General features: G+C 35.7%; 5 protein-coding genes across 7 annotated transcripts; 4 read left to right on the top strand and 1 right to left on the bottom strand.

The window, feature by feature from the left end:
- The first annotated feature begins 6,607 nt into the window (after positions 1-6,607).
- On the top strand, positions 6,608-25,622 carry LOC123563647 (mitochondrial uncoupling protein 4-like). The gene is made up of 7 exons (XM_053525107.1): positions 6,608-6,745; positions 7,432-7,494; positions 8,268-8,352; positions 9,242-9,364; positions 12,923-12,970; positions 18,717-18,846; positions 20,079-25,622. Exons 1-7 carry the CDS (start codon positions 6,721-6,723, stop codon positions 20,148-20,150), a joined length of 546 nt encoding a protein of 181 aa, XP_053381082.1. The 5' UTR covers positions 6,608-6,720; the 3' UTR covers positions 20,151-25,622.
- A 7,935-nt stretch (positions 25,623-33,557) lies between these two features.
- On the top strand, positions 33,558-46,728 carry LOC123563645 (mitochondrial uncoupling protein 4-like). The gene is made up of 10 exons (XM_045356559.2): positions 33,558-33,857; positions 34,207-34,323; positions 39,021-39,083; positions 39,382-39,466; positions 41,618-41,740; positions 44,648-44,760; positions 45,005-45,089; positions 45,403-45,492; positions 45,766-45,868; positions 46,556-46,728. The coding sequence occupies exons 1-10, from the start codon at positions 33,755-33,757 to the stop codon at positions 46,625-46,627; spliced, it is 954 nt and encodes a 317-aa protein (XP_045212494.2). The 5' UTR covers positions 33,558-33,754; the 3' UTR covers positions 46,628-46,728.
- An 11,674-nt stretch (positions 46,729-58,402) lies between these two features.
- LOC123563646 (mitochondrial uncoupling protein 4-like) lies at positions 58,403-74,406 on the top strand. Of its 2 annotated transcripts, XM_045356560.2 has the most exons (11): positions 58,403-58,750; positions 62,300-62,444; positions 62,848-62,964; positions 64,949-65,011; positions 66,621-66,705; positions 67,300-67,422; positions 67,743-67,855; positions 68,310-68,394; positions 68,584-68,673; positions 70,725-70,827; positions 74,240-74,406. In XM_045356560.2, the coding sequence occupies exons 2-11, from the start codon at positions 62,348-62,350 to the stop codon at positions 74,309-74,311; spliced, it is 948 nt and encodes a 315-aa protein (XP_045212495.2). In that variant the 5' UTR covers positions 58,403-58,750; positions 62,300-62,347; the 3' UTR covers positions 74,312-74,406. The 2 variants fall into 2 exon arrangements, with proteins under 2 accessions (XP_045212495.2, XP_053390177.1); XM_053534202.1 differs by lacking the exon at positions 58,403-58,750 and having other exon boundaries at positions 61,236-62,444.
- Positions 74,407-74,552: 146 nt separating this feature from the next.
- Positions 74,553-100,440, bottom strand: LOC123563644 (splicing factor U2AF 50 kDa subunit-like). Its single transcript, XM_045356558.2, has 11 exons — positions 100,287-100,440; positions 84,989-85,127; positions 83,448-83,554; positions 82,913-83,049; positions 81,571-81,687; positions 81,175-81,313; positions 80,594-80,673; positions 79,001-79,135; positions 78,127-78,337; positions 76,775-76,878; positions 74,553-75,853 (listed from the first exon to the last, which is right to left on the bottom strand). Exons 1-11 carry the CDS (start codon positions 100,330-100,332, stop codon positions 75,722-75,724), a joined length of 1,347 nt encoding a protein of 448 aa, XP_045212493.1. The 5' UTR covers positions 100,333-100,440; the 3' UTR covers positions 74,553-75,721.
- An 11,985-nt stretch (positions 100,441-112,425) lies between these two features.
- On the top strand, positions 112,426-133,860 carry LOC123563643 (dnaJ homolog subfamily B member 12-like). 2 transcript variants are annotated; one of them, XM_045356556.2, is made up of 9 exons: positions 112,426-112,586; positions 119,807-119,993; positions 121,145-121,290; positions 121,822-121,950; positions 123,197-123,253; positions 124,822-124,913; positions 127,987-128,096; positions 128,854-129,017; positions 130,555-133,860. In XM_045356556.2, the coding sequence occupies exons 1-9, from the start codon at positions 112,454-112,456 to the stop codon at positions 130,662-130,664; spliced, it is 1,128 nt and encodes a 375-aa protein (XP_045212491.1). In that variant the 5' UTR covers positions 112,426-112,453; the 3' UTR covers positions 130,665-133,860. The 2 variants fall into 2 exon arrangements, with proteins under 2 accessions (XP_045212491.1, XP_045212492.1); XM_045356557.2 differs by lacking the exon at positions 124,822-124,913 and adding an exon at positions 123,888-123,946.
- The last annotated feature ends 10,319 nt before the right edge of the window (positions 133,861-144,179 follow it).

Here is a 144,179-nt window from a genome sequence, read left to right as displayed (position 1 = left end):
TAAATTGAAACTTCACATGTGTCTTCGGGTTATAAAACTAGTTGATAGAATCAAGTCCCATAACTCTGACTTGTATTTTGGGCAAATTATGCCCCCTTTTGGACTTAGAAAATCCTGGTTAAAGTTTTGCGTGCAAGTACATACAGCTATTACCAAAAGGCATATAGCTTTGAAACTTATTCATTCTTTTTCTAGGTCAGTTACCAACCTCACTGGGTCAAGTTCCATAACTCTTAACATGTATTTTGAGCAAATTATGCCCCCTTTTGGACTTAGAAAATTCTGGTTAAAGTTTTACATGCAAGTTACTATCTCCAAAACTAATGCAGATATGGAATTGAAACTTAACATGTTTCTTCGGGGTTATTAAACTAGTTGATAGCATCAAGTCCCATAACTCTGATATGCATTTTAGTCAAATTATGTCCCGTTTCGAACTTAAAACTCTTTTGATATTTAACATTTTGGGTAATAATTTCCTGCTTCTGTGACAATATTTCGAATAGTCGAGCTTGGCTGTCTTACGGACAGCTCTTGTTGTTTTTTAAAACAAACTGGGCACATGTCTTGATCATCCAACGACTTCTGTTACCATTTCAACATGTTTGAAAAATTCCCATACTCTATCAATGCTCAAAAAAACTAAAGACAACTTACTTTGCAATGTAAACACGATTTTCTTGTCCAAGGAATAGAAGAATAGATCCCAGCTTGATGTTGCGCAGTCAAATTTACTACGCAGAGCCGGGACACAGACGATATCGTTAGCGGTTAAAATAAAAATACTTGCTTAGAAAGTCAACAGCCGCGATGGTTGAGACAGTACAGACGCTGGGTTTGAAAGAACTTTTTTAGGCAGGGCCACGGGTTCGCTCCGCGCTTCGGGCATTCTTTTTTTTTTTCTTTTTCTAATATAATATTTTCATTTTCTTTTTAAACAATATATTCTCAAGATATAAAAAAAAATACCTAAAAAAGAAAAGAAAAAGATCGCCCATAGCGCGGAGCGAACCCGCGGCCCTGCCCAAAACTAAACTCACAGAACCAGCGTCTGTACTCTCTCGGCCACCGTGGCAGTTGACATTTTAGGCGAGTATTTTTATTTTAACCACTAACGATATTGTCTGTGTCCCGGCTCTATGTAGTAAATTTGACATCAAGCTGGGATCTATTCTCCTATTCCTTGGACAAGCTAGTTTGTGTTGAAAACGCTCGGAGTAAGTTGTCTTTAGTTTTTCTGAGCATTGATAGCATATGGGAGATTTTTTAAAAATATTGAGATGGTAACAGAAGTTGTTGTATGATCGAGACATGTGCGCAGTTTGATTTAAAAAGCGAAAATATATTGGTTGAAGGTTGGCAGGGGCGGATTGGGAGGGGGACAGGTTCTGACCCCCAAGTGTCTGTGGTCACATCAGCTGATCAGTTGCCTAGGTCTTTAAAGCAGTGTCACATCAGCTGATACGTTGTCTGGGTCTAAAGCAATGTCACATCAGCTGATAAGTTGCCTAGGTCTAAAGCAATGTCACATCAGCTGATCAGTTGCCTAGGTCTCAGTAAAGCAGTGTCACATCAGCTGATAAGTTGCCTAGATCTAAAGCAGTGTCGCATCAGCTGATCAGTTGCCTGGGTCTAAAGCAATGTTACATCAGCTGATCAGTTGCCTAGGTCTCGGTAAGCAATGTCAATCAGCTGATAAGTTGCCTAGATCTAAAGCAGTGTCGCATCAGCTGATCAGTTGCCTCGGTCTAAAGCAGTGTCTCGTCAGCGATAAGTTGCCTAGGTCTAAAGCAGTGTCACATCAGTTGCCTAGGTCTCTAAAGCAGTGTCACATCAGCTGATAAGTTGCCTAGGTCTAAAGCAGTGTCGCATCAGCTGATCAGTTGCCTGGGTCTAAAGCAGTGTCACATCAGCTGATCAGTTGCCTATGTCTCTAAAGCAGTGTCCATCCGATCAGCTGATAGGTTGCTAGGTCTAAAGCAAGTTGCATCAGCTGATCAGTTGCCTGGGTTAAAGCAGTGTCACATCAGCTGATCAGTTGCCTAGGTCTCTAAAGCAGTGTCACATCAGCTGATAAGTTGCCTAGGTCTAAAGCTGTGGCGCATCAGTGATCAGTGGCCTGGGTCTAAAGCAGTGTCACATCAGCTGATCCGCATGTCCTTTACTCGTATTTCGGAGCACATCAGCAAATACTTAAGCTCTTGCCCAAAAATTGAAATATTTTATGTTAGTGGCAAATTTTTTTTGCTACATTAATTTCTCTAGCAATTAAACAAATTACACAAAAACAACACTTTCCCACTCCCCGCTACTACACCATGTTTAATCTTTTTTATCATCACTGCATATCTTGACAAAGTCCTAATTTATAAGACCTGACATATCTTATTCACTTTAATACGTGTTACATTCATTTGTAACAGGCTGAAGGGTGTTTGAACCCTGACAAACTACTGAAGATTTACAACATTATTTTTAATGTATGCCAAATATTTACAAAAGTCAAACAAAAGAAAACAATCTAGTATTAAAATTAATCTATATTTCACAAAACAAAAACCAAAAAGAGAAAGGGTACATGTGGGTGAAACCACCCTAAAGCAGCACCCAAGCTCCTTCTCCAGATAACATGAAATAGAAAATTATCTAGGCACTTTTCCTGCCTTGTTATCATGGGAGAAGCACAGATGTCAAGTCATTGGTCATAACACTTACCAACTGAATATAACAAGAAAGTGTTCGGCAATGTCTGTAAAGAAATGCCCATTGAGTAATTTTGTAACAAAAGGATATCATTTGATGTTGCACGTGCACGATCCAATGAAATAAGAACAATTGAATGGTCAGACATTTTTGGCGGACACTATTCATAAAAACACAGGTAAAGCTTAAAGGAGTTTGATATTAAAATCAGCTTTCTTTGGCTTTAAATATACACAAGATGTCACAGGTCAAACAATTTAATATGGTTAAGTTGTAATGTCAGATGTGGCGTTCCATTTTTTTAAACATTAACCTTCCCTTATGGGGTTATAATTGGATATGTTTGGTTTTATGCTTTATGGTTAGTGTTTTACTTCGGGTATTGAAATTTAGTGATACTCGTCAATTTTACACCTGTGGCAGAAATTTGAGGAAGCTACTGAAGCAATAGTTGGTGAACTTTTGTCAGTCTGTTGTATTGTAAATATCTTATCATTTTGTCGGTTTCATGTTTTTGTATGAGAGTTAGAATGAGAGAAAATTTCTGAAATACATTGGTTCCTTTTGAATAAAAGTCTTTTCTTCACATATCCTTTCCGTCCTGCACTTTCTCTAGTCCATTCTTACCGTAAGCGTATAAAACTATATCATATATATAGAGAGAAAACTACAGTACATTATTTCTATTTCCATTGAATTTCAAAACCTAATATCTAAACTCAAAAGCCGACTTAGTTATTGCTGCAGGCTCTAGCAAGTTTTTTAAATGATTTCACTTTCCCATTGTTTGGGGTCCCAAGAGCTAAAAAGAGTAAACTTTTAAAATGATTTCTTCTTGAGAACAACATGATAGATTTTCAACAATCCTGGTCTTTTGGCATCAGTGCATAGACCCTCTCAACTTAGTTAAAAAAAATTGACAGGGACCCCCTTTAGGGGCGGCCCGAGCAGCTCAGCTAAAAACAGTCAAATTCTTTAACAACTTCTTCTTCTTGAGAAACTACAGTGCAATCATCATGAGGTGTCTTTAAGATCTAAAGTCTTAGAAGTGATCTGACTTTTTGCTCATCTAAACTTTGTTTCAGAGTGTGAAGTAGTACAGGTGGATGATCAGTCATCCATTGTCGTGCGTCAACATTTTTAATTTTAATTTTCTTTCGGAAATATGGTCAAAATTACATCACATTTGGCTATTTAGCACCCCTGGTATGGACCTTCTTTCGATTTGTTTGTATGGTCCAAATCAGTTTGGCTGTTTGTATGGGCAGCCAGAGCTAAAAGTTAGAAAACCTTTTAAAGGATTTATTCAAATTTTTTCCACTTGGCCCTTTTCACAGCTAGAGCTAGAAATAGAAATTGTTAGGTGAAACAAGAAAATTTTCCCTTCACAACTTGGTCTGTAGCACCCATGTAACCTTTTTATCTAAATTTGTTCAAATGGATCCACAGTGAGACTGCACCCATTTTTAGGTGCAGCCATAGCTAAACATTGAAAGCCTTTGAACGACCTCTTTTCATTACCAGGTGATGGACCTCTGCAAGCTGTAGCAGCCTTTTACAAACATCTAAAATAGAAAAAACCTTTTAAACAACTTATTCTCATGCACTGCCAGACCTAAAAATAGAAAAAAACTTTTAATCAGCCTGTTCTCATAAACCACATGATGTTACTTCAACAAACCTTACATGTACATGTTGTACCTCTCTCTCTCTGTTTTTCAGATTGGCTTAAAATAGAAAACAATCTTTAGACAACTTCTTCTTGTGAAATGCTTGAAAGATCTCTGTTTTACAGTAACATTGTTTTATGGTCTTTTCTTAGTGTTGACTGTAGATCTATAGGAGCTGCAAGAGCTGAAAATCTTTTTAACAACATACTCATGTGAACTTGATGGACCATACAAAAGCGTATTTGATCTTTAGCACCTTTGGTTGGACCAGTCTTAGGTTTGCTCTAATGGTTATGCATTTTGGGACTATCAGAACAAAAATTAGAAAAAAAAAACTTTTGATAGCCTTTAGCCCATTTGCTTAATGGATGTTCACCAAACTTGATGAGAAAAAATCGTCTTCAGGTAAGCGACTTAGTCCAGTTTGGGCTCTTGTCTGCAATTATTGCAATAAATTTTTTTCTTTAAATTACGGGCCTCCACAAAGCCATGGATCATGAAATCTTGCATATTAGTTTGACAAGTATTTATAAACATTGTTAGTCAACCAGATTTACACCCATTCATAATGCCAAATCAAGATATTCCACAAACTGGTGCAGCCAATGGAAATGCTTCTGTCACTACCACACCCTCGAAGCCTTCAGCAGCAATCAAGGGGGGCAATTCAAACAAATTTCATGAAGGTTCTATATAAATACCTCCCTTCTCATCGCTTCAGCAGTTGAAAAAATTGCTGAAAACAGGTCTGTATTAACCTTATTTCTACTGCCTGTACTATTTTCTTACATGGCAATTTTGGTTACTTTATGATCAAACGGGATAACACTTTTCAAAGGTTTCTTAAGAAGAATTCCTCTGGGAAAAATTACACACCTGTAACATACTGTGTATGCTACTTAGAGTATTAGATTAAGTATCAACAAGGATTTAAACATTTAACCAGGAGTGTCTATGAACATAGAAGGCTTATGAGGATCAGGATGAAATTTCTCAAGTCTTTGTTTTGAACATATATCACATTATCTCAAAATGGGTTGAGCAGGTGTCACACTGGCTCAAAACGTTTAAGAGGCACTTTTAGTCAGATTTGGTATATAGTAACAGAATTAGAATTTCACATAATTATGAAAAGCCTCATTTTAGGTGCAATAAATTATATGAAGTTTTAAGATTTTTTTTAAAACAGTTTGAAATTGAAGCAAACGGCAAACTTAAAATGTAGATGACAGAGTGATCCAGCTGATATTTTGTCCTTAAAAAGGGGGTTTGAACATTTCCAGAAATGGGGTTTTGGACAATATAAACTGAGGCATGGTAGATTTATTAGTCGCAAAGATATTTCTTCATGAAATTTGGTGCATGGATAGACGACACATGCAGACAGTATAGAGAATATGCATATTCTTGTATGCTGTTGCTTTCATAACTGATGTGGTTGCTATGGCAACGAGCCAAAGTGAGATCCTACAAAAGTACACAAGATTTTTTTCTGAAACTTGTTGTATAAAGATAGAAGACAATATTGATAACATGCATGTTATTTTCTGGGTTTACTTATGGATCCATTTGTCCACCTGTCTGTTCATTAATCATTCACAAATGGTGGATTCTGCATTAACTTTAGAAGTACAAGAGATTTTTTTTATTAAACCTGGAACATAGGTAAAAAGCAACACTGAGAATTTACACATTATTTTATTTCATCCTTATTTCAATCATTTGTACATCAGTCTGTCCATTCGTCAGTCTCAAAGGATAGACCCTGCACTCGTACAAGATTTTTTATGAAACATGGTCTATAGATGATGGGTTATTTTGAAAATATATAGTTCATTCAGTTAAGTTTCAGTGTAGATAGATGTGGTTTTCTTGGAAGCAAATAGGAAATATGTCACTTCACTGGGCAAGATCTTTTCATGATCTGACTATTCTCCCCTGTTATTGTGGTTACCACATTATTAGAATTATGTACCGTTTTTCAGTTTTTATAACAGTAATGTTACCAAGTGCATGATTTTCAAAAAATCTACTGCTATCTGACTATTTGAAAGATCTTGCAAATTCAGCATAAAATAACGTGGTACCATTGTGAGACAACAAGTGTGAGATACGATTATCTCATATTTAAAATTTTGTCTTCCATTTGGAATACTTGTCTCATAGATTGGAAAAAAAGTCATATGTGTTTTCGATATTTTCCTTGTTTTCAGTTTGACCTAATATTATTCAAATGAACAATATATGAATTTTAGTGACGTATCCGCTGGATTTAACAAAGACTAGGTTACAGATTCAAGGGGAGATAAATGTGTCTGGAACTACTGTTTCTCACTCAAATAGAGGCATGTTGAAAATATTACATGGAATTGGTAAGTCGATAAAAAGATTTTATTGGTACAGTTTCTTTGTTTATGCACTATGTATGTGGTGGTATTTAACCTATAGATTTGCTTTAGGATTAAGGTGATTTTATTGTGATGTTTTTTGCTTGTCATGAAAAATGATAAGTCTTCAAGTTTTAGTACTCAGTTTTGTACTGGTGTTAAAAGTCCAGTTATTCTGTTACATTGATAAAGTTTCACAGTAAAAAAAACAAGTGTTCTCTCAAAAAACTGTATATATTACAGTTAGTCATGGTTCAGCAACTAATTTTTGTACATTTGTTAGTCACATGTAAGTAACGATTTCATACATTGTAAATCATAGGTTGGGAACAAACTTTTCATACATTTCTTATTCATTGTATTTCAAACATTATAGGTCAGTTATAAGTATTCATATACTTGTTAGTAAATAGACTCAGTCAATAACTATTTCATACATTTGTAAGTCATAGGTTAGTAAGTATTTCATGCATTTGTAAATCATAGGTCATATGTTGTTTGTCATAGGTCAGTACAGTTTGTAACTTAACTGTCCCATATATTTCTTACTCGTAGATCGCTAATTATATCATACATTTGTCCATCATAGGTCAGTAACTTTTAATTCCATGCATTTGTTAGTCATAGGTCAGTAACTATTTCATACATTACTAATCATTTTGAATTTACAGTTACAGAGGAGGGATTTTTCAAACTATGGCAGGGTGTTCCACCAGCTCTATACAGACATATAGGTAAGTATAACAGTTTTATATCTAGTTTTTGAAGACAGCATTCACAGTTAATATAATTATTCAAGTTATTTAATACATCTTTATTAAAGTCATACTACCTAGCTGTCCACAATCATTTGAAAGTTTTTAGTGCACACATTACCTGCTTAAGCTTGCTAAATTTCTAGAATGGACTGGTCCTTCATTCAATTTTTCAATTCCATTTATTATTCGAAGGGGTGTTCACTGAAAATTTACTGGCTGAATAGCGAACAGTGCAGACCAAGATCAGCCTGCACATCTGTCGCAAAGGCAAAATTACTTGCCGCCAGCATCCCTATTTCCTTTCCTATAAAACAAGGAAGGCTGAAAGTATGAATGTTATTCTACAATCATGATAAAACCATTATTTTTACATAACGGTATATTGGCTCTTCCATAAATTGACTGTTCGTCTTTACTTGTGCTCAGATGAGTACAACACAATACAGGCAAGTTTGTTTGGTGGATATTGGCTCTTCCATAAATTGACTGTTCGTCTTTACTTGTGCTCAGATGAGTAAACACAATACAGGCAAGTTTGTTTGGTGGATAATTGATGATATAATTCCTGTACATTCAAAGTCTAAACAGTAATTTTATTCAGCAAATAAAATCACTCTTTTGGATGAAAAATGCTTGAATATTTCATAAAATATAGAGATGAGGAATTGAGACAGCATTGGGTAAATTATGTTGACAACTCTGGCACTGTATTTATGTATGATATAGTACAAAAACTTGTATTGTTTCAGTGTACACTGGCTGTAGAATGAATATCTATGAGGTACTCAGAGACAGAGTGTTCAAAAAGAATAAAGATGGAACTTTCTCATTGTGGTAAGATTTAAACAAATTTTTTATATACAATAATGAGGTAAAAGCACTGTACAAACCTCGTGGCACTGTACAAACTTCGTTGCACTGTACAAACTTCGTGGCACTGTACAAACCTCGTGGCTCAGTACAAACCTCGTGGCACTGTACAAACCTCGTGGCTCTGTACAAACCTCGTGGCACTGTACAAACCTCATGACACTGTACAAATCTCATGGCACTGTACAAACGACAAGGCACAAACGACAAGGCACTGTACAAACCTCTCGGCTCTACAAACCCTGTGGCAGTGTACAAACCTCATAGCACTGTACAAACCTCACTGGCTTTTAAAGACATACATAAAGGAAATATAAAACAGCCATGGGGGCACCACCTAGAAATATCAATTCCATGAAATGAAGGCAACTGGGAGAATAACCTAGTTTATAGATGCACACAGTCACTAATTTCATCGTGATGAACCAGATAGTATAAGGAAACCTTCTCCCCATGTGGTTGTGTTAGCTCAAATACAAAAAAATTGTAGGTGTAAACCGTCTAGGACAAAGAAACAGTGGGAATATTCTGTAGGACAATATTTGTCTCTTTCAGGACTGTACTGGATAATTTTGTTTCTATGAAGGGGTTGTCATTTTATGCTAGGCAGTTGTGTTTTGTAAAGCAATACATGTTATGTATAGTAGTTACAATATCTCTTGCTTGTTAGTAAAAGAAGAAATGCTGTGCTATTGCGTTTCGTAAAAGTAATATTAAAAGATCGGTGTGATATTTTATTTCAGGATATGAAGATGATACATCGAGTGTGATAATTTTTCAGGCAAAGTGGAGTTTTGACCGTGTTATTGTGTATGAGGTAAGGTAAAGCTGGAAACTTGTGTTTTATTTTCAGGAAAGGTGTAATAGTGGGATCAACAGCTGGGGCACTGGGACAATTTATTGCTAGCCCTACTGACCTTATCAAAGTAAATATGCAGATGGAAGGTCGTCGGAGACTGGAGGGTCATCCACCAAGGTAGTATTTTCACTTGGTCATTTTATATTTTAAGCTTGTCTGATTTTTTAAAAAATCTACGAGGTATTGTCGTCACTTGATCATTGGCGTTCGCATCAGCATTGGTTAAAATTTTTAAGGTCCACCTTTTCTCAATAACTGTAAGAGCTACAGCTTTGAAACTTTGCACACTTGTTTGTCAACATTAGGCGACTATGTAGGCCAAGAACCATAACTCTGATATGCATTTTGTCAAAATTATGGCCCTCTTCGAAAATTTTAGTTCCTTGGTTAAGGTTTCGATGGAGGCCTTGAGAAACAAAAATCAAACAACACCAAATCATAGAAAGAAAGAGTTGTTTAAACATGAAATTGAACAGCATGTAAAACATGTATATTACTTTACGAAACAAGTGTCAGTATATGATATAACATTGAATTCCGGAAAAGGGCTGCCTAAAGGGGCTCCACTTCCAGACAGTTAAACGCCTTTAAAAACTCCCCATTTTCAAAGAACAGTTACACATTTTTGTTTTGAGGGCATTTGCAATAGCGTGCGAGTGGTGAATTTCACGTAACAAGGTGGAACATAGTTTTCAGCAATTGTTTATCATTTTTTCTTTACAAATGCATTCATTTTCAAAGGGAGACAACTTTTTCTCAAAGTTTTACTTAAAATAATCGGAAAAAGTTGTTTCCCTTTGAAAATGAATGCCATTTGTACTTAAAATAATTTCAGGAACGTTGTCTCCCTTTGTAATGAATGCCATTTGTAAAGAAATAAAGATAAACAATTGTTTGAAAACTGTGTTCCCACCTTGTTATGCAAATTTCACCACTCGCACGCTATTGCAAATGCATCAAAACGAACATGTTTTAATGTTCTTTGAAAATGGTGAGTTTTTAAAGGCGTTTAACTGTCCGGAAGTGGAGCCCCTTTAGGCAGCCCTTTCCGGAAATTTCCCAATGTTTATATCGTATACTGACACTTGTTTCGTAAAGTAATATACATGTTTTACTGCTTTTTCATTTTTCATGTCAAAAAACTTTCTTTCTATGATTTGGTGTTTGTTTGATTTTTGTTTCTCAAGGCCCCCATCGAAACCTTAAAATTTTTGTTTAGGTCCACCTTTTTTGCTTAGAAAAGTTGAGTTTGATTAAAAAATTTTGTTTAGGTTCACCTTTTCTCAGAAACTATAAGAGCTACAGCTTTGAAGCTTTGCACACTTGTTTATCTTTATTAGATGACTATGTAGGCTAAGAACCATAACACTAACCTGCATTTTGTCAGAATTATGGCCCTATTTGTACTTAGAAATTCTGAACAAAAACTCCTTTCTTACATACTGACAAGCACTCGCAGATGAGCGATGACACCCGGAGGTGATGGTCTTGTTTCTTATTCAGTTGCTATCACTTGGTATTTATTAGCTACCTTTTCCTTTTAGCTCAGTAGGTAAGAGCGTTGGTCTACGGATCTCGGGGTCGCGAGTTTGGTCCCTTTGGGGGGGGGTATGTTCTGCTGACTATTTGATAAGACATTGTGTCTGAAATCTTTGTTTCCCTTCTGATTCATGTGGGGAAAATTGGCAGTTAATGGGAGAACAGGTTTACTGGTACGAAATCGGAATACTGGTTAGGTTAATGCACCGTTACATGACGAAATACTTTGAAAAAACGGGTTTAAACCAAAACACAAACAAACAAACAACAAAACCTTTTCTTTTGATCTTTTTAAAGTGTTAATTTCTATCTTTAAAACTTGATTTTGATACATTTACTGACTTATTTTGTATCTTGTTTACACATACTTTTTGTAATAACTTTATTGTCCAGAAAAAAGCTTGACTGTTTGAAGAATAGTCCGAGCTATTGAACGCCCTGGCGTCGGGTCGCATCCCTTCGTTAAGTTTTGATGCAAGAAGTGTAGTTCATTTAAATTATTTCTCCCTTTTGGGCTAAGAAACCTGGTTAAAGTTTGCCTGCAAGTACCTCTCAAACTAATGCAGATATTGATTGAACTCACATGTGCTTTCGGGTTATAAATAGGTGATATCATTGTTCCATAACTCTGACATGTATTTTCGCCAAATTATGCCCCCTTTGGGACTTAACAAAATCCTGATTAAAGTTTTGCATGCAACTACTATCTCAAAAACTATGCAATATGATGAAATTAACGTTCTTGGAGTTATGAAATTAGGTATAGCATCAAGTTCATAATTGACATGTATTTTGCGAAATTATGTCCCCTTTTATCATAAAAGCTTCTGTTTTGAAGTCTGCATGCACGTTACTATCTCCAAAACAAATGCAGATTCTGGATTAAAGACCTAGGGTATTTAACTTAGTGTTATTCCCGCTTTCTGTACACAATTCAAAGTTAAGCTTGGCTGTGTTCGGACAGTCTGTTAATTCATGTGATTTTTAAGTAATCATTGGAAAGTAATTGAATCTGAATTTACAGTGCCCAAATATCAAATTATTTTAACTGGTAGAACTAAAAAAGGAAAGATTTAGTTAAGCATGACATTAAAGAAATTGTTTATTTACTGTGGTCAAAGGATCTTATAACAACAGATTTTATTTTCTTTGTATTAAGCACTTGTGAAACACTGCTATGGGTTTGTTAGTGACGTTATATCGGTTAAACTTGACAAACAAATTCTCCGTTATTGGTGGACGGATAGCTCGGGTTTGCAATGGGTTCCAATCCTGAGGTCGGGGTGATCCCGGCAGTATCGGGAATTTTCAGGAACGCTTTTCGTGTTTCCACCACTGAGTGTATGGTCAGGACCCGGGGAATCTTGCGGGTTTTCAGTGTTAACTGGGCACGTTAAGACCAGGCTGTTATTCGAAACGAGGGTTTAGGCTAAGTTAGCCGGATAAGCCTGTATCTGATTTCTGGTCTCTCTGTCTGGGGCTTTGTCTCATCTGTCCTTGGTCGTCGGGTTATGTCTGTACTGTAGGATGATTTGGCCTGTGTGGTGCATTTGAACTATGTAAGCGCCCTTTTGCGCTATATAAATTGGTATATTTAATGTACAACGCCGTGAATATACTATGTGTAAAATTGGCGTTTTAATAAATAAGCAGTTTCAGTTTTTTAATTATGTTAGAGATGACGCATGAAAACACTGGTGACAGCAAGCAACTTTCGAGTTGTTTACAGCTCGTTTTGCAAATCGAGGAGGCATTTTGAAATCTGTTTGTAATGATGAAGTGACGTATTTTAAAATGATGTTTTGTGTAAAAAAACTTACATGTGTATGCTAATTTTATTTTTCAATATGTTATTTTCAAAACTGACAAGTTTAAAGTTATTTTTTGTTATCATTTATATGGATCACCCTGTATATCTGTGTTTTTAGACTGTTAAACTTTAAAATGTTTGAAACTGAATGAAAATAAACAGTAAATTGGTGTCAGTTGTAGCGAGAAACAGGCTGACAATATAAAGTGTATTGGTCTGTTGAAGTTAGAATTTGGTTAGTGAAAAGCCAGGAATATTATTTGTCTTTGTTAGTCTCAACCCCAAGTATTATCAGAAGTACTTCATGTAGAACGTATATATTTCAGAGTTCACAATGTTGCCCATGCTTTTCGTTTCAATTTTTCACAGATTTAGTGTACGTGGTTGTGGGGGGATGGGTGCAAATGTTCAGAGAGCTGTTTGTCACATGGGAGGTAGTTCTGTTAACCTTTTTTGCCCCGGCATCTACTGATGTGGGAGGATTAGTGTTTTCCTGTCTGTCCCTAGTCGTCGTCTGTACGAGGTTAACAAATGGACTTTTTGTCTAGCTCATACCCCTTCTTGAATGGCTTGATACTATGCAGATTAACCTGTGACCATCCTTCTTCAGTCACCTGACTCGTTTGATTGACTTGATCGTTTTGAACTTGGGTTGCTTTTATTGACAAGAATGCCACGGGGGCATCAAGCGTTTATTGAACGAGCTCCTTGTTGATTTTCCTTTTTTGACATGCGACCAGATTGAGGCTGACCTGGTTTGCCTTTTGTATTAGTCATACATTTCAGTGAACTGAGTTGAATATAATGGTTGCTGCCAATTAATTGATGGACAGTCATTTTAGAATTTTAAACGGGTAATGATAAGGAAAAGGGTCACTGTGATAATCATTTATTTTTCATTTTGGGATAAAGTTCTTTTGTTTCCCATTTTTGGTTGATTTCAAATTTCAAAGATAAATTTTGGAAATTCTGTATTCTTTGGTATTAAATTTTATGGATTTTTGCAACAGAAAGCTAAAAATTTGTGCCCACCGATATTCAGTATGATTTCACTCATTCTGGCCTTCAAAAATTATAGTCTTTTTTAAACAGAAATAGGCAAAACTTTCTTGCGATTTTTATGTTTAAATTAAAGTACGTTGTTTTGCAAAGTATTTTTATTATCTTGACTCTGGGACTCTCTTGTTCAGAAATAATGGTCTCGGGAGAAGACCTTGAGGGGGATGGAGACCCGTCTAAAAAATTTTTTTTTGTCACTGAGCAGAAATGCTGGTTGGGCTATTGTGATTTCACCATCCACCTGACCCTTTTGTCCAATCCACCATTTTTTCAACAGATTTCTCTGAACCATTTGGTGGAGTTGATAAACTTGGCCTGGATGTTCTTGCATGGTCTTCCCTTTCCCAAAATTGTTCAAAACAGTTCCTTTTTTAATTGCACTGGGTGCAGAGGTAAAATAGAAATATTCAAAACATCTCCTCCTATTTCGCTAGTCAAATTTTTAAAAAGAAATATTTACACAAATGGTCAGTGTGTGACCCTCTGCCAAAATTGTTCAGATTATTCCGATTCGTCATTTTTCTTTATGCAGTCCAGCTTTGTTCGCTCAAACTCATATAACTCATACACCACCATTCACTCGAATTCATCATCTGGTCCCGGCAAAATTCCTGTCTAATAAAAATTGTTCAATAACTCAAACAAATTTTGTCAGTCCAGAAGAGTCTGAGTTAACAAAGTTCAACTGTATGTATATAGCAGAAACTTTAAAAATCTTATTGTATTAAAATGCAGAACCGATTTTAAAATAATTTCATAGAAATGGTCCTTGTGTGACCCTCTACCAGGATTGTTAAAATTCTGATTTGTCAAAAACATGGCAGCAGAGGCATGGTCACTTTTCCTGTTGTATATATGGAAAAAATTTAAAAGCCTTCTTGCAGAAAGCAGGCTCAGCTTTTGAAATAATTGTAGTAGGGGGAAACTTGAAAATCTTGTTAGAACTGCTGGTCTGATTTTTAAATTTGTGTGTAGTGGAATATAAAAATCTGTTTTATATTAAGAAATAATTTATAGTTTAACACTTTTATGCCGATGGGCGGTTATACGTTGGGCAATTTAAATTTTAGAGGGCACAGCCCAATGAAATTATTTGTATGGTATTACGCCGAGTTTAAAAGTGTTAAAACACCTTTTTCTATACATTATTTCTATTCTGATATGTCTTAATCTAAAAAAGTGATAAAAACCGTAGCGCTCTTTCTTGGTTGAACTAAAAACGTGTGTTCACACCACGTTAAATGACCTCATTTTAGCGTAAGGGTGTTTTTAAAAAAATATTAGAATGTCCTTGTGTCCCCTCTCAACACACACACATTACCTGCCCTTATCTATTTAATAAAAACTTTAATAAAAACTTAAAATATTCTTGTCAGAAAACATTGACACTGTTCTAAAATAAAAAGTCATGCTATCTGAATTGTTCTTGGAGCATTTTTGGACACATGTTTAGCCTGAAAAAAAAACAACAGTCAACTGGAATGATCGATTATGACTAAAGATTTAATGTTTAAAGGTTCAAGCTCCACTCCTGGCAGTAGTTACAGGCTCACTTGGACTTGAAGTAGAAAACTAAATCTATTGCCTCAAAAGTGCAAAATTTGATAAGCCTACCCGTATTTGTGATATTGCTTACTGGTATACAAATTGAGGAATTTTGTGAGGGTTGTTATGTGCCAGACCTCTCAGCTGAAGGGAACGTCTCAGTCTGTCTATTTATATGATATTATAACAGAACAAATAACTATATTCAGGAGATTTTATGGGATATGGCTTTAGGGCATTAAGAAAGTGTAGTGAGCCAGTGAAGGGGATTTTGTGTGTTTTCAGATTTTGGGGACATGATACTGTGAAGGGATTATTTGTTAAACAAATCATCTTACCTGATAATGGGTTGTTCTGGATTTCAAGGTTAAGTTGGAGTGTGTTTTAAAAAAGGTTAAAAAGTTGGAAAAATATCCTTAACACAGATTATACTCATCATCAACTTTTAAGATTGCCATTGTATTCCTTTCGATATTGATATCATTGTTCCTGACAGCATATAAAAAGTACTGAAGCATTCCTAGTTTTGAAAGCTTGTTATTTTTTATATTCCTGTGACTCTATAGCCTTGTAAATGTATCAAAATAAGAGCCTTGCATAAATATATTATATTAAAATCTATAATTGTGTTTTTAATATGGTGCTTTATGACTTGTTCTGGTATCTTTAGCTGAATTTCTTTGAGCTATTGTCGTCACCCTTTCGTCAGCGTCTGTGTTGTAAAAGTTAAGCTTGTGAGCATGTTTCTCAAAAGTTACCAAACAGAATGTAGTCAAACTTTCAGCAGGACAAGATACTTAATTCTAGCTTTCTTTTTATCAAAATTCTGTCCAATTTTGACTAAATGATTTGTGGAAGTATTTATGTAAGCAGTTTCTCAATTTTAGTATTTAGTATTAGGCTGAATGCTTTCAAAACTCCACACACGTCATTAGCATCATGGTATGACCTCACAGGGCAAGCATCATAACTTTGGTTCACATTTTGCCAAACATATTCTCTCTAGCTCCCAGTGATGAGCATCACAAGAGCTATTGCTATACCACAGTGCCGGCATGTATAATGCCATCTTAATGATTCTCTGCCAACTCATATCTCAGTTATTTCTTATTATAAATGAATGAAACTTTATTCACTACTTCACCAAAATGGTACCAACTGCATGAGACATAACCAAACCTGGTTGCCACTTTACTTGAAAAGTCGGGAAAAAAGATGTTTTTCAGGTCAGTGAAAATTTTTTTAGGAAATCTTGAAATGTTCAATGAAAAGGGGAACTTTAGAAAAGTCAGGGGAAAGGAAATTCGGGTTGATGTTAAAATGCAATCTGACTAAATACTTATCTTCTAAACGAAGATAGAGAAGACCCATTCACATTGTCTTCTGTTATTTTGGATTTTCAATATTTTCTATTTTTTTTCGCAAATCTATTTTTGTTTGAAACCCCAAACAGACAACTTGTTCGAAGTCAAAGAGTAAGAAAAATTTGTAGTTAACCAGGGCACGACCAGGACCTCTCGCTTACAGAGAAGTGCCACCCACTGAGCTAACCGGCTATTTGACATCTTTCGACATTAAAATTGTAGATATAAAAAACCCAAAGGGTTTTTAAAGCTTGCAGAATGTTGTAAGTTGTTTTGATTGGCTAGCGAAGGGTCGTCAGAAAGAGCTTCAGTAGCTATTGTCAGATTTATGTGTAGCGTAATAGGAGTGTACTTTGTCAGAAATTGGGTTTTAAAATGGTCGTGGCATGGCGTCTTCAAGCAGTATTTATAAGTATTTCCAAACACATTTGGTGTAATGTGTATAAACTAATTTAAAGTGTTTGATTCAATTTCATTTTTATGTTAACTTTGGAATTTTGAAAATGAAAGGCTTTTCAACCTTGCCTCCAGAGAAAACTGTCTTATATTATCCAAAATAAATTTAAAAGGGTAGATTGGACAGCTGTAGGGGAAGAGGAGGCCGAAAAAATATGGTGGCATTATGGTATTGTTCAGTGAAAAGTACGGGTTTAGTAGGGAAAAGTCAGGGAAATTTTATTTTCTCAACTAAATGGATACCTGATAACTCTTTTATCACTTGATGAAATATGTTATTTTATGCCCCAGCTCTACTGTGCGGGAGGCCAATTTGTGATTGTTCTGTCGTCCGTTGTCCGTCCGTCGTACGAGTTAACAATGGGCCGTTTGTTATTTTGGTTTTCTTTTTTTATGGGCCATCTCTTGGTTTTTAAACCCAAAGGGGACGTTTCTCTAGATCAATACCGCTTACAGAATGAATTTATATTAAAACAGATGTAACTGTGACATTCCTCATCTTTAAAATTTACTGACATCAGTTTGACCCTTTACTCTTTTGGACTTTGGTTGCTTATATGGGTCATTCTTGGTTAAACAAATGGGCGTTTCTCTAGCATCAAAACTGCTTACAAGATGAATTGTACTAATCAGATGTAACCTGTGACATTCCTCATCTTCAAACATCGCCTTTAAATCAGTTTGACCTTGACTCGTTTTGGACTTAGGTTGCCTTTTTATAGGGCAAGGATGCCAGTTAACTAAAGGGACCATTTCGTCTGATCAATACCCTTACAAGAAAGATTTGTAACTAATACAGATGTAACCCGGACCATTTTCCCCATTTTCAACTCACTGATATCAGTTTGACTTTACTCGTTTTGGACTTTTGGTTGCTTTGTATCGACAAGGATGCACCGGGGCATTTAAGCGTTTTTTTTGAACGCAAACTCCCTTTTTTTGTACTTAGGATGTTGGACCTCAGTGGAACTTCTAAGATGATTGTTATGGTTAGTAGATGACCCTATTGTGGGGGCAGTAGGTAAAGGTCAAGGTACAGTGGCTTTGAGACTGAAAACAGTTTCTGTCCAGTAACTAAAGAAGGTTATGGCCTGCAGTCATCAAACTTCATAGGGTGATTGTCTGTGGACAGTAGATATCTCCTGTTGTTTAAAGTTAGCAGGTCAGAGGTCAAGGTCAAGCAGTCCTGAGACTGAAAATTGTTCCCACTCAAGAACTAAAGAACCTTTGGCCCATTTAAACAGACTTATGGTTGATAACCAGTTTGGGCCCGGTATTTAAATATATAAAAAAATTTTCATGCCCAGTTGGCTGAGACAAGTCATCATGGAGGCATATGTGTTTTACAAACATGTCTTATTATGTCTTCATTGGTTTTAACCAGATTTTACCAATTTTAAGTCTTGCACCTGTAAAAGTATACTAGTATCTGATATTTTTGACTCTGAATTACCAGGCTTAAAGTTACCTGTTCACTCATTTTTGTTTTAAAAAAATTCTCTCAGAATTGGATAAAATGCAAGTACTGTGAAAGTGAACAGTGATACAATTTTATTGACATAAAACTATAGGGTATCCTCATAAATAACCAGATTTATTGTGCAGAAAAATGTATATCTTTGTAATGCTTTTGAAATATTGGAGAAAATCAATTCACGAAAAACATGTAATAAATTTATTTAATTGTTTGTTAAAGTGCCTGCGCTGGCGTGGTGGCAGCTATTATGTGTACGCCGGCTGATGTTGTCAAAACTCGAGTCATGAATCAACCAATCAAAGATGGAAGGTTTGTTAACCACAGAAAAAACTTGTGGTGGATGTTTCTATGAATATATTCTATTTTTTTTTTGTTTCTTAACTCTTTGTAATTCAAAAGGATTTATTTTGTTTCTAGTACACATGTGTTGCATGAAATGAATGAAAGGGTGTATTCAAATTAACAGCTATACAGAAAACTTAAACCATAAAAAGAAACGGAAAATACTTGTTATTGAAGAGATTAAATCGTTGATATAAAATAGGATATAATTTAAAGCTTAACGTAGCGGTCTGATTTCATTAATAATTAAAGCAGTTATCACTTCAAATTTCTCCCCAAAAATTTACTCGGTATCAAAAACTATGAAACTGCTTTTTCCCAAATTGAGGGTGTTCAGAAACCCTTTAAATTTTGTAGTTAAAAATTGTTCCCTATGTTGTTTAGTGTTTTATATTTTGTATTGCGAGGTTTGTGTGTTTACATGGATCTATCGATGTTTAATCAAAAACTGAGGGCAAGAAGGCTTCTTTGCTTGTACATGGTTTTCCGACTACTGTCGAAGGGGAGTAATAGATGTATTTCTTTATGTCAAGATATGCAGGGATGTTTAGTGTTGGGTGTGAATGAAAATTCTTTCTTTAAAACATGACTGTTGCAGTTTTATACTTTTATGTTAAAGCATAGGTGTAATAAATATCTATATGTGAGAGAAGGGTCTACTGAAATTAGTCCAATAAAGGTTCAGTTGCGTGCTAACTGTAAAAGCCCGCCCGCTTAGAACAATAGGGAGAGCCCAGGTCTACGGATCATTGAGTCATAAGTTCGACCCACGGGTGGTGCGTATGTTCTCCATGACGATTTGATAGTAGACATTGTGTCTGAAATCATTCATCCTCCACCTCTGATTCATGTGGGGAAGTTGGCAGTTACATGCTGAGATCAGGTTTGTACTGGTACAGAATCGAGGAACACTGGTTGGGTTAACAACGAAAAAATATAAAAAAACGCTAACTGTAAATCTACATGTTATATGATATAGAATTTTACAAGTTCATTTTTAGATATGGCTGAATTATGTGAAAATTGTGATGTTGTGAATTTTGACGGAAAGTCGGTGGTTCTACCTAGGTGTCCGCCTTTGCCTACAATAAAGCCTGGGGGCACCTTGCAATTTCCTGTACCAGTTAAAAGCTGGAAAGTTGCAATTTTACCTAAAATTGTGTTGTTATGACTTAAAACTCAACAAAACAAACATGCAGCTAAAGTGAGAATATATAAATTTTATATGTCTCTTTACAGGCCCCCTGGTCACTAACTTTCTGGATTACATATGAAGAGCTGAGAAAATTCACTGGTCAATCATCATTCTAGATCATCGTCTTAGTTGTGATATTAACCCTTACTGTGCTAAATTTTTATAATGAACTTGTCCATCTTCCAATTTGGACAGCACCATTAACTGTTAAAAGGGGTGCTTACCAAATTGATACTGACTGGATAGCGAACAGTGCAGATCATGTTCAGACTGCATGGATATGCAGGCTGATCATGATCTACACTGGTCACAAAGGCAGAACCAATCGTGTCCAGCATGATAAGGATTAACAAACTATGTGTGTGTACTTTGACGTTTTCCCCATTTTGTGTTTCTAAATCACAAAGTCTCAGTAAACCAGAGTACGAGATATATTCTATGCTGAACATTATTTTGGAATATATTTTCATGACGGTTTTGTGATAATGATATTTATTCTTGTAATTCTGCAAAATATACGCTACATATATTTTGCTTTTTAATTGGACAGAAGAAACTAGTATTTTGCTTTAGTGGAGATGAATGGAGACAGAAATAATGAGCAGTGTTCAATCACTGTGGGTTTTATATAAACTGTAACGCGTCATCTTAATGTTTTACATCTTGTTAATAAATGTATGAATTAAAGACAATGTTCTGATGTCAGATAGGTAGTGGAGTAAGGTCAAGTGGTTAAGGTGCGGACTAACCTAAGGGTCATTTGTTCGAGCACCTCTGGGGTCAAAAACGCATCTCCTGACACAAGTACTGGTTTTTCCAGGAAACAGACTTTAGTGTATTCAAATAAACTTGAAGCTTTCATCACAAGTGGGCTTAAATAAATTAGTATAGACTAAACTAAGTATGTAGTGTATTGCTCATAGTGCAGTTACTAAGGTGATTATGCATGTAGGAGGTTATGCCTTAATATAGTATTACCCATTAAAGGTGGATAATCAGATCTTGGCCATGTAACGGATTTGATCAAAACTTTAGCATCTGATCATTTACACTCATTTATGTTCACTTAACACTTGATACAAATTAGATTTTCTCTGGAGGTATTTTTAAAATTTCATTTTCCTATCCTGGTTGCCCAGCCAAGATCATAAGTATAAATTTGATAAACATACTTTGCCTAAATAAATGTATAAATATTAGACATATTGTAATATATTTGTAAAATATTTGCATTAAAAATTATGTATTTAGATGGAATTCATTAGAAACGCAAGTTTGAAAAATTATTATTACCTCCCTTTGCCTGTCTTGGTTGCGCAACCAAGATAGATTGGAAATAAATTAATTCAGAAGCTACACACAGCTTTTAAACTTGCATTTTGGTTCAGATTGTTCAATAGTTGATATGTCTATCAAATGCAAATGTAAAACTAGACATTGTATCGAAATAAAAAGAAATATCCAGCTTTTTATATACTTTCATATTAAAGGGGAGTAATTACAAAATTTTATAAAAATAATAAAATATACATTTCAGATAGGAATCTAACTCTATGTAATCGGTCTTTTTGTTCCTTAAATAATTCTCTACCAGAATATACAAAAAGTAAAAAATGTCATTAAATGTTGTTTAAATGTGATTGACCACCTTTAAAACCGTGGATAAAACTTCTCATTCGAATGAATTGTCTACAATATTGCCTTCCAGTTTGTTTATTGGTATAAAATATAAAAACTGTCTATTATTTTGATAAAAAATATTGTTAATGATAGCTTCACATGTCATAAAAGTTCTGTCCAATTTACGTAATTGAGGTTTTTTTTTGTTTACAAAATGCACTTACGTTTATATTTCTAAAACTTACAGCTGTAGCAATAAATCTAATGCACAACATATGTTTTTTTCTATATGAATTTTCTAACCTGACATTTTGAAAAATTTAAAACCATCCTATTCTATGTTGAAGGAAAAAATGGCCTGAACATGCAGAACAAGGTTAAAAAATATACTCATTCAGCATTTAGAAAGGGTCCAAAAAGGAAAAATAAAATGTTCTGAAATAGATGTAGATTTTTGTGTCATGTGTATTATGTATGTTGATAAGATATTGTATAAACATTAACTGAGCCGTGCCATGGGAAAACCAACATAGTGGGTTTGCGACCAGCATGGATCCAGACCAGCCTGCGCATGCGCGCAGTCTGGTCAGGATCCATGCTGTTCGCTAATAGTTTCTCCAACTCCAATAGGCTTTAAAAGCGAACAGCATGGAGCCTGACCAGACTGCGCGGATGCGCAGGCTGGTCTGGATCCATGCTGGTCGCATACCCACTATGTCGGTTTTCTCATGGCACGGCTCAACTTTCCATTTGATTGTATGTGCTGAATTCAGAGGCTCATCTATGTTCTTTCAGTGTTATGTTTTGTAGCTCATGTAAATGTTGACATATTTCCTTCAAGTAGACTGATTGTCATTGTCATCTCCACATATACTTAATTATGTCTCCCCTTACTGGGGGAGACATATTGTTTTTGCCCTGTCCGTCCGTTAGTCCGTCCATCCGTCCGTCACACTTCGTTTCCGATCAATAACTGGAGAACCATTCGACTTAGAGTCTTCAAACTTCATATGCTGGTAGGGCTTATTGAGTAGATGATCCCCATTGATTTTGGGGTCAATAGGTCAAAGGTCAAGGTCACAGGAGCTCGAAGATGAAAAAATGTTTTCGATCAATAACTCGAGAACCACTTTACCTAGATTCTTCAAACTTCATTTCCTGGTAGGGCTTATTGAGTAGATGATCCCTGTTGATTTTGGGGTCACTGGGTCAAAGGTCAAGGTCACAAGGGGAGACATGCGCTTTTCTTCAAAAGCATCTTCTAGTTACCATTTATTGTTTAGTGTTGTGAAAGTATCTCACTGTATGAATTATATGCAATTCATAGTGCTTTCAACTATTCCTCATACCTAAAGACCATCCATAGAAGATTTCTTGACTGTATCTTGAAACCTTAATTGAGCCGCACCATGAAAAAATCAACATAGTGGGTTTGCGACCAGCATGGATCCAGACCAGCCTGCGCATCCGTGCAGTCTGGTCAGGATCCATGCTGTTCGCTAACAGTTTCTCTAATTACAATAGGCTTTGAAAGCGAACAGCATGGGTCCTGACCAGACTGCGCGGATGCCCATGCTGGTCTGGATCCATGCTGGTCGCAAACCCACTGTTGGTTTTCCCATGGCACGGCTCAATTTAGTTTGAGCAGTTGTTGTTAAGAAAAGTTTGCACTTTTTGGTACCCGTGTAATCCTGAGCTAAATTTACTCCGATTTCAATTGAACCATTGTTTCATATAAGCAATGGTATACTTGGTGGCAGCTGTCGGTGTTGATTAATTAAGATCAGTTAATGAAGTTCATGTTTTAGTGATTTGTTTTAGAGGTTCATTGTAAAAGTAACCTTTAGTAATTCTTTATGATGAACTAACTGTTCTATTATACATTTACCTGTATTGATATCTTGTGTCTAAATGGTGTTGTATGACATTCCTTCAGACTGATTGTGAAGTACATACAGCTATACTTCCTTGATAAGTACCTGAAGCGATACTTCCTTGATAAGTACATACTTCCCTGTTAAGTACATTTAGTGATACTTCCTCGGTAATGAAATATATTGATATTTTCTTGCTAAGTACATATAGCGGTTCTTCCTTGTTATGTACTGATATTTCTGCAGTAATTAGATATTACAATACTTCCTCGCTAAGTACACATAGCGATATTTCATCGTTTGGTACTTATTGGTACATTTCATTGTTTAGAACATGAAGAGATGCTTCATTGTTGAGTACATACAGTGATACTTCATCATTCTGTAATGATAATTCATACCACAACTACTGTAATGGTAGTTTAGGATAGTGAAAGTTGAGATTTATGTCATTGTTATATTAAAACTGTTGCTTGTATTCCTATATCTTCTGTGTAAAGAGAGTGATTTGTCAGTTGAGTTTTGTCAACATTGTTAATCCTTTCTATATTTTCTTCAAAGTGAAATATGTATTTTTTTGACGTTTTTACTCTCTCAGACAAATTTTTATTGAATTTTGTTATAAGGAGAAATGTGTATAGCAAGGCACTTGGTTAATTATATAGCTGTATATGTTTTACTGCAGAGTTACCTTTGTTAAATGGAGGCAGGTCCAAAGCAAAAATATATGTATTTTCCCAATTCTCAACTTAAAAGTTAATTTCTAGTGCTTTGATCTGTTTTACAACAGTTTTGCTACTTTGAAAGCTTTTATGTTTGTTTAGGTAAGAATACAGTTACTGTTGAACAAATATAAAAAAGCTACCCCACATTTCCAAATATTGTGTCAAAAAATGATTTATATATATGAGCCGTGCCATGGGAAAACCAACATAGTGGCTTTGCGACCAGCATGGATCCAGACCAGCCTGCGCATCCGTGCAGTCTGGTCAGGCTCCATGCTGTTCGCTTTTAAAGCGTATTGGAATTGGAGAAACTGTTAGCGAACAGCATGGATCCTGACCAGACTGCGCGGATGCGCAGGCTGGTCTGGATCCATGCTGGTCGCAAAACCACTATGTTGGTTTTCCCATGGCATGGCTCATATGTTGTTGACATTTCCAAAATAATAAAAAAGTCTGGTAACTTGGTGACATAGTCACAGGTACATACAGCAATATATTTTGCGCAATCTTTTATCTCTTGTGTTGAGATATAATTATATTTCTCTATAATGTGTTCAACTGTTTGTTCTAACATGGCTTGGTTCGTTTGTTAAAGAAGAAAATCAAGCATTGTATATTCTGTGATAGACAATGGAGTTGATGTGCAAAATATTTCCACAAGCCATCAGGTTCATTATGATGAATGAACGTAGATAAGCATATATTTTTATCAGAGCGTTAGAATGAAATAGTAAGGTTTTCTTGTAGTTTATTGTCTGATATGCCACAGTTTATTGTTTAAATGCTTAGAAATATAACTAATTACCTGAGCTCTGCAGCGTTGTATATGAGATGATAAATCATGCAAACGTCTTGATTATTTTATGAATGTATATACAATAGTTTTAAAGCATGTGTTCTAACTCTAACCAGAATTACCAATGATGTTATTTATTTTAGAATGTTGGGCATAGATACATGATGAAGTCATGATTAGGTTGCTTTGTGTTCCTTATTACTAGTCGTGATGAAGTGCTGCTAGTGAATCAAGTTTTATGATGTGCTACCTGTAGGAAATTGTTTAACAGAAGTATACATGATTGTTTTCAAAGCTAAAACTTGTTTTGGAAACATCAGTGGAGCTTTGTCACATGTGTTTCAGTTTTAATGTTATTGTATATGTATATCATATTGACTATTTGTAACTTGCTCTGTATGTTACATTGAATTTAATTTACCATGTATTTCATATCATATTAAACAAGTTTTTGTATAGGTAATAACATGTGTTTAAATGCTGTTAGACTATGTAAAAGTATTGTTAGTTTGTAGATCTCATACTATCTGATAATGAAATTGAATTTGGAATAAAGTAACGTTTGAAAATTTCTTTATTTACTTTTTGCAACCATTGTGGTGTATTCTTACTACTTGAGGTTATTTTTCAGAAAATGAAACCTTGCAGTAAGATTAAGTAAGTGGGTCAAATATTAGATTTGCAGAGAAAAACATTATTGAATTTGTCATTTACGTTGAATGGCATTTTTGTTGCAAAAGATGTTGTTCATCTGACCAAATTTCAGAGGCACTGTGTAGTTGTTCTGTATATGTCTGAAACAAAAAATTAGTTTACAATGTTTAGTGGGTTAGATCATAGACTTTAATTATGAATTATGAGAACCCTTTTCACCATGCCATTTCTTAAACAACGTTCATGGTATACTAGGATTTTACATATCTATAGTTTTTAGCTCACTGGAACCAAAGGTTCCACTTCAGTTCTGGGTGAGCTATTAGTGTGGGGTGGATGGTCCAAGGTCCATCTTCCACATTTTTAGCTCGACTATTCAAAGAATAGTCTAGCTATTCTACTCACCCTGGCGTCGGCGTCGGCGTCACACCTTGGTTAAGTTTTTGCATGCAAGTACATACAGCCATCAATTAAAGGCATATAGCTTTGAAACTTATTTTTTCTTTTTCTAGGTCAATTACCAACCTCTCTGGGTCAAGTCCCATAACTCTGACATGTATTTTGAGCAAATTATGCCCCCTTTTGGACTTAGAAAATTTTGGTTAAAGTTTTACATGCAACTTACTATCTCCAAATCTAATGCAGATATTGATTTGAAACTTCACATGTGTCTTCGGGGTTATAAAACTAGTTGATAGCGGCAAGTCCCATAACTCTGACTTTCATTTTGGCCAAATTATGCCCCCTTTTGGACTTACAAAATTCTGGTTAAAGTTTTGCGTGCAAGTACATACAGCTATTACTAAAAGGCATATAGATTTGAAACTTATTTTTTCTTTTTCTAGATCAATTACCAACCTCACTGGGTCAAGACCAATAACTCTGACATGTATTTTGAGCAAATTATGCCCCCTTTTAGACTTAGAAAATTTTGGTTAAAGTTTTACATGCAAGTTTCTATCTCCAAAACTAATGCAGATATTGATTTGAAACTTCACATGTGTCTTCGTGGTTATAAATCTAGTTGATAGCAGCAAGTCCCATAACTCTGACCTTCATTTTGGCCAAATTATGCCCACTTTTGGACTAAGAAAATTCTGGTTAAAGTTTTGCGTGCAAGTACATACAGCTATTTCTAAAAGGCATATAGATTTGAAACTTATTTTTTCTTTTTCTAGATCAATTACCAACCTCACTGGGTCAAGTCCCATAACTCTGACATGTTTTTTGAGCAAATTATGACCCCTTTTGGACTTAGAAAATTTTGGTTAAAGTTTTACATGCAAGTTATTATCTCCAAAACCAATGCAGATATTGATTTGAAACTTCACATGTGTCTTGGGGGTTATAAATCTAGTTGATAGCAGCAAGACCCATATCTCTGACCTTCATTTTGGCCAAATTATGTCCCCTTTTGGACTTAGCAAATTCTGGTTAAAGTTTTGCGTGCAAGTACATACAGCTATTACTAAAAGGCATATAGATTTGAAACTTATTTTTTCTTTTTCTAGATCAATTACCAACCTCACTGGATCAAGTCCCATAACTCTGGCATGTATTTTGGGCAAATTATGACCCCTTTTGGACTTTGAAAATTCTGGTTAAAGTTTTACATGCAAGTTTCTATCTCCAAAACTAATGCAGATATTGAATTGAAACTTCACATGTGCCTTCGGGGTTATAAAACTAGTTGATAGCAGCAAGTCCCATAACTGATATGCATTTTGGTCAAATTATTCCCCCTTTTGAACTTAAAACTCTTTTGATATTTAACCTTTTTGGGTAATGTTTTCCTGCTTCTGGGACAATATTTCGAATAGTCGAGCTTGGCTGTCTTACGGACAGCTCTTGTTAGCTCACCAGTCACAAAGTGACAAAGTGAGCTTTTGTGATCGCTCGTCGTCTGTCCGTCAGTAAACTATTGCTTGTGACCACTCTAGAGGTCACATTTTTCATGGGATCTTTATGAAAGTTGGTCTGAATGTTCATCTTGATGATATCTAGGTCATATTCGAAACTGGGTCACATGCGGTCCAAAACCAGGTCAGTAGGTCTAAAAATAGAAAAACCTTGTGACCTCCCTAGAGGCCATATTTTTTAATGGATCTTCATGAAAATTGGTCAGAATGTTCATCTTGATGATATCTAGGTCAAGTTTGAAACTGGGTCATGTGCAGTCCAAAACTAGGTCAGTAGGTCTAAAAATAGAAAATCCTTGTGACCTCCCTAGAGGCCATATTTTTCAATGGATCTTCATGAAAATTGGTCAGAATGTTCATCTTGATGATATGTAGGTCAAGTTTGAAACTGGGTCACGTGTGGTCAAAATCTAGGTCAGTAGGTCTAAAAATAGAGAAACCTTGTGACCTCTCTAGAGGCAATATTTTTCATGGGATCTGTATGAAAGTTGGTCAGAATGTTCATCTTGATGATATCTAGGTCAAGTTCGAAACTGGGTCATGTGCCATCAAAAACTAGGTCATTAGATCTAAAAATAGAAAAACCTTTTGACCTCTTTAGAGGCCATATTTTTCAATGGATCTCATGAAAATTGGTCAGAATGTTCACCTTGATATCTAGGTCAAGTTCGAAACTGGGTCATGTGCGGTCAAAAACTAGGTCTAAAGATAGAAAAACCTTGTGACCTCTCTAGAGGCCATACTTTATGAAAATTGGTCTTTAACAACTTCTTCTCATAAGTACTGCTTGATGGATATTATCAGACTTGGTCTATAGCATCATTATATGGTCCTCCCTCAAATTTGTTCAAACGGGGGCACTTGGCCCCTTTTAGGGGTTGCTAGAGCTAAAAATAGAAATACCTTTAAACAACTTCTCATGAACCGCTTGATGGATCTTCATTAAACATGGTCTATAGCATCATTATATGGTCCTCTCCCAAGTTTGTTCAAATGGGGGCACTTGGCCCCTTTTAGGAGCCACTAGAGCTAAAAATAGAACTACCTTCAAACGACTTCTTCTCATGAACCGCTTGATGGATCTTTATCATATTTGGTCTGTAGCATGGTTATAAGGTCCTCGCCCAAATTTGTTTAAATGGGGACACTTGGCCTCTTTTAGGAGCTGCTAACGCTAAAAATAGAAATACCTTTAAACAACTTCTTATCATGAACCAATGGATGTATCTTCATAAAACTTGGACCATTGCATCATTATAAGGTCCTCTCCCAAATTTGTTCAAATGGGGGCACTTGGCCTCTTCAAGGGGCTGCTAGACCTTAAATAGAAATACTTTTAAACGACTTCTCATGAACCGCATGATGAATCTTCATCAAACTTGGTCTGTAGCATCATTATACGGCCCTCTCCCAAGTTTGTTCAAATGGGGGCACTTGGCCCCTTTTAGGCCACTAGAGCTAAAATTAGAAATACCTTTAAATGACTTCTTTTCATGAACCACTTGATGGATCTTGAACAAACTTGGTCTGTAGCATCATGATATGGTCCTCTCCCAAATTTATTCAAATAGGGGCACTTGGCCCCTTTTGGGGCTGCTAGGGGTAAAAAGAGAAATACCTTTAAACAACTTCTTATCATCAATTGATGAATGGATCTTCATTAAACTTGGTCTGTTGCATCATTATAAGACCCTCTCCCAAATTTGTTCAAATGGGGGCACTTGGCCCCTTTTAGGGGCTGCTAGACCTAAAAATAGAAATACCTTTAAACAACTTCTTCTTGCTACTTGATTAATCTTCGTCAAACTTGGTCTGTAGCATCATTATTTGGTCCTCTTCCAAATTTGTTAAATTGGGGCACTTGGGCCGCTAGAGCTAAAAATAGAAATACCTTTAAACAACTTCTCTTGAACCGATGGATGGATCGTCATCAAACTTGGTCTGTAGCATCATTATATGGTCTAGAGACTTACCCTAATCCCTCTTTACACAAGGGGAACAATATGTTTATAACCTCAATTTGTTTGGTGAACACAGTTTGTCAATCCTAATCCTGTCCATGTTATATTAGTGCAATGGAAAAGTAACCTATCTATGTTAAATGCTATGCAGGATAAGGCAGTCATGCATCTAACAGTCCTGAAACTAATTTTTTTGATTTTCTCAGTTTTCTAGATATTTTTCCCATACTTAGACGCATATATATGGGTAGTAGAGATTGTTCTCTTACCAACAATAGCCTTTTCAACATTTTTTACCTTGTGAAATTCTGTGGGTTTTGCCTTTTTAAAAAAAATCGTATGTTTGTTGACAAATTTCACCACAGAAAATGTCACACTTATCCGCAGGGCATTAACTGATTTGATCTTTTTATAGTTTTCTATTCATATTGCTAATTCTTGTAGCAATTATGCATGTTGTTTTCCTGCCTAGAAATGTAAAATGTGCACGATTTGCATGAGGTACTAGGTTAATATTCACCTAAGCCTACCATAAAGTCTTAGCGGAGTTGTCTGCATTTTTAGCTCACCTGAGCAATGCTCAGGTGAGTTTTTGTGATCGCTCAATGTCCGGCGTCTGTCGTCTGTCTGTCAACATTTAGCATGTGTATGTGATAGAGGCTGTTTTTTTCAACTGATCTTCATGAAATTTTGTCAGAATGATTATCTTGATTAAATCTAGGCCCAGTTTGAAAATGGATCATCTGGTGTCAAAAACTAGGTCACTAGGTCAAATCAAAGAAAAGTCTTGTGTATGCGATAGAGGCTGTATTTTTCAATTGATCTTCATTAATTTATGTCAGAATGATAACCTTGATTAAATCTAGGCCAGGTTTGAATATGGGTCGTCTGGGGTCAAAAACTAGGTCACTAGGTCAAATCAAAGAAAAACATTGTGTATGCGATAGAGGCTGTATTTTTCAACTGATCTTCATGACATTTGGTCAGAATGATTGCCTTGATGAAATCTAGGCCAAAGTTGAAAATGGATCATCTGGTTTCAAAAAATAGGTCACTAGGTCAAGTCAAAGAAAAACCTTGTGTATGCGATAGAGGCTGTATTTTTCAATTGATCTTCATGAAATTTGGCCGGAATGATGGCCTTGATAAAATCTTAGGTCGAGTTTGAATATGGATCATCTGAGGTAAAAAACTAGGTCACTATATCAAATTAAAGAAAAATCTGGTGTATGCAATAGAGACTGTATTTTTCAATTGATTTTCATGAAATTTGGTCAGAATGATTGCCTTGATGAAATCTAGGTCGAGTTTGAATATGGGTCCTCTGTGTTGAAAAAGTAGGTCACAAAGTCAAATTAAAGAAAAACCTTGTGTATGCGATAGAGGCTGTATTTTTCAATTGATCTTCATGAAATTATGTCAGAATGATTGCCTTGATAAAATCTAGGTCAAAGTCGAATATGGATCATCTGATTTCAAAAACTAGGTCACTAGGTCAAATCAAAGAAAAACCTTGTGTATGCGATAGAAGCCGTTTTTTTTTCAAATGATCTTCATTGAAATTTGGTCGGAATGATTGCCTTGATAAAATCTAGGTCAAGTTCAATATTGGCCATCTGGGGTCCAAAACTAGGTCAAATCAAAGAAAAACATTGTGTATGTGATAGAGGCTGTATTTTTCAATTGATCTTCGTAAATTTATGTCAGTATGATTGCCTTGATGAAATCTAAGTCGTGTTTGAATATGGGTCATTTGAGGTCAAAAACTAGGTCACTAGGTCAAATCAAAGAAAAGCCTTGTGTATGCGATTGAGACTGTATTTTTCAATTGGTCTTCAGAAATTTGGTCAGAATGATTGCCTTGATGAAATCTAGGTCGAGTTTGAATATGGATCATTTGGGGTCAAAAGTAGGTCACTAGGTCAAATCAAAGAAAAACCTTGTGTATGTGATAGAGACTGTATTTTTCAATTGATCTTCATGAAATTTGGTCAGAATGATTGCCTTGATAAAGTCTAGGTCAAGTTTGAATATGGGTCATCTGGGGTCAAAAACTAGGTCATTAGGTCATATCTAAGAAAATTATTGTTTAAACTCGAGAGACCATATTTTTGGTCCAATCTTAATGAAAATTGACCAGAATATTTGTTTCCATGAAATCACTAGGTCAAAGATGTTTACACTGGTATGGTGTGTTTCTCAGGTGAGCGACCTAGGGCCATCTTGGCCCTCTTGTTTCCAAATATTTTACCCGGGATCATTTTTGTCGGCCCCGCTTGCGGTGAGCTCGATATAGTCGCCGCTTTTTGTGGTTAGGTGTATGTCCGTCCGTGCGTGCGTCCGTCCGATTTTGTCCGGACCATAACTTTGACATGCATGGACCAATCTTGTTTATATTTGGCATGAATGTTTACCTCAATGGGAAGGCGTGTCATGCGCAAACTTCATGTTTATCTTAAAGATCAAGGTCACAGTTTGAGGTCAAAGGTCTAATTGAAGTTTGTCCGGAGCGCATCGTTGGATTTTGATGTAACTTGACATGAATGTTCACCATGATGAGACGGAGTGTCGTGCGCAAGAACCAGGTCCAAGGGCAGGTCACACTTGACAGCTGGCGGGCTCGACATTCTGCCCGTGGGCATACTTGTTTTCAGCTCAAATAACTTTTTTTTTTCAGAAAAAAAGATATTTTAATATGTTTTTCAGTCTATGTACTTTGATGCAGTTAACTACATATATATCTAAAATAGATAGTTCCTACATGAAGTTTGTATTTTTTATTCCACTGCCTATATGGTCCTTTCACAAGTATGTTCAAATGGGGGGCACTTGGCCCCTTTTAGGGGCAACTAGAGCTAAAAATAGTTATACCTTTAAACGACTTCTTCTCATCAACTGCTTGATGGATTTTCATCAAACTTGGTTTGTGGCATAATTATGTGGTCCTCCCCAAATTTTATTCAAATGAGTGGACTTGGCCCCTTTTACGGTTAGCTAGCGCTAAAACTAGAAGTACCTTTTAAACAACTTCTTATCGTGAACCGCTCGATTGATCTTCATCAAACTTGGTATGTAACATAATTATATGGTCCTCTGCCAAGTTTGTTCAAATGGGGGCACTTGGCCCCTTTTAGGGGCTGCAAGAGCTTAAAATAGAAATACCTTCAGAAGTCTTTTTTTTATTTTAAATTTTTTTATTTTTGTTTTGATTAAATACATTGTCAGAAGCAAGATCTAATTAGGTCAAGGTTTGTCTGCCTCAGGTGAGCGACTTAGGCCCATTTGGGCCTCTTGTTTGTTTGTTATGCGTTTAACGCCATTTTTCAACAGTATTTCAGTATAAATGAATATGTTAGTTAAACTAACCAGTGTTCGTGGATTCTGTACCAGTACAAACCTGTTCTCCGCAAGTTACTGCCAAATTCCTCGCATGCGTCAGAAATGGAGGACAAATGATTTCAGGCACAATATATTTCATCAAATCGTCAAGGAGAATACAAGCCCCACCCGAGGATCGAACTCACAATCCTGCGATCCACAGATCTGTCCTCTCCCAATTGAGGCAAGCGGACGGGTTCTCTATAGCTTAATTCAAAAGGAAAAATTTGCATGATACACATATATCATCGAGTGGAAATTTTTTACTACGTATGATAATTTTGAAATGGCCTTTAAATGAACTTGAATATAGGTCAGACGAGTTTAAGGGTTCATGAGTGACGATAAAAATGGTTACCTGTAAAGTTTCCATGATCATGATCATGTAACGCAAAATTGTAGAAAAATGTATAACCGAAAAATATTGTAATATACATGTCCTAGTATTATTGTGTCCAATTTCTCTTATACAATATCGGTCTAATATTTTGTCGGTATTCAATTTGGTTTACTAAAACACAATCATTTGCGATATCACGATGCTATGTCTAAATCACATGTACTGTAAAGCATACAAAATATCTGAAGATTTAAGCCAGTAGGAAGATAGTGTTTACTATCACTGTACGTCCTTGTGTTATCTGCGGTCATTAAAGAGCAGCATGCCATGGAAAATTGATGTACACTTCATTTTGTTCGATTTAATACAACATTTCTATATCAAGAAGTAGTGAAAAATAAAAGGAAGTTTTGATCAACTGTCTGTCGATTGAAAGCAGACGGCAATACAATAATGGCGGAAGAGGAGATACAGAATGAGGTGGAAGCTGTACCGGGTGGCGGACTCGTCTATAAGTTTGTTCTGTCGGGAATGTCGGCAATGGTTGCAGAATCCGGTATGTTCTCGTCTTAATACTTTATACTATAATATGTTATAATGGAACGACCATGGTCTACTACAGGTTAGCATAAAGAAAAACTTAAATTGTTTTACGTACATTGTCATAGGATATCTTGCTAGCAGTCTGCTAGTAACCAATCATAGAAAATGTATGTACGAAAGTCCGTCCCTGGACAATAAACTGAATAAAACCAAGGCAAACCATAACATAGAAATCACGTCTATGATTATAATAATTGTGTCATATTAAATGCATAGGTATACTGTATAAATTTTTTTATGATGGTATGATAATTGTGTCATACTAAATGACTAGATTTGCCATATATGTGGTTTATTTTCAGTAACGTATCCGTTAGATCTGACTCGAACCCGGCTTCAAATTCAGGGAGAAATGAGCTCATCCGGCTCCACACTAACACACTCGAAAAGAGGGATGTTGAAAATCATGCATGGAGTTGGTAAACACTTTTTCCTTAGGTATATATAAAGTTTGCAGTAGTTAGGGCACAAAACGTTTCCTAAAAAAACACAAGAATTCTGGCATCGGCGCTTTCTTTCAACGTCTAACTTTTCACCATTAAGTGGTTTATAATGCATGCTTTATATAAATATATATTAGATATATTTCTTGTAACAGCTATTACTTATTATATACAAGTATTTTGGCGAAACCTCAATAGTAATTAAGGTGGAGTGCGACCTTTAAATTTTTTAAAAATACATCTATGAAAAATTAACGAAAGAAAATTGAGGATATTTCTGATTTATTCCCGTTATCCGTTTGGCTCTTATTTAAGCCACATTTGTTTGGTGCGCTGTCAAACTTGGCCACTGACGGCACTTTTTGGGCGTCCTTTCTTGGCGTCATTTTCATGTTTCTGGGTTCAAGGTTTTCAGCATATCCCTTTTTCAATTGGAAGCGGACACGAATGAAATTTATATATTTTTAAAAGATTTAAAATTCCCGTTCCTGTGATATAAATTTCGTGAATGATCTATGACGTACCTTAAGATTATGACGCATTAAAGCGTCAGACTTACACAAAATGTAAGGTAGAGTTTAGCTGGAAAATTGTCCGTTTTTTGAGTATAACATTTTTTCGGGTCGAGGAATTTTGTTTAAATTTCAATCGTAAATGCGCAAGTATATTTACTTGAGTTTGGTTAACAAAAAATTGTATGTCACCGAATTCGTTTTTTTCAGTACGACCGATTGTGTTTCCCCACCCCGAGCTAAAATGCGACGTTATTTGGTGGTATTTTTAAAGTTACGCTAAAGTTTCGGACGATTTCGGAAAACTTGTACTATGGAACAAGTTGTCGACATTTTATCGTAAAAATATACGTTCAATGGAAGTATATACTGAAATATAAAAAAACATCACATATACAGTAAATCGAATTATAATAGAAAAATTAAGTAAACGCGATGTTACTTGGTGGTATTTTTAAAGTTACGCGATAGTTTCGGACGATTTCGGAAAATTTGTACTATGGAGCTTATTGTCGACATGATTTCGTTAATTTATACGTTTAATGTTAGCATAATATACTGAAATATAAGAAAATAACACATAGGCCTATAATTCGGATTATAATAGAAAAATGAAGTCCCGGCTAGTTTTGAGCTGTGAATTTTCGGGATTTTTTTTTTTCAATTATAATTAACTTGGTTAGCATTCGAGTTTAAATTCTTATGCGTAAGAATATATCACGAAGGCCTACGGCCTGAGTGATATATTCTTACACATAAGAACGAAACACTCGGGTTATTCTACGATAAGGTCGCTGACTTCAAATCACTTGCCAAATGGAAGTTTTATAACAGAATGACATAATGTTCAAGGCTAATTTCTGTAGAACTAGCATCATTAATTTTGTATTACATAAGGCATTAACTTTTAAATACATTAAAACATCAACATACTTTATCAATGAACAGAATGGTCATGTTCCAAAAATTATTTCAAAATTGGACGCCAAAACTTTGAAAAAGAACATTTTATTATAGCTTTAACTATTTTTCTGGTGTCAAAGATCAGAGAACACGACTGTATGAATTTTCACTGGAGTTAAAATATTTCAAACCAAAATCAGGAACTATTTTTATCGGAAGGCGAATTATCGTTGAACGTGGGCGGGCCTTTTTGACTGTTCTGTTATAGGATGACGGAAGGATATCTTGACATTTATTTTGATTGTCTTATACTTGTAGAAAGCACTGAAATCAGTTATTTTTGTAGCAAGGTATCGTAAGATGTAAGTATAAGAATTGAATGCTATTTTTTTGTGCGTTCATATGGTTATGAACCACACTGGAAGGCCAAGTATCGCTTATGTGATTCATGAATTTGCAGGAAGTCCCAATGTACTTTATTCCGTATAAACGCGCAGAAATTATTATTCAATTCTTAAATAAAGTATACATGTGTTCATACGTGTTACAACAGAATATATGCAAAGTACCTTGCAGTAAATACTCTAGAATGCCTATGAACTGATCAGACTGCTGAGGGCAAACTTTGACTTATGCACAATTTAAAAACAGACAAAATGATGAAGCTATTTCAACAGATTCTTATTTCAATCTTCACCTAAATTTACGGTAAATTCTCTTTTAAATTTTGCAGTTAGGAAAATGTTGTAAGCATTATATTGATTTCTAGACCAAGTTATTGTTTGCCATCTGTTGCATGTTTTTGATATCAAAATCGTCTTCCTTTCAAAACTTCAAAACAGTTTCAGTGAAATGAATCGCTACATTATTGGAAACCATCAAGTAAATAATTATACTGAGACAAAAGTCTTGTGACAGGTGTTAAGGCTGAAATATAAAATCTATATCACGAAACAATGATAAAGGAATTGTGCAGACGGTATTAGTAATTAAATATTAACTGGTTCTGAGTATTTATTGCACAGATAGATACATGTAGATAGATAGATAGAAAGAGAGAGAGAGACAGAGACAGACAGAGACACACAGAGAGAGACAGACAGACAGACAGTTTATTCAAACAAAAGGCAATATGCATATATGTATATCATAGGTTTCTAAATTACTTTCTGGTACTTATAACATGTGTAAAAATGTTTAGTTCTCATCTCGGGGCTAGAGGGCTTGCACTTCCACTACCGTCAATCAAACCGAACCTGCAACATTTTCGTTAATTCGTGTTGGGTGACCTGTGGTTTTCCACTTTTTTATTTTAAAGAAATCGAGGTATTACCGTATTTCAAACGTATTAAGGGTAGGACGTATAATCAGTTTGCGCGTTACATGCCATGAATATACTATCATTTTAGATTCCCTACAGTTTGTTAACTCACAGCCAGTCTGCCTAACCCTCTGAACTGTGACATTCCGTGCAAAGCATAGTTGTAAAGTCGTATAAATACTATAGCCGACTTATTAACGGTTTAATAATGTTACACACTGATAGCCGCACGAGAACTACATGCAGATATAGACTTGTCATAGTGCACTACTGCGGGAAATGTTATTGGACTGGGAAATTCATTGCATGATTAATTTTGATTGATGTATTTTTTTCTGCAATAAATTTTGGGAGATGAGTGTAAGGGCATAAGAAGAAGGTGGCTGGAATTGAAATTTGGTTTCTTTATACTAACCCCTCCCTCGGCGGAGTGATGTAGGGTTGAGTAAGTGCTTTGGATTATGGGATAGGTAACTTGTTTTTCTTTAGGAAATAATTTTTTGGAAATCATAGTCTGTTGTTACAGAAACGGTTGCTTATCCTTCCAAATTTTACTAGTGATGGACAATTGCCATTAAGAAAATTGTTCTTATGGTCAATAGCAGCTATAGTATATATGCATCTGAAATCATGAATGTATTTAGAATGTTAAGTGTTTTCAGATTTAAGTATGTATTTACAATAACAAGTGCAAGAGGAGCAAGAAAAATAAACAACAAAATTTATAAATTTTGATCGAAATTTTGATAAAAGAGCAACAGCAATCTGCCGACACAAACTTTATTAGTCAATGACCAAGACAACAACATACTCATATGCTATGACATTGTCCCTACCCCCATACCCACTCCTGATCAGTTTTGTATTGCTTCTGCGGAGTGCGACGTTAACCCCAACCATATATATATATATATATATATATATATATATATATATATATATATATATATATATATATATATATATATATATATTCTACGATAAATCTCACTTGGGAACTTCTTATTTCGATTCTAACACGATGCATGAGTCCATTATAACACATATTCACATCAAATACTAATAATGAAGATAATACAAAAATTTAATGATGCGCTTTTTGACAGAAGTAATTTCATTAAAATCGCATATTAAAATCCAACGCTAATAAAGTTTATTATAATTGAAGTAAAAACCAAAAGTTCGCAACTCAAAACTAGCCGGGACTTCTTTTTTCTATTATTATTCGATTTACTGTATATGTGTTATTTCTTATATTTCAAAATATGCTTTCATTGAACGTATATTTTTACGATAGAATGTCGACAACATGTTTCATAGTACAAGTTTTCCGAAATCGTCCGAAACTTTAGCGTAATTTTAAAAATACCACCAAATAACGTCGCATTTTAGCTCGGGGGTTGAGAAAACAAAATCGGTCGTACTGAAAAAACGAATTCGATGACATACAACTTTTTGTTAACCAAACTTAAGTAAATATACTTGCGCATTTATGATTGAAATTTAAACAAAATTCCTCGACCCGAAAAAATGTTACACTCGAAAAACGGACAATTTTCCAGCTAAACTCTACCTTACATTTTGTGTAAGTCTGAAGCTTTAATGCGTCATAATCTTAAGGTACGTCATAGATCATTCACGAAATTTATATCACAGGAACGGGAATTTTAAATCTTTTAAAAATATATAAACTTCATTCGTGTCCGCTTCCAACTAAAACAGGGATATGCTGAAAACCTTACAGAAACAATGAAAATGACGCCAAGACATGACGCCCAAAAAGTGCCGTTAGTGGCCAAGTTTGACAGCGCACCAAACAAATGTGGCTTAAATACGAGCCAAACGGAAAAAGAGAATAAATCAGAAATATCCCCAATTTTCTTTCGTTAATTTTTCATAGATGTATTTAAAAAGGCTTTCCCTGATTTTTACTTCAGTGACAGAAGAAGGGTTGCTCAAACTTTGGCAAGGAATTTCTCCAGCGTTATACCGACAGATACGTATGTACATTGCCGACTTACTTGATAAAATATCTAAACGTTTTAATGACGATTTGATTATGTCTTTGACATTTATTAATTCAGAAATGCAATATTTACAGACATGTATTAATATTTGACCCGTAATGACAAGCCACGGTTGTTATGATGTGGCTGAAGAATGCCGAAATCGCATACTGAGGACACGGAACTGCACGGAAATTGCCGATTGTCATTACGGGGCCATAATAAAACTTTGTAAATCTAGTTCAAAAAGTTTCCCTATTAATAATTTGTGACATCTCCCTATATTTTTCAGTATATTCAGGCTCAAGAATGATTATATATGAGGGGCTGAGGGATCACGTTTTTAAAAAGAATGAGGACGGAACATTTCCGCTGTGGTAATTTCATAAATTTATAAGATCGTTTATTGTTAAGGGGACGCATATTGCTACATTCACAGTTCATACAGAAATGGGGAAGGGGTGCATATTCAAGAAATCGATGGTGGGAAAATAAAAAACATATTCCTAAACTGATATAATACTGATGGACACCTGTAATATTCAGTATTTTGTGGATAAGGATGTGGTACTATGAATGTAATAGGAAAGCAGAGGTCTTTATGAAAGTACATTCAACACAAAATATTAAGCTTTTGTATATGGAAAAAACAGGTTTTTTACAATAACAGTGTTCCAAATAATGTTGAAGGGATGAGATTTTCTTTCTAACACACCAGGTTTGCTTAAACATGTAAAAATTTAACGCAACGTCATTTCAGCTCGGGATGGACGCCATATTTCTCATTGATAAAAATGTAAACAAAAAAAAATCAGAGTGGTATTAGCATTGCAAGAGCATAACATGACGTTCTACACAATGAATACCTTAGAACAGATATCTAAGATGCTACACAGGTCAGACGGGTTAAATGCATAATGGCGGTCACTTGAAATTCATCTTGAAAATGTGGTTAATTTCAGTTTGTTTACATGGTTTTTAATTTTCCCACGACTTCTCGGCGATTCACTGCAAATGTATTACTGCGCCGGACGAAAGGTAACTCTAATAAACAACGGGAGACAACTTAGGTGTCAGCACGTGTACGATTTTTTAAAAAACATGTCGATGATTATAATTTCTTATCAAATAATGAATCCTATTCAGATATTCGTCTTTAATATTAGAAAATTATTAATTTCTGTGGACATTTGTCAAAAAATATTACTTACATTGGACTACTTTGCGCATCAAACTGGTTTCCGCTTCAGTTGTGAGGCACTTCCGTTATACTTTTTGACAACAATAACAAAACACAAAATGAATCAATAAAGTCACTTATAAACCGACTGCTACTTAAATCAGTGTAAGTAAAGTTGTTGTTACAACATTATACATGTTCGTTACGTTATGAGATAAAGTTTATCTTGAACTGCATAATCCATTAATTACGTTTAGATTATATTGCATTTACAACTTATTTGACCCCATTTTTTACGTGAATGACAGCATTCTCGTGCAACTCGTGCAAACAGAGTTATGAGAAGTATGGTGGAGAATTCAAGGACAAATTATAAATGACATTAAAGTGAGGATAACTGTATATTCGTCCAGTTTTGATCATTGACATGCCTGCTGTGTATTAGTAACTTTTGTGAACAAGATTAGAATGTTACTTTTGCACATATACACATTGATTGGACCTCTCAACCAAATTTCATACCTTATTTTAGAGATTTTTATGACAATACATTTTCAAAAGTTTGTTGAATGTGTTTTGATATTTAAGTGCATTGTAGTTCATGAATACCAAGTTAATAATTAATAATGGCAACATTTCTAGGCCCTTATTGTAAGCCACTAGACTTCTGTAACGATAAATGTTTAATGTATTAAGGGGAATATACTCTTTTAGTTTTGGAATGTGGCATTCCTTGACCACCGTATCTTTTCTTATGCACTACTTTGTAAACAAACTAAATAATGTGTTTTAGCTTACATATGCGAAATGAAAAGCAAGACAGTGACCATATTTCACATTCTTTCTTTAAATTAGAATCTGTAGGACATTGATAAATGTTTGGACAAGGTGAAGCACTATTATTTTCGCACCAAAAAGTCTTAATTGTTGACTTTGAATGTACACAATAAGTCTTATGTAATTCAACAATAACTTTCTTGTTTCAGTTTTCTCATTTTTATTTTATTGAGCAATCCTTTGTGTACTTATAACAGTTGAAACAGTATCCATTTCATGTACCAAAACCTTGTACTTTTTTGCAGGTAAATTTTATCATACCCCACCCACTTTTTTCTAATTTCAAAGTATGCGTCCCCTTAAAGCGGATTATCGTGCTAGTAACTGAAGCATGTACATTTTATGTTGTAAAACGTCTTTATTAAACATGTTATATTTCATTCCTTGCACATTATTTACTTATTTTTGCTTTTCCAATATATAGAGTTTTTTTTATAGAATTAATCATCCTATGTAATTAAAAGATAAAAACTTTCTATCCGAAAAATCGCATTATTCATGCTTTATTCAGGAAATCGGTGATCGTGAGTGCAACTTGCGGTGCATGCGGACAATTGATAGCCAGTCCGACAGATCTGGTTAAGATCCAAATGCAGATGGAAGGACGTCGGCGATTAGAGGGTAAACCAGTCAGGTAGCTAGTCATTACAGCAGGCTTATGAAATTGTTATCAACTTTGCTCAAACATTGAACGGCTTTGTTCATTGCGCAAACACTGAACGCTTTCGTCCATTGCGCAAACTGAATGGTTTTGTTCATTGCGCAGACATTGAACGATTTTGTTCATTGCGCAAATAATGAACGGTCATTGCATGAATTTTGAACGGTTTTGTTCATTGCGCAGCCTTGAACGATTTGCCCGCTGCGCAAATATTGAACGGTTTTGTTTATTTACAAACATTGAACTATTTTGTTCATTGCTCAGACTTTGAACGCCTTTGTTCATTGTGCGAGAACCGTAAATGGTTTTGAACGTTTTTGTCCATTTTGCAAATCTTGAATGGTTTTGTCCATTGTGCAAACCTTGAACGGTTTTGTTCATTGTGCAAACTTTGAACGGTTTTGTTCATTGTGAAAATCTTGAACGGTTTTGATCATTGTGCAAACCTTGAACGCCGTTCAATCATTGTGCAAACATTGAACGATTTTGATCATTGTGCAAACCTTGAGCGGTTTTGATCATGATGAAAATCTTGAACGTTTTTGATCATTGTGCAAACCTTGAACGGTTTTGTTCATTGTGCAAACCTTGAACGGTTTTGTTCATTGTGAAAATATTGAACGGTTTTGATCATTGTGCAAACCTTGAACGCTGTTTATCACTGTGCAAACCTTGAACGGTTGCTTGTGCAAACTTGAACGTTTGTATTGTGCAAACCTTGAACGTTGTCATGTCAAATTTGATTGATCATTGTGCAAACCTAATGTATCTTGAACTGGTTTTGATCATTGTGCAAATCTTGAATGGTTCTTGATCATTGTGCAAACCTTGAACGGTTTTGATCATTGTGCAAACCTTGAACGGTTTTGATCATTGTGCAAACCTTGAATGGTTCTGATCATTGTGCAAATCTTGAATGGTTCTGATCATTGTGCAAACCTTGAATGGTTCTGATCATTGTGCAAACCTTGAACGGTTTTGATCATTGTGCAAACCTTGAACGGTTTTGATCATTGTGCAAACCTTGAACGGTTTTGTTCATTGTGCAAACCTTGAACGGTTTTGTTCATTGTGAAAATATTGAACGGTTTTGATCATTGTGCAAACCTTGAACGGTTTTGATCATTGTGCAAACCTTGAACGGTTTTGATCATTGTGCAAACCTTGAACGGTTTTGATCATTGTGCAAATCTTGAATGGTTTGTCATTGCAATCTTGATGCGTTTGATCATTGTGCAAACTTGAATGGTTTGATCATTGTGCAAACTTGAAGGTTTTGATCATTGTGCAAACCTTGAATGGTTTTGATCATTGTGCAAATCTTGAATGGTTTTGATCATTGTGCAAACCTTGAATGGTTTTGATCATTGTGCAAATCTTGAACGGTTTTGATCATTGTGCAAATCTTGAATGGTTTTGCTCATTGTGCAAACCTCGAATGGTTTTGATCATTGTGCAAATCTTGAATGGTTTTGATCATTGTGCACATCTTGAATGGTTTTGATCATTGTGCAAATCTGGAACGGTTTTGATCATTGTGCAAACATTGAATGCGTTTGATCATTGTGCAAACCTCGAATGCGTTTGCTCATTGTGCAAACCTCGAATGCGTTTGATCATTGTGCAAACCTCGAATGCGTTTGATCATTGTGCAAACCTCGAATGCGTTTGATCATTGTGCAAACCTCGAATGGTTTTGATCATTGTGCAAACCTCGAATGGTTTTCATCATTGTGCAAACCTCGAATGGTTTTCATCATTGTGCAAACCTCGAATGCGTTTGCTCATTGTGCAAACCTCGAATGCGTTTGCTCATTGTGCAAACCTCGAATGCGTTTGATCATTGTGCAAACCTCGAATGGTTTTGGTCATTGTGCAAACCTGGAACGGTTTTGCTTATTGTGCAAACATTGAATGCGTTTGATCATTGTGCAAACCTCGAATGCGTTTGCTCATTGTGCAAACCTCGAATGCATTTGATCATTGTGCAAACCTCGAACGGTTTTGATCGTTGTGCAAATCTGGAACGGTTTTGATCATTGTGCAAACCTCGAATGCATTTGATCATTGTGCAAACCTCGAATGCGTTTGATCATTGTGCAAACCTTGAATGGTTTTGATCATTGTGCAAATCTTGAATGGTTTCGCTCATTGTGCAATCTTTGAATGCGTTTGATCATTGTGCAAACTTTGAATGCGTTTGATCATTGTGCAAACCTTGAATGGTTTTGATCATTGTGTGAGAACCGTAAATGGTTTTGATCATTGTGCAAATCTTGTCTTGAATGGTTTTGATCATTGTGCAAACCTTGAATGGTTTTGATCATTGTGCAAATCTTGAATGGTTTTGATCATTGTGCAAATCTGGAACGGTTTTGCTCATTGTGCAAACCTTGAATGGTTTTGATCATTGTGCAAATCTTGAATGGTTTTGCTCATTGTGCAAACTTTGAATGCGTTTGATCATTGTGCAAACCTCGAATGCGTTTGATCACTGTGCAAACCTTTAATCGTTTTTGTTTTCATTGTGCAAACCTTGAGTGGTTTTGTTCATTGTACAAACCTTAAATCGTTTTTTATCATTGTGCAAACCTTAAATCGTTCTTTTTTTCATTGTGCAAACCTTGAATCTTTTTTTTTTCATCGCGCAAACCAACCTTGAATGGATTTGTTCACTGTGCAAACCTTGAATCTTTTTTTTTCATTGCGCAAACCAACCTTGAATGGTTTTGTTCATTGTGCAAACCTTGATTGATGTCTGAAAATTAAATCCCTGTGTCATAACTTACACAGGAAATGTTATCAGCTGTTCTCGATACAGCGACTCTTTTTTTTTTCGATTTATATTGTCGTTCTGTTGTTTTATGACAATTTTTTCAGAGTAAAGAACTGTTCTCAAGCATTCCGTTCAATATTTAAAGAATCTGGTATATCCGGCCTGTGGCGGGGTTGGATACCAAACTGTCAAAGAGCCGTGCTGTGTAACGTTGGAGGTATGATAGTGATAGTTTAATGTTCGACCTTATACAGATCTTTAGTAAAAGTATTTAGACAGTTATCAGACGCGATTCGGAATTCAGTTAAGTAGTTTAATGAAAAGGACTGTGGAAATTTTTAACACAAAGCCAAGTTTTTAAAACAAATTAAAAAATATTACTTGTTTGTGGTATTTTGCGACGGTTTCTTCTGATACAGTTCTAGACTAGCTGCTCACCTCTTTCTATGACTTATTTCTAGATCTGGTCACCTATGATACAGTTAAACGTCAACTTCTAACGAAGACATCATTACCAGACAACTATATCGTTCATGGGCTGTCAAGGTATTGAACCTTTAAGTAGAAAATTGCTCTGCGAATTTAGCAAAAGATCGGAAAATCTATCTTTAACGAAAATGATATTACTACGCTTTTTGCATTACATCATATTCAAATCCAAATTGCTTTTAGCTTCAGCCTGTTCTTAAATGCATGCTTCGAACATTATACTAATTGTTATTTGTGTTGGGTAAGAGAATATACTAGTAATTGCATGTAACAAGTCACAGTTAATTTTTCCTACTTGTAAATAAACAAAAATAAAAGATTCATAATTATTTTATGTTTTTATTTGAATTTGATTTATTTTATATTTTAGCGCATGCGCGGGGCTGATGGCAGCAATAATGTCAACACCAGCTGATGTTGTCAAAACTAGAGTTATGAATCAACCAACAGAAAATGGGAAGTTAGTACTAAAGTATTTACAGAAATATAAAAAACAACAGACAGTGTTTCACAGTACTTTTAGAAATGCGAGCTACGGAAATATTAAGTATATATATTTTATTTCTGGTTGCAATGAAAGCTTCTCTATACATGCTTATTTATTTTATTAGTTTAACCTCGGAGAACATACAGATTTCTTACACTTTTTTTGATCGGTATGTATGATATGTTAAAGCGGACCTAAACGCGCAGACTTTGATATCCTTGATCAATTTCATACTGTACTTTTCAGACCTTTGTTATATAAAGGCTCAATAGATTGTGCCATCAAAACTTTTAGAAGGGAAGGATTCTTCGCTCTGTATAAAGGCTTCTTTCCAACATACTGTAGATTTGTAAGTGTTTGCTTTTCAATCCCGTATGCATGCCGAATTTTACGTTAAATACTTTTTCTGTCTACGTGTTTAAAGATTTACCAAACAATTATAAGAGACAGAATTAGGAATTATTGTAAAAATACTTGTGTAATTACACGAATAAAGTCTTATGTACAGAATATTATTAAGAAATAGTGGTACAGCAAACAGATAGAGGTAGAGGATTATTTCTCTGCAAGTGAAGTACATCAGTATTTTCCTGTATTAACGAAATCATAATAACAGAATAGTGGTATTCTCAATGAGACCCATATTTCGTCAAAGTCGTAAAAGCTATACAAGACATCATTGAAAAAAAATGAACTGTTGTTTAAATGATTTGTTTTAAACATATGCTGTTTAGTTCTGAGTTTTCTTCTGTAATTCAAAGATGAATGCCAGTATATATATTCTTCTTTTGTATTATAACGTCCTCTTATCAGACTATTGCCTGCTATTTTTCTATTACACGGTCACTGGCATTCTTGGTTGTGTACGCTTATCATTGACATTCTGTGTGGTGTGCGCTGTTTTTACATCTCTGTTTGCAGGCTCCCTAATCACAGACATTCTAGATGTTGTGTGATTTTTTCCCATTTCTAATTGTAAGCTGTTGGTAACAAACACTATGGGCAGCTTATGATATTTGTCCATTTCTATTTGTAGGCCCCCTGGTCACTGACGTTCTGGGTGGTGTATGAACAGCTACGGAAACATTCTGGACACGCATCGTTTTAGTTTTGTAATAAATATTGTAAAACCCCGAACTAGATCTTGTGTTTACATAATGTCAGTCAAGAAAAGAGTTTTTTCTTATCCTAATAACACGATGCACGGGCTCTCTGTACGCTCAAACGGAAGTCGCCAAAAACTAGGCGTTCACTTTCGTTTTTCAAATTTTTGGAAGCTGACGGTAGTAAGTATTTTTATGTTTTCCTCTGGCTATTTGAAATAAATATTCTTGTTATCTATATCTTTCAGTGTATGATAAATGTCAGCGGCCTGGCGTGATAAGTTTAGATGTTACTCAAGGGGAGAGTGTGGGAGGAGAATCCCCTCCTCTTGCGGGGTCCGGGGAGCCTCCAGCGTGGAAATTTTAGAGAAAACAAATAGATGGGGTGGCTTCTGATGACTTTTCTTACTAAAACTATGCTTCTTCAGTTTAGAACAAAATATTCGCAAACGGCTCGGAATGTAAAGGAAGGTCTATATAAGTTGACAAACGTTACAAATCGGGGTCGGGGAGAGGGGTGGGGCTGACATTTTGGAAGGACTTGGACTAGGCTGTCTATTTATTCAGGACGAAATTTGTTATTCACAAATTAACAACATGAGTTCTTTTTCCAAACTTATTTGTTGTATACAAAAATTGCATTCACTATACATTTTACATGGAAAGACAAAAGCGTTAATTTTCGTATAAACAACATTGGAGTAATGATATCAATGACGACTCTTTCCGCGAGATTGCACGCGTAATCTGACGTCCTTCACAAAAAAAAAATGAACAGAATGGCCTCCTTCCAAAAATTCTTGTAAAATTAAACGCCACAAATTTCAAAAAGAAAATTTAATTATAGCTTTAACTAATTTTTCTGGCGTCAAAGAACACAACTGAATCGACACGACTGTATGAATTTTCACTGGAGTTAAAAATATTTTAAACAAAAACCAGGAACTGTATTTCTATCGGATGAACATGGGTGGGTCTTTTTCACTGTTCTGTTATAAGATGACGAAAAGATCGATATCTTGACATTTACTTTGATTTTCTGATACTCCTAGAAAGCAAATCAGTTATTTTTGTAGCAAGTTATCGTAAAATGTAAATATAAAAATTGAATGCTATTTTTTGTGCGTTTATATGAGTTAGAACCACACTGGAAGGCTTCTTGGTAATCGTCCGAGAACCACTAGCGCGATTCATGAATTTGCAAGAAGTCCCAATGTGGTTTATATCCGTATAAACACATGATAAACGTACAGAAAATATTCAATTCTTAAGCAAAGTGCACATGTGTGCATACGTGTTACAACGGAATATATGCAAAACACCTTGCAGCAAATACTCTAAAATGCCTAGGAACTGATCAGGCTGCTGAGGACAAACTTATTCAATTCTTAAGCAAAGTAAACATGTGTGCATACGTGTTTAAAACGGAATATATGCAAAGCACTTTCCAGTAAATACCCTAAACTGCATACTGCTGAGGACAAACTTTGACTTATGCACAATTTCAAAACGATGAAGCTATTTTAACATATTCTTATTTCATTCTTCAGCCAGCTGAATTTACGGCAAATTCTCTTGAATATTGCAGTTACAGGAAAATGCTGTAAGCATTATATTGATTTCTAGCCCAAGGTGATTGCTAAAAGTTATTGCTGGCCATCTGTTGCATGTTTGTAATATCACAATCATCTTCTTTTCAAAACTTACAATTTCCGTGAAATTATTACTACATTCTTGGAAACAATTAAGTAAATAATGATACAGAAACAAAAGTCTTGTGAAAAATGTTTAGGCTGAAAATATAAAATCTGAATTCACGAAACAGTAATAAAGGAAATGTGTGGACGACATTAGTAATTAAATATTTGCTTGTTATGAGTATTTATTACATATGTGTACCCTAGTTTTAAAGAAAACGAGGTATTACGGTACTGTTACCGTATTTCGTGCTGGATGTATAATTTTTTCGTGCGTTAAATAATTTTGATTGATGTATTTTTTCGGCAATAAATTTTGTGAAATTGGTGTCGGGGCATAAGAAGAACTTGGTTTCTTTATACTACCCCTTCCCACGTCGGAGTGAAGTGGGATTGAGCAGGTGCTTCGCAGCATAATGACCCGAAAAATGTATTCATAACCGTATATGTTTTCATGTAGAAATTAATGAATTGATATAGGACTAAAATTGAGTGTTGTACTATGGCAATGCAGATAATAACGCCTAAATGTTAATTGAGCCGCGCCATAAGAAAACCAACATAGTGGTTTTGCGACCAGCATGGATCCAGACCAGACTGCGCGTCTGGTCAGACCCCATGCTGTTCGCTATCAGTTTCTCTAATTGCAATAGACTATGAAAGCGAACAGCATGAATCCTGATCAGTCTGCGCGGATGCCCAGGCTGGTCTGGAACCATTCGGGTAGCAAAGCCACTGTGTTGGTTTTCACATGGCGCGGCTCAATTTACGAATCTGTTCTTTTTGCTCCCGTTGATTCTCTTTGATTGTGGAATAGATAAATTATTTTTGTTTGAGCGTAGCGAATTAGGAAATAATGCTTGGAAATTCATAGTGATAGTTTCATTACGAGTTCGAACAAATATGATCACGTGATTTGACTTGAAATTAATGGTATCTACGTAAACAGTAGCGCTTAAACAACACGCAAATTAAAAACACACTTACTTTGAAGTAAACAAAGAAAATCCAAGCGTCATGATCCGCGGCAGCAAAAAATTGTGTTTTGATTTTTGAACTCCTAGGTTTTGACGACTTTCGTTAGGACATACAGACGTAATAAGGTACACTGGAGTGAATTTTCATTGATGATATAATGTGGAATCTTTAATGCGTTGCGTGTGTTTTAAATGTTAAAAATACTACAACCTCCATAAGAGTCTCTCCTACTTGTACTGAACAATGTGGAACGAACAATTGCCTGTAGGTATAAAATCATTTGATGGGAAGTAAGAAAATGGCTAACAGTTCCTTATTACATAGAATATACGGTTTTACTCTATGTCAGAAAGGTAATTCTTGTCGACCAGTCTTTGTGTTAAATGTCTGGCTGATAGGCTTTATTTCTTGTCAGGTGTCTTCTACGTCAATTACACAAAATGCTTGGAAATTGACCATTGTAATCCCTTGCTGCGTAAATAATTGAAATTGCAAAATTAGTAAAACATTCTTGCTTTGTCAGAGATGCCTACCTATATTGTTTACAAGTAAGTCTCGAGACCTTTCAGCTGCCCTATCCCGCAAAGGCAGAATGAACAAGTATGGGGTTCATTCAAATATGTAAAGCCTGAAAATCTACTTTCGTAAGCCTGAAATGTCCTTTTCCAGGGGAGTGATATTAGGAAATTCTGGCAACCAAAAGCCTGAAATCAGGACTAGTCCTGAAAAATCCCAGGACGGAATCAATCGAGTCCAGCATGCCAGTTATGCCAGTTATGGTTTAATATACGTTGCTATCTATAAACTCGAAATATTGAATTTTTTGTGTTCACTTTGGTGCACAATATACTATGTTACATAAGAGAACTTGGTCAAGATTACTTAGTTGGGTCATCATTAATTTTAATCGTCTAATGGCACCTTTCTTATTTTTCGACTATATCATGGATTACGTATTTGCTGGTATATATAAAGAAAATGTATATTATTTATGTATGATAGCTTTTTATTAACGCGTCACCTACAATTTTACGTTATTTCCGTTCTGAGTGATGCACAGAACACACGCTAGAGATATGGGCTTAGTCACTAGTATCACCTTTTTTTTTTTAAACTATGCGGCAACATTTTCCTTCGTCCATTCCGATAGGAGCTGACCAATATTTAGGGATCTTTGAAAATTCAGTAATTATTCCTTCTCTTGAGAAGGAATATCTTAATTCAATAAGTCACACTTGAATGAGCTACTGATGCCGAAAGCTGTTGTAATTACAAGCTGGCCAATGAAACTCCGTGACCTTAGAAATAACCTCTAAGTTAAACTATTCTTTCTCAATCTTACCTACTTATTGGCACATATGTTTGTGTGAAGAAATCTGACCTTCCTAATTAACCATGAAGTTGCTGTTGTCAAACAAATTTGTGTCTTTAGAGGTATGCTGAGTGTGAATTACATCATTTATTGGCAAACTGCCTCTTAATGGTGCATTCTTCATGATTCCCCAAATATTCAGTAAGAACCCGGTTCTTATTTCGTAATTTTTAACTGACAGGTTTAATTGGGAAGGTCATGATAAGACCACAATCAGGTGATAAAGGTAATTTATTTATCAGACTCATTTATTGTGGTGTACTTTACAGGAATGCAGTGACATACTGATATTATGAAGTGTGAAAATATTTAATTAAACATTTAATTCTTTGCTAAACATAATCCTTTGAAACAAACTGAAAACGGTCCACCATTTTGCTAGGCATTCACATCTGTTTTGTCACCAAAAATTACAGACAAAATAAATGACGCAATTCGCACTCGGCTTACCTCTGAAGACACAAATGTGTTTGACAACAGCAATTTCATGGTTAATTAGGAAGGTCAGATTTCTTTACCCCCACATATTTGCCAATAAGTAGGTAAGAAGTTCTGATAACCGGGCTCCCGGTTATCAGAACCTCTTACCTATACTTATTTTGTCTGTAATTTTTGGAGCCAAAGTCTAGCAAAATGATGGACCGTTTTCAGTTTGTTTCAAAGGATTATGTTGAGCGAAGAATTAAATGTTTAATTAAATATTTTCACACTTCATAATATCAGTATGTCACGTCATTCCTGTAAAGTACGCCACAATAAATTAGTCTGATAAATAAATTGCCTTTATCATCTGATTGTGGTCTTATCATGACCTTCCCAATTAAACCTGTCAGTTAAAACTTATGAAATAAGAATCGGGTTCTTACTGAATTTTTGTGGAATTATGAAGAATGCACCATTAAGAGGCAGTTTGCCAATGACAGATTTAATTTGTTGTTGGATTTAACAATTTATGTTAAATAACTAGCGTAAATACTTACCTGGTATTTTTTGGCAGTATAAAACAGACATTGCAACCAAAATTTTACAAGATGGTCATTTTATATTTATTAAATAGATGTACCCTAGAAGGTATGCTTTAACTTGTACTATGTCAAGGATCTCAAATCAGAGCTCCTTCAGGACAATGGGCTTAATCAAATCTGGGCCAGCAGCCTTATCCACCTTTAGGTTTTGGATAAGTTTCAGGATACCTCTGGGGTCAAAGACAATATCAGCCATAGTTGGGTATTCTTACATAGTTGGGTCAGTGAGAGTGCAGAAACTCCAGAAAAAAAACCCCAGACTGAAACTGTTTATTCAGATGTTTGCTTAACCAATGCATTCCGAGTTAATTTTACTAGTCTGTTTGATGTCAAGAATGTTCTTGATATATGTTTTATAAGATAACCTATTTTTTGTTGGATGAGGTGTTTGATAGTTTTGAATTGCCTGTAATACTGATTTTGACCTCTGTACAACTTGACCTTTTGATATTGAATAAGATTTTAGTTTCAAGACAACAATGTTTTAATTCCTTTTATATCAAATAATCAGGATTGTCCTATGAAAATGCATTTAAACATTGCACTCTTTGTCAACACAAATTGGGTGTATTTCATAACAGATAAAGCAACTTGGGTAAATGATAGACTCAACTGTAACATTCATCAGTTCACAGTTTACATGACACAAACTGATTGAAGTTGGTATCTATATCTAATCTGTTACTATTGCTTCATTAAGAGACTCGATAAGCAGATCTTATGAAAGCATAGAACAACCGAAAATAATAAAACATGTGACTGAGTTTTCAAATGCAAAAATGAAATGTGCAACACGCCTGACACATCTAACTAAAGCAGATCTCTATCATATATAGTCTTTGAATGGACCCTTTGATTAAAACGGAACAGAAAATACAACAGTGTGGGGAGAATTTTTACAGCCGCCAATAAGCATCTTTGAAAATATTCTCTTCGTTGCATACTTAGATTTGTCAAGTCTGTTTTGTACTTCAAGGTAACATGATTAGACATTGCAGATATTAATATCACCAAGAAACAACCAAGACAATACTAAGAAGATATATTTAATTTCTGTTTTGAAACATACCCTGTTGAATGTAAAAACATAATATTCATGAACTGCTGTGCCCTGATCTGATATGATTTTAAACAATTGCAGAAAGAATTTAACTTGTCAAAACAAATTAAGATCTGTCAGCAAAAAGAGAAAAAGGAAAATACAGTACAGAAATAGAGACATTATAACGAGAAAGACAATTTAATTTGGAATAAGAACTTCCTTAGTGGATTGGTTAATGTTGCTAACTTCAAATCAATTACCTCTCCCACACCATAGTTGATGTCCTCAACAAGTTTGTCCTTATATCTGAGCGATACATGTGAAGCCGTGAGACTCACATCTTGAGCAAATTACCCAAGTGATTCTTAGATTTATAAATTATCCTTGGACGTACCTCTAGACATTTTAGGCAATTTGGGTTTTCAGTTCCAAAAAGTGATCAAAAGCTACTATGGAACTACTCATTGATAAATACATAAAAATGGAATCAAGCCCTCCTAGACCGCTTGGATTTTTATACAATGTTTCTGTATAAATGTACTAGTTTCTAGAGTTGTATGAGTTACATATGACTTGCATTTGTACTTCGTACGAAGGATGCCATTCCTTAAATTGTCTGAAAATGGAGGTGTTCTTGTTTCTGTTCATATATACCACCACTTTTGTATGAACAAGTTATGACTCTTAAATTCAGTTCAAAATCTACATATGGACAGTACATCTTAAAAGAAGATTGTCCTTACAAGAAATTATTTATGCGCCTATACTTTATAGTTGTTTTCTTTCTCAGATTTTTTTCATGGCATAAATGGTAACAAGGGAAATAACTACGTCAAATACACGGATAAATAACCAGCTTGGAAAGTAAATGTATGTTGTGTACCATAAATCAATAATGTTTAAAAAGTATTAAACGGGACCACCTGTAGTTAATATATTTATGCAATATTGAATATATACAGAGCAAAACCGTTTGGAAACCCTTATAAAATGTACTATTTCTGTTTGTTTTTGACCTGAACTTCCTTAATTATAGTATTATTTGCTTCTTTTCTCTATATTACTGCATTTTCTTATTTATATGTTACTATCCAGTCAGTATCAGCTTAATAATACAATATAAGCTATTATTTTACACGGAAAAGTAAATAAATGTAAACCTATCTATTTTGGCGGCCATCTTGGACGCCATCTTGAATATCGGGAATCTACCACAGAAATTGCAACTGCATCAAGCAGTTCTATAATCTACAGTTCCTTACGAACATTTTGATATATAAAAACCTTTGTTTACAGATGTAGACCGGTTACCTCCTTAAGGAGGCATTATATTGCCTACTATTAGGTCCACATGTCACTGAATATTTGTTGGAGATATAGGTTGCTTTACAACAACTTCCGATTTGGCCAGCATTCGAGACGCCTACCACTGGTGATAGCTAAAATAGATATATTGGCAGATTATTATCCTCTACACTCAACTTAAAAACAATGAAATCGCGTAAACTATGTATTTTATGTCATGTCGTCAATTCCTTGAACATTTTTTTACTCGGCTTAATCTTTGCTTGTCACATTACTGCTATCTATATCAAATATCAAGATATTAAGGAAGACCAGAAACGCAAGAAAAATGTTTTGCCCAGCTTTTACGAATTTCAGTAAAAACCAAACACTACTATGATGAGGTGATTTGACTGGCTGGCTGCATTATCAGATCTTTGCTAAATCGCACGATTATCTTAGTAGCAAGACCAGAGGTTGTCTTTGTAATCCCTATAGAGACCCGTACACACGTGTTTTTCAACCCCAGCATGTCTTTATGTCTTTCAAAGTCATTCTTACCACAACACCAGTACTTGCAGGGTAGTTGTTATTTATTTTCGAAGAACAATACTAATTTATTGTACAATTGTAATACAGGTACTGTCTGTATAGGCAAATTTATTGTGTTCACTAAAATGGAATGTTGAAATTCGACGTGAACACCGTATTAAGCGCGGTTGGCATTAAATCTCCCGCGTTGAGTGTACGCACGCATTGAATGTTTTCTATTAAACCTATGTTAAACCTAACCCTAACCTTTTATCAGTATATAGAACACTCGATACGTGCGTACATCCAATAGGGGCAATTCAATATTGACGTATTAGTCGCTGGCCTCCAGATCTTCGACAACAACAAAAAAGATTTTTTTAGATATCAGGTTTTAAAACGTAATTACTGACGGACTATATGTTACGGAAACACATGAGAATTAGTTGTTCTTCACGTGACTACTTTTTACGATGGAAATCGAAAAACGTTTGTAACGCTTTACTCGACGTAAACTGCCTCGATTATAAATACCTATCCGACGCGGTCATCTTTTTTCTTGATTTGGCGTTTTTAAAATAGTTTAAACAAAAACTCATATTCTAATGTTCATAATATGGCTAAACTTCAATTTGAATGAAAGATCTTTTTTTAGCCAAAATCTGTCAGTGCCTTTAATTGAATAAAGTTTAGGTTTAAATAGTTTTGTTGTTAGCGACGTGTCTATCTGACCCATGATAATCTTGTGTCTGGTCCACTTAAGCAATAAACAAAAAATACTATGACATTATCGCGGTGACCGTTATGTACCGCTATGGTGACATCGTTTTGTGATAGAACGACATAATGATATTGGTAGTCCAACAATATCTTAACGACATTAGAATAATACAATAGTGACCGCACGATAGTGAATACCTGCCTGACAGCACGAAGTCACGATTATGACAGTGTCGCATCGTGTCATTGTGTTGTCGCACTATCGTACTATCACCATTGAGTCATTGCGTTTATCACAAAACATCTTACAGTGGCGTCTCATTTCTGCCAGACACTAAATACTCAAAAAATGCGAGAATCTGTGTACATTTGTATAAACATTTATCAATTCGTACAATATTTGTTAACATACAGAAGCACTAGAAAACGTTTTTGTTTCCCTTCTTAACAGTGTTTTCGAAATATAAAATTGTAGACTGCGATTTCTTACTATTTCAACATCTTAACATAGAGTTATAACTCTGTCGGCATTGGATTTTGTTTTCTTTCCTCTAGATAATGATATAAAAGACGTTATGGTAGGGCGACAATTAGGCCATTTAAAAAGTTGAACCCGGGTCCATTTTTAACAAGGCAAGTTATATACCAAAATGTTTGTAAAGGTCTGAAGTTTATCAGGCTGCCAGCATAAATTGGCATAAATGATAAACATGTCCTTAAGTGCATTCCCGATGAGCAGTACTCACAGTACCGTGAACACTACTAATTGAGCAGGCCTCACAGTACCGTGAATACTACTCAGTGAGCAGTATTCACAGAATCGTAAACACAACTAAGTGAGCAGGACTCACAGTACCGTGAACACTACTCAGTGAGCAGTACTCACGGTACCGTGAACACTACTCAGTAAGCAGTACTTACAGTACCGTGAACACTACTCAGTGAGCAGTACTTACGATAATGTGAACGCTACCCACTGAGCAGTACTCACAGTACCGTGAACACTACTCAGTGAGCAGAACTTACGGTCATGAACACTACTCAGTAAGCAGTACTCACAGTAACATGAATACTACTCAGTGATCAGTACTCACAATACCGTGAACACTACTCAGTGAGCAGTACTCACGGTAACGTGAACACTACTCAGTGAGCAGTACTCACAGTACCGTGAACACTACTCAGTGAGCAGTACTGAAAGTACCGTGAACACTACTCAGTGAGTAGTACTCATGGTAATGTGAACACCACCCAGTGAGCAGTACTCACAGTACCGTGAACACTTCTCAGTGAGCAGTACTCAAAGTACCGTGAACACTACTCAGTGAGCAGTACTCACGGCAATGTGAACACCACCCAATGAGCAGTACTCACAGTAACGTGAATACTATTCAGTTAGCAGTATTCACGGCAATGTGAACACCACCCAATGAGCAGTACTCACAGTACCGTGAACACTACTCAGTGAGCAGTACTCACGGTAATGTGAACACCACTCAGTGAGCAGTACTCACAGTAACGTGAATACTATTCAGTTAGCAGTATTCACGGTAATGTGAACACTACCCAGTGAGCAGTACTCACAGTACCACTCATAGTACCGTGAACACTACGCAGTGAACAGAACTCACGGTAATGTGAGCACTACTCAGTGAGCAGTACTCATTGTAATGCGAACACTACTCAGCGAGCAGTATTCACAGTGCCGTGAACACTACTCAGTGAGCAGAACTCACGGTAATGTGAACGCTACTCAGTGAGCAGTACTCACAGTACCGTGAACACTACTCAGTGAGCAGAACTCACGGTATTGTGAACACTACTCATGATAATGTGAATACTACTCAGTGAGCAGAACTCACAGTACTGTGAACACTTCTTAGTGAGCAGTATTCATGGTAATGCGAACACTACTCACAGTACCGTGATCACTATTCAATGAGCAGAACTCACAGTACCGTGATCACTATCCAGTGAGCAATACCCACAATACACTACCGTAAACACTACCCTTTAAGTAGTACTCACAGTGCCGTGAACACTACTAGATGATCAGTTCTGTGAAAAGTACTCGGAGCTGTGATCACTCCACACTGATCTGCAACAATGATCACTGAGAAATTGTAACCCCAGCACACTTAGAGTCCTTCCCACTGAACATTTCTCACCGCACTAAAAAGGGACACCTTTGTAAAAAAAACAACAAATGTGACCGCGCGACCACATACACACGCATCACAGGATTAATGCCCTATCCTCTAACGAAAAAGGGGCGAAATTTTTGTCAACCTATCATATCCCCTTTTGGGATAGGTTATCAGTCAACTATAAACAAGGAAGAAATAATATATATATGGCATCTTGCCTACGTTTAAGCAGAGTAATAGCGTCAATTTGTTTTCAGTTTTGACATTTAAACCCGAATATGATTATATATTGTTTTAGAAAATATGACGAGGATTATTTTTTTCAGATCCTGTAAAACTGATTTATTAGACTTTTAAATATTTCAGTGACATCGTCGAAACGTTTAAAAAAGGTTTTATAATGTTCTATCTATGTGCATATATTTCAAGTTATGCAGAAATATTCTCTTTTTTGTATGCAAATCTTTGCTTGAGGTAAAATTTCACTGGCTAGTTAATTTTCATAACTGAAACCATATACATTGTATATGGTTTAAGATCGGTAAGTCATATGAGTTTTGACTCTAGTATTGCTGATCGATAATAAATAATCATATATTTATAAATTGAAGGATATCTTATTTCTGTTTTACACTTAAAGATACTACCCAACCGTCAGTGCGTAACACATGTTTTAAAAATGAATGCAGCATCGGAATTCATTCAACCGAGATAGGCAAAATGGAGGTATAATAATTTTACAAGCTTGCATTTTATGATTTTCGGCTAAATATATAATCTTTGACAAATATGAAATGCATATTACTATATTCATATCATTCTATGCAAAGCCTATTTATCAAATGTGTACTTTACACGCTAAAATATCTATATATTATAGAAAAAAAACTCAAGAAATATCTCTAGTGAAAATCTAACGATGTAAATATGTGTAAATAAATAATCATCTGACCTTAAAGTTTGGTCCGTATTTTTGCCAAAGTTAACCGTTTGGTTGAGCAATATACAAATATTTCATAAATATTGTTAATAAAGTTATATCGATCATGTATATTTGCATTGACGTGGCAGTGAATGTCCGTTAAGGACTAAGCTGTGCTTAAATATTCCATTCTATCGTACACTGAAAGTAAACGTTGACTTTTAAAACCAATATTTAAATTGCAACATACATATGTTTTGCGACAGTTTGTTTCTGAAAGTTATTTGACGTATATCGTGTATGATGAGAGTTAATCATCATCATCACGGTGACAGTTTGTTATACCCTTATCATACATTTAAGTTGAAAATATAGGACAGATGTCAGTGGTTTGGATAACCTTGATTAAGGTTGGTAATATTGAATATTAAACATAAATTATAGTTACGTATTCATATCACGAAGACGAACAGTTATTTTAAAAGGCTTTTATTTTGCCGGCACCGTGAAGGCATATCGAAGTATTCTAACACATTTTTCGTATGTGCAAAAAGTTCAAATATTTTGTTACTTCTATTGTATTTTCAAATTAAGAAATAATGTATCTCATCCAGTGATTTGTCGTTGAATAAATCATTGTTTGGAGTTCAGATGCGAAGGAATTACTAGTATATCACGAGGGCTCAGCCCGAGTGATATAATAATACGCATCTGAACGACAAACAATGATTTATTCAAGAGCAAATCACTAAATGAGATATATTATTTCGATTCTAACACGTTACCAAGGATTTTTAAGTACATCCTTGACGACATTCACTAAAACTTTGCCCGTTTTCAATCGGTTTCTTTTCCAGCGCGCCGCTATGCCGTTTGACGCCATGACGTAATAATTGTGACGTCAGAACAGTGATTTGTTGTATAATAATTCACTGTTTTCTGCCTTCTTTGTTTAAAAGGAAAATGAATCGGATCGTGTTAGAATATATTTTCACTGGTTGCACGGATCAAGTAAAATCCATTCTAATAATTTTATTATGCTTGTCTTTGTTAAAACACGCTTACGCTAGAATGACGTCACGTCAACGTGCGGTGACGTCAAAGTTTTTATTGCGACCAAGAAAGAGCGCTACTTTATTTTATCTACTGTTTTAGATTAAAGGCATATAAGAATCGAAATAATTTATAGCAAAAGAGTGCTTTAAAACTATTTATGCACGATTGGCGGTTATACGTCGGGCGTAATAATTTCACGAGGGCGCATTGAAAAGACATAAAATAAAAAGAAAGCCTTTACATATAGCTATAAGATTAAGATATTTTTCACTCGTGGCTAAGCCACCCGAGTAAATATGGCATCTGGTGTTCACTTGATGAAAAATAGATTCGATCTAAACGTCTTTCTGATCTATTTTATTGTGCGAAATATGCCAACATACTACCATTAAGCTTAAGTTTTCTTCTGTTTACTACAGATTTCTCTTTGAGTTTTTGAGCAATTTCAGTGTTACTGTTTGCACAATTCGATTAGGATTAATTATATAATGTATTTTGATTGGTGATTCCTTTGCCATTCCAACCACGCTTCCTGATGCATCGGCACAGAAGATTTTCAGTATCGACCAAGTTTAATATTGTTGACGTAAATTGATTGGTGCTAATTCCTCGTTACAAAGATTTTCAGTGTCGACCAAGTTTAAAATTGTTCACATAAATTAATCGGAGATGATTCCTCGTCACAAGAGATTTTCAGTGTCGACCACGTTTAAAATTGTTCAAATAAATCAATCGGTGCTGATTCCTCGTTACAAGATATTTTCAATGTCGACCACGTTTAATATTGTTAACGTAAATTGATCGGTCCTCATTCCTCGTCACAAGAGTTTTTCAGTGTCGACGACGATCACGTTTAATATTGTTAACGTAAATTGATCCGTGCTCATTCCTCTTCACAGGAGATTTTCAGTGTCGACGACGACCATGTTTAATATTGTTAACGTAAATTGATCCGTGCTCATTCCTCGTCACAAGAGATTTTCAGTGTCGACTACGTTTAATATTGTTCACATAAATTAATCGGAGATGATACCTCGTCACAAGAGATTTTCAGTGTCGACCACGTTTAAAATTGTTCAAATAAATCAATCGGTGCTGATTCCTCGTTACAAGATATTTTCAATGTCGACCACGTTTAATATTGTTAACGTAAATTGATCGGTCCTCATTCCTCGTCACAAGAGATTTTCAGTGTCGACGACGATCACGTTTAATATTGTTAACGTTAATTGATCCGTGCTTATTCCTCTTCAGAGGAGATTTTCAGTGTCGACGACGACCATGTTTAATATTGTTAACGTAAATTGATCCGTGCTCATTTCTCGTCACAAAAGATTTTCAGTGTTGACCACGTTTGATATTGTTCACATAAATTGATCGGTGCTGATTCCTCGTCACGAGAGATTTTCAATGTCGACCACGTTTAAAATTGTTCACATAAATTAACCAGTGCTGATTCCTCGTCACAAGAGATTTTCAATGTCGAACACGTTTAATATTGTTCACATAAATTAATCGGTGCTGATTCCTCTTCACAAGAGATTTTCAATGTCGACCACGTTTAAAATTGTTCACATAAATTAATCGGTGCCGATTCCTCGTCACAAGAGATTTTCAGTGTCGACCACGTTTAAAATTGTTCACATAAATTAATCGGTGCTGATTCCTCGTCACAAGAGATTTTCAATGTCGAACGTGTTTAATATTGTTGACGTAAATTGATCGGTGCTGATATCTCGTCCAAAGAAATTTTCAGTGTCGACCATGTTTAAAATTGTTGACGTAAATTGACTGGTGCTGATTCCTCGTCACAAGAGTTTCAGTGTCTACCGTGTTTAATATTGTTGACGTAAATTTATAGGTGCTGATTCCTCGTCATAGAATAAAGGTAAATTTTATTTACGTCGCTTGGTGAAACAATTAACATAAGCTCTACAGAGCTTTTCTGCGACCCTATATTAAAAACAGTTAAAACCAATTATACCTCACCCCCAGCAATATGCTGGTACCCATTTACAGCTGAGTCGACTGAGGCAATCGTGATAAAGTGCCTTGCCCAAGGACACACCGCAATGGGAGTAGCCAGGATTCGAACCAGGGGCCTTCACCTCCGTAGGAAAGCGTCTTAGCCCTCTCGACCAATGCGTCCACGATAGAATATTTTAAGTGTCGACCGAGTTTCATATTGTTGACCTAAATTGATCGGTGCTGATTCCTGGTCATAAAAGGTTTTCAGTGTCGAACACGTTTAATATTGTTGACGTAAATTGATCGGTGCTGATTCCTCATCACAGAAAGTTTTCTGTGTCCACCGTGTTTAATATTGTTTACGTAAATTGATCGGTGCTGATTCCTCATCACAGAAATTTTTCAGTGTCCACCGTGTTTAATATTGTTGACGTAAATTGATAGGTGGTGATTCCTCATTACAGAATGTTTTCAGTGTCGACCGTGTTTAATAGTGTTGACGTAAATAGATTGGTGCTGATTCCTCATCACAGAATGTTTTCAGTGTCGACCGTGTTTAATAGTGTTGATGTAAATTGATCGGTGATGATTCCTCATCGCAGGTTTTCATTGTCGAACACGATTACTATTGTACACGTAAATTGATCGTTGTTGATTCCTCGCCACTAAAGTTTTTTAGTGTCGACCACGTTTAATACTGTTCCCTACTGATATGGATGGTGTCACAGTGGAAAATCTTCAATGTCGACCACCACTAACTTTGTACATGTACCAGTAAATGTAGAGAAGTGCTGATTTCATATTGGCACGATAGAAGAGTCTTATTGTCGAACGCGTTTAATAGCGTCACGAAAAATAATTTTATATACTCGTGTGTCACTGATCTAGCAGTGATCGGCGAACAGACATTTGATTTGTAGCGTTAACTGTTTTAGGGTCGGATGCTTGTTGATGTTAACGGACTAGTATAAAAAAAATCTGGCATGGCGGATGACGATGTCCAGGTTACAACATCTCCCGGGGAAAGACTGGCCTACAAGTTTGTGTTGTCGGCAGTATCTGCAATGGTGGCAGAATCTGGTGAGTTTATAGTACATTGCTTCACTCTTCACGGACGGAAGTCACTCGTAGTGTATACAGGTTTTATCTGAGGACAAAACGCCTAAAGTTTCAAGATCAACTAAAGCTCGGCAGTCGTAGTTATAATTTTATTAAAAGAATACAAATAAATGTTTACTTGTATGCAATGAAATGACTTTTTTATTTTGTTTCACAAAAGATGCAGTTTTCTGCATCCTTGTTTTCTTTATAGTTCATGCAGTTTAAATCACGACTGAGAACATGAAGATTTTGTGATCTAACTGGCAATGTCCTGATATAGATTTAACTAAATGAAAAGATTTTTTTAAAAGAACGAAATTCTTCTTGATAAATTATGCATTTTTTGTGTATTTGAATTTTTGTTTTTTTTTTCCGTTTTCAGTGACATATCCTTTGGATTTAACCCGGACACGACTTCAGATTCAAGGGGAGATCAATATTGCGGGGACCACAGTGTCGCATTCCAACAGAGGAATGCTGAAAATCATGCATGGCATTGGTAAGTTGTTGGTCATTGTCACCAGATTATCAAAAAAAAAAATCCACATTAAGAAGTTTTATGTTGCATTAAAATAGTAGATGACAGCTGCACTTAACATATGCCCTGTGACCAGCTGTCATTGTTCAAAGCCTTACGTGTCTACTCGGAAGCATGAATGCACCATGAGTTACGTGAACGTATCATGAATCATGAGTTGAACGCACCGGGAGTCGCGTGAACGCGCCAGGAGTTACTAGTACTTGAAGGCACTAGGAGTAACGTGAACACACATCGAGTCATTTGAACGCACAGTGAGTCACTTGAACTTACATGAGTCACTTGAACACACCACGAGTCACTTGAACACACCAGGAGTCACTTAGACACACGATGAGTCGCTTGAACGCATCGATAGTAACTTTATATCACCATTAGTCACGCGAACACACCACGATCGAGTCACTTGAATGGCTGTGTAGTCATAGTGCACATACTCAAGACAGTATATCAGGGAACAATGAGACCCCATTTAGAGTATAGTTCAACTGCCTGGTCCATTACTGCCAAAACTAACCAACATGTTCTAGACAAGCTTCAAAACCAAGCATTGCGGATCATGACAAGTGCTACAAAGTCTAAACCGATCTCCTTCATGGAGAAGCTAACAGGTACACAGCCGTTACAAGACTGGAGACATGCAAAGGGCATGCTTCAAGCAGAGAAGTTCATATCTTTTCAAGACCATCCCATGAAAATCAAGTTGGATGGCTACACCAAAACTCGGCTCAAACGTAGCAGCTTTGTTCGCGAGGCAAAGAAACTCAATCGAGAGTTCCAAACTGAGCTGAACATACCAAAGACTCGCCTAGGTAGAGAAGTCATTATATCCCCTCTAGGGAATGATCTGTCTTCAGTGACTGTGAGACTTGCTGTTCCTCATCTTGACTGCGGGAAACAAGAGGATGAAGGTATTCGGAAGAGCCTCACACTGGCTATGATCAATGAAGACTATTCTCCGGAAACATGGACTCATGTCTATACAGATGGATCAGCCACATGCGTCATCAAAGATGGAGGAGCAGGAGGTTTTATTTTAAACGCATATGGCAAGAGAGAAACACTACATGTAGGTACAGGAAAACACTGCAGAAATTACAAGGCAGAGACTGAAGCACTCATGAAGGCTGTCTCAATGATTAAAGACTCGGTAGAAGAAAGCTTATCAGTCGTCTTCCTCACAGATGCACTGTCTGTCATGGAAGCTCTGATCAACAATAAAGTTCCACAGCTAGCCAGGAGAATGCAGAGCCTGAGTATAACCTGCAAACTAGCACTTCAGTGGATTCCATCCCATTGTGGACCAGCAGGCAATGAAGAGCAGACCAACTGGCTAAGCTAGGAGCTCGTCAGATCAATCAACAACACCTGTGAGCTTCAAGGAGAAAGTCATCATCATCAAGGTACTAACGAGACCAAGAATAGAGGAAGATGTTTTCATCTCATTGATCGGTCTAAACAAGTGATGCTGGTCAGACTTCGCTCAGAGCACAACACGCTCAGTGCTCACATGTACAAGAAATACAGACTGGCACCATTACCAAGCTGTCCATGTGGTGAGGAAGATCACACTACGGAGCATATACTCCAGAAATGTAAAAAGCATGACCAGGAGCGAGTTGCGACTTGGCCGATAGATACCTCAATCCTCCAGAAACTGTATGGAGGCATTGAGGATCTGCGGCAAACCACAAGTTTCATCGAGGCTACTAGTCTGACAGTGTAGTGCGAACAAAGAAGAAGAAGAGTCACTTGAATACACCATGTGTCGCGTGTACATGCCATAAGTCAATGAATATACTTATGATACTAAATATGTCAACTATATTTATGTTCTTGGCGAATATGCCTTTGTATTTAGGTGGCTCAAATGTTTCTGTTTTTATACAGTCTAAATACAAAGTTTTAGTAAACACAATATACGTTACTTTATTTGTCTTTTCAGTAACAGAAGAAGGACTGTTTAAATTATGGCAAGGAATTTCACCTGCACTTTACAGACAGATAGGTAAGAATTATGATAAGTGTGTGAGAGTTTACATTTATACAGAATATTATCCCAAAAGTAGATAGCTAGAAATCTATAGTAGTCGCAACTTGACCGCGATGGTTGACCTTAGGCTGATTATTCATATAGATAATTTCATTGTAGAAATCAAGGGTGCTTAGGGTAGCCGTGTATATTTATATGGAATTAGTTTGTAAACAGTGAAGTATCAAAGTATATATACTTACATTTGACCAGTTAAAACTTTCCAATACACTAATTTATATTTGCAAAAATTTATATTTCCTTTTTTCGTGCAGCTCGTGTTTAACGTACACTCCTTTTCAATAACAGGTTGTGCCTAATTATGTATTATAATACAAAGGTCAACCATCGGGGTCAAGTTGCGTCCACTATACCCATTCGACACAAATGTCCCGCTGTGTAATGTACAGACAGATGTATATGCCCTATGTCTTTGCGTGGTGGACATTTTTACCAAATTATTCCAAAATACCACAAATTTCTCGGCCGCACACGATTTTCCGAGCACTTTGATCGAGCTAGGGTATATGTATCGCAAGGGGCATCTCTTTTATTATTACATGACGAATTGCTATTCTGAGTAATCTAAATATCTACATTGTATATAGAAGTGACAGACTGGACACAAAAAAAGGACAAAATATTTGACCTCAAAATGTGATCATGATTTTTGAGAGATGAGTCTGCGTCTGTTGTGACTTTCTTTCCCAGTTATCTTAGTTATTTGACTATCCATCCATGTATGAAAGCGGCTATTGACGGGACCAAAGATGACATTAACATGATCTTTGACCTCTAATTGTGACATTGACCTTTGAGCTAGGGTCTGGGTTTTGCACATAACAATTCTGGTTATGGTGGTTACTTGTGCCAAGTGATTTTTAAACATAGTGACGCACCGGACATGATACTTTAACTGCTATAATTTACGAGTGAAAATCTTGCGCATTGACCTTGACGTTTGAGCTCTTAAAGTTCTGGGTCAGAATCGAACAATTAAACTGTTACCTGTATCGTTTATGGACCAAATAAGCACTGACGCATGGACATCATGATGGTCATTTGTGTAAAATTATTTTTAAGAAATCCAATCGTGCGGCACGACAAAGTTCTCGGCCGGAAAAGGCGTTCGAAACACACACATACAATATATATATACATACATGCTGACAGACAAGGGCAACACTATATATTCCTCATCCACTTAATTATCAATGGCGGAGCGTAAGTGTATCTGAAAGACCATTTGTTTATGCGTAATACCATCTTACAACTACTATAAAATACTGCACTGCTGTTGGAAATAAAATTACTGATTTTGTTATGAAATTTAATGCAACTAAAGATGAAAAAGGTATATATACTAGTACAGAAACGGGCGAAGACCTCGAAAACGTGAAAGATAAGCTTAGGAAAAGCTGTCGCGTCCTCTAGTAACAAAGCATGCAGCTAGTTTACAAAAGTGGTGGAGTCTCTAATTCTTACGTTTTCATTTCTGCTTTTAGCTTGAATAAATGATTTAGCTTTCAAATACGCAAACTGGCAGTTATAATGTTAACATAATTATTTCCGCACTTGGTTCCAGTATACTCCGGTTTTCGAATGGTAATATATGAAGGATTACGGGACCACGTGTTTCAAAAGAATGAAGATGGTTCATTTCCGCTTTGGTAAGAAAAAAAATATAACTATCTTGATGTGACAACAGTTTTGTTGTTGTTGTAGTTGGATTTAAAGTCACACTGACACAATTACAGGTCATATGTCGACTTCTCAGCATTTGATGGTAGAGGAAGATCCCAGGTGCATTATTTCATCACAGACCGGCACATTGGTGTAACCATCGATATTCTGGAAGCCAAATGGATGGCTTCCTCAAATGAAAAAAAAAAAACAATACGCCCCAAATGAGACTCGAACCAAAATCGATGAGAGAAAAGTGCCTGAGAGCAGTTCTAAACAATAAAAAACAACATCAGTTGTTTATAAAAAATATGTTAACTTTAATATGTGATTCGCTATGTCTTACATGACCGCCATTGCATCAGTATTCAGAGTAAGTTGTATTGCTTCCTTTAAGCTCTTTCCTCAATTACTTCAGCAGCTAAACAAGGTCTGTTCGTAGACAAAAATATTTCCAGCGCCCACTGTGGCTTCAAAATGCACTGTACTTAACGCAGGAGGGCCGGGTTTCTTTCTGTACCAATTTTCATACCTTTTCAATGAAAACATTATTCACTAAATTGATCTGTCAATTACATCAGGAAATCAGTGATTGTTAGTGGAACGTGCGGAGCTCTCGGTCAGTTCGCCGCCAGTCCGACAGATCTAGTCAAAGTCCAGATGCAAATGGAAGGACGTCGACGATTGGAGGGTAAACCAGTCAGGTACGTTACCGAGTAATGCTTATTACGACTAGACAAGATTGTCTGCGGAGGCAACCGATTTTTTTACGAGTGTTTCCGAAAAAAAAGGTAAAGACAGTCTCACCAAAGCCTAAAAATGGTACATGTAGTTATTTTCGGCATTTCTTCACATTTTCTCTAATTCTGTGTATCCAAAATAGTTCATTCAAGAATGACTAAATTTGCTCGTTATGACAATTAAGAGAAACAGCACATGTGCTTATAAAATTACTAATTGTTTTGTTGACTGTCTCTTAGACTAAAATTAGCCGAGAGTGCAGTGAATGACATGCATATTTCAGGGTAAAAAGCTGTGCTCAGGCATTTCGAACAATATTCAGGGAATCTGGTATAAGAGGATTATGGCGTGGGTGGGTGCCAAATGTACAAAGAAGTGTTCTAGTCAATGTTGGAGGTAATATTTGGCAGAATCAGCTATTTTAAATAATGTAGCAATTTAAGTGATATTGTGACCAATTCTACAATGAGCCCGCCCGCTTAGCACAGTAGGGAGAGCGCAGATCTACGGGTCGTGAGTTCGATCCCTGTGCGGGGCATATGTTTTCCGTGACGATATGATAAAAGACATTGTGTCTGAAATCATTCGTCCTCCACTGATTTATGTGGGGAAGTTGGCAGTTATTTGGGGAGAACAGGTGTGTACAGGTACAGAATCCAGGAACACTGGTTAGGTTAACTGCCCGCCGTTACATAACTGAAATACTGTTGAAAATCGGCGTTTAAACGCATATAACAAACAAACAAACAAACAAAAAAACAAAAACAATATGAGACACTTGTTTTTGCCAAATCTTTTTAGATTGAGATTCAAAGTTAAAATGTGAGTGACATTCTGTGTTGTTTTTCAGATCTTGTCACATACGATACTGTAAAAAGACAGTTAATCATCAAAACATCACTACCTGACAACTACATTGTGCACGGGATATCTAGGTATGGAATTTTATTATTTTGCCTGTACATATAATAAAATTCAAAAAAAAATCATACGGGCTTAGTCTCCTCTTACATGATTTTCTTTCAATTCCTTTCCTAGACTGGTTTATAATTAATGTAGGAATGACAGATCAAATCACTGTTGATAATAAAAGTATCAACCTCGTCTTTTGTGGTTTCTTTCAGTGCTTGTTCTGGTTTAGTGGCAGCTATTATGTGTACGCCGGCTGACGTAGTGAAAACTCGGGTTATGAATCAACCAACAGAAAATGGCAGGTAAGGTTTATAATATGTTGCCAAGTCAATACTGGGTTTATGGACCGAGTAAAATGATAGACGTGGTCCACTTTATTTTTTTTCCAAAACTTGACCTTATTTAGCGCTTATTTAGTCATTAATGAAATGCATAGTAGGTAACTGCAGTATGTTATTCTTGCGCTTTAACCCATCTTGAATTGACACGATAACTATACTGAACAAAAAAGAGAAACTTCCGATTTCTATGTTACAAAAAGAAATTAACATGTCAAATGGCATACACATATTCCGGCGAACGATTATGACATTGTGTCAAATAAAACAAATTATAATTGGATTGTACGCATTACACATATCTTTTTGATATGCTTAGAATTCCATCAAATTTACGTGAACGTGCCATTGGCATGCTTAATGCTGGTATTGCGACAGGTTGTAGGCAGTTCGAGCCGTGCTATTCGAAACCTTATTCAAGCAACAGGGCGTACGAAGGTTTATCACGTAGTGGAAGTCTGCGCGTCACGACGCCTGAGCAAGACCGGTATATCATAAACACTCACTTACGAAGCTGTCACTGCGACTGCCGCTAACACCCCTTGTACACATAACCTTATATTCGACCAAACTGTCGTCTGCGCGAGGGTGGTCTACGTGGAAGTCGTCCCTACGGCATCTGTGTTATTACGCGACGTCACCGCGTAAATCGTGTTAATTGGGCACACCATCGGTGGTTAAGACAACAATGGAATAGCGTTCTCTTCTCTGACGAGTCGATTTTCTATTCATCGAAATGATGGCAGGGTTCGAGTATACCGTAGAAGAAATAACCGTTATGCCGACTGCTATGTACATTTTGGGTGTGGAGGTTCCGTCTTGTTCTGGGCAAACATTATGGATGGTTATCGTCGTGATCGATGGGAATTCCCAACGCTACCGAGAAGAGATTCTTGCGAAGGCACGTTATCCCACTCTTTCAAAATAATGCCAATATCACTCTGTTTCTACAGGATAATGCCACAAGCCATATAGCTAGAGATACTGTAAATTTCCTCAGGACGAATAACATTGCATTTATTAATGACTGGCCTGCCAAAAGCCCAGATCTGAATCCCATCGAACATTGGACCAGCGTGTTAGACGTCGCCCTGTTCCACCGTCGAACGTCAAGGAACTAACACAAGCCTTAATTCGGAAGTGGCCGAAATCAACGCACTTGTCACGATGCCAGGCTGTCCTCGATGCTCAAGGTGGCCATACCCGGTATTAATGTGTGATGTTGGTGTACGACTCGTACCACATTTAATCAACCATTTCATGTTTTCCGTAAACGTAGCCATAAAATGTTCCACACAAATTCACATTGCAATACTCTTGCAATACATATAAAAATAATTTAACCCTTGTTTTCATATTTAGATATATTTGAACTGGAACACAGCGGAAGTTACTTATTTTGTTCAGTATATTTGTGTACTTAAATGATGTAAAATTGGGAAACTGACCAGATTAGCGTATAGTAATAGGTGAACTACAATGTAATACAACAAACTTTGGAAACGGCAAGATGGACAGTTCACAAGACCCTGAATGCAATGATTGATTCGTGAACAAGTTGATGAATTTCTAACCTAACCCGATAAATTTTTTGAATTGGTAAGATTGATTCAGAAGTTTCTGTGGTGGTGAATTCGTGCACTAACTTGCTGATAAATATGTGAACTCTACTAATAACAACCGTTTCTGAAACAGTAAGATCATCACTTCAGTAGCCAGTATGGTAATTAATTCGTGAACAGACATTAATATAAGAAATTTTTGACACTAAAATGATTATTTTTTGAATGAATGACTTGTGAACAGATATGATCATCAATTCATAAGCATATGTAATGATGAATTCATATCTAACATGATTAATCAATGAGCCATCATAAATCAGTTCTTAAAATAACATGATTATCAATTCATGCACTGACATTTAAATATAGTATACTATCAGACAGGGTGGTAAGTTCATAAACACAGTTATGAAACAGCTGGACTGATGTGACGTTCAATTCTTGTTTCAGGCCAGTACTATACAAGAATTCCATAGATTGCTGTATAAAGACTGTAAAACAGGAAGGTTTTATGGCTCTCTATAAAGGTTTTGTACCAACATACTGTCGTTTGGTAAGTATTATAAGCTAAAATTGTTTCACATTCCTAACAAGAAGTAAACTTCTCACAGCGCATTTAAACAAGAACTATCAGGGGAGACAGTATGCTCCACCATTTCCATGGTGTAAAGCGAAATAGGGCAGAGCTGAGAAAACTGCCACTACCACTACCACTAGAGATTAATACCTCGGATGTGGATAAGGATGTTGGACAACAGTTTAAGTCTGAATCAAATCCATTTAGTTTAAACAGAGGCAAAGTGCATCTACATGTAGAAGGGACATAACTCAAGAAATAACTAGAAATTGCTTTTGTAAAAAAGCACATGTCTCCCCCAATGCAAAGTCCTATAGGCAAGAAGTCAATAGGGGTCAGGAGCGAAAGTCAAAGAGACACTGATGGTTTGGTTGGCTGCAATAGGGATCATCTACTTGGCATGTCCAGTCATCTTGCTAAATTTCAACACTATTGGCCTAGTGGTTCTCAAGTCACTGTTCAGGCTCCTTGACCTTGACCTTTGATCAAGTGATCTCAAAATAAATAAGGATCATCTACTCTGCATGTCCAATCATCCTATTAAGTTTCAACATTCTAGGTCAAGTGGTTCTCAAGTTATTTTCCAGAAATGATTTTAAATGACCAGGCCCCTGTGACCTTGACCTTTAATAGACTGACCCCAAAATCAATAGGGGTCATCTGCTCTGCGTGTTCAATCATCCTATGAAGTTTCAACATTCTGTGTCAAGTGGTTCTCAAGTTACTGATCGGAAATTGTTTTCCATGTTCAGGCTCCTGTGACCTTGACCTTTAACAGAGTGACCCCAAAATCGATAGGAGTCATCTACTCTGCATGTTCAATCATCCTATGAAGTTTCAACATTCTGGATCAGGAGGTTCTCAAGTTATTGATTGGAAATGGTTATCAATGTTCAGGCCCCTATGACCTTGACCTTTAACGGAGTGACCCCAAAAACAATAGGGGTCATTTATTCTGCATGAACAATCATCCTATGAAGTTTCATCATTCTGGGTCGAGTGGTTCTCAAGTTACTGACCGGAAATGGTTTTCAATGTTCAGGCCCGTGACCTTGACCTTTAACGGAGTGACTCCAAAATCAATAGGGGTGATCTACTTTGCATGTACAATCATCCTATGAAGTTTCAACATTCTGGGTCAAGTGGTACTCAAGTTATTGTTCGGAAATGGTTTTCAATGTTCAGGCCCCTGTTACCTTGACCTTTGACAGAGTGACCCCAAAAACAATAGGGGTCATCTACTCTACATGACCAACCATCCTATGAAGTTTCAATATTCTGGGTCAAGTGGTTCTCTAGTTATTGATCGGAAATGGTTTTCAATGTTCAGGCCCGTGACCTTGACCTTTAACGGAGTGACTCCAAAATCAATAGGGCTGATCTACTTTGCATGTACAATCATCCTATGAAGTTTCAACATTCTGGGTCAAGTGATACTCAAGTTATTGATCGGAAATGGTTTTCAATGTTCAGGCCCCTGTTACCTTGACCTTTGACAGAGTGACCCCAAAAACAATAGGGGTCATCTACTCTACATGACCAACCATCCTATGAAGTTTCAATATTCTGGGTCAAGTGGTTCTCTAGTTATTGATCGGAAATGGTTTTCAATGTTCAGGCCCCTGTGACCTTGACCTTTGACAGAGTGACCCCAAAAATAATAGGGGTCATCTATTCTTCATGACCAATCATCCTATGAAGTTTCAACATTCTGGGTCAAGTGGTTCTCTAGTTATTGATCGGAAATGGTTTCCAATGTTCAGGCCCCTGTGACCTTGACCGTTAATGGAGTGACCCCAAAATCAATAGGGTTCATCTACTTTTCATGACCAATCATCCTATTAAGTTTCAACATTCTGGGTCAAGTGGTTCTCTAGTTATTGATCGGAAATGGTTTTCAATGTTCAGGCCCCTGTGACCTTGACCTTTGACAGAGTGACCCCAAAAATAATAGGGGTCATCTATTCTTCATGACCAATCATCCTATGAAGTTTCAACATTCTGGGTCAAGTGGTTCTCTAGTTATTGATCGGAAATGGTTTCCAATGTTCAGGCCCCTGTGACCTTGACCGTTAATGGAGTGACCCCAAAATCAATAGGGTTCATCTACTTTTCATGACCAATCATCCTATTAAGTTTCAACATTCTGGGTCAAGTGGTTCTCTAGTTATCGATTGGAAATGGTTTTCAATGTTCAGGCCCCTGTGACCTTGACCTTTGACAGAGTGACCCCAAAAACAATAGGGGTCATCTACTCCAGCAGCCCTACAACCCTATGAAGTTTGAAGGTTCTACAATTCTCCCCCAGAGGGGGGGGGGAAGACATGAAGACATAATTCTCCCAAAGTAATGCATCTTGTGTTATATGAGATGGAACAACTATTTGCAAAAGTACATAAAAACCTAAAGGCTCCTTATGCATTTGTTTATGATGTGCTCCACTTTTTCTTTAAGAATATCCTACTGGAAGATGCCTATTTTTTTTTTTTTTAAAAAACCCATATTTTTCTCATATATTTGCAAAAGGTCTGAATATCAATTAACATAGTAGAAAATATTACTGAATTCATTGTTTACAATTACCTCCAGTTATACTAAACTGGAGTTGTAATTTGTAATATCAGTGATGATATATGACAACCATCTAATGTTTAAATGACATTTATCCATGTAGTAGTAAGCGGGGGGGAAAAAAAAAAAAGAAAAGAGTGAAAATGCATCAAACTTTAACCTGAAAATCTAAGTTCTAAGGGAGCATTATTTATGAAATATGTGTGCCAGAGTTATGGATCCTGTGTCATATGATATGTTGTAGAACTATAAATTTTTAAATCAAGTTTGACTCAATCAGCAAAGTAATAAAAGAAATAAAGTGCATTAAAACTGTAATCTGAAATTCAAAGTAAAAATAATGGTCCAGGAGTGGTGGCTCTCGAGTGAAGACGTGGCTGATTATGTGAAACAACTGTTTCAATAGTTTGAATCAAATCTATTAAGTAACAAGAGACAGAGCAAAAGTGCATCAAAACTAACCTGAAATCTGGAGTAAAATGGGAACCAATTCATAAAATATTGTTGCAGGAGTTATTGCCTTAAGTCATATGATGTGGGTCATGATGAGGAACAACTATTGCAAGTTTAAGTAAATCCATGAAATAATAACAAAGGAAAAATGCATCAACCCTTTAACCAAGCAAAGGATGCAGATAATGGAATGAGTAGAATACCTCTCCATATACTTTGTATAATGGAGCTAAAATGTCCATGTCTTATTCAAGCCTGTATTCATCTGGATTTGTACAATACAATGTTCTTTATTCTGAACTATTTTCTGTGTATATGTGATTCAGTACTGTACAGACTCGGCTTCTGCTTTTCCTCTTTCCAGGGTCCATGGCTTGCAGTATTCTGGTTGAGTTACGAACAACTAAGACGAATGACAGGACATGTTTCATTCTAATGATATGCAATTATCATGTTCATTTCTCATAGTAATTTTACGTTTGTGCTGTATTGATACATCTCTTGGACATTAATTTGTGAAGTGCAATAATGCTATGAACTTGTGCCATCTACAAATTTAATATTTGTTCTAAAAGGTCTGACATATTTGTGTAGGAGTAACAGTTGCTGTGTCGCTTTTATAAAATTCATACCAGAACATTTTATTAAATGGCAAATGTACAAAATAAAGACAAATGTAAATGAGATAATTTTATTTATCTTATAATAGTAGCAGCATTATGAGAAAACAGCTCTTAAGGTCAAAGTATACATCATGAAATCTCTATGTTGGCTTTATTAATAACAAAATACAAGTTTCTATCCTTACATAATTGTGTTGTGTTTTTATTACCTTATGTTCAATAGATTTTCGCAATATACAGATATCCAGTGTATCTATGGAAACAATATCATAGAAATAAAATAAATACGAAACATTGGATAAAAAAAAATAGGTCAAAATCCTTGGAATACAAATTAAAGTTTTGCTATACTAACATCCACCAACATTATCTAGACAAAACAGTCTCAACAAATAAAAAATTTTAAATAGTTTTTACAACGTTAAACAAATAACATTACAGCTGAATCCATGAATCTTATTCTGCAGATGTTGACCTTTATACAGTATTGAAAGGAGTGGCCCCATATTACATGCTGACCCTTTCAAGCAACAACTACAGGGTATTTACTTGAAGAATTTTTCTACTTAAAAAAGATTGCAAATATACAATGATACTACTAATACTGAAAAAGTGGATAATTCCAGCATGTAAAGCTACACTTTAGTCCAACATTTTTTAACCTTTACCCTGTAAATTTCTAAAATGGACTGATCCATCATTCAATTTGGGCAGTACCATTTTTTATTCAAAGGGGTGTTCACTGAAAATTTACTGGCTGAATAGCGAACAGTGCAGACCATGATCAGCCTACACGGATGTGCAGGCTGATCCTGGTCTGCATTGGTCGCAATGGGAAAATTACTTGCTGCTAGCAGGCTAAAGGTTAAAGTAGTATTTGTTCCAATTAAACAAAGAGACAGTATTACTGAACAAGAAAATAAAAGCTTTGAAAATTTATTCAGTTGGACTCCTGAAATTAACTGAATTTAATTACACTAACAAACTCTCATGTTATTTTAGAATGCCACTGAATGCCCTGGCTTCCAGTCGTATTACTTTTTGTAGAAATAACAGTGTCTATCTGTTGTCTGGAGTCTTCCTTGCAGACCTTTCCTACTACTGCTGTTACACTTGCAGTGATCCAGTAAAACGAAGCTTGACAAATCATGTAAATATTTCAACTGAAGATTATTTCAGACAATGATCAGTAAACAACATAAAATCAGCGTGTAGAATTTCTGTTAGAATTCTCTGCGATGGTATTTGTCTGGTTCATAGTATGATGTGACAACAACTCTGTTTGAGAATTTCCGCCCTGTCAGAGCTTGCTGTGCCTTTTGACAATCTATCAGTGAGTTAAACTCAACAAAAATCTGTAAAAGAACATTCAATATAGGAAATGACCAAGTGAAATGGGACATGTATCGTTCAATCTGTGTACTTCAATTATAATTTGAAAGAATCTTACCCCTCTCTACTACTTGCCATTACTACACATATCAAAAAGACAAGTAACATTCATTTCAAATCTTTTGAAGAACTTGAACAATATTAACCGGCACATTTGGCTGCATTAGCACAAGGTTAAGGTCAATACAGCTACCAGAGGACAAAAAAATAAAGCAAATATGAAATCGCTTGGTCAAAGATATTTCTATTAATCAACTCCTTATAGGCCATCATTTTAACAAATCAAAATGCTTGAATCCTACATTGGCTGTGTTTCTCATTTTAGAACAGATATCGGAGTTTGGTATTGTCTAAATCTGTTTCACATGATTTGCATTATTTCATCTATAAATATTGTATGCAATATTGAGTATTTGAATAATTATAAATGACAATGACATTAACTGTCATCAAAAGGTAGAATACCAATTAAGACCAATTATTTACCCATACTGATATTCCTAAAATGAAGTAAACTTGATATATTGAGCCGCGCCATGAGAAAACCAACATAGTGGGTTTGGAACCAGCATGGATCCAGACCAGCCTGCGCATCCGCGCAGTCTGGTCAGGATCCATGCGGTTCGCTAACAGTTTCTCCAATTCCAGTAGGTTTTAAAAGCGACCAGCATGGATCCTGACCAGACTGCGTGGATGCGCAGGCTGGTCTGGATCCATGCTGGTCGCAAACCCACTAAGTTGGTTTTCTCATGGCACGGCTCATATAATCTGTCTCCAGACAAATGAAAATGCATTTTTAAGGTATTATCTGAAAACTAGTGATGCTGCCATATATAATTCAGCACAATTGTACAATACAACAAGAAAGGATAGTTATTTTGTACCTTTCCACATCCTGGGACATCTATACCCTTGATTGGTCTTGGGATTTCTAAACTCTTCACCATACCATACTTGCCACACTCTTCTCGTACATCCTCCAGAATGTCTAAATATAGAAACACGTCAGTTTATTATTACAGTAAAATCTCTTCTTTATTTAAAGAACTCAGTAGTCACACTGTTTTGATGAAAAGTTATTTCATATTTTATAATTACTTTTCTAATGCCACCAAAATGTGAGAAACGTGATGATAATGACTACCATTTCTAAACAAGAGCTGTCACTAATGGTGACAAATGCCCCCGCAGCACCTTGACCTTTGACCTGGTGACCCCAAAGTCAGTAGGGGTGGTGTACTCAATAAGTACTATCAGCATGTGAAGTCTGAAGGTCCTGGGTGAAGAGGTTCGCATGTAAAGTGCCTTCATGCAAAAAGTTAACGTTGGCCCCTGTGACCTTGACCTTTGACCTGGCGACCCCAATGTCAGTAGGAGTGGTGTACTCAATAAGTACTATCAGCATGTGAAGTTTGAAAGTCCTGGGTGCAGTGGTTCGCGAGTAAAGTGCATTCATGCAAAAAGTTAGCATTGGCCCCTGTGACCTTGACCCTTGACCTGGTGACCCCAAAGTCAGTAGGGGTGGTGTACTCATTAAGTACTATCAGCATGTGAAGTTTGAAGGTCCTGGATGCAATGGTTCAAGAGTAAAGTGCCTTCCTGCAAACTAAAGTTGGCCCCTGTGACCTTGACCTTTGACCTGGTGACCCCAAAGTCAGTAGGGGTGGTATACTCAATAAGTACTATCAGCATGTGAAGTTTGAAGGTCCTGGGTGCAGTGGTTCGCGAGTAAAGTGCCTTCATGCACAAAGTTAACATTGTGACTAACGAACGAACGAACGGACAGACAGTTGAAAACTAATATGCCTCCCTTCGGGGGCATAAAAATACCAGAATAGTTGTTACACAGCAATAATTCTGTCATTACTATTTATCAATGCTAAGTACACTAGAAAATGTATTTTACCAAGTGTTACATCATTTAATCAATAAGAACAACCAAATTAGTATAAACTTCATTTATATATTGAATGTCATACTGGGAAAGGTTTTTTCATAAGCTGACATTCATATTTCTCAATATTTACATAATTTTAGAGTTGTCATGTCAAAAATCTGACTCACTATCTTCAATTTCTTTTTTTATATGAACTTGACATTGTCCAGTAAATCCAGCAAAACAATCTCTCAAACATTTGGGGATATTTTATGTAACACTTTGGTTGATGCAGTATGCCAAGATCATATTTTTTTGAACATGCTAATACAGGTTTTTTTGTCAGCTGTTGTTCTATACCTTCATATTCATCCTCGTCCTCGAGATCTTCTGGCGTTACCATGTTCATCAAGCAGAGCACCTCTGTTGGTGGTCCTGATCCCTGTTGGAGGTTTAAACCCGGTACCTGCACCTGTACAGGTGCTGCCTGGGCATTCTTAGCTCCAACACTCGCCCTTTGAACGATAAGCTTCTTGTCCCCTAACTGCATTCCATTTAACCCTGCACAAGCCTGAAAACATTTTCAATTTCTCTTCACTTTAAAATAAAATTCATTAGCTGAATGAAAAAGATTAAGTCCAAAATAAGAGACTAAGAATTAAGGGAAAATACAATGTTTTAAAGCAACTTCATCACGAGTATGTTCAAAAATGCTTCCATTTTATCAGACTGAGAAATATCTGTCACCCCGGAATCAACATTCAAAGCCTGATTGTCAGCAGTATATAATGAAACAGCATAAGGTGATCACCAATTAATTACATTCTTTCAAATACAGATGAATCAGACATAGCAGTCACCAGTATTAAACAGCCATTTGCCTTAAACAGCCAGTTAGCTAACTTCCCAAAATGGTTTTTTTTTTCCCAATTTCAACTTGTCTCACTCACCCACCTGCCTACAGCAGCCAGATTGTGTCGCTAGCTTCACTCGCTGCTAAATACAGGGTTGACTGTATAACTTTTTTTCACGTATGTATAATGGCTTTTATTAGATTTGATACTAACTGAAGGGTTTGATGCACAAAATTATTAGGACGGATGTTGGGACATCCTGACATCGACAAATCTAGTTGCCCAACATTTCAAGGGGACATAAAAATTGAATAAATTTATGTAAAATACAATAATATAACCAATCTTCTGTTGGAATACAAAAGCAGCATGTGATATACCTGGTCTGTGACTGAGGGTCCTCCCATCATCTCTACATATTCACAGAAAGCATAGCCCTTTGACAATCCAGTAGCACTGTCTTTTACCAAGTTAAAAGCCTTTAGTGGTCCAAATGATGTCAGTAATTCCTTCACCTACAAGATTGATTATACTGTTACAGAACCTCACAACAACAGAGAAAACTAACTGAGCACAGAGTTCTACATCTTTCTACATAAATATCAATTTAAAGAAAAGATAAGAATTATTTCATTTTTGATACAGAATTTTATATTAAAGCCTAATGAAAATAGATTTTTTTAAAAGGGTGTTTTTTATTTTAAATCAATAATGAAAGCATTTCTGTCTTCAACCAAAGTTAAAATTATGTGGTTCAAGACACCTTTTTAAAAACATATTTCAGTATAAAGAGTGAAGTATAATAAACATATAAAAATTTACTTACCTGTTTAAATGAAACAATATAAAACATGAAGCAAAATTGTACGAGTGTTTATCATTTTGGCTGAAGAAAACTTGTTTCACAGAACCATGCATTACTTTTTTTTTAAATAAAACAGATGTACTTCAGAAAGAAGGATAAGCATGAGTTAAAACCTTTAATCAAATATGACAGTTCTAATATAAAAAAATATGGCCTCAAACATTTTTGCTTCAAGAAAAAGTTACTCCCATGAATACAACATTCCTCTGACTGACCTAAGTACTCTTTTAATACAAAAAAAAAAAATCTTCAGAAGTCCCAATCCCAAACGTTTTTAAAAGCCATTTTCTCTTTCCCAACCCACTCAGAATTCTTACCTATCTACAGTAGTTCGGTTACATGATTTAACTTGAGTAAACTTTTACGTAAGCACTTGCCTGGCATTCTTGTAGCACAAATTAGAGATAACTCAACCTCTTCCCCTATGCTAGGGAGTAAACGGGGAGAGAAAACAGAAAACAGATTAATAAGTGTTTTCAAAAAACAGCAAAATATACAATATAGAGCAATCTTATTCAAAGCAATCTTTTTATGCCTGACTAGTTCAATACATGTGCTATTCCTCAAGTAACATTTTTTTCTTTCTAATTAACACTGAATTCCGAAAGCGAAATTTAGAAATACATTGCAAAAGATATCATTTTACGTACAAAAAATTTAAATTCAACATTTGTTAAAATTTTCAACAATTGCTGAAAGAGAAGAGCTGAAAGAAAAAGGCCTGAAAAAGAATCCTGAAAAATCTAAAAGCTCTGGCATAGGGAGATGGCGGACTGAAACAAATGTGTCCTGCAAAGAGAAAATCCTGCAACAAAAAACACCGCGACTAAATTTGCAAAACTAACACCTTAAATTTACTAGTCAGTCAACTTTCAGTAGATTTTCCTTGAAATCTTTTGCCGCGCAATTTCATGTGAGGAGTAGTTTAAGAATAGCACTGTATCACGATGGTTTACTATGTCCCCCTAGTGGTGTCACTCAAATACCTGAAATTACCTGCAACAAAACAAAGTGCTGATGTCTGCGTCACTGTCGCCTCTTCCTGTAACATCATGTGACAACATAGTACCCACAATGCACCTGTACAATCATGACAGGATATACATACCTGATCTTCATTAAGATAGTTTGGTAATCCTCCAATGAAAATCTTGTTTGGAGAATCTTGCACAACAGTTGACACGACACCTGAAATCAATTATATATATTTTTGTAACTTTGATTTTTGCATAATAATTTCAACACAATTCTCTTCTTTTTTTTTCAGATCAAAAACGTAATAGGCCCACTCCAATAATTTCAACACAATTCTCTTTTTTTTTTATTTTTCAGATTAAAAATGTAATAGGCCCACTCCTTCAATAATTTCAACACAATTCTCTTTTTTTTTCAGATCAAAAACTTAATAGGACCACTCCTTCAACAGCATTAGATAAAAAAAAACAACATCTTAAACATTCATTACAACAACATCTAAACATTTCATTTTAACTCTGCAGTTCAGTACAAAGCAAGTAGAAGTGTCTGTTTTCAGCTGTTACATTCTCAGTTAGATATAAGTCAAAAACATTTGTTAGTGGAAACAATAGCCTTGAAATTTCACAGCCTCTAAACTCAACATTTTCTTCCTTAATGTTATTAACTAAATTGCATGCAGTCAATATCGCACTGACTTTGTTTGCTTAGTACCTGGTACATTCACTGAAGGATTTTCTGACATTCCTGGCAACACCTGGTAATCTCTAGGTCTGCGTATCTTCAGTGACTGTCCTTGAAAGTTTATTCCATCAAAAGCCATTGCCTGTGTTGTTTCGTCAACTGAACGGAACTAAAAAGATATTTACAACATTTCATTTTAAAGAGTACTGTCAAATTATAAAATCATATACACATAATAACTTACAAGCTTAGAAGAAACTAGCTTTCTGATATTAGTCATTTCCAACTGAATCTAATTTCATAGATATAAATAGATTTTGATATTTTTTATTCATATTCAACGGAGAAGACCAATGATTCATGCTTTCAGCAAGTTTAAAGTTTTCCCACAAACATTTAAAATGAACATTTAACATTGATATTTACCTCTACAAAGGCAAAATTTTTATCGAGGTTGATCTGTACTGCAATGACAGGATTACCCTCTGCCTGTGCCAAGCCACTCATCTTCATTTGGTCATTGAAAAAATCCATCATAGCTGACTGTAAGGAAAAGAATCACATTAAAATGCTATTGTGATACAATCATCAACCCCATAATTATAAACTATTCGCCAAGAAAAAATTCTTTGATGTTATAAAATAAAAATCTTCATGCAAGGTAGTCAATTAGATCAGAGGAAGTTACCATGCTAATCTAGTTTGAAAACATGACTATCATTTAAAACATTTCCGATATAAGAAATATTCTAATATGGCTCGATTTGATTTCCAGTTAAACAAAGAAGGAAATCTAGCTCTATATTCTGTGATAAACAATGGCTGATGCCTTCTTGTGATTTATCATCTAATTTACCATGGTTCATCGTTCAGATGCTTCAGTATTTAACCACCGGGCTAACGCCCTCGTGGTCCAATTCCTACCCTTCTGAACTCTGAACTGTGGTAAACTAGATGATAAACCACTCGAAAGCCTTGATTATTTGTTAAATGATATCTGCCAACTTTCTGGTTCAAACCAACATATCCAGATATTACTGACTGCCCTGCTAATGACTCTTGAATATATAGTCATGGGAATGTTAAAATTACCACAAAATCTAGGGAGTATGACACAGCAACATAGTGCTATTGTAATTTTGATAAACAAATGTGTAAATTATATCACACAAATTTAAGACTGGGTTTGAATACTTGACTCAAAAGGTCAGGCTTTTCATCAGGAAACTGGGAATAGGCCTGGCCTTTTTTAGTGGGAAATTCACACAGAACTGCCTATTTTATGAAAAGGTAATTCAATAATACAGGGCCTTTTTTCCTTCTGTATAGAAGAATAGATGTCTTTAACAGAGGCTTAATGATCAGATATTTGCTCATTGTTGAAATAAAATACCCAAAGTACAAAACAATACTGGTCAACTATTAACAACAGGCAATCATCCTATGAGGTTTGACGACATTCTCAATTACTGATCGGACTGACCACCAATATGAGCTACAGTAGTACACCCTCTTCTTTGATAGAGGCATAAAAAATCAAAGTGAAGACTATGCTAGGAATAACTCCATACCAGCATTTATCAAGAACACAGTGAAGGATTGAAAGGATAACTAGTTCCCGCCATCTGCCTACTACAAAATTTTAAAATGCTGTTTGTGATAGGGGTCAAAACGGTAAAATTAGTTTGGTTTCATATATTGTTCTTCACTCTGCCATTTGCACATTATTATTTTTATTGTAATTATTAATCAACAAAGAAACAGTTACCTCAGTAACACCAAATGGAATATTTCCGACATATAATCGTCTAGCTTGCCTACTGACAGCACTACCAGCAAACGGTACAGTTGTATTTGTAATCTGTGTGGTGGGAACTGGTGCAGCTTGTGGAACTTGCCCGGCAGCTGGAAACAAACAATTAAACATGAAACATCATATATATTTGAAAAAAGTAAAAAAGATGCTGGGGTGATTGAAAGAATGGAAATGTATCTCAGACTCTGTGACGTTGACTTCTAAGCCACTGACCACAAAATCAATAGGAATCTTCCTCAAGAGATACTTGTCAGTGTACAGTTTGAAAACACTGGCTATTCTACTTTCTGAATCCTCCTAAAATGATTGTAAGTCATCATGTAAACTTTGAAAGAAATTGCTGTTATACTTTGTAACCAACCTAGAGCACATAAAGTGGACACTTTATATCTAATACCTGTTTTTTTTATTTGTTTTGAAAAAAAAAACATCTGACACAATAACATAAAATTAGTGAAACTTTTATGGGCATAAACTTTTTATTGACCTTGCAATGCTTTGTACTGCATCGGAGTCATGTGCTCAAATCCTGGTGGAGGAACATCCCAATACTTGTAAGGCTTCTTTTTCCTGGTAGTCCTCTCCTTTGATCGACTGTAACACAAACATAAACAACAAAATTATTTAATTAGGAAAACTCTCTCATGTCATTCTACAGTCTAAGAAATTTACTAGCACAAGTACTAGCAAACATAAAATTTAGACAAATGTTAAAACTAGAGGCAGAGCTGTGTAAGATAGTGTTCAACTAGTTGACAGCTTCTGAGTCAAACAAGGGAAATAACTTGGTAAGACTTATGTAAATGAGTTATTTTATTACAAATGGTTTCAACTTAAAATTCTATTATGGCAATTATAAGAACTTGCATGCAAAACTTAAACAGATTTTTCTATTTAAAATGAATTTTCTAGGTCAAATAAAGTCCATAATTTGGATCAATTTAGTAAATTTTCAATCCAACACAGAGTAGATACTAAGATACAGCTTGAAAGTTGCTTTTTGCAAAGCTTTAACCATTTTTTCCCAGTGCTCTAATTTGAATTAAATTTTCAACTAAAAATATTCTAACATTGTTATTTCAGTAGGTTTGATGCAAGAAGCTTCATTCCAATACAAGCAATTGTTATTGCACAACTTTAACCATGATGTGACCTGACCCCAACACTGGGATGAGTAGAATTGCTCTCATTATTCTTCGAGCTAAAATAACAATAAACAAGAGCTGGAGATAGTAACTGGCATGAAAAACTTTATCCAGAAGTTTTAAGTTCAAAAGGGGACTTATGTTGGCCAAAATGCATGTCAGAGTTATGAGACTTGATGCTATCACCTGGTTTTATAACCCCGAAGACACATGCGAAGTTTCAATTCATTACCTGTATTAGTTTTGGAGATAGTAACTTGCATGTAAAACTTTAATCCGGATTGTCTAAGTACAAAAGGGCGCATAATTTGGTCAAAATACATGTTAGAGTTATGGGACTTAGCTTGAGGTTGGCAACTGACCTAGAAAAAGAAACAAGAACTTTCAAAGCTATAATTATGCCTTTAAATGATAGCCATATGTACTTGGCTACTTGTAAACAAAAACTTAAACCAGGATTTTTCAAGTCCAAAAAGGGGGCATAATTTGGTCAAAATGCATGTCAGAGTTATGGGACGTGATGGCGCTATCAATAGTTTTATAACCCTGAAGACACATTTGAAGGACCAGATGAAGGTCATATGAGGGACAAGGTCATTTTTATATAGGTCAGTTTGTAGATTGTATGAACTAAATTGGGTCAACAATGTTGGCTGTAGGCAAAACGGTAAAATATCTGACAGCCAGATGGAAATTTCAATCGCTATACGTCCGGGGGCATAAAAAACATTCTAACCTACTCTGGTGAACACTGGATAAGAAAAATTCAAGAAACAGTGTAGACAAATTTTGTGGATACTGCATGCACTCATCTCATAACATGTCCTGTTATACGGGCATACCATATAAATAAGTCTCTGATGTTCCTTTTAGCCAATCTTACCTTCTAGACCGGTGTTTTCTATTTCCTCTCTCCCGTGACCTTGACCTTCGTTTTCTGTCCCTACTTCTAGACCTTTTAGTCCTTGACCTTGAAGCAGAACCTGACCTTGACCTTCTTGGTCTGTCCTTATCTCTCTCCTCTGAAACAGAAATACTCTGTGCAATGTTTATCAGATCTAGGAAACCGTTGTTTTTTGCAGATATATTCAGTAAATATAAAAACAATCCATAAATTTAAAGATTTTTCAGTCTATAAATTTAAAGACTGGGTATATGAAATTTGTTAAAATTACTATTTAAATCAAAACTGCTGGTAAAAATGAAATGTTTCAATCATTTATTTCATGCACAGATAAAACTAATAGAAGAATTTCAGACAGGCAGGATCACTTTAATTTTTTTCACATTTTCCGAAAATTCAAAGTCATTAATATTGATAGAAAACCACATATAACCTTCATTTATGCATGCAGTCTTAAAATCTTAAAAGTTTAAACCTGTGGTTTAATTTAATTTAAAAGATTTCATTTACCCAGTCTGTAAATCTATAGAATGAACAAGAGCTGTCACTAATGATGACAAATGCCCCTGCAGCGCCTTGACCTTTGACCTGGTGATCTTGACCTTTGACCTGGTGACCCCAAAGTCAATAGGGGTCGTGTACTCAATCAGTATCAAGTACTATCAGCATGTGAAGTTTGAAGGTCCTGGGTGCAGTGGTTCGAGAGTGACATGCCTTCATGCAAAAAGTTAACATTGGCCCCTGTGACCTTGACCTTTGACCTGGTGACCCCAAAGTCAGTAGGGGTTGTGTACTCAGTAAGTACTATCAGCATGTGAAGTTTGAAGGTCCTGGGTGCAGTGGTTTGCGAGTAAAGTGCCTTCATGCAAAAAGTTAATATTGGCCCCTGTGACCTAGACCTTTGACCCCAAAGTCAGTAGGGGTTGTGTACTCAGTAAGTACTATCAGCATGTGAAGTTTGAAGGTCCTGGGTGCAGTGGTTCGCGAGTAAAGTGCCTTCATGCAAAAAGTTAACATTGGCCCCTGTGACCTTGACCTTTGACCTGGTGACCCCAAAGTCAGTAGGGCTCAATACGAACTATTAGCATGTGAAGTTTGAAGGTTATTGGTGCAGTGGTTCGCGAGTAAAGTGTCTTCATACAGCAAGTTATCATTGTGACCAACAAACTAACGAACGGATGGACAGTCGAAAACTAATATGCCTCCCTTCGGAGGCATAAAAACCTTTAAATTTATGGATTGTCAAATTTGTAAAAACTATGAAATCCTAGACCTGTTTATAATAACAGTTTTTACAGAAATTGAAAAACAGCGGGGAAAATTCCCCCTTTATCTGAAACAAGAGCAGGGGTGTAAAAATCCACTAGCCCGCTCAGATTGGCGAGTTTAAGTCCGGATAGGACGAGTGGACCTTGTTGTATACTAGACTGATTGGACGAGTGCTTTTTATGTCTTATCTTTACTAAAATTCAGCAAAAAATGTTGAATTACAGGGTACTAGACAACTTTTGGGGACAGGTACCCATACCCTCAGGAAGGGGAAATTTTCGATATTTTAAGACGAAAAGGGGTAGTTTAAGCCATGTATATGTAACTACTTTTCACACTTATTAATACTGTTTTCAATCATTTCTAACTGATGTGACTATATTGCAACAGTAATCTTCCTTAGAGGCACTATATAATATTAAAAGAAAGAGTTAATATCTATTTGTGTCAAACAACCTATCATCAGGGGAAATTTCTTCTGAGAAAGGGGAAAAAAACATATTATTTTAGGAGGGGAATGGTTCCCATATTCGGCCCCAAAAATGGCCAAACAAGTGCCCTGAATTACTACATCGCGAAAAAAAGAGAATAAACTTTGCTTTGGTAGACGCTTGAAAATTCAATCGCATACTGATAATGATTGCGCGCTAGACTGTGATTGTTACTGTTTAATTATTGATGCAAATATAACAAGAAAACCATGTACCATAAGCCAGTCAAGATAAACTTATTTATCCAAGTTAATGTTATTATCGTCACTGTTTGTTTTCCCGAAGTTTGTCAAAGCATGGCAAACCAACATCCATAGTTTATTTGGAGAGCGACCAGGTGGTGGAGATGGACAAAAATACAGTGAGAGAAAAAGAAAAATGTGGAAAGAAAAATTAATTTAAGCAAAACAAATATGATTAATTACAAGAGCTGTCCGTAAGACAGCGCGCTCGACTTTTCTCAGTGCTTAACTCTGAATTAGAGCTTTGCCAGTAAAAAAAATTCCAAGTTAGAAAGGGACATAATTCTGTCAAAATTAAAATCAGAGTTATGGGAATTGTGTCTCCTGGTGTAGACTTTGATAGAAAATAACTATTTTGAGTTTCAAGTCAAAAGCTTTAATAGTAACAGAGATATCTGACTTTAACAAAAAAAATTTTTTTAAAATTCTAAGTTAAAAAGGGGCATAATTCTGTCAAAATTCAAATCAGTTATGGGAATTGTGTCTCCTGGTGTAGACTTTGATAGTAAATAACTATTTTGAGTTTCAAGTCAAAAGCTTTAAGAGTAACAGAGATATTTGACTTTATCAAAAATTTTAACAAAAAATTCTAAGTTAAAAAGGGGCATAATTCTGTCAAAATTCAAACCAGAGTTATGGGGATTGTTTCTCCTGGTGTAGACTTTGATGGTAAATAAGTATTTTAAGTTTCAAGTCAAAAGCTTTGACAGTAACAGAGATATTTGACTTAATCAAAAATGTTAACAAAAATTCTAAGTTAAAAAGGGGCATAGTTCTGTCAAAATTCAATCAGAGTTATGGGGATTGTTTCTTCTGATGTAGATTTTGATGGTCAATAAGTATTTTAAGTTTCAAGTCAATAGCTTTGACAGTAACAGAGATATTTGACTTTATCAAAAACTTTAACCAAAAATTCTAAGTTAAAAAGGGGCATAATTTTGTCAAAATTCAAACCACAGTTATGGGGATTGTTTCTCCTGCTGTAGACTTTGATACTAAATATCTATTTTAAGTTTCAAGTCAATAGCTTTGATAGTAACAGAGATATTTGACTTTATAAAAAACTTTAACCAACACCGACGCTGACGCGAGTGCAATAGCTCTACATTTTCTTCGAAAAGTCGAGCTAAAAATGGAAATGTGGTGTACAAGCATGACAATCTGGAGAATATTATCTGTCTACTGTGTGTTATATTTGAAATTTGTTTGTTGTACATATTACTTCATTCATAAACGTGACAGTATTTAAATTAGGGCTGGGATGATTTCAAAATTTTGAAACCGGTTAATCATTTGTATGAAATTGAACCGAACTGGTTAATCGGCCGCCATATTGAAAATGCTGTTTTCTTTCCTGACACTCCCAGCAGCTGACTTCATTAGGAACTTATGGACTTCATCGTTTGCAAGCAGTGTGATAATCAATAAGTCATATTTTGGTGCATTTTATTTTTAACATATCACTACAGGCAAATCTGACACTATTGACTATGTTCAATGTGCTATAGCTGAAATTTACTGCAGGTCTATGTGCTAGTCAAAGAAATGTATAAAGATAAAGTATGATTCGTGATGTTTATTGTTTGAGAGCGATTAGCGGTTTTGCAAAATAAAAACCGGTTTCACCAAGTAATAGAATCGAATCCAATTAACCGAGTAATCGTCCCGGTCATAATTAAAATGTCATTTAGTTGTAATTTTATTAGGGCGAGTGACTTTTCACTAAGAGCGAGTAAATTTTAATGGCTACTAGTCCTGCAGGACCAGCGGTGTGAAATTTTTTTTACACCCCTGAAGTGGGTCGTGATTGTCCTAGATCGCTCACCTGAGTTGAACAGCTTTTGTAGATTCTTATGCATGGAAAATGTCTGTGAAATTATTTTTAGATAGTGCTAGTACTTTCTGACAAGAATATTCTAAAAAGTTTTACTAAGTGACTATATCAAACAAGAAACATTTAAAGCAAATATAGGAAAAAGTTACCACACTTCTTGGAGGTCATGTTTTTTTTTTGACATAACAGAACAAGATTTTCTCAGTCCAAAGGGGAAAGGAGGCATAATCTGGCCAAAATGCATAGTTAATTACCCCAAAGACACATGTGAAGTTTCAATTCAATATCTGTATTAGTTTTGGAGAAAGTAACTTGCATCTAAAACTAACCAGCAATTTGTAAGTCCAAATGGGGGCACAATTTGGACAAAATGCACGTCACTGTTATAGGACTTGATGCTTTATTTGTTTTATAACCCCAAAGACACATGTGAAGTTTCAATTCAATATCTACATTAGTTTTGGAGAAAGTAACTTGCATCTGAAACTAACCAGCATATTCTAAGTCCATTGGTGGTAGTGGCTAGAAGTACTGTGCATAGGCTAGGGAACTGGAATACTATTTCTATGCATAAAGCTGTCGGAATTCACTTTGTTTCTTGTATCATGCTTGTTATTATCTTAATTAATTTTACCATATATCAGCAAGCCATACCCTTGCATTTATCTGCGTTTACTGTGTCTCCAAAAGTGTACTCCCTGCATACTGTAGAATGATATAAACTAGTACGAATTAATGCGGAAATCGCTGTGGCCATAATTAGTATTGATCAAATCTTTTTATTTTTCAATTTGCCAATCACTTTGCAAACTTTAATCCAATAAAAAAACTGATGCAGGTGAAATGCCGAGGTGTTACAAACCAGTCTTTAAAGTGATCAAAGAATCCGCTGGAAGATTTAATGGCAATTAACTTATTTTGTACATCTGTAAACATCTAATGACGCCTATACAAAACAATACAATAATTTAAACATGGTACATGTTTAAAGCAAATAACATTTAAAACGGCACAGTAGACTAGTTATCACACATTCATTCATACTAGTTTATATCATTCCAATATAGCGGACACGGTATGAGGGGAGTACACTTTTGGAGACACAGTTAACGCAGATAAATGCAAGGGCAGGGTAAAATTAATTAAGATAATAATATGCATGATACTTACCTAAAGAAACAAAGTGAATTCCCGCAGCTTTATGCATAGGAATAAAATTCCAGTTCCCTAGCATATGCGCGGTACTTAGGCTAGAGTTCTCTAGCCACTGCCAAGTCCATTAATGGGCATGGTTTTGTCTGGTATTTACAGTCTCTGCCAACCCTTGGGTAGAGGCCAGTAACTGCTCTTTCTGCTACTTCTTTTTTACTTGTTGGTACATAGACCAAGCCCTTTTGGCTACTTTGTGTACACGCCGTTTTTGCCATCGCAGCCATGTTTGCTGAGTTAACTTATTCTTTGTATTTCGTCTTCATCCTTGCCATTTATGGTGTAAGTTCAGACATATTTGTCCCTTCATTTTTGCAGTAACTTATTGCTCAGTTCTTCAGTTCTTAGTGAATTATTATACCATCACAACATTCGTTCTTATAATTTTTCGTACCTAGCTTAGTATTTTTCATCTACATTTCCTGGGGTTCCACTAGATCTGAAAACCCAAGAGTCCAAAGTTTGAAGGGTTCTATTAAGGGGGCCAAGATGGCCCTAGGTCGCTCACCTGTGTAACACACCATAACAGTGTAAACATGTTTTACCTAGTGATTACATGGAAACAAATATTCTGACCAATTTTCATTAAGATTGGACCAAAAAACGTGGCATCTTGTGTGTAAACAAACATTTTCTTTGATTTGACCTACTGACCTAGTTTTTGACCCCACATGTCCCAGATATGAACTTGTCCAAGACTTGATGATAACAAAAATTCTGACCAAAATTTATGAAGATAGAATAAACAGGTAGCTGCCTTCAATTAACGCTTCATGCCCCCGGTGGCATCCTTGTCGATACAAAGCAACCAAAGTCCAAAACGAGGTCAAGTTCAAGGTCAAGGTCAAACTGAGGTCAGGTGATGTCTGAAGATGAGGAATGGTCACAGGTTACATCTGCATTAGTATCAAGTCATTCTAGTTAAGGGTATTGATGCTAGACGAAACCGTCCCATCTGGTTAACCTCATATTGACGAACGGATGGACAGGACAATCACTATATGCCTGTCGCATCAGTAGATGCCAGGGGCATAAAAATGTGCCCCCTAGGGTGTAAACAAGCTTATTCTTTGATTTTACCTGGTGACCTAGTACATGACCCAGATAAAAATTCATACAATATTTCATGCAGACAAACATTCTGACCAAGTTTCATGCACATCAAATGAACGATAGTGTTAACACGCTTTTCCTTTGATCTGACTGGGTGACCTAGTTTCTGACCCCATATGACCCAGTTTCAAACTTGGCCTAGGAACAATCAAAATATTCTGATTAAGTTTCATGAAGATAGGGTCATAAATGGGGCCTCTAGGTTGTTTACAAGCTTTTCCTTTGATTTGACCTGATGACCTAGTTTTTGAACCGACATGACCTAGTTTCGATCCAGGCCTAGAGATCATCAAGATAATAATTCTTTGCAAGTTTGTATCAAATCAAAGCATAAATGAAACCTCTATATGGCTGAAAAGGCCAAAATAGAAAATTTTGCCCCTTTCTGGGGCAGAAACTCTAGAACCCATGATGGAATTTATCCGGTTTTTGAAAGGAATTGAGACCTTATTGTGACTTACGTTATGTGTAAGTGTGGTTAAAATCAAATACAGAATTCACTTCTATCGTGTTCACAAGGTAAAATTACCAACTTTTGGCTCTTTTTAGGGGTCAATCATGGGCCCTAACTCTAGAACCTATGATTGGCTCAGACAGATTCACCATGGAATCCACGATTTATTGTTGTTGAAGACATTTTGCAAGTTTGTATCAAATCAAACCATAAATAAAGTCTCTATATGGCTGCAAAAGCCAAAATAGCAAATTTTGGACCTTTAAGGGGCCATAACTCTGGAACTCATGTTGGGATCTGGCCAGTTTGCAAAAGGAACCGAGATATTATGCCAATACAAGTTATGTGCAAGTTTGATTAAAGATTATTGCAAAATGTTGTCTCTATAGTGTTCACAAGCCAAAAATAGCATATTTTGGCCCTTTAAGGGGCCATAACTCTGGAACCCATGATAGGATCTGGCCAGTTTTCGAAAGGAACCGAGATATAATGCCAATACAAGTTGCATGTTAGTTTGATTAAAGTTGATTGCAAAATGTTGTCACTATAGTGTTCACAAGCAAAAAATAGCAAGTTTTGGCCCTTTAAGGGGCCATAACTCTGGAATTCATGAGGAGATCTGGCCAGCCTTCGAAAGGAACTGAGATATTATGCCAATACAAGTTGTTTGCAAGTTTTATTAATGTTGATTGCAAAATGTGGTCTCTATCATGTTCACAAGCGAAATATGGCAAATTTTGGCCCTTAAGGGGCCAGAACTCTTAACCCATGATGGGATCTGGCCAGTTTTCGAAAGGAACCGAGATATTATGCCCATACAAGTTGTGTGCATGTTTGGTTAAATTCAAATAAAAAATGTGGTCTCTATAGTGTTCACAAGGAAATTGTGAACGGACGGACGACGGGTGATCACAAATGCTCACACTGTCACTAAAAATATTTCTATATTGTAACGGCCTAATGCTCATAAAATCGAATCAAGCACACAAAATAATGATTATAATCATATACTCTTTTATTCAGTAATCTAATCATCGCTGATTGACTCCCTAATCAAACAAGAGCTGTCGGAGGACAGCAACGCTCGACTATTCAACAGCCTTGTCGCTTGAATGAATACGGAAGTCGAAAAAGGGGCATAATTTAGTAAATAAGTAAAATAGGGTTATGGAACCTGCATAATGCTTATCAGCTCATGATAGTGAACAAGGTATGAAGTTTCAATCCATTCCCATTAGTGGGTACTGAGATACCAGCTTACATACAAAAACTTAACCAAAAATTTCTATGTTGAAAAAGGGGCATAATTTTGTAAAAAAGCAAAATAAAGTTATGGGACCTGCTTTGTGCATGTCAGATCATGACAGTGAACAAGTGTGTGAAGTTTCAATCCATTCCCATTAGTGAGTACTGAGATACCAGCTTACATACAAAACCTTAACCAAAAAATTATAAGTCGAAAAAGGGGCATAATTTTGTAAAAAAGCAAAATAGAGTTATGGAACCTGTGCAATGTAAGTCAGTTTATCACAGTAAATAAGTGTGTGAAGTTTCAATCCATTCTTACAAGTGGTTACTGAGATACCAGCTTACATACAAAACCTTAACCAAAAATATCTAAGTCGAAAAAGGGGCATAATTTTGTAAAAAAACAAAACAGAGTTATGGAACCTGTGCAATGTAAGTCAGTTTATCACAGTAAATAAGTGTGTGAAGTTTCATTCCATTCCCACAAGTGGTTGCTGAGATACCAGCTTACATACAAAAATTTAACCAAATCGGGACGCGGACGCCGACGCATGGGCGAGTCCAATAGCTCTACTATTCTATGAATAGTCGAGCTAATAAAATTGTTGCAAATTGGCTCCTCTCCTTTCAATAATGGATGTTGTTTATTACACAGATTATCGATTTTTTCACATATTTTGCTCTAAAAACACTGTGTAACAGACATAGCTTTGGGCCGTTTTCGCCAATTAAAAATTTACTGCTGTCATTTGAAAAGTCCCGGGTAACGGTGGTTTAACTCCACCTTCAATACAACACGCATATCATTAATTTAGTGTATGCGTCCTTTCAGTGACCGCGAGTGTTTATTTAAAATACACAAGTTTTATTGTAGTAAAATGAATGATAAGAGAAAGGACTATCAAAGGAAAATGCCCCTGGGTCCTGACTGATGCTGAGGCAAGTATCATGCTGGGTCCTTTGAGCATCTTTAGAAAATCTCCTGGGTCAAATGGGACCCCTGATTTCGAGGCTTTTCATTACAATTTTCCAATCATAATAAGGAATAGTTACTGTTCTAATGTTTATTCCCTTTCTTAAATCCATTTTAGCAATTTATCTTCTTAGACCAGGCCTTTTTTTCATCAATTTGGGAATGCCACCAACACTGGTGGAATTGGGAAAAGGCTCTCGGAAATTGTCTTAATTGGGACAATTTGCAAATTACCAAAATCTACATAAATGTGTTTTTGTGTGAAATATTAATGAATTGCATTTCAGTAGTTGTTCAACAGTATTATAATTTACCTAAATATACATACAAATTAGCAAAACTACCTTAAAACAGCAAAAACCCTAAGAGGTATAATCATTTGGGAATTTTAAAATCAACTTTGGGAAAAAAACATACTTTTTTGCATTGGGATTACCTCCTTTTACTAAAACTTTTACCGGAGGTAGATTTATAGGGGGAAAAAGCCCTGTAGACAGTATTTTAGTAGGATTTTCGTGGAACCTTCTCTGTCACATTTTTTCATAGAAATTTAAACAGGTTAGATATGACAAACTCCATAATATGTTTTATATACTTTATTGACTATTGTTCCTTTTCGTATATTTGCAGTATTTTACCCCATACACCAAGTAGTAACCAACAGAGAAATAAATGCTGAAAACATTCTTCTGGCTTGTGTTACTTCTTGTACAAACTGGTTAGCTAGCTGGAACCCAGCATAGGCATAATTTGGCCAAAATACATGTCAAGAGTTAACTTATGAGACTTGACCTAGTGAGGTTGGTAATTCACCAAGAAAAAGTAAGTTTAAAAACTATATGCCTTTAAATGATATCCATATTTACTTGCATGCAAAACTTTAACCAAGGTCCGACACCGACACCAGACCAGGGCGAGTAGAATACGTAGACTATTGTTCTACGAATAGTCGACCTAAAAATCATTTAAATATATTCTCCATATCAACATTATAGGATAAATCCTGTTTTCCAGTATTAGCTATCATTAAATACCCATTTCCATTTTTACGGTGAGGGAGGTATCTGCCATTACGCTATATAGCAGTAGTGTTTAAGATTATCCTTTTTTCAGGCTTTAAACAAAGAAAATGTATTAAAAAAAGCATTGCAGATTATCATAAGGGTGGTTTTCAAAATAATGAAGCAAAAGTGTGACATAGGGGTTGAAAATTCAAACTTATTTCTTAGGGTGGTCACCTATTTTTTATGATAGCAAATACTTCAAATTTGAAGGAAATAACTCTCAGAAAGTGTTGAGACATGCCAATAAGAAAATATTTCAGCCTTTAATTCGAAAGTTCAGTGATTTTCCCATAAGATGGGTGATAAATGTTGCAGTGTTTTATGACAGGGAAATATGTATAACAGTAATTTTTTCAACATAAATGATAAGTAATGGGTGTATGTGTATGGTTTGAAACTTATTTAATCATATGTTTGTGGACATTGGTTTTTTAAAATCACCCTTTCTGCACAAATCTGACATGAAAATAAAACTTTACCTAGAAAAGTTGTTGCTGAATGCAAAATAACTAACATATAATTATAAAACCTATTTTTTTCTCTCACTTTGCATGTTTATAAACCACATGCCAAATTTCAAGAATGTCCAGTAATTCTAATTTCTAGAATTGTCAGCTCAAAATTGAGTTATTTTACAGATGCACAGGGGACACATACTGAAGATCAGTGTAATATTCATCCATTATTAGTTTTCTATTCATAAAAAGACTAATGGTAATCAGCTTTAGACAAATACTATTAAAAAATAGTTTATTCCACATAATAACTACAAAATTGAAAAATTTCACTACAAACACATGAAAATTCAACAGAATGTAGTGCTTTAAATGAAAAAATAAGTGACTTTATACATAACTAACACATTGAAATCATTTAGGTTACATGCAATGCTTATTCATAGTAGAAAAATGACAAAATGCCATGCATGATAAAATGGAATAGTAAAATTCATACATACTTTATAATGTTACTAAAAAGGGTGCACAGGGGACAAATTGTATCAAAATATTTATTCATAGAATATGTTCATGGTAAGTAAAATTCTTTTAACTACGCAATATTTACTAGTGAACATTACATATTTAGGTAAACTTAAGAGCTTAAGAAGCAATAAAATTGATGTTTCCAGTTTTAAACTTGAAAATTGGCAACTTCAGAAGAAAATGCAAACAATGAATTTTAAATTGTCCAGGGTTTCTTATATAATGCTAAATTATAAAGTAATGCCTAAATTTTGCATTCACACTGCTAAGAATATAGAACTGCCACCACAAATTACTGTAATGCTATGATAATTGATATATGTCAAAAAAGGGTGCACAGGGGACATCACTTTTGGCTCTGTGAATGTTTAACAGTCAGTAATATGTGAAGTTGAACGCTGCTTTTGTATCTGTTGTAACTCCCTTTCAAGGAAAATAAAGTAAAATCCCATTTTGTTTAAAGAATAAAAGAAATCTGACTCTTAACAACTGAAAAGGTGCACAGGGGACATTTTTAGGTGTATAGACATCCATCAAGTTTCTGAGAAAGTTGATTTATTAAAGAAAAAAATCATACTGTGTCTTCACAGCTGAAAGGATAAAGATCTTAGAAAAACATTAAGACTTTAGAAAAGTAATAGGGTTATGAAATTGTAGTGTTCAACATTTAAATTTAGTATTTTTTTCACTATTTTTTGTGAAGGGGGTTCCATCACAAGATGTGAAATATTGGTAACAATAAGATGTAGGTAATGAAAAGAAGTATTTTATTTAAATGTGCAGAGTTTAAGTTACACAAAAAAGCCAAAGCTGTAACAATAAAGCATGGTTTTAAAAAGTAAGCCACAGTTGAAAACTATACTTCATGTAAAATGTCACACTTTTTTGGGTGCACAGGGGACAAAATTAGCTATATAATTTAAAATAACTTTAAAACTGTTTGAGTCATTAAGCTGAAATTGCACACATTTATTGACTACATTGAGTTGGATATAATTTGTCCCAATATACATTCTAAAACTAAACTGAATTAAAGTAAGGTGAGAGAAAAGAAAAAGCTTCATTATTTTGAAAACCACCCATAAAACAGTGTTGTAATTAAGATGTAGCAAAAATATCCCCAAAGTTAACTTTATTTTTTAAAACTTATCTTTTATTCTATACTGCCACTTCCGTAGCATGATACCGATGATGTGAAATTATTAAAAATTTTCAGGGTAAACAAAGTTTTTGTGCAAAGATTTTGTTGCCAAGGTCGTAAAATAGTATTTTCATTGCGAGAATAAAAGAATTTTCCTAATTCCTTATCTTCTGGTAAAAATAATCGCTAATATTGTACACGGACTGTCGGTCGTTATATCGGTTAACCCGATAATGTACCATGTAAAATGTCTTCCTCTCGCTACCACCAGCCCTGGATCACAAGAAAAATCAAACGATTATCCAGGAGGAAGAAATGAGCTTACCGACGAGCCAAGAAATCTGGAGATGATGCAGATTTTCGCCATTTTAAGGAGCTCCAGAAGGAAACCCAACATGAGACTAAACGGGCCTATTCCAAGTATGTGAATGATATGGCCACACCCGACACAGACAGGAACCCAAAGAGACTGTACTCATTCATTAACAGCCGACGCTGTGATAGCAGTGGTGTATCTCTATTGAAGAGAGCTGGAATCTCGCATAGCGACCCCAAAACGAAGGCCAAAATCTTGAATGATCAGTTCAGCAGCGTATTCACGGACGAAGACACTTGTAATATGCCCTCTATGTCTGGAAGCCCCTCTCCGAGGATGCAACCATTTACCATCCACTACAAGGGTGTCCAGAAATTATTGAACGACCTGAATCCACACAAGGCCCAGGGACCAGATGCCATACCATCTAGATTCTTGAAGGAATGCGCAGCAGAAATAGCCCCAGCCCTAACATTAGTGCTTCAAGCCTCACTACAACAAGGTCGAGTTCCTGATGACTGGAAACAGGCTTTGGTTACTCCTGTCTTCAAAAAAGGCAACAAAAGCTTAGCCTTGAACTACAGGCCCATCTCCCTTACCTCCATCTGCTGCAAAGTGATGGAACATATCATCCACAGCCAGGTCATGCAGCACCTAGACAAACAACATCCTTTCTGACAACCAGCATGGATTCCAGAAGAAAAGGTCGTGTGACAGCCAACTTATCCTCACCATACAGGACCTTGCTGCAGCCCTTGATGAAGGGGAACAAATCGACGCGATCCTTTTGGACTTCTCCAAAGCCTTCGATAAGGTCCCACACCAGCGACTCCTCCTGAAACTGGATCATTATGGGAACGGTGGCAACACCATCAAATGGATCCACTGTTTCCTCTCCAACCGTAGTCAACAGGTTCTTGTCGAAGGACATTCATCAACAGCTGCGCCTGTCACCTCCGGAGTACCACAAGACACCGTTCTTGGCCCTCTTCTTTTCCTTTTGTAAATTAATGACCTGCCACAGAAAGCGACATCAACATCTCGCCTGTTCGCAGATGATAGTCTCCTCTATAGGAAGATACGGTCACAGCAGGACACCATAGCACTACAGAAGGACCTGGACCAGCTGCAACAGTGGGAAAAGGACTGGCAGATGGATTTCAACCATCCAAGTGTGAGGTTGTTAGAATAACCAAAAGGAGAAACCCTATCAAAGCCACTTATACCATCCATGGCCATGACTTATCAGTAGTCACTTCCAGCAAGTACCTTGGTGTGACATTAACTGAGAACCTTTCCTGGAATGCTCATGTGGACGACAAGACCAAGAAAGCAAACAACACGCTTGGCTTCCTTCGATGCAACCTCTCAAGATGCCCACAGGGAGTCGAAGCCCAATGTTACAACAGCCTGTGAAGCCGGTAATTGAATATGCTTCAGCCACCTGGGACCCTCATACCAGCAGAAACATCCAGCAACTGGAAGCGGTCCAGCGCAGAGCAGCCAGGTTTGTGATGGGGGATTACAAGACCACCAGCAGCACCAGCCAGATGATATCGAACCTTGGCTGGGATTCTTTACAACAAAGAAGATCAGACAGTAGACTGGTGATGATGTACCGCATTACACACGGCCTAGTAGACATCCGTAAGACTTGTTCCTCCACACAACAGCATTCCACACGTGGTCACACCTTGCGATATGCACTGCCTTTCTGTAGGACTGACACTTACAGACACTCCTTCTTTCCAGCCTGCATCCGATTGTGGAACCAGCTGCCAGAGCACGTCATTGCAGCCCAGACCTTGGACACTTTCAAGGCAGGGCTTGCCAGTTGTCGCCGCTAGCTCTATGTACAGGGATTTTAACTGCTTTTACCTTTTTTATCCTGCACTGTTGCTCATTTCACAACGACCTTGTACATAGTCTTTCCATACGCGACGATGCTCCAGAGTGAGCCCTGCGTATTACCAGGAAGAAGAAGAACCCACCAGCTCCAAACCCTATTTACCAGGCTGGTAACATTGCCCTATCGGGCTTATGACACAAAAAGTAATATTTCTTGAAAAATAATGAAGATATTTCTTCCAAACTTGGTCCATTTGTTAAGCATAACAAATGATACAAATTAGAATAAAAATAACTTGGTTGCCTTCAGTTTTGGTAGAATTATTTCCCCTTTTCAGATTTTTATGACGCATAATCTCTGAAGTCCAAAAAAACAATGTTCTAATGCTAAGTTTAAAACAAAAAAGGGTTAAATGGCTTTCTAATGCTCTAAATTATTGCGCTAGTACATGAATGTAAGCATTTTACTCTGCTTTCACTTACAACATTATAGAGAAATGTTAGTCCTAAAAAAACTGCTCATACATCTGCACTAGAAACAAAGTATTTACCCTAAATATATAGAGTAAAGGTATTGGCCCACAAGTTGGAGCACTAGAAAGCCATTGAACCCTTTTCTGTTTTAAACATTGCATTAAAACATAATATTTTTTGACTTCAAAAATTATGCAACATAAAAATCTGAAAAAGGGAAAAAATTCTAATTAAACTGAAGGCAACAAAGTTATTTCTATCTTGATAAGCATTATATGTAATGCTTAATAAATGGACCAAGCTTGAAAGAAATATCTTCATTATTTGTCAAGAAATATTACTTTTTGTGTCATAAGCCCGATCAGGCAATGTTACCAGCCTGTTTACGGAAATACCAGAGAATGGGATTTATCCTATAATATCGAAATGGTCAATAAAAAAACTGACGATAACTACTGACTGTCGGTTATACACGCACCTGATCTAGGTAAAACAAATCTTAAAAGACTGCATCCGAAATAATTTATCCGGACAGCAGTAGAGAATACTTATACAACTTACAACACTGTAAAAGGTTTTATCATTACATTATGTATTGTAATCAGCGGATGACTATACCTTTCACCTGTGCCATTTCTCTATCGAATTCTTCAAAGTCAGCCATAATTACGCTTTTTTACCCTCGACAAAACAATGGAGTCCGTGCACGACGCTCGAGTCTGGTTCCTATGACTGGACCAAGTTCGACTGGCGGGACAAGTATTTAACCCGAAAAAAAACCCGGATATTTTCCGGAAATTAGGAAACTGGACAAATGTTTCACTATTACTGTTGTCGCATAACGTCTTTTTCGGAGTGTCTATGCTTGATTTAGAATAAAATGTTGTCGCTGGAGATTGTTTTGTTGTAAAACTTTGTAGTTTAAACTGGTATGACTAAAGAAACCGGAAAGGAACCTTTTCCGCGGAAAGGACTTAACATAATCGAATAGCTTTAATTTTTAACGATACTATTGAAATATTCCTTCACATTTTATTTGGCAATAAGCATAGAAAACAAATGATTATTTCTAACAATTGTAGACGATTCATAACACATACCAGTATATGAATATGCCAAAGCAAAAAACCAGCTGATCGGAAAGGGTTTAATACGATAGGAATGGGTTTGCAATATCGTTGACTGGCGTCGAAAACCTCGCATATTCATTTTGTGACTTTTTTCAATTGTTTAGAATTAAGTTATTACCGAATATTTTGTGAAAATCAAATTACTGTGTTTCATCTTTACTGAGGAGCACTGTATCTATCTATCTATCTATCTATCTATCTATCTATCTATCTATCTATCAACTGAAATAAAACTTCATGCAAATGAGTGAATGTGGCTTTTTTTATGGTACTTCTGCACGTTCGGATCAAATATTTTTCTACAATGTAGAGTTTTATTAAACCCTGATGTTTCAGATCTTAAGAATACACTTAGAAAAATTCGGCAAATAAAACAGGTATATAGGGTTGTGTGCTCAATTTTTTGCTAGTCTGATTTGAAAAGTTTTAACCTCACACAAGTTTTATAATGTGAGTTTATAAGAAAATCACAATCTCGAATATAATTTTTTCTACAATATAGATTTTAATGAAACGTCTCACAATCATAAATATGATGAAATAAAATGTATAGGTCCTTGTATACTTGTTTTGAGATATTTTCCCACGACTAAAAAGATCTGCGAATTCCAATCTAATTTTAAGCCATTTTTTAAAAATTATTTAACGTGTCAGATGTTTTAATATCACACTTCAACTTTAGACAGAGAGTAACGTTGCTGTTCACTCACCTGTTGCCATAAATTTATAAAATGATTTTCATTTCCGTACGCCGAATCCAGGCTCCGGATTATCAAACGCGCAGAATTACATTAATTATCAATTTGAATGTCTGCACATCACCACATAGAACTTAAAATAATAAGAACTTCATTTTTCCCCCTAAAAAATAGTATAATTTGTAATAATTATGTTCCTTAATAAGTTTCTACTGAACAATAAACATTCTTCTTTTAATAAAGGAATGCCCAATATAGAAAGGTTGTTTTTTAAATTTAACACATATATATTTTGTTACATATATATTAAGTTTGATAATGAAATATACTCTTCTCACTTATTGAAACAGTTATAAGGTAGACTGACTTTCCAATAAACAATGACCAATGTTTATTGGAACAATATTGTGAAAGTCATTAACCCCCAACTGTGCTAATGAAGACAGAAATCCATTGGCCACTGCCAAGATCTAGGCCTTTAACACAAATGCAAGAAATATTTTGGATCCTTTAATTTCTTTATGGCTGTATACCTATAAAAGAAATTGTTCTTTGTTTCATATAAAATTCAGCTACTTCAGATCAATTTTGATACAGTTTCTAGATTTTCACTCCGTCGTAGACCTATTTTTCACAAGATATCCATACATTTGCTTCAAGAAAACGAAAATTAAAAGGGGTGTTGAATAGTATGATGTGAAATGCAAGTCAACTGAAGTCATATTGTCGCATTTCAGAAAACGGTCCGCAGAATAAATACTAACTTTCATTTTCAAGTAAACAACTTCAAAACATGCGAATATCCTCATGAAAAGTGTCTTATTTTATGTAAAATATATTCTACGTGTGAAATAATGCCCATTTGACCCCCGGTTTACGTGCAAATGCGCTAAAAATGGAAAAAGACCTTGCTGAAAGGGCATGGCGATTACCCTTAAGATGTTGCACGTGGTATGTCTAAATCAAAATGATAAAAAATGCAATATTGTGATTACAATTATCTCTCTTATCATAAATCTATGATGTATTTTATTAACAAATATAGATATAAATCCCGATTGTTAGTTTATTTTTAGAACTGGAGCACCCTGTGTTAAATATTATTGACCATTTGGGCAAAATCCATATTAAGCATAATCTCCACATCTCCCCGTGGTGGGAAATGTTGTTAAATGCAATGATATCGTCTGCTTTCGTATCTAGAAAATGGCTCGACATAAGATTCCTTTCATAAGAGCTACGTTCCTTTTACAAAATTGTGTTAAATAACAAGGAGATGGATTTATTAACTTTGTTGAGTCAGCATGATAACAACTGGACAAAAGATGGATTATTATTATTCAGAATAGCATTCGGATGGTATGAACTCTGGAAGAAGGTGATCCTTCGAGAGCACCGGAACCAAAGGCAAAGAGTGAAAATTGCAGACTCGGTTTAATTGAAACTGTTCATACTTGAAAATGCAACACTGCCTACGGCCCCCACTAACACCGGCTTAAGCAGTATTCAATTTTCAAAACTCCGTGTGATAATAATAATAATAAAATCTTTAATTAATGAAGGTAACATACAAAGTGTACATAACATGTAAATGAAACGTAAACTTATTTTCAGTATGGTCTTCAGTTAACAACAACAACAATACACATGTATACTAACATTTACGATAAATTTCACAAAATCATATCTAAAAAAAAATGTATCAATGATCAATGTATTAAATACGATTAGAAGCTTCCCATTCATCCATCCGACAGAACTCACATAATTATAAGACTATTAAAGAGAATAAACAAACAACAGCAAAACAAAATAATAATAATAAAATAACTGACATCATGATATGTAAACACTGTAATAATATAATTATTTTAAGCACTGGACTGTAACATGAACAAATGTCGTTTGATATTATTTTTGAATGTTTGTAATGTACTTGATTCCTTAATTTCAGGAGGTAATTTATTCCAAATATTAAAGCTTAAGTACGAGAATGAATCTTTAAGATGATTTGTACGAGGTGTTATACACAAAACAAGATCTTTGTGAGCTGTTGATCGTAGATTATGCAATTTATTATTTGAGACACTTAATATTTCAGTCATGTAGATCGATACCATGTTATGCATAGATTTATAAACCATCACAGCTGTGTGATATTTTACCCTCTTACTAAATTTAAGCCATTTTAGATCATTAAAAAGTTCTAATGTAGGTGACCTTATCGGTCTTTTAAGTATAACCTTGGCCGCTCTTTTTTGTATTACTTGCACTTTATTTATATAACATTTTGTATCTTTTCCCCAAATAGTACAGCAATAATCGAGAATGGGAAGGATAATGCATTATAGTACATCAATTTTGTTTCTTCGCTAAGATAAAAGATGATATTTTTCAGAAGTGCAATTTTTGCATTCATTTTTTACATACATTGTCTATCTGAGTATGCCAATTTAGTGTATTATCTAGATAAATACCTAACATTTTTTGCACTGTAACATTTTCTACCTCCGTGTCATTTACTTTTAATTTTAGAGCATTACATTTCTTTACTTGCATCGAAGAACCGATTATCATACATTTCGTTTTCTTTGGGTGTAAAGACATGTTGTTTAGAATACACCATTCATTGACGTAGTCGGGGTTTTGTTGTAAAGTGTTTTGAATTTCAGCTAACTGATAACCGGAGGTATGCAGTGTAGAGTCATCAGCATATAGGTCTATATTAAGGTCATGATGTATCATTGATATGTCACTGATATATATCAAAAACAATAAGGGTCCTAGAATAGACCCTTGAGGAACGCCCGATTTGACGGTAAGTATGTCTGATTGTAAGTTACCCACCTGGACTAACTGTTTCCTATTTGATAGATAAGACTTGAAAAGACTTAGTGTATTTCCTAAAAAAATGGTATAATTTCAATTTGTAAAGTAATATTTCATGGTCGACAAGATCAAACACCTTTCTTAAATCAAGAAAAATTGTTCCAATTATTTTTTCCACTATCAATATCTTTAATCCAAGCATCAATTAATCTAATAATGCTGTATTGCAAGACTGATTTTTCCTGAACCCAGACTGTTTGTCGTGTATCATACTTGTATTTTGAAAAAATAATTGAAGATGTGAGGCTATATGACGCTCATATATTTTGGAAATGGTAGGTAGAATTGAAATTGGGCGATAATTTTCTGCAAGTTCTTTACTTCCTGATTTAAAAATAGGCAAGACACGAGCCTCTTTAAGTTTATCAGGGAAACTCCCAGAGTATATACTGCTATTTATAATTGATGTAATGCACGGAATAATAACATCCCCACGGTGTTTCAAAATTTTAGGCCCTATTCCATCGAGACCTGTAGATTTATGTGTATTTAGTTTAGAAATAATATCTTTTACTTCAAGTGTTGTTATATTGGGAATACTAAAGGTATGTTCTCCTAAGTGTGAATCAAGTGTCACTTTCAGATCAGAGAAATTACTTTCAGAAAATGAAGTTCTTTTTATAATACTTGAAATATTTATGAAATGCTTATTTAACTCATTACAATGTTTAAATCACTATCCAGCACTTTATCAGTAGTTTCAAGTTTAGGCGGAATAGTGACATTTTTCCGTTGATTTAAGTTAGAAACATCTTTTAAATTTCTCCAAACGTAGCAAGTATCTTTATTGTTTTCAATGGCTTTATTAAAGAAATTTTTCTTGGCTTTTTTTATCATGGAATTTACTATATTTCTCAATAACTTGTATTGATCAATGTCTCCACTGGCATGACATGAATCACGTGAATTTATCATTGTTTTTATTACTTCCGTGAACCAGTCTGGTTGATGCTCACGTTTTACGCGTTTCACTTTCATAGGCGCATGTTTCGACAATACAGCATTTAAAACAGAGTAAAAGAAATCTAAAGACTGATTTGGATTAACAATGGTTTCAGTTATTTGAAGACCAGAGTTTAAAAGGTCGCATTGAAATTATTTTCATCAAAATGTTTCAACATTCTATATTTTATTACTTTATGTACATCTTTCGGTTTAGAGCTATTTCTATCAATTGAACGCATCATACAAACAGGAAAATGATCACTAATAGTCAGTGATGGAACAAATACTTTTTTTTATATCATCAACATTATTTGCATATATGTGATCAATTATTGTCGAACTTCTTTTCGTTGTTCTGGTTGGATTTTGTATTAACAGTTCCAAACCGAACTTAGTTAATGTGTTTACCCATTTCGTATTACTAAACATTTCTGATTTATTTCCTGGCAAATAATTGATGTTCAAATCACCTAGGACATAATATTCCAGGAGTGGACAAGAGCTCCGCCAAGCGGGGCAATATACGCCCGAAGGATTACATCATAGGATGGGAGCAAAATTTAAAGAACTTGACTGTTGTAGCCCAAAGGAGTGGAACAACAAAAGGAAAACTTCAAAAAACAAATCTAAGTCCACATCAGGTACAAGTATGTAAAAATACACCTAAAATTAGAGGTACCATCCATGTTGTACCACAGAAAAGTGGTCTCGGTTTTTCCCTACGGCCAATAAAAAAAAAGTTTCAAAATAAGCTATTTATAGTAACATAAAAGGGAAGTTATTAAAAAAAATATTGTAAGTGAACAAAAAAGACATCTGCCAAATAAAAACAAGAGTATTGCAATGCAGAGCAATATACACAAAGCAAAGTCATATATGACCTTTGACCCATGTGACCTTGACCTTGAAGCAAGTCATCCGGAACTTGCGCTCTGCACATCGTCTCAGTGTGGTGAACATTCTGCCAAGTTCTTTGAAATCCTTCCGGCAGTTCAAGAGTTACAGAGCGGACATGAAACAAACTGATATGATTTTGACCCCTAAGTGTGACCTTGACCTTGAAGCGAGTAATCTGGAACATGTGCTCTGCACGTTGTCATGGTGTGGTGAACATTTGTGTCAAGTTTCTTTGAAATTCTTCAAGGGGTTGTACCCCTATCAGCCGTTTTATATAGTTCATTAGTCGATCGTATAGTGGATTTTATTTAGTACTTAAAAACATGAGATACAAAGCTCTTTAAATATGATTTATTCATTCGAAATCCCGAAATTATCCTGAATTAATTGATACATAAAATCTCTCTCTCTAGATGCACATTTAAAATAAATGATTCTATCTTTCTTAAATTAATTTATCCATAGTTCCAAAATAGTCCTTTGAAATTAAATAAGTTTAATAAAAATAATTATAATTTAGAATCTTAAATGCCAAAACTGAGAGACACCCATCATCTTACAGCTCTGTTCGAAGCCAAGGCGCTCTGCAGCTAAAGCGCTGCCTAGCTAAGGTGCTCTCGACATCCTACCTCCTAAACCCACCTATCAGTCTGTCAATGAAACAAGAGTTAAATAGTAAAACCATAAAGGATGATGTGTCAACTGCTGACCATTTCTCGTGCCACCTTAGTGGAATCAGTATATAATATATTCTAACAAGGTATATTTAAGGAAAACTATCCAGTAACATCTTATAATAGTGATAAATATCCGCACGCCGAATAGATACCACTGTGGCACTTGTCATGCTTTATCTAAACTTGCTGACCCTTTAATTAGTCTCGCCTTTACTATACTTTATAGAAAATGAATATTATTTCAAGTTTAGAAAATAGTTAAAACAATAAAAACCTCTCCTTAATAATTACCATAACGATACAGTCATAGTATTATAGGGTTCAAGAGTTACAGAGCGGACACGAAACAAACTGATATGACAATTTGACTCCTAAGTGTGACCTTGAGGGATCTACTTTCCACATTTTCTTGACCTTGAAGTGAGACATCCAAAACATACACTCTGCACATCGTCTCGGTGTGGTGAACATTTGTGTCAAGTGTCCTTGAAATCCTTTAAGGGGTTCAAGAGTTACAGAGCGGACACGAAATTGCTAACGGACAGACGGACGGACGGACGGACAGACGGACACCAGCGTCATAACATAATACGTCCCTTCGGGCGTATAAAAATCGGCCATTTCTATTTGTTCTTCAAAAGAATCAATCCAAGACTGAGAAGAATTCGGTGGACGATAAACAAAATTTAAGGTATTAGATCACTAATAGTAATGTTTATAGTAATGTTTACAAAATGGCTTTAGTTCGGTATATTCTGAAAGGTAACCGTGTTTTTGCACTATTTTGCAATTTTTAAACAACTTTTACCGTGCCGTTTTTTATAAATTTTGTATAACTTATGGTATCTCTTCAAGCTCAAGTAGAGACGAATTTCAAAGTGATAGCCACTATCCAAAACGTTTGCTGAGAACTCATTTTACCATACATTTTAATAAAAGAAACATCAAACTATTGGTAAACAATTATAAAACACAAAATAAAAATGTCAGTATCATTTTTTCAATGGTGCCTCATTTAAACGGATTTAATGAGATAGAATTCATACTTCAACATTGAAAAAATAAGGTCGAATGCTATGTTTCTGTTTTGAATTTTGCTTACTCCATTTAAAAGTAACCTTGGGGCAGACGTAAAACCTACCTAAATTTCTTCCACAATATATAATCTAAGAGTGAAAGCAAAATAGAGAACTTCCACCGCGTGTAACTCAATATTTTTAAAGATGTGTACCTATAGCCCTTCTGTTTAAGTAGTAAATTCACTTTAAACGCCAAGAAATCGCTTATAAGATTCGTCTTTTTCCATTTGTGTTCAAGAAATCAATAATAAGTCTTGAAAGAAGTAAAAACTTACTAGAAAAAAGGAAAATAAGGGAAAAAATTGGTCTAAGTAGGGCTTGAACCTACGCCCCCCTAAGAATTGCAGTAAAAGTAGGTTGATGGTAGGAATTGAATACTCTTCAAAAAGGAGGTCCTCTGTCAGTGACCTAATACCTTAAAAGAAAAGGTTTAATGTTTTAAATAAAAACCTGTATCCAAATCGATTCAATATCATTTTTTTCTAAGTCATTGCGACGTTTGTAAGTTATGGTGTCCGATATATATATATAATTATCCCCCCACCTTTTCTTTTGAGCCTATCACGTCTTTCAAAAACATAATTTTGTATGTTTACACAATCATTTGTGATGCTATCATTAGGAAAGGTTTCACATAAACCAAATATTTTAGGCGATTCAGAATTACCCAATATATGTTTAATTTCATCTAAATTTGGTAATAAATGTTGTATATTTAGACTAGAAATAGAGTCCTTTTCCTTCAAAATATATTTTTTATTCTCAGTTTTTGAATTATTTACGTTCATGAGATCTGTGGATAGATTTACGACCTCATTCACTGGGATTTAGGTACGTCTTTTGAATTCTTGTCGTGTTATATACATGTAGATCATTGTGTTAAGATCAATGATCCCGAAGGACCAGAAAAAAACAACAACGCTGCGATGAAGTACGGAACGACTTTTAACGGCCGTCACACACATTGTGAAGTATAATCTCTGGAAGAAGGTGATCGAGTCTGCAACAATTTTGTTATAAGTGTCGTGTTGAGAAACCTGTGGTTTTTCACTTTTTTATTTTATTATCACAGCAGCGTTGTTTGTGACCTGTGACGTCTTAAAAAGTCTTGCCGTAGCTGGTATATTTCGATCTCTTCAGATCGTTCAGCGAAACATTAATGTTGTGTTAATGTATTGTTTATTTTTTCAGCTTGTACATTTCGGCTAGGGTGGTTCCAATACTCCCGCTCTAAAAACTTTGGGTATTGTTTAATCACAGCTTAGATATGGTGCCTGCTTTTAATTTTGTCTTTTGGCAGTTTCTATGATAAGCAGGCTCTGTAACCACAGATCCCCTTTCTCTAAATTCCAGTTTGCTTAGTTCTGTCCATTGTTTTCTTGTTTAGGACAAAGCCATTATTTTATCTGGGGACATACGCCGCTTTGCATGTAATTGAACACTGTACATCATTGAAGGTTCCATAAGCATCGCCGAATGAATACATCTGCGGATGTCTCTATATTATATTCTAGTACTTATAGCATGTGTAAATGTTGAGTTCTGCTTAACCCGTGGCTAGAGGGCATTGACGGTAGCTTGCTTTTCCACTGCCGTCCATGACCAGGCTCAATCAAACCGAGCCTGCAACATTTTCATTTATGTCGTGTTTGGCGACCTGTGGTTTTCCACTTTTTATTTCATTAAATTGAGTCTGTTCATAGACAGTACTTGAAAATGCAACAGTGCCTACGCCCCCTAGCACCGGGTTAAGCGGATATCAATATTCACTAATGTCTTGTTAAATGCAGTGATAACATCTGCTTGCCTATGCAGAGAAAGACTAAAGTTAATACATAATAACAATGTCGTTATGCTTGCGTCTCTAGTGGAAGGCTCAACACAAGATGATATTATTTCAAACAGTCGAGCAAAAATTTATATAAATTAAACATAGGTAAATATACAATTATGAAAATACATTATTATAGGTTTTTTTCTCACCGCGAAATTGTCATCAAAAGTGTTGTTTTCCACAGAAGCATTGGCCAGATCGGTTTAACAAAAGATCAAGCACACCGTCCTATCTCTTTAATGGCTGAATTTGTTTCGCCTACAATGATACTTTAGTAGTTTAATGAAATTCTACATTGTATAACAATATTTATTTGAAACGTGCAGAATTAACTTAATTGAGAGACATTTATACCATAATATATTATACGGGGTACATCCCTGTGTAAATGATGGAAATTAACAAAATTAGAATTAAAATCATCCCTCATCTCTCTCATCATATTTTGTATTGATATAGATATAGATCATATTAATATAAATATAAATCATATTTACTGACTAAAGGAACCTTGTAATATTAGTATTTATCTATATTTTTGATAGAATTTTTAATTGACCAAAAAGGTATTTACCAAAGTTTTCATACACATTATGTCAATGTCTTATTATGCATTTTTTATGTGATTTATAGGAATCAAAAACATGGTTGACGTTTGTTGCAGATCATTTATATGGGCTTCGAAACTTGAAGGATGTCACTTTATTGTGTTTAGTAATCAAGTCATGTTTAATAGAAAGGCTCTTTGTGTATGCTGTATTGCTATCAATTTCAAGTTCGTCACGTAAACCACTTATATTGTGTAGGTATCAAATATCATGGAGATATTATTCGCCGCATTATCTGCTGAATGAGCCTGAATCTAAACCATTACAACTAGAATGAAATTCTTGGATTTCTTCTGAGACGTCGTCTTAAAGTAAAGTTATATTTAATGGGAAGAATGTATTTACAGAAATTTACATGAGAATCGACAATATTACAAATACTACGTGTCCAAGCTGTTAATGCAATAGAATCGGCAGTTTTACGACGGCATTTTAGCACAAAAATTCTCGATGGATTCCGCAATCGGACCGAAACACTTTTCAAAATCAGTACCTGGAGGTTAAGAGACCAAATTTTTAGTGGTTCAGTCTATTACAAAGACATGGTATATTTGGATTGATATCTATTTTGAAAAGAAAATAGTGTGTCAATTTTGAGAAATACAAAAATCACAATTTACATAATATGGTATTTCTCCAGTATGTATTATTTTATGAAATTCGTGTAATGTTCCCGCTTCTCTGAATAATGCATCGTCGTTAAATGATCACTTTGCTCATTGTTGTAGACACTGTCTAATATGTCTGTGAGTTATTTGTTTGCTTATTTACAGGTTTGCTCTTTTAAAATTATGAAACCAATATATGTTAAGATTTAATTTTTGCTCAAATTAGATGCTTTACAATTAATGTATTTTCGCAGCCCTGAAGATGGCATTGATGGGTCATATTATATTCTTAGGGAGTCCACAGAACAATGATGTGTTATTTGATATGTCCATTGTAAACATAATGAATTTTATATAAAATAGCACATAGTAACTGGCTTCAGTAAAAAAATGGTGCAGTCAGGATTCAAAAGATAAATGCTAATTTTTCATACTGACGTATTCATGCGCTTTAAGTAAAGCATGATAAAATGCATGCACGCACTCACGTGCATGCACACACGTTATTTCCTCTGTTATGAGAATAAGCTAAAATAATTGAGGCAAAACACAACCTAAATCACCTTACTCAGTTACAGTATATGATAGTCTCTTGAGCATTGTTTTTAATGACAAGACATGTAAACTATAGAGTATAGAACAGAACTATTCACACTATTCCAACCAGCACAGTAAGAAAAATAACTGCCATCATTTTAAACACTTAACTTCCATATCCATATGCTTTAAAAACAATTTAGGTCCTCTGTAATAAAGCACAGTTGGAGAGGCCAAAGAAGTATAAAATACAAAATTAGTTTTATGAGAAATGGTCTTAAGACACGAAGTACAGGGGTTTTTTTGCCATCGAAAGAAGCGTGGTTATACGGTGATAATTATTTTACCGATGAATAATTGCTTTCGCATACACTTCCGGTAACGAGATCTCGTTTTTTTTTTGTCACGGGAGGTTGGTGAGATTTGCTCTATATGCCTTTCAAGTTGCCAATCTATTTATTTTATAGCTCTTTGGAGAGGCGCAGATTGTACAGTACGACGTTGCCCCAGAGTGGGACCTGTACAAGAACGGAAGAAGAAGAAGAAGATCTACAAAAACCTGTGACGAGAGGCGGTATGACAGTGTTTGTGATTCTGTTTGGTGATAAAATAAACAACTAAAGAACTAAACATTAGAACATTTATCAAAAAAATCGTAGACAAGAAGGCGCAGGTTACCAAACCCTAGTTAAAAATATCAAATCGAATGTGTCTGCTGTGAAGGAAGAGAACCAGTCAATTTTGACAGCTACGTCAACAATGTAAGATGTAAAACAGTGTATTTGATTGGATGAAATATTATACCTACGGCTACAAAATGCCATATTCTGACGAATCAAAATCCTCCTTTTAAAGACCAATAGGCCAATGTGGTCGATTAAATATGGAAGGCAACAGAGACGAAAGTACTAAATGTATTTCTATCGCCCAGAAATGTATAAATGTAGGGGCATATGAAAAAGCGTTGAAATTCCTAAATAAAGCAGAAAGACTTTATCCAACACAAAAAGCTAAAGGTTAGCAGGTTGTTTTAATAATTCGAACTGTTGTTTACTTTTTAAAACTGCCCAATCCGAATAATTTTTCAGGGGAACTTTTCTGAAAGGTCAGATTGTAGATATTGTTCGATTATATTTATCGCCCTCTTCCAAATGTCAGGAAATATAAAATTGTTGCAGTTGTTTAATTTATTTTGGGTGGATAATCCAATGACTGCCAAGCAATGACTAACTGACTTACCTACAGAACCATCCCTCATTAGGTGATCTAGATTGTGTACACTGATTTGTTCTTGTTGTTACAATTGGGCTGTGTGTGTGCATCACTATTCAGGACATGCCAAATAGCTCAATAGAAAAATCATGGCAATTCGGTGTTCTAGTCTAAATAATGAGACCTCGGGTAGACCGATTTTACATTTTGATATTTACGTTGTCTACCTAGAGGTCTCAACCAGAAACAATCCAAACCGGCCATCAAAACTGTGGTGGAAACTGTGGTCGATTGAAATTACGATTTATCACTAGTCACATTTTTCTTTAGCCCTAACAGCTTACCTGCTGTTTTAAATCATAAATAGTAAATAAAAAACATAAGAACAGGACATATGTATCAAGAATTTCTGTTGTAAAAAATTTAAACCTCTAACGTTTCAATCGTCTTCATGTAATGGCGGTCGGAAGCGTGACCAATGAAAACGCTTCGTGTAGTAATGTGTTACTGGTTAACGGCCTTTTCCTATATGTAGTACACTCGTGTTAAACCTTGGCATTTGTTTAACTGCCATAGTTTGAATTTTTCTCAAGAAATCTCGATAATATATACATCATTGAAAAGGAAAAATTACAGGCTTTTTATGTATGTATTTCTTTTTTTTATCCATTGCATTATTATAACATAATTCCCGCCCAACGGATTCCATTGGGTGTTATTTACGCAAAGAAGAGGAGAGTGCTATCACATTCTTTACCTTTTCTGGTTTGTACTCGGAGGCGGATATCGACAAGTAAAAAAAATATAACGATATTCAACTCTCGAGTACAATTATTTGGACTATTCGGTGTACCAGTTACGTGGATTGGATCAGAGGTTGAAAGGACTTTGAAATTCTATCAGTAACCAAAGAAGTACTGTGCTGTCGGGTAATTTGGCGCACCTAAGACAAACTTTGACATATAGAGCCATCATTTGCATATGCATAAACAATTCTTTATCATTTTTGAGAAGAATTAACCTTTCTCTAGCATCTTGCAACAATTAAAAGCAACTTATCTCCATGAAAATAGGTCAAATATCACCTGCCGCTGGCAACCCATATTGTTTACATTACGTCATTTCTGTCGGCTAATTCCTGCGCATGCTTACTGAAAGTCATTTATAGTCTATTTCAACTATCCCAGATATGTCATATCCTTTGAAAAGTATGAGTGGTTTGTGGATAAGTGATCTGAGAACTGTGATGTCATTGTAGTACACAAAAAACTGATATAATATGTTCCATTTTGAGTATTATTAGTGGCCAATGTCAAATGTTTACACTTCAGGTACAATTTAAACTATGAATTTCTGTATCAAATGATGACAAGAACATTTTAAGGGTATGGGCTTACACTTTACCTTTAAATAGTGATACAGACTATAGATTTCAAGGTCTATGCAATGTTGACATTTGAAAAAAAGTGTTCATCTTTTTCGTTGGATTTCATTTTCGTGGGAATTTTTGACAGAGTGCACATTAACAATTGCATTTAATTGCTTTATGTAGAGGAAAACATGTTATTAAGCATTTCTGATTTTGTCTACAATGAAACGACGTAGTATGGCAGCCATTTTTAACTCAATTTGGGTCAGTAATCACAGCTGTCAAAGCCATCCAGCAAAATGAAAGTAAGTTGGGGTTTACCAAATTTCATTCAGGAAGGCAGTATATTTGATGGATTTTGAACAGCTATGCTTTGGAAAATACTTAATTCATGTTGGAAAATCTTCTTTTACTGTTTAACAGTGTAAATTGTTGAAAAAATGTCGGATAAACGCTTCTACAAACCCTTATTGACGTCAGAGATTGTTTACATGAATATGCAAATGAAGGTGCGCAGAATTACCCGACGCGCCGAATTAGCCGAAACTACTGTATAAAATACACAGAATGGCAACTGATTGTAGACAGAGTCACCTGAAAATATGAATGGAACACAGGGTGATTGCAATCTAGCAAGTATACTTTAGAAAAAAAACCACCAAAATACTGAGGTTTTCAGAGATTTTTTTCTTTCTTCCTTTAATGACTTCGATCATTATTGGCCATCCATCTCTGAAGCCATTGGCTGACATCACAACACAACAATGATTTGATAAATGTCAATGTGTTTACAGTGTCCCCTAGTCAGGACTCAGAAGCCCCCATTTGGTTGAAAAGTCCACCATGTAGCTTAGAAAGTCCTCCTCTCTCTCTCCCCCCACCCCGGATGTAACCAAAATGGGGAACTTGATAGTTGAGGTGATTGGACTCTTTGGAGGACTAGATGGAACTTGGAAGCCATCAACAATTGGTGTGATTTATCTAGTCTTTTGAGTGGCCTTTGATACAGTACCACATAAAATGACTCTTAAAGTCTGTTACTAACAAACTATATTTTAAGAAAACACAATGTCATGAGAATTTGCTGTTTTTACTACTTTTTACGATGAAAATCGAAATGCGTTTGTAACGCTTTACTCCAGGTAAACTGTTTCAGTTACAAATGTCTATATTTTGAAGTCATAATTCACTAATTCCGCTATAGCGCTATTGGTTACAACGACGGGAAAATGTCTTTATTGCTGCGGTGATCCGGGATTCCCGACACAGTCATCATTTTTTCTTGATTTGAAATTTTTAAAATATTTTAGAAACAAAAACTTGTATTCCAATGTTCATAATATGACCAAACTTCAGTTTGAAAGAAAGATTATTTTTAGCCAAATCTGGAGGTCAGTGCCTTTAACGTAAATCTAGGGGTACAGGATAATAGGCTTATTATACAGCAAGTTATAAGACTTTTTACAATGTAGAACCTATAGTGTACATAGTCATGATAGTGGTAAACAGAAGCTGTAGGGAATGGAAAGACAAAAATAGTAGGCGATCTAAGTCATTTCCCATTTAATGAAAGGTTGAAAGTTTTGGGATTTACAACCTTAGAGTAAAACACAGTTATGACTTAGATATTTAAAATTCTAAAAGATATTGATATTGATGAGAAGCATAGAATTGCTACTAGAGTTGGTGGCTCTAAACCTAAAGTAACCCCTTCTGAGCTCCTTATTTTAAACAACGCTCTAGTAGCAGTTAATTGTGAAAAATAAAAAAATTCATGGCATTGTGACTAGTCTTTAGAATAGATTGAATAAACACCGGATGGGTCCGTATAATTTTAATGCCAAATGCTAGAAACTGACAGAATGATAAGATCATTAAAGGAAAAGGCAACGTTGTTCGTATATCGATCCTGTCTGCTAGAATTTCTTATAAATATTGTTTGAAGAACTTTCTGAAGTGGAAGAGTTTTTAAGTGGGCTTTAAACTTCCTGTAACAGTTTAAAGGCTGCACACAACTAAATCCAGCTGTTCTTTATTTCATATAAAACTTACATACTTTTATAACGTTTTTTAGCTCGTCTGATTTTTGAAAAAAATCAGTGAGGTATTGTCGCCACTTGATCGTCGGCGTTGGTTAAATATTTTGTTTAGGTCAACCTTTTCTCAAGTCTGTAAGTGTAAGAGCTACAGCTTGGAATCTTTGCATACTTGTTTATCATCATTAGGGGACTGTGTAGGCCAAGAACCATAATTCTGATCTGCATTTTGTCAAAATTATTGCCCTTTTTGTACTTAGAAAATTTGAGTTTCTTGGTTAAAACTTTTGTTTAGGTGCATCTTTTCTCACACACTATAAGACCTACAGCTTTGAAACTTTGCACACTTGTTGATCATCATTAGGGGACTGTGTAGGCCAAGAACCATAACTCTGATTTGCATTTTTAGCTCACCTGTCACATAGTGACAAGGTGAGCTTTTGTGATCACGCAGTGTCCGTCGTCTGTCCGTGCGTGCGTCTGTAAACTTTTGATTGTGACCACTCTAGAGGTCACATTTTTTGTGGGATCTTTATGAAAGTTGGTCAGAATGTTCATCTTGATGATATCAAGGTCAAGTTTGAAACAGGGTCACATGCCATCAAAGACTAGGTCAGTAGGTCTAAAAATAGAAAAACCTTGTGACCTCTCTAGAGGCCATATATTACACAAGATCTTGATGAAAATTGGTCAGAATGTTCACCATGATGATATCTAGGTCAGATTTGAAACTGGGTCACGTGCCTTCAAAAACTAGGTCAGTAGGTCTAAAAATAGAAAAACCTTGTGACCTCTCTAGAGGCCATATATTTCACAAGGTCTTCATGAAACTTGGTCAGAATGTTCACCTTGATGATATCTAGGTCAAGTTCGAAACTGGGTCACGTGCCGTCAAAAACTAGGTCAGTAGGTCTAAAAGTAGAAAAACCTTGTGACCTCTCTAGAGGCCATATATTTCACAAGATCTTCATGAAAATTGGTCAGAACGTTCACCTTGATAATATCTAGGTCAAGTTCGAAAGTGGGTCATGTGCAGTCAAAAACTAGGTCAGTAGGTCAAATAATAGAAAAACCTTGTGACCTCTCTAGAGGCCATATATTACACAAGATCTTGATGAAAGTTGGCCTGAATGTTCATCTTGATGGTATCTAGGTCAAGTTCGAAACTGGGTCACGTTCGTTCAAAAACTAGGTCAGTAGGTCTAAAAATAGAAAAACCTTGTGACCTCTCTAAAGGCCATATATTTCATGAGATCTTCATGAAAATTGGTCAGAATGTTCACCTTGATGATATCTAGGTCAAGTTCGAAAGTGGGTCACGTGCCATCAAAAACTAGGTCAGTAGGTCAAATAATAGAAAAACCTTGTGACCTCTCTAGAGGCCATATTTTTCATGGGATCTGTATGAAAGTTGGTCTGAATGTTCATCTTAATGATATCTAGGTCAAGTTCGAAAGTAGGTCATGTGCAGTCAAAAACTAGGTCAGTAGGTCAAATAATAGAAAAACCTTGTGACCTCTCTAAAGGCCATATTTTTCATGGGATCTGTATGAAAGTTGGTCTGAATGTTCATCTTGATGATATCTAGGTCAAGTTTGAAACAGGGTCATGTGCGTCAAAAACTAGGTCAGTAGGTCTAAAAATAGAAAAACCTTGTGACCTCTCACAGGCCATACTTGTGAATGGATCTCCATAAAAATTGGTCAGAATGTTCATCTTGATAATATCTAGGCCAAGTTCGAAAGTGGGTCACGTGCCTTCAAAAAGTAGGTCAGTAGGTCAAATAATGAAAAAACATTGTGACCTCTCTAGAGGCCATACTTTTCATGGGATCTGTATGAAAGTTGGTCTGAATGTTTATCTTGATGATATATAGGTCAGGTTTGAAACTGGGTCAACTGCGATAAAAAACTAGGTCAGTAGGTCTTGAAATAGAAAAACCTTGTGACCTCTCTAGAGGTCTTACCCTTGAATGGATCTTCATGAAAATTGGTCAGAATGTTCACCTTGATGATATCTAGATCAAGTTTGAAACTGGGTCACGTGCCTTAAAAAACTAGGTCAGTAGGTCAAATAATAAAAAAACCTTGTGACCTCTCTAGAGGCCATACTTTTGAATGGATCTCCATAAAAATTGGTCAGAATGTTCATCTTGATAATATCTAGGTCAAGTTCGAAAGTGGGTCACGTGCCTTCAAAAAGTAGGTCAGTAGGTCAAATAATGAAAAAACAGTGTGACCTCTCTAGAGGCCATATTTTTTAGGGGATCTGTATGAAAGTTGGTCTGAATGTTTATCTTGGTGATATATAGGTCAAGTTTGAAACTGGGTCAACTGCGATAAAAAACTAGGTCAGTAGGTCTTGAAATAGAAAAACCTTGTGACCTCTCTAGAGGCCATACCCTTGAATGGATCTTCATGAAAATTGGTCAGAATGTTCACCTTGATGATATCTAGGTCAAGTTTGAAACTGGGTCACGTGCCTTAAAAAACTAGGTCATTAGGTCAAATAATGAAAAAACCTTGTGACCTCTCTAGAGGCCATACTTTTCATGGGATCTGTATGAAAGTTGGTCTGAATGTTCATCTTGATGATATCTAGGTCAGTTTTAAACTGGGTCAATTGCAGTCAAAAACTAGCTTAGTAGCTCTAAAATTATTAAAATCTTTTGACCTCTCTAGAGGCCATATTTTTCAATGGATCTTCATGAAAATTCTGAATGTTCACCTTGATGATATCTAGGTCAATTTCGAAACTGGATCACGTGCGGTCAAAAACTAGGCCAGTAGGTATAAAAATAGAAAAACTTTGTGACCTCTCTAGAGGCCATATTTGTCATGAGATCTTTATGAAAATTAGTGAGAATTTTCACCTTGATGATAACTAGGTAAATTTCAAAACAGGGTCACGTACCTTCGAAAACTAGGTCAATAGGTCAGATAATTGAAAAACCCTGTGACCGCTCTAGAGATCATAATTTTCAATGGATCTTCATGAAAATTGGTCAGAATTTTTATCTTGAAAACTTCTAGATCAAGTTCAAAACTGGGTCACATGAGCTCAAAAACTAGGTCACTATGTCAAATAATAGAAAAAACGATGTCATACTCAAAACTTGGTCATGTGGGAAGAGGTGAGCGATTCAGGACCATCATGGTCCTCTTGTTTCAAAATTATGGCCCTTTTTGTACTAAAGAACTTCTGAACTGTAACTCTTTCCTTACATACTATCTTGCACTAGCAGACTTGCGATGGCACCCGTAACTTTTATATAAGAAAACTACAGGTCATTAAATACAAATCCCTGAATTAAATTCTTTTAGCTTCTTTCAATGTCCCTTTCAAAGACAAAAAATTCTCACGCTGTCATTTTTACCAAGCATGCGATAGGAACATGCCGATTTCGATAGAATGCTACACATACATACTGGAACCTGGTAGAGTAAACGAATACACAGTGCTGTTGAGAAAAGGCGCGAGGAAAGGAAAAAAGATTAGCACTATTTATTTATATTTGGACTACTTGTGACTAGACCTGCAGAGGCTTACATTTGATTTGGTAGTATTCAGCCTTTAGCCAAAATAGGAATTAGTACAAACTAAATTTCTTCATTCTCAGATTTACTTGACCACGTAAAGAAACTAAGTGAGACAGCAACAGATGATGGTGGGGGTGGGACACAGAAAGCAGAGGATGGTGTGCGGCAGCGCAGGGGCAGTCATAGCAGGGAGGCAAACGATTCAGCTCAAACCAGTGAACCAAAGGAGAAAGATTACACAGAGGAGCAGTTGGCAGCAGTTAGGAGGTGTGTATACTTGCTGTTTATTTTGGCAGCAGTTAGGAGGTGTGTATACTTGCTGTTTATTTTGGCAGCAGTTAGGAGGTGTGTATAGTTAGGAGGTGTGTATACTTGCAGTTTATTTTGGCAGCAGTTAGGAGGTGTGTATACTTGCTGTTTATTTTGGCAGCAGTTAGGAGGTGTGTATTGTTAGGAGGTGTGTATACTTGCAGTTTATTTTGGCAGCAGTTAGGAGGTGTGTATACTTGCAGTTTATTTTGGCAGCAGTTAGGAGGTGTGTATTGTTAGGAGGTGTGTATACTTGCTGTTTATTTTGGCAGCAGTTAGGAGGTGTGTATACTTGCTGTTTATTTTGGCAGCAGTTAGGAGGTGTGTATACTTGCAGTTAATTTTGGCAGCAGTAAGGAGGTGTGTATACTTGCTGTTCATTTTGGCAGCAGTTAGGAGGTGTGTATACTTGCTGTTTGTTTTGGCAGCAGTTAGGAGGTGTGTATACTTGCTGTTTGTTTTGGCAGCAGTTAGGAGGCGTGTATACTTGCTGTTTATTTTGGCAGCAGTTAGGAGGTGTGTATACTTGCTGTTTATTTTGCTGTTTATTTTGGCAGCAGTTAGGAGGTGTGTATACTTGCTGTTTATTTTGGCAGCAGTTAGGAGGTATGTATACTTGCTGTTTATTTAGGTGATGAGTAGTTATTCTTCATCTGGGGAGATGACTCAGTCAGTTACTCAGCAGTTCAGATTTTGTTAAGATTAAAATCCTTTAATATTTGTGTGAATATAAAACTTGTGTGAATATTTTTACTTTAAAGGTGTTCAAGGATGACCATAGTAGTAGAGATCAGTGTTCCCACTGGCATTTAAAGTTGGGGGTGAGAACTGAGTTTTTCTTGCACTTTTGCACCCCCTCACTAAAAGATATATAACAACTGTCTCCAAAACTGGGGGTGCAAAGTACCATTCCAGGGGTGAAAAACCTCCATTTAGGGGTTCATGGGAACACTGAGAGTTTAACATTTCTCTTGTGTCCAACAGTTTATGAAATGGCTAACAAACAAGGCTTTATAAATCAGACATAACATTCCAAACTTTATATACGAGTCTTTCCTCTAAATTGTTGCATTATGACTATTGTAGAATTAACTTGGCATATGTTACAGGATAAAGAAGTGTAAAGACTATTATGAGATACTAAGTGTAGAGAAAGATGCATCAGAAGCAGACTTAAAGAAAGCTTACAGAAAACTGGCCCTTCAAATGCATCCAGATAAGAACAAGGCACCTGGGGCAACAGAAGCTTTTAAAGGTATTTACAAAAAATAAAAACTTAAATATGGCAGATTAGCTTCTAACAACATGAAAATCAAGAGCGACAAAAAAACATTAAACTATATAGTTCTGAAATTCAATATACAAACAGCACAAAAGTTCTTTAGAGAGAAAAGAGTCCAGGAAAGATACAGAACAAACATTTATTTAAAAGAACATGGCTGGACACATGCAGAACAAGAAGCTTGCAGAAACTTAAGAAAGTCATGATTTAAATTATGATGAATAGAGGCAAGGTTTATAAGATATAATCTGTTCAGTTCTGGAGTCCTTGTAACATAAAGGTTTGACAAATTAGTTAAAGATGTGGGTTTTTGGTGATTTTTTTTTTTTTTTAGTTCTTTGTTCCTTATCCTGACTGATGAATTAATTGGTACAAAAAACTGTATAGCAGTAAAGTTTTTTTCTGTTTCAAATGATGTATGAGCTCTGATTACTATACCTATTAAAAGCATACTGAGTAGCAGAAGTGTATTGAGAATGAAATAAAATTGTTTTGCCATTTCAGCTGTTGGTAATGCATTTGCTGTGATAAGTGACCCAGCAAAGAGGAAAAAGTATGATATGTTTGGTCCGGAGGAAGAACAGAGAAGTTCTCGTAGTAATCGTGAATATGATTATTCACATGGGTTTGAAGGTATGGTATATCATATCAATAATGGCAAAATTATAACTAAAAAAAAAATACTTATGACATGGGTACCATTACTTCCTATATTGTATGGTCAGAGATTCTTGATATGGCAAGACTAAGTCAACTTTCCAGTTTGTCTTCATAGTTAATATGCCCAAACTGGGATTGTAGGATGGTAGAAGTGGGATGGATAGGAATCGAACATGTTAAACATGGATGCTTGGAAGGGGTTAAAAGCCCCATATAAAACCCCGGGTGTACAACTTCACCAGCTGAGTAACATTTTGATATAGTTTCTTGACTAGGTTAAACTTTTTTAGATATGCAGCAAAAATTTATATGCATATTTTGACTTGGTTAAGGGCCATAACTCTGATCTGGTTGAGTTAATCCCAAAAATAGCCCCAGGTGCATAACTTCATACACTGAATAACTGTTGTTTCCTGAGATACATGCAGCACAAAATTTTAGGCCCTTTAACATATATTTGACTAAGTGAATGGCCATAACTCTGGTCTGGTTGAGTGAAACAAAACTACAGGTGCACAACTTCACATGATGAATAAGATTTATGAGCCGTGCCATGGGAAAACCAACATAGTGGCTTTGCGACCAGCATGGATCCAGACCAGCCTGCGCATGACTGCTGGTGAAATTCTTCCTGAGATATGCAGAACACAAACCTTTAGGTTATTCATGCACAATTTTGACTAAGTTATTGGTCATATCCATGGTTTTACTGAATAAAATCTCTGGCAGAATCTCAAGTGCATAATTTCACATGATGAACAGGATTTATGTTAAGCTTTATGACTCTAGGTCAAATATTTTTGTGATATGAACATAATGAACGAATAAAATTTTGTCAGACAGATAAAGTAAGTGCTAAACATTTTGGTGACCACAAAAATTGATTTTGTTAACACATGTGATTTCTGAACTTGGATCTATTAGACATTTCAGTATGTTTTAAAGCATAATAAAGCAAATATAATTATGCAAGATCAACTAGATTACATAACACACACTGATGTGTGAATGCATATACAGTGCAGAATTTTAACATGTTTTCAGTCAGAGTACAAGGTTTGATCATAAACAAATACACAATTTTGTTTCCCCCCTAGTCCTCCATTTTGCAGGGCACAACAAATTTTTGCTTTAAACATTTTCTAGTGACTATTTTGAGAATATTTGAGGTATTTTAATTTCCATGAGCTGACTCGCAAGTATTTTGTATATGTTTCAGGTGATATTTCACCGGAAGAACTTTTCAACATGTTTTTTGGAGGCGGATTTCCCTCAGGTAAGTCAGATAACACAAGTCGCAACATGAAATATAATTAAACATAAACATGCTTAGTGTGAAGTATAAAAAAGTCTAGTTTACAATTTGAAAAAAAAAAATCTCTTTTTGCGCATTGTGAAAATGTCATGAAGAATAAAGGGAAAGTATTTTAGGATGATGATATGATAAAGGCATGAATGTAGTGAAAGATGTACAAGACATTTTATGCTTTAGATGTTTGATAGTTTTGTTTATACTTTTCAGCTTTTCAGAAAGTAAACAGTTGCTTTACAGACTTGATTTATAATGATTGACCATAATTATGGGAGATACTAAGTGGTAAATGTTTCATGTAAAAGTACATTAAAACAGTGCTGTTTGAATTGTATTTGTTATTTCAGCTAGAAAATTTTGCAGCTTAGAAATAATTGAAAATTTTTAACCAGAATAATGTATTCACAATGATCCATGTTCACAATGAAGCGCATTACCAAATTACAGACAGAAATGTTGTAAATAGTTTAGTTACTGACACTTTGTAAGCTTTCTGAGGTACATGCCATTGCTCTCGGGTAACCAGAGTTGAAAGTTTTCTTTAATGAAAATGCTTTCTCAGACGTTCTTACCCAGTTTTCTTTGCTGCTGTTTTTAGCGGGTGTACGACGTCATCACAGATCCTACTCGCATGCACACTCGAGGTCATCAGATGAGGTACAGTATCAAAGTTCGGGGAAACGTTGCATGCATGTAGTGTAGTAGCTTCAGTTCTTGGTACATGTTCAAACAAAATCTTTGTATAGATGAAATAAAAACAAAGAAAATTAATTTTCAGAAATATTTGTGAAGATTAAGTGGCATTTACTTATTCTTTATATTGGTTTGGGCATTCATTTACATGCTATCGAAGTTATATGTACCTCAAATTATTATCAGATTTGAGCTGCCCAATGAGAAAACCAACATTTGCATTTGTGACCAGCATGGATCCAGACCAGCCTGTGCATGCGCACAGTTTGATCAGGATCCATACTGTTTGCTAACGATTTCTCTACTTGCAATAGGGTTTGAAAGTGAATAGTATGGATCCTGACCAGACTGCAGCTGCGCAGGCTGGTCTGGATCCATGCTGGTCGCTAATGCACTTTGTTGGTTTTCTCATGGTGCGGCTCATTTAATGGTTGCATTTGAACAAAGATTTTACAGAGCATGTATGGCAAGTTGTTGTATATATGAATAGTTGTATTAGAAATGACCATCTTTCAGGTGTGTGCAGTTTTACAGAATTGTTCTTACTTCAGATGTGTTTTTGAAGTATGTTTATTTCATTTTTATGTAAAAATGAACAGTACACTTGATACAGATTTTATTGAACAAATTAGATTATGTTGTAAAATCTGGGATTTACAAAAAAAGCTTTCTCATATGGTCATTTTTAATACGATTCTTCATATATTCTTACAAGTGAAGTCATTCTTTGTCGAGTACAGCAGCAGTATTAAGTGAGCAGGGGAAACAAGAATGATTTCACAAATATCTATTCTCTAACCTCATGTACATGTACATTTGTGCTTTACGTCTGAATTCAGGGAGTGTTTATCAACGAAGGGGCAGACATTCACATATGCATTCAAGGCAACATTATAGATTCACTTCTAGAGAATCACATTCTTCAAATGATGTAAGTTTGTGTGAAGTAAAGTGACATTAACTCAAAACGATTTGTGTTACATGTGAAGTCAAGAGTTCATATGAAGTGTTGCCAAAAAATCCCCAAAAACTGCCTTTTCATTAATAAATTATTGAAAAAAGTGATGTTTTGCTTGGATCATGCTAGAACTTGACATACCGTTTATAAATCATTCAATAATTTGAACATAATACCCTGTGAATATAATGTTAATTTATAGAAAAAATTATATATTGGTGACAGGCAACTCCTGCCTGTTGAAAACCATAATTATAATTTCTGTTTAAGATCACGTTTGAATGGAAACTTCCTTAAAGGTGTCAACAGGCATGAATGAAATAAGGATTTAATGTGGATATACTGGATATATATTTGAAACTGATAGGTATATTCTAAGGCATCTCTGTTTTGACTGCGTTTTATGTATGTTTGAAAGTATTACAGCTGGTCTGTGTGGCAGAACATGACAAATTCAGCAGCAACATTTTTGTTCTCTGCTTTGTAAAGCTCTATCTCTTCTCGTATAAACAAGAATATTGTTATAGCATGCTTATATAGGGGAAATCACTCCTATAGATGGATTATGTTGACAGAAAGTATAGTAGAAATGAACTGCCTGTACTTTTATTCTTTTTTGGGTTTAGGGCTGTTTTTTTAACAGTATTTCAGTCGTGTATTGTTAATGTAACCAGTGTTGATGTACCAGTACTGACCTAAACTTCTCTGCATGAACTGGAGGTGGAGGACGAACAATTTAAGGCACAGTATCTTCTGTCAGGTTGTTGCACAGGACATGCACCTCACCTGGGGATTGAACTTGTGACTCACATGCCATAGACCTGTGCTGTCTCTGTGCTAAGTGGGTTGACTGAACTTTCTTTTCCTTGACGATATGAATAGTGTGGAGAGCTGTCTTACTTGCCCTGATGCCGGCTGTGCATCTACACTTTGGTTACTGCAGTAAAGTCTTTATGTTCTTTTGTTATTAGCTCGTCTGATTTTTCTCAAATACTATTAAGAGCTACAGCTTTGAAACTTTGCACACTTGTTTATCATAATTATGGGACTATGTAGGCAAAGAATCATAACTCTAACCTGCATTTTTTCAGAATTATGGCCCTTTTTGTACTTAGAAAATCTGAACTATAAATTTTTCTTACATATTGTCCAGCACTTGCAGATGAGCGATGGCGCCTGCAGGCGGTTGTCATATATCATCACCAACATCATATGACACAAGCTCTTTAACTCTTGCTCAAATATTTCATGAATTGTGCACCTTTTTACTTCAAATTCAAAGTTACATTTTTATAAGCTCATCTGATTTTTTGAAAAAAAATGATGAGTTATTGTCATCACTTGAGCGGTTGTCGGCGTCGGCGTCGGCGTTGCCTGGTTAAGTTTTATGTTTAGGTCAGCTTTTCTCCTAAACTATCAAAGCTATAGCTTTGAAACTTGGAAGACTTGTTCACCATCATAAGCTGACCCTGTATAGCAAGAAACATAACTCCAACTTGCTTTTTGCAAGATTTATGGCCCCTTTTGTACTTAGAAAATATCAGATTTCTTGGTTAAGTTTTATGTTTAGGTCAACTTTTCTCCTAAACTATGAAAGCTATTGCTTTGAAACTTGGAATACTTGTTCACCATCATTAGCAGACCCTGTTCATCAAGAAACATAACTCCATCTTGCTTTTTGCAAGAATTATTGCCCCTTTTGGACTTAGAAAATCAGTTTTCTTGGTTAAGTTTTATGTTTAGGTCAGCTTTTATCCTAAACAATCAAAGCTATTGCTTTAAAACTTGCAACACTTGTTCACCATCATAAGCTGACCCTGTACAGCAAGAAACATAACTCCATCCTGCTTTTTGCAAGATTTATGGTCCCTTTTGGACTTAGAAAATATCAGATTTCTTGGTTAAGTTTTATGTTTAGGTCAACTTTTTCTCTTAAACTATCAAAGCTATTGCTTTGAAACTTGCAACACTTGTTCACCATCATAAGCTGACCCTGTACAGCAAGCAACATAACTCCATCCTGCTTTTTGCAATAATTATTGCCCCTTTTGGACTTAGAAAATCATTTTCTTGGTTGAGTATTATGTTTAAGTATACTTTTCTCATAAACTATCAAAGCTATTGCTTTAAAACTTGCAACAGTTTTTCACCATCATAAGTGGACACTGTACATCAAGAAACATAACTCTATCCTGCTTTTTGCAAGAATGATGGCCCTTTTTATACTTAGAAAATCATGGGTAGGACAATAGTTCTATTATACAAAAAAAATCAGATGAGCGTCAGCACCCGTACGGCGGTGCTCTTGTTTACTTTCACTTCATCATGGTTAATACAAATGAATTTCATTTTATTTTAAAGTTAAAATAGATGTTGTACATTGTCGCCTACATCATAAAACACAAAGTGCATTACTCTGAAAGAAATACAACATAAATCATGTCCCTTTTGTACTGAGAAATTCTGGTTAATGGTTGATGCACTTTCTCTTTCTTTCTTAATTATTACAAAATAGAAACTTCCATGAAACGTCATATGACACAAGGTGCATTGCTTTTCCATAATTTTTACATGAATTATGTCCCTTTTGTATTTTGTACTAAGAAAGTCTGGTTAATATCTATGTTACTACTAACTACAAACTTTTGCCAAGAAAGAATAACTTGCAGAGCACAGCTGACAGTGATGTAGGTTCAAGGTCAAGGTCGTACAATGATACAAAAGATTATTTTACTGTTTACTTTGTATAGTTTTACCTTTTTGAAGGATTTTTGAATCAGTGTGCAGAAATTACTTGTCAGTACTCTGTGTTCAAGGTTAGGATTAAACTGTGAAGCTGAAGGCCAGACAGCAGATTTAAATGTCCACTACATCATTTTACCAGTTTTAAGGATTTTCAAATCACTTGGTACAAATGTTTGCAGTCATGTGTGTTCAAGGCGAACACATCTTATTAGGCAATGGCTAGATGTGACATACAAATTCATTCATGCATATTTTACAAAATGACATGTTTAGGCTTATTATTATTGTTTGTATATTTCAGGGCAGCGCTACACTACTGTTACAGTTAGCTCCGATATTATTGTTGGTTGTTCTATCTCTACTTAGCAGTTTCTTTGTGTCAGATCCTGTCTTTAGTCTATCTCGCACAGAGTAAGTCACTGTGTTTTCTGTTAAGTTTTGATTTGTTATTCTAACACGACCAGCTAATAACCTACATACTTTTAGAGTAAAATCAATCTCTGGTTATTTTGCAATAAACTGACTTTGAACTATGCTGCGCGCACACCATGTTTTGGCCAAATGCTGCGGCATAGCACAGTTATAATGTAGGTTTGAGGAAGATACTCCACTGATTCTCGTATCTAAATAAGGTTTATCATAGAATACCGGTAACCCTCGTTTGTTGTTCTTATGCGTAAAAATATATCACTCAGGCCTTCTTGATATATTCATATGCATAAGAACTCCAAACACTGGGTTATTCTACGATAAACCTAATTTTGATACTTACTAGTTCTTAAATGTCAAGAACATCATTGCTTTTTACATTTGAAGGATAAACATAAATTAATGTGTTTTTTCTGGTGATCTTCTATGTATTTCAAGTTTACTTCAAATAGAGTAGAATTTAAATACTTAGTTGTAAGGGAGACACTGAGCTGATGCTGATATGTTAAAGTTGGTTCTACCCATATATTCACTTGTTCCAATGTTGGAAGAGGTATTGGTCTTTTCCATACAAATTAAACTCTGTTATGTTGTATGACGCTAGTTGTGCTTTAATACTTGGCAAACAAAAAGACGAAACTTGATCACAGAATATGGATTTGAATACTTTACAAGCAACAGAAAGCGTAATATAGTACAATGTTATTTCTTTACTATAAACATGTTGTTTCTATTTTAGTAAGTACTCTGCTCAGAGGAAGACCCAACATTTACATATACCTTATTATGTGAAACAAGATTTTACATCAAACTTTGCGGGTGATTTACGGCGTATAGAAAGACAAGTAGAGGAAGAATTTATTTCTAATTTACGTCAAAATTGTTGGAGAGAAAGAAGTTATAGTAAGTAAATGTATTGATCAATGTTTTTTGTTACAGTTTTTAGCTCACCTGAGCACGAAGTGCTCAAAGGTGAGCTTTTGTGATCGCCCTTTGTCCGTCATCGTCCGTCGTCAGTCATCCGTCATCTGTCGTCAACAATTTGACTGTTAACACTCTAGAGGTCACAATTTTGGCCCAATCTTAATGAAACTTGGTCAGAATGTTACCCTCAATAAAATCTTGGATGAATTCGATATTGGGTCAGCTGGGGTAAAAAACTATGTCACCAGGTCAAATCAAAGGAAAAGCTTGTTAACACTGTAGAGGCCACATTTATGACTGTATCTTCATGAATATTGGTCAGAGTGTTAATCTTGATGGTCTCAAGGTCCAGTTTGAATCTGGGTCATGTAGGATATAAAACTAGGTCACCAGGTCAAATCAAAGGAAAAGCTAGTTAACTCTGTAGAGGCCATATTTATGACCATATCTTAATGAAACTTGGTCAGAATGTTGACCTTGATGATCTATAGATCAAGTTCAGATCTAGGTCAGGTGGGGTCAAACACTAGGTCACTAGGTCAAATCAAAGGAAAAGCTTGTTAACACTCTAGATTTATGACTGTATCTTCATGAAACTTAATCAGAATGTTAATCTTGATGATCTTTAGGTCAAGTTCGAATCTGGGTAATGTGGGGTCAAAAACTAGGTCACTGGGTTAAATCAAAGGAAAAGCTAGTTAACACTTTAGAGACCACATTTATGACAATATCTTAATGAAACCTGGTCAGAATGTTAATCTTGATGATCTTTAGGTCAATAGGTCAGGTGAGCGATACAGGGCCTTCAGGCCCTCTTGTTATACTATTTTTACATATGTAAATGCCAAGTAATCTTGGAATCTCGGCAACCAGATGATCAAGGCCTCTTCATTTCTAGTATTTGCCCACTCTCTGTTGTTTCGCTTCTCATGAAGAATTGATTTCTTCCATGTGACTGGCAGGCCTAATTTTATTGACAGATATACAGTATTTCCTCTACTGGAACCTTTACATTGGTAAAGGTCAATCACTTGCCCCTTACTGCCGTGAGTTCGAAACCTCACTTGGAGCGTAGAATTTCTTCAAAGTATGAAGGCCATCCAGTTGACTTATGAAAGGTTGCTGGTGCTACCCAGGTGTCCACTGGTGCCTGAAATAATGCATGAACAGGCACCTGGGTTCTTCCTCCACCAGCAAAAGCTAAAAAGGCATATCACTTCAATATATTTGAGTTGAAGTGATGTTAAACTCGACAAAAACAAGATATTATTTGAAAGCAATTGCCAGTTACACATTTCTAGACTTTCCAGACTAATTATTTCTTCATTAGGAATGTGATAAATATACTTGCTGGTAGAATTTAGACAGGCATATTTAGCATGTTGCTCTGTAAAATACCTATTGAGATGGGAGATATCAGTAACTCTTTTTCAATTTTCTTGTTGATTTTTGTATGGCATAGTTTTCTACCACAGTATTTTTTATCCTTTTAAACATTTATGAATTTTCTTTGCAGAAGAAAACATGTTATGGAGGGCCAGAAATTATGCCGATGCAAAATTATATGAACGAGCACAAAGTATGGAGACGCCATCCTGTGATCAGTTACAAAGAATATACAGCTAGTGACTCTACTTGATAAACCTCCCGTTCTTTTACTTATTTACCACTGAAATATAATCAGGGTCCGAGGTCCGTGTCTGGAGCAGCAGTTATATGGAATTATATGGAATTATGTTGTTGTCGAATATGAAGATGGATGAAGGACCGAAAACAACACAGACGAATGGTTTCAACTGTGATTGCAATATGTAGTCTTATTGAACTTAACCTGGTAATGGAGATGTGTTGAAAGAAATCTTATTTGGAAAGAGAATTGAAAAGAATTGATTAACAGAAAGACTACTCGACACTTTTGCATCCTCTGATTTTATCTATATAAGAACTGGAAGACATGGTTCTGTATAAAAGTTTTAAGATCACATTCAACAGTCTATGAACAGTATGCTTATAGTGACTGTACTGTTTTCAGTTTGTACAAGAAAAAATTGTGCACATTATATAAATGTATAAGATTTTTTAGCTCACCTGTCACGAAGTGACAAGGTGAGCTATTGTTACCGCTTGATGTCCGTCGTGCGTCAACAATTTGTAAAAAAATCTTCTTCTTGAAAACCACTGGGCAGAATTACACCAAACTTCACAGGAATGATCCTTGGGTGGCCCCCTTTCAAAATTGTTAAAACAATTGAATTCCATGGAGAACTCTGGTTGCCATGGCAACCGAAAGGAAAAACTTTAAAGATTTTCTTCTCAAAAACCAGAAGCCCTAGAGCTTAGATATTTGGTGTGAAGCATTGCCTATTGGACCTCTACCAAATTTGTTCAAATCATGACCCCAGGGTCAAAATTGACCCCGCCCCAGGGGTCACTTGATTTTACATAGGAAAATCTTAAAAAATCTTCTTCTCAAAAAGCATAAGCCCTAGAGCTTAGATATTTGACATGTAGCATTGCCTAGTGGACCTCTAGTGGACCCAGGGGTCACTTGATTTTACATTTGAAAATCTTCAAAAAATTTCTAAAAATAAACCAGAAGGCCTAGAGCTTAGATATTTGACATGTAGCATTGCCTAGTGGACCTCTACAAAATTTGTTTAAATTATGACCCCCAGGGTCAATATTGACCCCGCCCCAGGGGTCACTTGATTTTACATAGGAAAATCTTAAAGATCCTTCTTCTCAAAAACCAGAAGCCCTAGAGCTTAAATATATGGTGTGAAGCATTGCCTAGTGGACCTCTACCAATGTTGTTCAAATCATGACCCCGTACTTGATTGTACATAGGAAAATCTTAAAAATTCTTCTCAAAAAGCATAAGCCCTGGAGCTTAGATATTTGACATGTAGCATTGCCTAGTGGACCTCTACTAAAATTGTTCAAATCATGACCCCGGGGTCAAAATTGACCCCGCCTCAGGGGTCACTTGATTTTACAGATGAAAATCTTTAAAAAAAATCTAAAAATAAACCAGAAGGCCTAGAGCTTAGATATTTCAAATGTAGCATTGCCTAGTGGACCTCTACTAAAGTTGTTCAAATCATGACCCCGGGGTCAAAATTGAGCCAGCCCTAGGGGTCACTTGATTTTACATATGAAAATCTTCAAAAAAATTCTTAAAATAAACCAGAAGGCCTAGAGCTTAGATATTTCACATGTAGCATGGCCTAGTGGACCTCTACAACATTTGTTCAAATCATGACCCCCGGGGTTACTTGATTTTACATAGAAAAATCTTTAAAATTTTCTAAAAAAAACCCCAAAAGGCCTAGAGCTTAGATATTTGACATGTAGCATCGCCTAGTGGACCTCTACAAAATTTATTTAAATCTTGACCCCCACAGGGTCAAATTGACCCAGCCCCAGGGTTACTTGATTGTGCATAGGGAAATCTTCATAAATTTGCTAAAAATAAACCAGAAGGCCTAGATCTTAAAGCTTTAGCTAAGAAATTTGTTCAAGCAAGCAACTCTACTCAGGTGAGCGATATAGGGCCATCATTGCCCTCTTGTTTATGTAAAGATCTTGCATTGATTTCATGTTGCCTTTTTGATTTTTTAAAGTAATACAGAAATCTAAACTAAAATATAATAGTCAGACACATATTAAGTTGTTTTTACATGTTGATTTATTTGACTGTTGTGTAAAATCTCACCATTTATCATGTAGTTTAAAACAGTTCCACTTATAAAGTATAAAAGTTTTTTCTGAACTATTTAAGTTTAATAATGAAGTTTATATATATATTATGCTTCTTTGTGAAGCTGTTTGGCAGCATTAATTTGTTGGTAATAAAAACAATACACATGATTTCTCTGTATTGATGTAGGTGTAGGTTCCTAATGTACTTCAATACTGTCCCAACACACAAATACATACGTATTTTGGTGATTGTGGTCTAAAATGATACACCCCTCTTCAGAAATTTTAACCCTTTTAATATAATAGTGAATGAGTACAACTGTCCCCTGTATACAGGTTTACAGGAATGAACAAGTAGAAATGAGCCGTGCCATGAGAAAACCAACATAGTGGCTTTGCGACCAGCATGGATCCAGACCAGCCTGCGCATCCGCGCAGTCTGGTCAGGATCCATGCTGTTCGCTAACAGTTTCTCTAATTCCAATAGGCTTTGAAAGCGAACAGCATGGATCCTGACCAGACTGCGTGGATGTGCAGGCTGGTCTGGATCCATGCTGGTCGCAAAGCCACTATGTTGGTTTTCTCATGGCACGGCTCAAATGCTTTTACAGTGGAAGAACACGTACAATGATTTAATCTTAGAAGCTGTTCTTTACCTTTGAAATTCGTTTGCTGTTTTAACATGATTCAATAGAAATGGGTGGTCTAAAAGCACAAGAGAAGGTAACAGTCCAGAAAATATCTACAAGGAAGGAAACAATTTGTCAATCAAATAATATGCTTGAACTTTGTGGTAACTGTTGGAAAATATTTTCCAAGTACTAACACTAAACTTTAAAATGTAAAATAGTGCAAAAATATTAGTCATATTTAGTGCTTTCAGAATATGTATACTAGAAAAAAACAAGAAATCGAAGCCCATTATATGACATGTGTAGAATGAATGCTTGTTGTATGTTTTTGTTATTTTCTTTTTAAAGTAGTACTGAATTTGTTCCTGAAATTAAGGTCAGAAAGCCTGTTGGAAACTTCCTCTCTTACCGATTACTGACAATGTTATGTAAAATTCAGTATGTTACACTATCTACACGTATTTGCACTATAAACAATGTTTAAACTATTAAGTTGTTTTCATTTGTAATATGAAAAACAAGAAAGTATTCTTCAGTTCTTGATGGACCTGTCTTTCAGTGATACTGTAAGAGAACATATCATTCCACAGTTTTGTCTTTACTCCTGTTATTAATTTTTCTGAAACCGTTATCTTTAAAACCCATCATGTGCAATGTTCAAGTTAATTTTCATTTTATATTTATTTGATATTGTTGTAGTTTTTCCTGTTATTTGCAAGTTTTTATCATTATTCAAGCTTTAATGGTGATGCATGGTATATTTGTCTGTTGCCATGCTAGTAAATTCATTCAGTTTGCCTGTGTTTAAATATACAAAGTAGAAGCTCTCTGTACCAACTGGCTAAAATAGAAATCTAGGCAAAACTTATATTTAAGGAAAGAAAATGGTGTGTATGTTGTATAATGCAAGAAATGGATATTTTGTAACCTCAGTAGAATCCCAGGGGATTGGGTGGAGTCCACCATTGTTTCCCGAAGGATTCTGCAACTCTCAAACTTGCTTGTCTCCAAATTCCAGCTCTCTGAGACATTTTCAAGTTCCGTCTAGAAAACAGGTGCATAAAAAATATCATTTTAAGTCTAAGTAGGTTATTTCAAGTAAAATGCTCAATCCGTTGAGTTCGAGATACTGAGTTTTAATTGTTTTAGAAGTATAATGATTTCATATTGATCTGTTACAGCGGAGAGTGATATTTACAACAGCTGGGGTGATCTTGCTTGTAAGTATTCAACATGCCACCATGCAAGATATCTGGTTCAAACAGAACTCCAGTTAGATAGTTAATAGTAAGTTTAAGTAAACACAGTTTGTGAAAATACTGTTGCATATTTCATACCTAAAAAAGACAAGTTTACTGTCAGACTAATATTCTTTCTCCTCATAATTTTTTTTCTTCACTTTTTTTCACCAGATGTAAAACTAAAAACAAAGGATTGCCAGTTGTACAATAACGTTAACATAGACCTATACATATATGAAATACAGTACACTTTCCTCTCTATAAATTTCAGTTATTTTAACTTCTTATTTTTATGTAGTTTATTTTATAAATGTTTGTAAAGAACAAAATTTTGAAATTTTTGGTATTTCAGTGATGTCAGTTGTTAATTGAAGGAAAAATTAAAGAACAAATTTTAAGCTTTGCAACCATACAACACTTTTATATTAGCAATGTTTTTTTATAGCAATGTTTTTTTATATTACCAATATGTGATGTTGATAGATATTACAAATATATAATGATGAGAAAAACATGTTACAGTACTGTTAGATAGGACTGTTGAATAAAGTTTGAATGCCTTCAAGGTGAAGGTAAAATGTTTTTGTAGGCTTCAGTTTGGCTGTACAACAAGAACAGTGGATTTCTGTGAAATCAGTCACTGAATGTAGGCAACCATATGGAACATTGTCTGATACATTGCAGTACCTTGCATAAAAACACAGGGGTTTTCTTCAAATTGAGCAGCACATTATATATAACATTGGTGTCACAGTCATATTGCTAGTACATATTTTGGAGCTAATGATTTAAAGTTACTACTGTGTTTAAAGCTTTTGATTACATTAATTTTTAAAAGTTGGACTTTTAGGCTCCTGTGTCTTGAAATGCTATGAGCCAATCAGTTAGATTACTAAGAGATTTGAAAGTGAATAGAAAATAAAGTTTCACATAAGGTTCTGAATGTTGTAGGATACTCTTGCTGCAAAATTTATGAACTAATCTTTAACATACAAGGATAAGTCTGAGTCACATCTGTGAGCAACTGTTACAAAATGGTTTAATATTTACTCAGATGTGATGGATGTCAGCTTGAAGTATCTTTTAATTGTGATTGTCAAAATTAATTGTTTTGTTATTATGCTATGTTGTGAATACTTGTATCTCAGAGATATGTATGCCTTTTTCTGTTGCATTTATTATTCTCATGGGTTTTACTATCAAATAAAGAATGTATTGCCAGATTTGTTTAGAAGTAGAGTTTCAGGTTAGAAATAGCGAACTGTAAATCTGCATAGAGGAAAATCTGGAAAAATTGGAGATACTGAGTAGAAATGTTTGGAAATTTTCTATTTTTTGTCCATGTTACCTAGTCTTGGTAAACACATTGGTTTCTGATCATTAACTAGAGATGCTTTGACCTTCATGGCCAAACTTTATAGGACAATTGCCTATGGTCAGTAGATGACTCCTATAGTTAGGAGGGTCAGTGGGTTAAAGGTCACAGTGACCTTGAGGCAGAAAACTACTGATAAAAAAATAAGGAATCATTGTGCTTACAGTAATCTAGTTCATAGGATGATTGCCTATGGTCAGTAGATGACTCCTATAGTTGTGAGGGTCAGTGGGTTAAAGGTCACAGTGACTTTGAGGCAGAAAGCTACTTCTGATCATAAAATATGGAATCATTGTGCTTACAGTAATCTAGTTCATAGAATGATTATCTGTGGTCAGTAGTTGACCCCTTTGAGGATCAGTACTGTTGTTCATGATCATGGTTTCCAATTTTTAATTCTAGAATGCTTAGAACGACAGCTGCTGTCAAACTTCATAAGGTGATTGTATGTGGTCAGTAGATGACCCCTATTTATTTGGGGGTGAGTGGATCAAAGATTAAGGTCACAGTGAAATTGTGACTGAAAATGATTTCCTGTCTGTAACTGTTAAATGCCAGGGACTTGTTATCAAACTTCAGTAAATAATTCCCTGTGGACTTAAGATGACCCCTGTTATTTTTTAGTCATTAGGTCTAAGGTCAAGGTAACAGCATACTTGAGACTGAAAATTACACACCAAATTATCTTCCAACAGGCCAGCATGGGGACAGATGTGTTGTACAAAAAGGTCTTGTTGAGGATTGTCGTTCTTAAAAACTGAAGTCGTAATGTATAAACCTTCTGGCGACTGGAAACATTCTAAAAGGTTCAGATACTAGGTAGAAGACATTATAATGAAGTAAATCGAAAAGAAACTTTGGTGGTTTGGTTTCTGCCAGATGTTTTTGATATCAGGGATCATCCTACAAGGCGATTTGAGCGATATTGTCGCTTTAAAGTTGGCCACTTCGCCTAATTATCGCCTCCTGGCGAAATCAGAATCGCCGAGTTTTTCAGCGAGTTATTATCTGTTTACTTTTAAGTTGTAAAACTTGATGCATGTTCTAGATTAAATTATCGATAAATCCATAGTCAACCCCGCCTACTCGCCTGTCAAACTTCAGCCAATCGTAGCGTTAATATCCCACAGTGTCGATCAATAATATTGTAAGCCGCCGCCATTTTGAAAATTTTCAGTCGGCGTGTAAAAAGCCGATAAACTTAACGAGAGCATGATCTTATGCAACAATTGTATATTATTCTTTTATTTTATTAAAGATTACTTCAAAATTTATTTCAATTACCATGATACGGTCAATTTCTGAAAATGAATTGCTCGGATACTGCGGATAAAAAATGATTTTGCGGACGTCAGAACTGCCGTACAAAATATTGTAAAAAGATCTCCATTACCTACGACTTTGGTATTATTTTCGAAAAAATAAATAATTAAATTAAATGTATAAATCTGAACAAGTTGATGCAAAAATCAGGCATTATAAAAGCACGAGAAAATCGAAACATGAACGAAAAATTTCACAGCGTTTTGATAGTGCACCTGTTAAATTTACGAGTTTCGGACATGTAAATTTCGGATAAAAATTTAAAGGCAACTTTTTCATTGCTAAGTTTATACTTTATTTAGAAATTCATGAAAATGATAATGCAAGAATCAATTTCCTTAAATAATTACTGTTTATAAGTTACAGCTAGACCCATAGAAAGTGGATATATATAGGCAGGAAACTGAATGCTATGCCGATTCTTCTTAAATTCCTCAACTTCGGAGAGACTTCTCCCTAAAATTTTGACCTAGGATGATCCCTGGATATAGTTTAAACTCTTTCTGGTAAGCCAGAAGTTGTTCAGTATTCTATCATCAACAGTTTTTGCTAAATACACAATTATTTTAATGAATAAACAAAAATAAGAACAGCTTTATTTTTACTAATCCTACTTGATACAGGTCAATAATGGATACAACAGAAAAGGCATACTGTATATTCCTGTTTTTTACACATGCCATGTGTGACTCCTTTGTCATAATAAAACATGAAGAAAACCAACATTTTCTTGTTTATTAGCTCTCTGCAGTACCAGACAAAAGACTGGTTTCAGGTATGGTAGCATTACACTTGTCATCCTGCCTACATTTTGTGTCCTATATCAAGAGACTTTTAGCTGGACTATTTGAAGAATACCTTGGTTAAGTTTTTTGTACCAGTCCGTATTTTGACAAAACCTGATCTTGATAACGTATAGCTTTGAAACTTTCAACATCTGTGTACCACCACCATTTCCAGTTTTAGGCAAGAGTACATAACTCCATCAGGGATTCTGGCAGAATTATGGACCCTTTTAATTTACAAATCTTTGTTAAGTTTTTCGTACCAGTCCATATTTTGCATAACCTCTTTAACATAATTATATGGCTTTGAAACTTTTATCACTTGTTTATTTAACAGTCTCTGTCCAGTATTTTGGCTGAGTTATGCCTTTTTAGCTCGACTATTCATAGAATAGTAGAGCTATTGGACTTGCCCATGCGTCCGCTTCCCGATTTGGTTAAGTTTTTGTATGTAAGCTGGAATCTCAGCAACCACTTGTTGGAATGGATTGAAACTTCACACACTTATTCACTGTGATAAACTGACTTACATTGCACAGGTTCCATAACTCTGTTTTGCTTTTTTACAAAATTATGCCCCTTTTTCAACATAGAAATTTTTGGTTAAGTTTTTGTATGTAAGCTGGTATCTCAGTATCCACTAATGGGAAAGGATTGAAACTTCACACACTAGTTCACCGTCATGATATGACATGCAGTGCAAAGGGGCAATAACTCAACTTCGCATTTTACAAAATTATTCCCCTTTTTTCAACTTACGAGTTTTGGGTTAAATTCTTATATGTAAGCTGGTATCTCAGTACCCACTAATGGGAATGGATTGAAACTTCATACACTTGTCCACTGTCATGAGCTGATAAGGACTATGCAGATTCCATAACCTTATTTTACTTTTTTACTAAATTATGCCCCTTTTTCGACTTTCGTATTCATTCAAGCGACAAGACTGTTGAATAGTCAAGCGTTGCTGTCCTCCAACAGCTCTTGTTGGAGTTTGAAATGGGTTCAGTTCTTGTACAAGTCCAGGTTTTGTTAAATCTATTCGACGTGTGGCTTAGAAACTTGTGTTCACTCTTATTCATCGTCATGATCTCCACCTGGACCAGCATTAAAACTTGGACCTGAAATGCTTAGTATAAAAGGGGGCATAATTTATAACATATTGGTTTCAGAGTTATAAACAAAGATTAAAGGTGTGCCATAATGATGATATGGAACAACCATTTTTGTGGAGACCGCTAATTCTGGCCCTATCAGGGGTCATAACTCTGGAACCCATAATGGAATTGGGCCAGTTCAAGAAAAGACCCAAGATCTTGTGGTGATACAAGTTGTGTGCAAGTTTGGTTAAAATCAAATCATAAATGAAGCTGCTATTGTGCAGACAAGGTCAAAACAGCATATTCTGACCCTTCCAGGGTCCATAACTCTGGAACCAATGAAGGAATCTGGCCAGTTCAAGAAAGGAACCAAGATCTTAAGGTGATACAAGTTGTATCAAGTTCGGTTAAAATAAAATCATAAATGAAACCACTATCGTGAATCAGAAATTGTTGATGCACAGACAGACTGATGACGGATAAAGGGTGATCACAAAAGCTCACCTTGTCACTATGTGACAGCTGAGCTAAAAGAAAAAGGGTTCTCTACTCCACAAGCTCTAATTGAAGGTTCGAGGTCAAATGGGTTTGCAGTTATTAATCGGAAATGAAGTGTGATGGACGGACAGGGCAAAAACAATATGCCTCCCCCACATAATTACTGAGATAGAGTGAAAGTGCATCAAAACTTTAACCTGATATTGTAAGGTGAATGGATAGCTCAGTGGTTTGCACACTGACCTTCCAATCCTGAGGTCGGGGGTTCGATCCCCGGCAGCTACTCGGGGAATTTTCAGAAACGCTTTTCAGTGTTTCCCACTTAACTAGAGGTGTACTGGTCAGGAACCCAGGCAATCCTTGTGTGTATCAGTGCTATACACTGGGCACGTTAAAGAACCAGGCTGTCTATTCGCAACGAGCTAGGCTAAGTTAGCCGGACAAGCCTGTATCTGATTTCTGATCTCTCTGTCGTGGGGGCTTTGTCTCACTCTGTCCCTCTGGTCAGATCGCTCTGTGTCTGTACTAGTAGAGGATGAATTATGCGCCCTGTGTGGCTGCATTTGAACTATGTAAAGCGCCTTTGAACGTGAAATTAATCATGAAATAATCATATAGTAATAATAAAAAAAGTAAAAGTGGGGAGGGAGGATAATTCATGAAATTTGAGAGTTGTGGCCCTTGTGCCATATCATGTGGGTGATGATGAGTAGTAACTATTTTAAGACTGAAACAAAGCCTTCAAATGATTACAGTGATAAAGAGAAAGTGCATCAAAACATTAAGCAAGGTGCGGATACAGATGGACGCCCATGCGGGGTCGAGTAGGACAGTCCTCCATACTTCGATAACTGCAAGATTTGGTATCTCGAACTCACTTATCTAACTCAAAGATATTTTCATGTCCTGTCCCATCTAAAATGTGCCTGTAGGACACAGGATGTGCCACCACTGATACATTTGTCACAAACAAGAGGACCAAATGGTCCTAGGTCGCTCACCTGAGAACAGCTTGATCAAATTTAATGAATATTGCATACACAATATTATTCTTTGATTTGAACAGCTGACCTTGTTTTTTACCCAACATGACCCATATTTGAACTTGACCTAAATTTCATCAAAGCAAACATTTTAATCAAATTTCAGGAACATCCTGCCTAAAAATGTAGCCTACTGCATTCACAAACTTTAACTTTGATTTTACTGGGTGACTCCTATTTGAACTTGACCTAGATTTCATCAAGACAAACATTCTGATCAAACTTCATGAATATCCAGTGTAAAATGCAGCCACTATTGCATACACACAGTTTTCTTTGATATGACCAGGTGACCTAGTTTTTGACCCCAAATGACCCATATTCAAACATGACCCAGATTTCATTCAGACAAACATTGTAATCAAATTTCATGAAGATCCGGTGTAAAATGCAGTCCCTATTGCATACACAAGGTTTTTCTTTGATTTGACCTTGCGACCTAGTTTTTGAGCCCAGACTACCCATATCTGAACTTGACCTAGATTTCATCAGGGCAACAATTCTGACTAAATTTTATGAATATCCAGTGTATAATGCAGCCCCTAATGCGTACAAAAGGTTTTTCTTTGATTTGACTGGGTGACCTTGAGTGGTGGAATGTTACCTATGCTCGTGGTATTCCTATGCTCGCGGTATTTCGATGAATACGCTCTCTGCAGAAGCACAGATAAAAATATTTCATCATGCTATGTTCAACACCGATCAGTGGTGAAATGCCTTTACAACAAACGTAGCGATAGCCGCGCGTGCCGCTCACGTGACGTATACAGCAGCCGATACGTTTTACGCAATCTGTATCCGTCGCACAAATCTCGGACAAATATGTCAAAATAACCCAACTAAAGTTAGTTTTTTTTAAAAATCATGCATTACAGTCAGATGTATGATTCTTTGAAGAGCAAAATGTGATGAATGTGACGCCTGGCTACCCCGTCCCTAGATTTGCCACCTAATGCCACTCTTTGCCACTTATTTCCATGACAAAAGGGTGGCAGTTGGTGGAAATAGGTGGCATTAGTTGGCGTTTGGTGTAATTCAGCTCTTTTTTCACCTAAGTGGTAAATTTGCCACCAAAAGCCACTTTATTTTGGTGGCATTTAGGTGGCATTAGGTGTAAATTTGAACATAGTTTTTCTTTATGGTGGTAGAAAGGTGTAAAATTGGTGGAAAGTAGAACATAGTTTTTTTTCATGGTGGAAATCGAGTGGCGTTTAGTGGAAAATAGGGACTTAGCAAATTTTCTTGGTGGCAAATAGGTGGAAAAAAAAACTTAGAAATTTTTGTGATGTTTGATTTAAAAGAGAACTGTAAGACATTGGATTACCCTGTACAAAAATCTTCACATGGACTCAGGTTGGAATCAAGGTATAATGGACTTCAGGCCTAATTGACACGGAACCTGACTTTGCTAAAACTGCACATTGACAACAGCTCGTAGAACACAAAATGCTCCCCGCCCCCATTTGATGCGTTCAGTAACTGTACAAGAAACAGAAATCATTAGGTCACTGTGCACTGGATGTTTGATGTACTACCTTTAAATCAATAATTATGGGCCATTTACCAGTCATAAGTGACTTCTGTATGAAATGTGATCTTAGACCAAAGCATTCTCTAGTTATTGGGCAAAAAAAGTTCTAGTGTTCTGGGTCAATGTGACCTAGACCTTTGACCATTGACTGACCTCAAAATCAGTAGGGGTCCTCTGCCGGTCATGATTAACCTCCCTATGTAGTTTCATGATCCTAGGTCAAAGAGTTCTCAAACTAACATCCGGAAACAGCTTAACTGTTCCAGCTCACTGTGACCTTGACCTTTGACCTACTGAACTAAAAATCTATAGGAGTTATCTGCTAGCTATGTTCAACCTTCCCATTCACTTTCATGATCCTAGGCTCAAGAGTATTAGAGTTATCATCTGGAAACTGTTTAACTGTTCCAGGTCGCTGTGATTTTGACCTTTGACCTACTGGCCTCTAGGTCAATATGGGTCACTGCTGGTCATGACCAACCTACATATAAAGTTTCATGATCTTAGGCCCAAGCATTCTTGTGTTATCATCTGGAAACCAGTTGGTCAACATACCAAATGACCGACAGACTGACAAACATCTGCAAAACAGTATACCCAGGCTCCTTCTTCAAAGGGTTTCATTAAAATCAGAATAAGTCTATGCTGACTCTAGCTGGACAAAAATAATATTCAGAATGGTATACAGAAAATTTGAATTTTCGTTCTTTTGTGAGACAGAATATTTATTGCTTATTATAGCTTTGCATTATATTCAATGAAAGACAGAAAAGGTGGAAAATAGGTGGCAACTAGTGGAAATTGGCTGTACTAGCTGAATCTGAAAAGATCATTTTTAAATGTGTCTGCAGTGTATTATTTCTGCATGAGAGAAAGTTGGTTAAAGATAAGATTAATGATAGATCAAGTTACAAGCTCCCACACAAATGTATAGAAACAACCCCAGGTGGAATTTGGGTCAGTTAAGATTTATATATGCAGGCAAACATCAGGTCAGATGCAAAGAAATAGTTCTTGTATATTCTCTTCATTAATTGAAAAAAAGAAGTGTTTATAAAAAGGATGTTTTTACAATAGCTTTTCAACTTAAGGATTTGACACCTTCTTTAGCTGACCAAGAAAATGTGTGGAATCAATTTATCTGTGTAGTAATACCAAATTTTGAAATCTGGCATTTGATGAGTCAGCCTGGGAGAAACTGGAAACACATTGTGAGAGGTAACAATATTATACTGTTTATGTTTTTTTTTTAATTATTACTGTCTTTAACATTGTCTTAAGTACTCTTAACAAATACTTGAATTTGAAACAACATTTACCAAACTGCTTTGAATTTAAGTCAAAAAATCTCCTTCTATGTCTTAGGAAGTTTGGCAGATGGATAAATCCCAGATATATTTTCTGGAATATAGCTCAATCATGTTTATAACACTGTTTGTAAAATTGTATCATTTTGTAATTTTTTACATTATTGATTAGCACTTAGGATACAATATGTACTTTAAACTGTTCATACCAGGTACCTTCTGTGAAAAAAGTGCAACTTTGTGACATGATATGCCTGCCTGACTGTATATACCTGAGCAGCACACAGCTTATTACTGCATAAAAGAAACATATCAAGATAATTTTGAATCAGGTAAATATTATATGTTTTTATAAAAGCTAATGTTTAAATAACCCTTATTTTTTAAAGAAATACACCAATTAATAGAAATTCCTGGCATATTATATGATAAATATTAATTATAAATGTGATGAAAAACCCAAGTGCTATTACTACCTTTTGCCAAAGGCAGAGGGATATTATTTTTGGCGTTGTCCTTTCTTTTTTATCTGTCCATCGGATTAAATGAAAATGCTTGTAATTGGAATAATATTTTTATAGCTTTGTCTATAGAATCACTAAAC

This window comes from Mercenaria mercenaria, chromosome 2, assembly GCF_021730395.1.
Source record: "Mercenaria mercenaria strain notata chromosome 2, MADL_Memer_1, whole genome shotgun sequence".
In the NCBI taxonomy this organism is placed as follows: domain Eukaryota; kingdom Metazoa; phylum Mollusca; class Bivalvia; order Venerida; family Veneridae; genus Mercenaria; species Mercenaria mercenaria.
This window is presented reverse-complemented; position numbering and strand designations above follow the sequence as displayed.

What these genes read in the sequence shown, in the direction of transcription:
- LOC123563647 (XM_053525107.1), top strand. Translation starts at nt 6,721, where the DNA reads ATGTTGAAAATATTACATGGAATTG. An exon ending in AGCTCTATACAGACATATAG is followed by an intron (nt 7,495 to 8,267) that starts GTAAGTATAACA and finishes GTATTGTTTCAG; the next exon opens with TGTACACTGGCTGTAGAATG. An exon ending in TTCAATTTTTCACAGATTTA is followed by an intron (nt 12,971 to 18,716) that starts GTGTACGTGGTT and finishes TGTTTGTTAAAG; the next exon opens with TGCCTGCGCTGGCGTGGTGG.
- LOC123563645 (XM_045356559.2), top strand. Translation starts at nt 33,755, where the DNA reads ATGGCGGAAGAGGAGATACAGAATGAGGTGGAAGCTGTACCGGGTGGC. An exon ending in CGTGCTGTGTAACGTTGGAG is followed by an intron (nt 44,761 to 45,004) that starts GTATGATAGTGA and finishes ACTTATTTCTAG; the next exon opens with ATCTGGTCACCTATGATACA. An exon ending in ATCGTTCATGGGCTGTCAAG is followed by an intron (nt 45,090 to 45,402) that starts GTATTGAACCTT and finishes TTTATATTTTAG; the next exon opens with CGCATGCGCGGGGCTGATGG.
- LOC123563646 (XM_045356560.2), top strand. Translation starts at nt 62,348, where the DNA reads ATGGCGGATGACGATGTCCAGGTTACAACATCTCCCGGGGAAAGACTG. An exon ending in GATGGTTCATTTCCGCTTTG is followed by an intron (nt 66,706 to 67,299) that starts GTAAGAAAAAAA and finishes CAATTACATCAG; the next exon opens with GAAATCAGTGATTGTTAGTG. An exon ending in ATTGTGCACGGGATATCTAG is followed by an intron (nt 68,395 to 68,583) that starts GTATGGAATTTT and finishes GGTTTCTTTCAG; the next exon opens with TGCTTGTTCTGGTTTAGTGG.
- LOC123563644 (XM_045356558.2), bottom strand. Translation starts at nt 100,332, where the DNA reads ATGGCTGACTTTGAAGAATTCGATAGAGAAATGGCACAGGTGAAAG. An exon ending in TTCCATTTGGTGTTACTGAG is followed by an intron (nt 81,688 to 82,912) that starts GTAACTGTTTCT and finishes TTTTCCTTACAG; the next exon opens with TCAGCTATGATGGATTTTTT. An exon ending in GACCCTCAGTCACAGACCAG is followed by an intron (nt 78,338 to 79,000) that starts GTATATCACATG and finishes AAATGTTTTCAG; the next exon opens with GCTTGTGCAGGGTTAAATGG.
- LOC123563643 (XM_045356556.2), top strand. Translation starts at nt 112,454, where the DNA reads ATGGAAGGCAACAGAGACGAAAGTACTAAATGTATTTCTATCGCCCAG. An exon ending in TGGAGGCGGATTTCCCTCAG is followed by an intron (nt 123,254 to 124,821) that starts GTAAGTCAGATA and finishes GTCTGAATTCAG; the next exon opens with GGAGTGTTTATCAACGAAGG. An exon ending in TTGGAGAGAAAGAAGTTATA is followed by an intron (nt 129,018 to 130,554) that starts GTAAGTAAATGT and finishes TTTTCTTTGCAG; the next exon opens with AAGAAAACATGTTATGGAGG.